The sequence below is a fragment of the Alternaria arbusti genome (assembly GCF_024043155.1).
Source record: "Alternaria arbusti strain BMP 1465 chromosome Unknown scaffold_34, whole genome shotgun sequence".
Classification (NCBI taxonomy): Eukaryota; Fungi; Ascomycota; class Dothideomycetes; order Pleosporales; family Pleosporaceae; genus Alternaria; species Alternaria arbusti.
Window position 1 is genome coordinate 1 of NW_026249974.1, and position 132,178 is coordinate 132,178.

Sequence of the window (132,178 nt, forward strand, 5' to 3'; positions counted from 1 at the left end):
GGAGTGCACATACTTGATTCCAATGCACTGGCGAGCGCCTTTGCTGAAAGTGCACATATATGTCTCAAGCTCCTTTGCGTTCAGACCAAGCCAACGGTTTGGGTTGAAGGATCCGCCATCCGGACCCCAGATCTGGGGATCGGTATTCATCGTATACGCCGACATTCCAACAATTGTCTACCCCGTGTTAATAATGAGGGGCTTTGTAGAAGCATCCGAGGAAAATAGACCTACACCTGGAGGTACCACTTTGCCGTCTACAATGAACGGCTGGGGTCGTTTAGGTACGATACGAGGGAGCAAGCCAGGTGCTGCCATTCCGACTCGTAGAGCTTCGGTGATACAGGCGCGCTAGAAATATGTCAGCCGTAAAATCCTTTCCATCACTAATGGGATAACGACAGAGCTTACCAAGTATTTGATTTGCTCGAGTTGAACCAGCGATGGGGTGGTTTGAGCATTTCCAAACACTTCGTCCAAGGCTTCTACTAATGTTCTCTCAACGTCAGGAAGGCTTAAAATGTAGTATACCGCTGTGGTAAGCGTAAAGGCGGTCGTGTCAGAGCCAGCAATGAACGTGTTGATAGCCTCAGCCTTCTGCTGCTCAGCAGGTAATGATTGGAGGAAGTCAAAAATGACGGGGAGGCTGGACGCGGTTTTCTCGGTTTTCTTGCTAGCGTAGTCATCGTACGATCCCAGTATCATATCAACCATGTTCTTGGTATGTCTCAGCACCGGGTGGAAATTGGCAGCGATGGAAAGAGGGATTAATTTCGCCACGATCCTTTGCGTGACGCTGTAGTACCTCACATAAGGCAGTGCCGAGGACAGGGTCAAGGCTTTGAGATACTTCGATTCAAAGGCATTTGGATGCTCGTGGATCAGATTCATGGATGATCCGAATGAAAATTCAGAGATGATGTCACCTGTCATGCATCTGCGTCGTCGAGATGAATATTAGCATATTAGCACCGATATGTGACTTTTGTCTATTGCCGTCAAGGGACTTTGAGGATGGATCTTACCTGAAGGCAGTGGAGATATCGATTGGGCCAGCGTCCGAAATCTGTTCGATCTTTGATATGGTCTCTTTCATTTTCTCCAAAATGAGCGGCTCCATCTTATTGACTCCTGACTTGGAGAAGAGAGGATTAAGCATCTTGCGCCTCTGTTTGTGCAACAGAGGATCAACCTCGCTGAAAGTCGTGTGAGGAGACTCGAAGGTTTCATAGAAAGCATTTTCCTTTGGGAAAGGATTGGTTTGACTGTAGATCGCCTTGTACAGGCTGGGATCTGAGATATGGAGCTGATTCGGTGCAATGCGTAACGCCTTGGTCCCTATTGATCTTGTCATTCAGTAATCGTGACTTTCCAAAGCCAGTACTTAGTGGGATCGACTGGCTGGCTACTCACCAAACTCTTTATGGAGTTTATCGTATTCCCGCTCGGGAAAGCCTCTGCTGAATACCTTTGACTGCCATCCATGGCCGAGGGCGGCAGAGCGCGGTCCTGGAAACTTTGACAAGGGGTGCAAGTACAACCTGTACACGGCCCTTAGAAGTCGAAATGATAAACCAGCGACGACAGCGGCGGCTGCAAGGTACGCCAACGGAGGATCCTCCGTTAGCATTTGAAACAATTTAGCCATGCTCATCATACTTGACAATGCCTGTGATGAACCTTGAGGCCCATGTTGTATGTTGTTGCATTGCTCTGTTCTTATAATTTTTCTTATTGGTGAGCCAATGCTTCTATTAGCCTGCCAAAGTCCTGTTGCGCTGTACTGTAGCTGTTCATGATTCTGCGCTCAATTCCTATTGGGGGGTGGGGGGGGGGGCGGGGAGTCCGACGCGTTTCCCAACCTCCGCACTCCCCACATTCTCCATACCAACCCCACACCACCCCAGAGTGGAGGAACGCTCCGCCAGGTACAGGGTTACAGTAGCCATTCCGGAAAAGCCGATTGAAAATAGAACGTGCAGTTGGTTCCACATTGTCCAATTGTTGCCGAAGCTTCCGCTCCGATGTTACTCATGATTTTGCTGCACACAGGATTGGTCCAAGAAGGCTTCGGCGTTCAGCTGAGCCCCCCCTCCCTAGTGGCTGTGTTGCGGGGGAGCGTCCGAGACATCGGGCGCCTCCGCCTCCACAGGTAATGGAGCTCCCCTCCCCCATACGTTTCGTTAACGAAAAGAAGACGATCTTCCCAGAAACCGCAGAGAGGACGAAAGACTCCACTCAGGCAAAAAGAGAGTTTGGCGAGTTTGCATGTCTCATCCATCTAGGCCACTAGCAATAACGACGAACAGTTGGCTGCCCCCCCCCCCCTCATCGTCCTTATCGTTGCCATGCCCTAAGTGTGGCCAGACCTTCCGTCGTCGCGAGCACCTGAGTCGACATATAGACCGCCACTCGGGTCGTCGTTCTCACACATGCGATATCTGCAAGATATCCTTCTCCCGGAGGTATGCCTTTGCCCTGCTTGACATGCCGCTTCAAAGTGTCCTTTTTTCGAGAGTCAGTCCATGAACATTACTCGAGACACATCGCACGCAAGCTATCCTGTCCTATCCTATCCTATTCAAGGCAAGCAGAGCAAAGGCATAAACCTACAAGACCCCGTGAGAAGGGTGGCTTAGAATGCAGCAGGGAATGGGAATAATAGCCAGCCCTTGTGTGTTGGTATTATTAGTCAAACAGCTCTTGCTCAAGAAAAGAATAACCCAAATAGATATTCATGTCACTCACTATATTCCGCTAGTTCAATCGCAATGGCGAGTTTACCACTGCTATGGGTCTGACAAAATAGTTCTATATCTAAAAGAACCATCCCTGGCGTCACATGGACAAACGTTCTAAGCGATTATCAGTACAACTAGCTTGACTACTGGATAACAAAGAAAACCCTTCTTCCCCCTGCACGTACTACTTTTCTAGCGAAAAATAGTCTAGCTTTTGAGGGGATCTCAAGCCAACAGCCTCTAAGCCGGCACAAACCCATCCCACAGCGGTCATAACCATGCTGACAAAGGCGATAATCATCCTTCCTTTCACCGTCTTCAGGTCCAGCGCAGTTACGTCCTCGCTGGTCTTCACCATGTTGAATGTACGCTTGTACATCTCTTCATCGAATACGTGTACTAAAGCGGCAAGCTCGTCATCAGACGGCACATCCTGCTTGAAAGTAGTCTGGCGAAAGTAATCGACGAGGTTGCCGGCATCAGTGATTGCTTGGTTTGCACCCATGCCTCGACTCGGCGGCATGGGATGCATGGCATCACCGAGGATGATAACTCGCGCGTTCTTCTTGTCGCCGTTTCGCCAATCCGTCTCCGGCTTGACAGAGCTGGTCACAATTCCTGTCCGGACGTATTCAGTCGCCGTTTTGAGGATGCGCTCCATGGGTTCACCATAGCCCAGCTCATTTCGAACGTAATCGACCAGGTTAGGAATGATCTTCTGACGATCTGAGCCGGCCTTCACTATCAACTCTTCTCCAGGAGTTCTAGCAACGAGGATGGACCAGTATAGTGTCCAGGACGGTTGACCGTCGGTGCTGGCGTCGTGGTCGTTGTAAATTGAGGCATACCCAAAAGCATTCTTGCCGCCCAAGAACAACACTGGGCCGTATTTAGTGAGCGACTCGGGCAATTCAGCCCAAGCAGATTTTGAAACACGGCCGCGAGATTGGAACAGCATCTGGCTCTGGAGCTTGACTTTGTTATTAAGGCCAACCTGCCGGTTGACCTGGCTGCCGCTGCCGTCTGCGGCGATGAGAATGTCGGCATCCTGTGGATCCTGGCCGTCGAAATGCAGCTGCACACCCCCTTCATTCGACAGGATATCAAAACGCTTAAAGTAATGGTTAAATTGAACCCGCCCTTGGACGATCATCGGCTGCAGGAGCGCACGGCGCAGCCCGATTCTGGACAATGACCGACTCTTGGGATACCACTTATGAGTGTCTAGGCGCAGGGCAGCGTCGAAACGAACAGGATCAACAACCGTAGGCGCCCTTTCGTGATCCTCGGTCCAGACCTCGCGGATGGCGGCCCAAAGTTCAGCATCGGATACTGTCTTCAGAGCATCCAGGCCATTGCGGCTGATGCGGAGCTGATACCCGCCACGCTCCGAGCCGAATGTAGCCGTGTCTCGTTCGAAGACCTGAACATCAAATCTCCCAGCCGGGTCTCTCATCAAACCATTGGCGACAGTAAGCCCAGAGAGGCCTGCCCCAATGATTGCGACTCGGATTTTCCGCTTGCCTCCCTCGTGAGGAAGAAACTTAGATGTAGCCATGGCGGGAAGACTTGTTTGGTCAAAATAATGTAGATAGATTTCGTACGAGCGACAGTCATCCGCGATTATATAAAGAAAGGATCAGAAGTAAACAAGAGGCTCTTCCCTTCGAGGATCTGAACCCTTGATCCCATATATGACTTCTTATGTTCAGAAGGCCCTAGGTTTCTTGATGGCTAGGGTTAGGGTTGAATCACTCCCGGCCACACGGCTCGGCGGAGGAGCCCAAACTTCAACCCCACAACGGACTACCCCGCAATGTGGAGGTGGCCGGCACCGAATGAAGTACCTGCCAGCGAAGCGAAATGGTGACGATCCCCATCCTCGGTTTCCAGATTCACCTCCAGCCTGGCTATATCATAGTATATAAAGATCTGTATATACACAGTAGATATTTACAATCCAACCTGATAAATTTTATCTCAGTCTGAATTCCCGCGCATCACTGAAAACCTGCTTTGATCATCATTTGGCGACGTGGCCACAAGACCTTTTTTGCAAAAATGGACGCAACAATTGAGTGGCTCGGTAAGTTTACTGCCTAAATCATGCGCTCGATAGTTCCATGGGGCTTATGAATCATCCATCATCCAGGCTTTAACACATTTCGCGTAAAGGTCAATGGTCTCGTTCTCTTCTTAGACACATGGCTAGACAAACCAGATGCCATGCTCAACGTGCTGGCTGTGGACGATGTGACTGAAGCGGATTACATATTCATCTCCCACGCACATTTTGACCAGTAAGTGCCACACCACTCGAAACAATACACAAGGTCCGCCTTCATACACAGACAAGAAAAGGCTCACTGGTCTCCTTTTTCACGCAGTCTCCCCGGCGCCGATAGGATTGCACTCAAAACGGGAGCGCATGTCGTCGCCAACGGTGAAGCCATCAACCTCCTTCGATCAGCAGGAGTCCCCGACGAACAGTTGATTCCAGTAGCTGGTGGCGAGCGAATCCCTCTCTTCACTCGCAAGGTGCGTGAAGCCGCGTCTCGTGGCGAGGTTGACGTAGTGCCTGGGCCACCAGGCGCTCCTGTGCGTCCAGATGCCAAATTGGCAGCGGCTTCCGTCCATGTTTGGCCTTCATTGCACTGTCTGTTGCCCGGAAGCTCGCCCAAGGACTTGCCAGAAGTCATGGATACTGGCAAGGAGTACATCGGAGGCGCAAGCCAGTACGCCTGCACACTTGACATCACATTCATGATGACACACGGCCTCCTCAAAATGGGCGAACACATTCCTCGTGACGCGATGGACGACGGCATGCGATCTTTCACCGACTGGCTCAGCAGCCCATTGGCTAAATGTTCGTCTCCCTTTGATGGAGGCCAGCTCATGTTCAACTTCCTGCTCGGCGAGGGCAAGACCGCGCTGTGGAACGGGCATCTGGGTGCATACGAGGGAATACTTAAGGGATTGGAGCCGAAGCCAGACGTGCTTATCCAGGCAATCGTTGGACGCGGCAACCTGAACGGAAGACCGTTCGATGGATCAGCGGCGCAGTTTGCGGTGAAATTGTCGAAGCTACTCGGAGAGCCGAAGAAGGTGATCTGGTCCATGTACGATGACATGCCGATCCAGCCGAAGACTCTGAAACTAGAACCAGCTACGGAACTGCTTGAGAAGGAGACTAGGTCAAGGGTGACGACACTACAGCCTGGTGCTGTAGCAAAGCTCTTCTAACATAGCGCCAGTGAATGTTGAGCTGCTAGGGAATATATATACATACATACACTCTCACTCGCACACGCGCAAGTATGTACAATCAATATATTACCATGACCTATTTCGTGCTCACCCTCCTCTATATGGGCCAGTCTAGGGCTCTGGGTCCCTGCGATTTCGTTTATGTTATTTAACCTGTCATCTGGGCGGCTATTCATTCACGCAAGTGTTTGGCGTCTTACCTATCTACGGCACTTAAAGAACCCCTCACATGCATCGGATGCAGGGTTGCGGGAGCTCCGGACTTAGAGTTGGGAACCTCGCATCCGACCCGATAATTTAACTAGATTGATGGAACTCGACATCGTCATTGACGCCGGGAGTATAGACGCCTATTTCAGGTTTACATAAAGCTTTCCTATCAGATGTCAAGATGACGTCTTTTCTTATTGAGATTCATTTCATCCTGGCATCAGAAGGAACCTCATCTCGAACATCTGAAAAGCTTGACACAACGACAGCCACCACACCGCAGCCCTTCTCCGTACCGGTATTGTTTACCGAGATTGATCATGAACCAAAGAACATCTGGACTGACTATGGCCCTACTGAGAGGCGAATCATCGCCAAAGGATGGGTCAAAGAGGAGGGTCGCAAGGCATTTTCGGTTGATACAATCTGGGACAAGGATGTCCGGATTCCGCTCCGCGATGGTGTCGAACTCTTGGGTGACGTTTTTCGTCCAGTGACGTCCGACGACAAGCATGTCCCGGCTATCATGCCATGGAGTCATTACGGCAAGACCGGAACAGGCATTCAGCAGCTCGACATGTTTCCATGGAGAGTCGGCGTGCCTCGTTCCGAAACAAGTGGTCTGGAGAAGTGGGAGGCGCCTGATCCTGCTGAGTGGGTTACCCGCGGCTATGCGGTTGTGAACATCGATGCTCGCGGGTCCTTCAAATCCGGCGGCGATCTCGTTGCGTACGGGACTCAAGAGGGCCGTGATGGGTACGACTGTATCGAGTGGATCGCGCAGCAACCCTGGTGTAATAAGAGGGTGTCCATGGCCGGGAACTCATGGCTGGGGACAACGCAATGGTTCATCGCTGCTGAACAACCTCCTCATCTGGCTTGCATGGCACCCTGGGAGGGGCTGGGAGACTACTACAGAGAATCCATCTGTCGCGGCGGCATACCTGACCATGCTTTCTGGAGTTTGTTGATGGCGTGGACGTGCGGTGAGTGTTTTGTCTGTCTGTTTCTATCGCCTAAGTGGTGCTGTCTCTGCGAACTCTTTCTGATTGTTGCTTCGTTCCCACAGGACCCGGGAAGCGCGAGGATGTCGGCGCGATGGTGGAAAAGTACGGTACTTGGAATGACTATTGGGAGGACAAGAAGCCGAAGCTCCGCAACATCGTTGTTCCAATGTATGCTACCGCCAGCTTCTCAACCAGGCTACATACCGAAGGATCACTGAGGGGATTCATGCTCTCTCGGTCATCTGAGAAATGGTTGCGCTGGTGCTACACCCAGGGAGTGGCACGACATATACAAACCAGAGAACAACGACGACCTGCAGCGATTCATTGACAAGTACATGCTCGACAAGGATAACGGCTGGGAATCCACGCCTCGGGTTCGATACTCACTCCTGGGCTACAACCGTCCCACCATCATCAACGTGCCAAGTGATCAGTATCCTCCAGCCAAGTTCAAGTACGAAACGTTGTTCCTCGATGCGACGACGGGATCTCTGGGGCCTCATAAACCGTCCAAGGAGGGCCTGGTTGGGTACCAAGCGGATTCGCCTTCTGACAACGGATGCTGGTTCGTCCACACCTTCGAGGAGTACACCGAGCTGTGTGGTATCTCAAAGGCCAAAGTATACATGTCAACACCTGATGATGACGATATGGTAAGTCCTTTTCCTCCAGTATATATATGCCCACATGAACTTAGTTTCCCTTCAGGGGGTTCATGTGTGCGTACACCATAATATTCAATTCTAAACTAACTGTCGCAGGACGTCTACGTCGTGCTACGCAAGCTCGACAAGAACGGCAAAGAGCTGTGGCATCAGAACATTCCCATGGAAGACCTCCCAACGGGCACAACAGTGGACGATATTCCGAACCATAACGTCTGGTAAGTTTCAATCGTACTTCAGTTCATCAATGTCCTCTGGCAGTAACAAATTATGTACAGGCGCTACATCGGACCCAACGGCCGTCTTCGTGCATCGCATCGCGCCATCACCTATGAGTCGCTTACGGACCTTGGCCCAGACGAATACAAGGAACTGATGGGACCCGCGTACGTGTACCATCCTCATACAGCAACACAGCCATTACGCCGCGACCAAGTTGTCGAGCTCGAGATTAGTCTCTGGCCTGGGGGTTTGATCTTTGATGCTGGAGAATCCATGAGTCTCAATTCTTAGTGAACCTGTGGAGGAGCGGTAAACAAGGTAATATAGCTGAGAAGGCTTAGGCTGGGTGTTACAATGTCATGAGTCAGAGCACGCAACAGGGCATATGTAAATAATATCCAGAAAAGCTTCACTCTATGAAAGTATAGATGCGAAAAGAGTGGGCTTTTATATAAGCAAGTTATGCGAGTAATGAATGAAACACCACGTGGTATAGCATATGACAATACTGTCACTAAGTGCTGGTCATAGGTGAAGCTATCGTGGCATATAACAACTCGGTAGTGAGTTGTTATAAGCTTTCTGCATGATATTCTTCGCCTTGGTCTAGGTTCCCGCCCGCTATGATCTAGATTTGATTATTGCGCCAGTACTTGAGAACTTTGTGTCAGTATTCTATTAGGCTAGTCAGTTTCATTCCCAGCACGAATATAAGTCAAGAGACATATCAAGGTCGTTTTTGTACTGATCTATAGTAGACCTAGGTAGAAAGAAAGAGCCCTTTCTCAAACAGAGTCTGGCAATCCGCCACACAATCATCTGCTTGCAACGCTCTCACTCTGTTTTGCAGACATATTCAGTCGCTTATTCCTGCAAGCGTGTGCTTGCCCTTATGACTACTTACATGATTAGTTACTGGCTTGATTCGGGCTCGGAGTACTCCCTTCCTCGCGGGTTCTGCCCGTCCTGTCGGGGCCCCGGTATTGGATGCGTTACCCCGCCGCATGCTTAGCACCTTGGAGATCCTCGACGCCCTCGGCCCCTCCCCCGCAACATCGCCATTTGGTTTGACTAAAGCGTGGACCGGTCTGACCGGACAACCTACCCACCATCCTGTGACTTTCAACCCCAGACAAGAGCGGGTTCCAGGAAGATCATTAAACGCTGATGCGGGGATAGAACTTTGATCCCCAGCTTGCGTCGGTAAATCATAGTAACCTGAATTGTAATCTTAACTACTATTTAAAAGCCCTTATTGTAAGAGGCTACGCTTAGGGAGCTACTGCACAGGTATACTAAAGTTGTATTTAATAGAGAAGAGAACTGTAGGCTACCTCGTCCTAAAGGTTAATTAGTAGCAGCTTAGATTATCTTTTAGTCTAAGGTTTAGAAGTTTAGTCTAAGCGTTGTTTAGACGCGTTAACCGCAAACCGTGCGCTTATACACGTAACCGAGATATTATTAAGAATTCGCTAACTAGACTTTAGCCTCTTACACTTATACAAAGTTAGCGTAGATTTACATACGCTATTAGTTCTTAGAAGCTTTAGGGGCGCAGCGCTATTCTCTGCATTTATTACAAGACACTACGAGCACGTGTTTAATAGCTTACTAGAAGCGTTAATTATAGCTACGTACAATATCTAGTGTAATATAAGACGTTGCGTAAGAAACAAAGCAGAATGCAGAAGTAGTAAGAAGATATAGCTAGGGCTGTGCGCGGCGCTTAGGCCTTAGCTAGCTAATTAACAGATTTTAGGTGATCTGGCGAGCTACCCGAAATCTGCGCGTTCAGGTGTCAGGGGAACCACGGTGGTTACCGTGACAGAGTCTTAGCACAAGTGTTTCGCGAAGCCTGCTAATCCGCGAAGCATGCACCTACGTTATTTGGTTCTCCTTAAAGGGCTTTTGCACGTTGTTACGTTAAGGCATCGCGATGAAAGTACAGATTTGGTGGGGTCTTGGCAAAAGTGGTCTACATGCTTGGGTGGTCTACATGCTTGTGAAGTACGTTAGCGCTAAGCTACTTTAAGCAAATGTTAGGCCTCACACCCGGCCTCATATTGGTTAGGCCTTACAGCCGGCCTCATATTAGTTAGGCCTATTTTCGAACACAGCCTCTACTAGATTGCTGTATAATGCGATGCTTTTGTCTACGTCTATCTCTACCCGGCAGAGCATGATAGCAATTAGCCTTGCACTTATCCATCTACGCGCCTTTGCTCATGCCGCCGACATGATCGAATACCTCGCGCGCCTTCGCGTTGGGAAGACCAGCAGCATTGCGGCGTTGGCCGTTCAGTCGAGTCATCAGGCCTTTCAGGATGTACCGCGTCGACAAGTCGCGCACGCCGCCGCCGCCGCCGAGCGACAGCGGGCAGAGGCCGGTGGTGTCGTGCGGGCTGGGCTAGCTGCCGTGCTGGACTGCGAGGCGCTGCGCGATGATGTGGTTTTGCAGTGGGGCGTGTAGTCGGGTTGCAGAGTGTCCGGGGACGGGTCACCGTTGAAGTGGTTTACAGTCGGTGTCCATTGTGGGCGACGGTCGTATCTCTGGGCTGGCGGAAAGGCTGAAGGCTGAGCTGCAGGCTGAGAGCTGAAGGACTGAAGGAGGTGCGTCGTTCAGGACGCTGCAGTACGCGCCGCAGATCGCGCCCCGCCAACGGTGCTGCGAAGCGCCGCCAGGGTCCAGCACCAGTCCCTCCGAACCATCACGCACTCGGACGCTTCTGCCTATCTGCGCAGCGAACCACGCATTCCATACATCCTACTGCGCGTCTTCTTCGCGCTTCCTCGCGCTCACAATCGCTGTCCGCTTCCACGCCACTTCCTCGTTCCTCCACGCATTCCGGCATCTTCACATCTCACACCACATCGCGCAGGCTCGTGTAGGGCGGCTGGGGGACGATGTAGTCGCTGGAGATAGGTTGCGCTATCGCAGCGCTTCGATGATAAGATCGTATCCCATCAGCGTTGGCGCGATAGCGAGGGCGATAGCGACCGCGTCCGACTGGCCTTCCCAGCTAACAATCGACAGCCAGGCCACCTCCTCACCGCGGCTCATCCTGGCTATCATTCCACGAAATGTGACTTCGGCTCACGTCCAAACCACAAAGAGGATGCGCAGCGTAGGATCGCGTCGTAGCTCGAGCCAGAAGCGGACCGTTTCCCGTACGCAACCCCGCATCGGCAGCAGAACCCCGTGTTACTGATAAGCGCGTATCAGCGCAGGGACCTGGAGGGATGTTGATATAAGCTCAGCAACGCGCTTGGCTTCACAAGCTTCTGCATCTTGTGCGTTCACATTGTTGGTTGAACTCGGTGCAAACACCTCAATGCCAAACATGGCCACCGCGACGAAAAGCCTAGACGAACCGAGCGCGACCATGGCACCGAAGCTTTCGATCGCCGCAGAAGAAGTCCGCGAAGTCGTCGAACTCGAGCATGCGCTCACATTTCGGGAGGCCCTGTCACTCTATCCCAAGGCAATAGGATGGTCGTTCTACTTCAGCCTGGGTGTGATCATGCTATGTACGAGGAAGTCCACCAACGTCTGAAATGTGACTAACAAGCGTGCAGCATTCGATCCCCAGCTTCTCGGCAACTTGTACGCAGTACCTGCTTTCCAAAAAGATTTCGGCTATGCTTTCGGGGACGGGTACATCATCTCCGCTGCATGGCAGACGGGACTCGGGATGGGCAACCCGATCGGCCAAGTCGTCGGCGCGTTGGCCGCGGGTTACCCATTGGAATGGTACGGGCGCAAGAGGACGTTCAATGCATGCGTCATCGCTGTCGCGGGCCTGGTGTTTATCCAATTCTTCGCTCGCTCGCTTCAAGTTCTTCTTGCTGGAGAGCTTCTTGCTGGGCTGGTGCTGGGCACTTTTGTTGTCATCGCACCTGTCTACGCATCGGAAGTATCACCCTTGGCCATGCGCAGTGTCTCGACCTCTTACGTCAATCTTTGCTTCGTCACCGGCCAGTTGCTTGGAAACGGAGTTGCGGCTGCAACCCAGCATCTTCAGTCCCACTGGGCGTATTCGATTCCGTTCGCCACGCAATGGTTCTGGGTCTTGGTGATCCTCCCGGGAATGTTCTTTGCTCCGGAAAGTCCATGGTGGCTGGTGCGTCAGAATCGGCTCGAAGACGCCGAGAAGTCTCTTCGCCGGCTCACGAGCGCCAAGGTCAACGTCAAGGCTGTGCTCGCACAGATCATGGAAACGGATAGACTGGAGAATGATATGGAAGCGGGTAGTACCTATGCCGACGTCTTCAAGAAGGTCAATTGGCGCCGAACGGAGATTGCGATCGGGGTGTATTCTACCCAGGTTCTATGTGGTGTGTATCTCATTAACTACGGAACGTACTTCTTCACCCTCGCTGGTCTTGAGACCGCGCAAGCGTTCAACATGGGCATTGGTTTCATGGCGATCGGTTGGGTCAGTGTGCTTTTGTCATGGTACTTGATGCAGAAGTTCGGGAGAAGAACGCTGTTCGGCGTTGGCCTCACAATTTTGACGGTCCTCATGTTTCTTGTGGGTATACTTGACCTCGTACCTACGACAGGAGCGACGTGGGCGAAGTCTTCATTGTGAGTGTGCGTTACTCTGACGTTGGATCTCATGCTAACTTTGCAGGCTCTTGGTGTGGAATTCTGTGTACAACTGGAGCGTCGGACCCGTGGCTTTTGCCATCTTCTGCGAAGTCAGCGCGACAAGGGTACGCTCGAAGACTGTCGCCGTTGCAACCGCTGCTCAGGCTCTTGTCGGCATCATCATGACTGTCGCGATTCCGTACTTGATCAACCCAGACGCAGCCGATCTGGGTGGCAAGCTTGGGTTCTTCTTCGGTGGGCTCAGCATCCCGTGTCTGGTGTGGTGTTATTTCCGTGTTCCTGAGATGAAAGGCCGAACTTACGAAGAGTTGGATCTCATGTTTGAACGAAAGGTACCTACAAAAGCATTTGGAAAGTATGTCATGGACTAGGAATGCCTTACGGGAGATATGGAGTGTCGCAATAGCTGCTTCTTTGGCCGGGAGTATGCTCTTGAATGAACACGTGCATGAGGAAGAGAGTGTGGGAGCACAAAGACCTAATTTACTATTGGACACAGAAGAGAACGTTGCTTTGTATGCGTCGATCACATCAACGACCATGTTCATGCTCCACATTCAACCTTTTCAAAACTTCGCCTCCAATTCTCCATCTCCTGATTCCCCGATCAACCTCCCCCTCCCAAAGTACTGTCGCTTAGACGCAGGTAAGATCGGCGGTAGCCTCGTCGAAAGTGCAGCGGTCGGTATGCTCAAACGCAAGCTTTGGTTGTGTTGTTAGTCGAAGTTTGCATGAGCTTCCGTGAATAGCTGGAACTTACGTTAATGAATCCACCGTCGCCCTCGGTGAAGAACTGGTTAGGAGCAGCAATGTACATGCACTCGTAGTCGGTGTTGAGAAGGCCAAGCTCAAACTTGACAGAGTTCTGACCGTCGATGTTGGCGGGGTCAGCGACCGAGAAGCCCTGGTTGTAGCAGGCGGCGGCTTGGAAGCGGGCAGGGTCGGGGTTGTTGGCCATCATCTCTTTGGTGGTTTGCTGGGTGAAGGCTTCGCGAGCTTCATCGAAGTTCTGGACGTCACCAATGAACTTGGCGGTGGCGTCGACGGCCTTGGTGACGACAGCGCTGACAGCTGCGGTACCAGCCGCGACGAGAATGGTTGCGAGAACTGGCTCGCGCTTGCTGAGGCTGTTCTCGCGAGCCTCAGGAGTAGGGACGGCGGCGCCGTTGACAATAGCAGAGCAGCCGGCAAGAGCGGCGACGATGGTGGTGAAAGAAGGCATGTTGAGTGTTGAAAAGTCACAGACTTGAGGTAAAAGAAGTGAAGTGGAGAGTGTTGAGAAGAAGAAGCGAAGGAGTGAAGGCGATGTGAGTTGAATGGATGATGGACATGTAAACGACTGGACCTCGCCTTTTGTACCTTTCCAATCCTTCACCCTGATCTAAGTGCTGTCACCGTTTCCTCGCACGATATCGCGAAGTCGAGCTCACAGTCGGACCGAGGACGAGGGAGTGACCCCTACTGTACCCTGCACGTCACATTTCAAAACCTCTCCCCAGGTGCATTCTCTTGGCAGAGTAGACATCTTGAGGTTTTCGGGGTTATGCGAACTGAAGTGACGAGATGAAGGGATGAGTCGCGAAGAACGATCTCGTGACTTCTTAGTGCCCGTTTCATGGGTACTGCCGATGTCACTGTGGCTTTCAGCCTCAGTCTAAGCCTCAGAGGGTCACGACCATGCCCGTAACGAAGTGAAAGTGCCCGCGGCTGTGGTTCTACCCGTCGTGGCGTCCTGTCAAAGGTGCCAATCATGAATCGAAGCTGCAGTATGCGCCTCTTTCTGGACTTCTTGGCATGGTCCATCTGTAGGGCCGACTCGATTTTGTAACACACGTAGGGCCGACTTCCCTGTTACGAATGGTTTCAGCCAGGCAGAAGTCAGGCGCAGCACAACATTTTAGCCAATGATAACTACGGACACTGATAGAACGTTGTAAGAAGGATCACTGCGAGAGAGTCGCAGTCGTCTTGGCGAGCCTTCCAATACTTGCGACTCACGACAGAGCCAGGATTATCGGTAGGGGAACCCGAGAACACCTGATTATTCCACCTTTTAAGAACAAGCCGTTTCTCAAGTTCGGATGTCGGCAAGATGCCGAGCCTTTGTGCAATACACCGAGTTCTGCCAGCTGCGGACTTGGCTAATGCTATCCAGCTGCATTGAACACCGTCGGAACACTACCATCACGGCGCAGCCAGTGCAGCGCCGCCCCGGCGAAATGCACCTCTTGGAAGGATTTCGCTGCGTTCATGCAAGCGCTTTTTGACCATCTTCTTTGAATTCTGGGCAACTTGGTAGTCGCCCCAGGTTTGTCATGATGTCATGCTGTACAGTCGTTCTGTTTTGCACAGCGCTGGTCCCACTTACTTAGGTAGTAGCGATCCTGTGACGAGTGTGTCTTGGGCATTTTGAGAAACACATGCTGCACCTTACCTGGAAGTCAGCGACATACTCTCGTGTAAAGCTTCCACATGGACCTCAAACTGTCCGATACAGCGCGACGAAATCAAGCTAAGAAGGGTGACTGTCTTCGTTGTCTTAGGGATGTGGTCTGAGGACTGCGAGCGCGCGTGCGACTAGGGGAGTAGCGGCTGCGGTTGCTTGAGGCCTGAGTCTCGAATGGGGAGATGAAGTTGTTATGTCAGCAGCACCTGCGCTGGGCGAGGGATAGACGATATCTTGGGTGCGATCAGGACATTGGACTTGGCCTGGCGGGCTGTCGTCGAGCGTGCGCTCCAGCACCCAGGTCTTCAGCGAGTGTCGGGGGAATGTGCTTCTCGTTTAGGGCATCCAAACACCTCTTGATGTGTAGATGCGTCCGCCGTTGCGCAACTGGCGCGATGCGCGGAACGATGCCCGTCGCCCAGACAAAGACGTTGACAGATGCTGAAGCAAGGTCGTGTCTGGTAGGGAAGGCGGTAGTGAGGCCAGTCGCGACGACCTTGGGAGGCTCCGGTCCCGCAACTCAACGCGCGACCACGTGGACACGTGTGCTAGCAGCGAGATAACCAGCTGCTGCCGGATCGTGGCCTGGAACGATAATCTTGCTGCTGCCGCATCCTCTGGTATCGCTGCTCCCCGGGTCGCACGCGAGCTGTGAAGCAGCCCGCAGCGTGAACAAACCCCCATCGCATAGTCACCACGTGCCTCACCCATCCATGAATATCTCGGCAATCCAAGGAAAGTCACCACGAACAATAATGTGCCTTCAGATAAGGGCCATGGAAAGCGCGACTGAAACGGGAAGGTCCCTCCAGACATGGTGAACGAAAGGGAAGGTGCCGTGGTGCGAAGTCGGTGTGTTGGACCCACTTTTCCGCGGGGATCTCCTGCGGGAAAGGCGTGGACGCGGAGTACATGTAGGGCGTGTGAGGGCGTAGGGCGCAGAACAGCAGGTAGATAAGAGGGCCGTCGCACCCGGAGGCGGATCATGAGTAGGTCCTTTCAGGTATCTAGTAGGCTAAGGGTAGGTTGTGTTGCTGTCGCCATGTGTTTTGCGATCTCGTTTGCTTTCTTTATCTTGCGACTTTGCGACTCCCCTTCACAATCTTTGCATACATCATTTCCTATTAGTCTGTTGCTTTGCTCGCGTCTTCTACTATTCAGTCTGTTTGAGGAAGCCGTTAAGTCTGCACCTCGATCGTTCCACGAAGCACCCCGCTACCAAACGCGATGACAGCTCCTCTCGACACCGACCGCACTGCCAGGATACCAGCGCAGAATTCCTTCGCCATTGAATCACTAAGATGGGTCAATTGCGACGCGGTTCAAACCTGCGACAGCCTTGGTAGACTATGCGGAAGTCTGCTGCTTTCACAGGTACCCCAACGTCCATTGATCGACGCGAAGGCCGCCCACGCCCCGAGATAGGTTGCCACGCACATGGGTATTCTCCAGTTGGCGACGTGCTGTCAATCGAACATTGCTTGGGCGACTACCGCGGCGCATGATGGCGGTGTCCCCCAGAAGCAGTCGCCGGTTTCGACTTTTACCTTTCGTTCGAAAGAGAAGGTATTAACAAACGACTCAAGGCAACAGTTTTGCAAAGTCAATGAACTCAAATCTTCAGATACGGCTTATATTGAGCCAGGGTATGATATATACATTCGAATCGTGCATATGCAACGCTAAAGAACAAGACTGGAGCGACCATGCAATCATGACGCTCCTTCCAACAAACAGCCACGCTTAGTGACCACCGCTGGAGTTGGAGTTATCCGCGCAAGTCCAAGCCTTGGTGCCACCATCCTTGTTGTAAGAGTCGATGATGCCGGCAATGGAACCATAAGTACCGCCAATGAGGAGGAACGTGCCAGACACAATGACGAAGACGGACCATGCGACCATGCCCTTCCACCTCCAGTCGCGGTTGGACCGGTGCCAGTTGTCGTAGAGCCACATGCAGCCCATGGGCTGGAAGCTCATGAGCGTGCCGAAGAGTGCGCCGACAAGCGAGACGAGACCGCCGAAGACGGGGATTGCGGATGCGATGACGTAGGCGGTTAGGGAGACGGCGGCGGTGAAACCGAACCAGGTGATCCAGTGCTTGGTGGTGGGGTGGCTGAGATGCTTGGTTCCGCGAAGGGTGCGGATGAAGAAGTACTTGGCGACGAGCTGTGCGAGGTTAGTAAGTTGTCCGCAAAGAGCAAAGGGAGGAGAGGTGAGAAACTTACATGAGTGACCAGGACGACGGAGGCAAGCAGACCCGGAAGCGCGAGACCGTAGCACACCTTCTTCATCAAGACACCGGCGGATCCCAGCGCAGGCGAAGCGACGTACGATCCGCAGTAGTAGTAGACGACGATGCCGATGGCGACGTAAATCGAGGTCATGACGAACTGGCACAGCGATAGAGCCTTGAAGTAGTCCTTCTGGTCCTTCATCTCGGACACGACGTTGAAGTACGCAGGGATACCACAGAACGCGAAGACGATGCTGGAAAGAGCAGCCGATGCCTCAGCGAAGGTGGGCGATTTGAAAAGCTCAAAGTCGGACTCCCAGGGGCCGAATTGAGGCGCCGCAGAAGGGCGATCTTGAAGACTGACTGAGACAGTGAGGGTGATGATAGCCGACATGATGCCAACAAGACCAACCCACGCGATCCAGGAAAGCTTGCCCAAGGTCTTGATCGAAGCAATGGCGAAGCCCACGAATGCGGCTACAGCCACGAAGACAGCAGTACACGTGCCATGCTCAGACAACGAGTTCAAGCCGATGGAGATACCCAGCATACCGGAGCCAGCAACGCACGTCCATAATAGAGCGAACGCAAGACCGAGCACCTCGCGGCCAGTGCGCCCAAAGAGCTTCTGTCCCACGTCCTCGATACCGTATACCTCGGGGTGACGCATCTTGAATGTGCCGACCATGTATCCAGACCAGAGCGTGATCAATCCGATGGCAAGCAGCGAGATGATGCCAGGAATGAGGCCCAGAGCATCGAATGCAGCGGGGATGGATAGGACACCGAGACCGATCTGTGTCTTCATCATGATGACGGAAGATCCCCACCAGCTGACCTGCAAGATGTCAATATTCGTTGGGTAGAAATCATGGTATGGAAACATACGCTGCGGTAGTTGGGTCCTCCCTCGACGATTTCACCAAAGACGGCATCGGTCTGACCCGTTGGGTTGGTGTCCTCGGCCTTGAGCTGGGCGCCGTATTCGAGGTCGTTGCCCATCTTGTCGTCGCTGATCTTGTCGTTGGAGAAGCCCATGTCGCCCTGATGAGTGTTCCTGGGTATCAAGAGGAGATGGCGCACGAGAATGAGACCTGCCTCCAAGGGCGACCGTCTGCCATTTACATATGCAAGAATCGTCGGCCCGACCGACATCGGCTGGCACAGACCCAGGAACGATGTGGAGGTCGCCGCGCGCGCATTGTTTCCCCAGGTACGTGGGTCGTTTCGCGGTAGTGGACACTGGTGGTTGATGCTTCACGTTGGCGTGAGAGGCGTGGAGCCGCGAAAGACCGAGGCAACCTGGCGTGGAGCCGCACTAAGCCGCGAAAAAATGTGTGCAGGTACAGCGAGGTTTTGCCGACCTAGGCCCAACCCGGTAAAATGACTCCATTTTTTGCATCGTCGAATGTCACCAGTGTCAAGCGCCCGCGCTGTGCATGTTGAGCGCGTTCGAGAGCACTCTGGGGGAGCGTAATCGGTCGTGGCTTCCCAGGTGGCGTGGGCAAGCTTCGCGACAAGGCCGCCCACCACTGCTGCGCGCGACGACAAGCACGCGCGCCAGGACCGGAACAGGGCCGAAGCACTTCGGACCAAGTGAAATAGACGCTTATCTTTTGTGGATTCCTGGGCCTACGTTGTGGGACGAGGGTCCGCTGAGATCTGTTCAACAATGCTTTCCGAGATAGCGAAATAACGAGAATGCGTCATTCTTGTCGCGTTTTCGAATGAATTGTGTCAATATCGATGATATGCGTGGGTGCGCGAAGAAATTGCAGAGATAGCATGCGCATATAGAGGAGGTCGGAGTCGCGTGGAAGTGGCGCATTAGTGAACAGGTTGCAATGGTACACAGGCACGCTACAGGTGTAGTTTGAGCATCCAGATCTTCAGCCCTGTCATGCGACCCAGTATCGCTACACGATGGACTCAAACCGCAACCATCCCGAGATGGTCGTGTGCTGATATAGTACATGAAATGCTTTGTCGCAATGCCGTAAGTTGATACATGGCCGTATCAACCGCCAGGAATCTATTGCGATGGGCATCCAAGACGCGGAGAGACTTGCGCAACTTGGAGATATATGTCCGAGCACACGCGCTCGATATGAGGGTATCGGAGGAATACTCGGGAAGGAAGCACGTGGAGAACGGGCCTCCTCCGCACTCGACTACCTTCCCGAGCCAAAGGACAAGCAGCTACGCAACCACTCCGGTGAAAGCACGGCTTCTGGAAGCCAAGTTGCAGCACTCCGGAAGCAAGCTGACACCAGGGCTGACCCAGTGCTGCGGACGCGATCTGGGGCAGATTTGCTGTTATGTAAAGACTTCGGAGGATGCGGAGCGGCAGTCTGGGGAAAGGCATTGTCGTTAGGTAACATTTGCAAGGTACGGATGGTAGCGCAGAGCCTCAATCTGGGGCAGCTGTTGTCGTTAGGTAAGACGAATGGTAGCGTGCTCGGCAGCGTGCGAAGCCCCAGTGGGCCTGACATGACATGCGTCCCCAAGGCGCCATCACTAATCCGCTTCGACGTCATACGTGCTCGCTATGCGATTGCGCATCGTGTCCCTCCGCTGCTCCGCCGTGCGCTCCTTCCAACGGCCTTGGTTCCGCTGATCCCAATGTATCGCACCTTGTAGCCCTTCAATCTCAGAATCGCAAAACCCTTACGCCAAGACTGACGCCGACTTGTACCAGATCGCGCGAAGAAGGCTGACAAGCGGAGACTAGGTCGTTGTCCACGCTTGCGATGCCCGCTGCTGGGACATCGGATAGAGTTTGTGGGGTCGAACAGGATGCGGGGAGAGGATGCGCGTTGGTATGCCTTCCGGGTGGAGGGGACTAAAGCTTTGCGTGCGTTGAGCCAGTCGTTGTCGCAGAGGATGACGTGATAACGGCAGCAGTGGTCAATGTAGCGCGTTTCGACGCCCGGGTGAGTTGCGGAGAAGGAAAATTCCGGAGCGATACAAGCCGTTCGTGAGTCGCTTGAGCGCGGTGTTGCGGCGCCGTGGGTATGGCTTCGGGCCGTGGCGTAATATTCCAGAAAAAGGCGCGCATGGCGTTACCGCGCTGGAAATAGTCCATCTGCGCGGCGGGCGAGCAAGGGGCCGGGTTCGTGACGCCCATGATATCGCTACCTAGAGGAGGGATATAGTGTACATCTTCCGAGCCGCTGTCCTTGAAATTGACCACGCGACAGGACTTTGTTCAGGCTATGGGAGGTCTTACGCAGTGCAGGGATCGTCGCAAGCAATTGTTTATGTTCAAGGCTGACCAAGGTAGAAGGAGTGAAGTGAAGACATTCCCGGAAAGCGAGACGAGCCACCCACAACTTCCGTAACATCGACGACCTAGACGAAAAGATTCCCTCACGAATGAGAGAAATCGCAAGTATAAAATACTGTCGGAACGAATCATTTCAGTTTGAAACTACATCGCAAAGCAACTACGCAGCGTACTTCACCACGAAACTAACTGTTTCAAAAACATCCCAATCCTCCTCCCGCTCCTCATTACCGAAAATGCGCAGCGCACTCACTTTCATCTTATACTCACCCTCATCAAGCACCGTCCCATCCGCCATCAACCCATTAAAGTACGCGCGCACCTCACCTCTCGCAACGTACGTCTGCGGGAACCCCGCCAACGCACCCAGCACCCTGTCTCCCTGCACCACCTCAACGCGCACCAACGACGATCCCACTATAGTGCCAACGTATACATTCGGTGTATTTTGCATGTCACCACGGTCGGTTAAAGGCGGGTTCTCGGGGTCTGGTCTAGGGATGGTGTAGGATACGTTCGCAGGCGCGGGCGAGTAGCCTTGCGCGAGGTAGACTCTGTCGGCCGTTGCGATGGGCACGTCGCGCATGTTTCCGACGACGCCTAGATAGGGTAGGTGGAGCTTGTCGCCGATGCTGAGGAAGCCGCTGTAGACGGGGAGTAGGGTTGCGTTTACACCTGCGGGTGGTGCGATGTCGACGGTCACCTTGGCGGATTGACCAGCGGGGACGGTGATGCGGTCGGAGGAGAAGGAGACGGTAGCCCATGAGTCAACGGCAGGGTTGGGGAATACGCCTGTACGTAGGTCGGGGACGTTGGGTTGCATGGTGTACACTGTGACGGCTTTGCGGTGGCCCAAGTCGAGCACCTCGTCAGTTGAGCCAGTGTTCTTTATGCTGAAGGTTCGAGTGCCGACAAAGTGTTCCGTGTCGTTTAGCATGAGACTGTCGACATCGAGTTCAAGACTGGTGTGGGCAGCGTTCCACGCTTGAATCAGCCCGGCGCCTTGCTGTGCGACTGGAGCAAGAATGTCGGGGTATGCCTTCGTACCGTCATGCCATGCAAGTGGTTTGGACGTGTGTGTAAGGATCCTGCGAAGTCGCTCTGGTTCCAACTTGCCGTATACTTCACCGAGCATCGCGTAGACACCCGCGACCAGCGGCGTTGCCATACTGGTACCAGTCATGACGCGGTAGCTACCTAACGCCGTCGGATACGTGCTCAGAATGTTCTCTCCGGGTGAGACGATCTGTGGCGTCATGCTCAACTCCCAGCTGGGGCCCCAGCTACTCAGCTCGCCCGCGACATATCCGCCGGTCTCATTGTTCTCAAGCTCTTCGAGGTGCGTTTGGGTTCCATTCGCGGGGATTGTGACGGAAACGGTGCTGCCCTGCGAGAGGAGGGAAAGCCAACGCTCAGCAACGTATGGAACAGCCTTGACTACTCCTTCGATCCCGTCGGCGTAGACGTATGGCTCGTCACGCATCGTGAGGTTGCTGCGCTCATAGTAGACCATGAATCGTGCACCCTTTGCGGCGAGATTCGCGCCCTGATCTTGCGGATAGCACTGGGTTGCTCTTGCATCCTTGAACTCCAGAAGCACGATGCGCTGGCTCAGATCTGGCGTGTCATCTGGCAACGGCTTGCAAGCATCATCTACATCGGCAGCAGACCACAGCTGGAGTGTCGTGTCGGCAGCAAATTCGGGTACACCCATCAAGAAGCCGAAGTCGGTCGTGCCGTTGCTGGTAGCATTGGCACCAGTCGTGTAGGAGCCTCGCTCGAGGAACGTGGGAAATTTCGAATTGGACACTGCTCCCGTACCCATGACGCTGTATCCCGTTGCCGGTGTAGAAGCGTAAAACATGCCCTGGCCTCCGCCGTTGCCTTCAGATATCACAACAGGAATGCCGGAGTCGACAATGCGGGAGATGATGACAGCACGTACATCCTGCGCCCAGCCCGACTCATCGCCGTTGGAGTAAGAGATGATATCTGCGCCGTCCTCGACAGCGCGAGCAAATGCCATCAGCTCGATCTCGTTCGTGGAAGTCGATGTGCAGCCCCACATCCTGTATGCACCTAGCTTTGCTCCAGGAGCCGAGCCTGTGAAGCCATACTCGTTGCCTTCGAGCTGAGCGGCAATGGTGCCTGCAACGTGGGTACCATGTCCACCGCAATTGTCCATGGGGTCGTCATCGGGCTCAGGGAGTGTCTTGCCTGGTATGTAGTTGTCGCCGATGAAGTCGTACCCTGCTTCTACCAGACAACCCGGACCAAAGCATCCGCCGAGTGCTGGGTGGGTGTAGTCGAGACCGCTGTCAACGATAGCGACGCGGAAACCTTTGCCGGTGACGCCTTCCGCGTGCAGCTTGTCGACCTGGGTCATGACATGGGGAGAGAATGTACGCTCGGAGGTGGTTTGCCGCTTGGTGTGCTTCTGCTGGGAGGGTACTGCAACACTTTCCTCGCCTGAACGTGTGGTGATGCGCGTCGGCCATATGTTCTCGACCTGGGGTTTTGCCTTCATCTGACGCAAGAAGTCCCCACCAGTCGAGTTGGAGCTTGACCTCTTGACTTGGAACGAGACACCTTTGAAGAAACGGAAGCTCAGGTCCATGCGAGGTTCAACCTGTACGCCGCTGGCTGCAAGAGACGCGTAGAAGGTCTCCGGCGTCTCATTGTCATCCGCGAACTCGACAATGTAGGCACCGGGCATGATGCCGCCTGCCACAGGCGTGTCATTTGCAGCTCGTTGTACAACCGCATTCGGTTGGAGTCGAGGATGAATTGGCGTTGACACGGCAACTTGCGCACCCAGAACAAGGGCCGCGATGGCGCAAGAGATCTTTCCCATTGTCAAAAGCGAGCGTGAGGGGGATGCGTGTCTGGCATCGCAGCCATGATGACCATTATATCTGTACGAAGACCAAGCCCGTAGCGTTATCTGGAAGCTTTCGGGACATGTCGATGTTCATGCGCACTTCGTATAGCACGGTCAGGTTGCCCAATGTGCCCTGTGTGTGGACAGGAAATAGAAACACCAGCATGGAGATCGTGGATAGTGTCCACTTTTCAATATTAGCTATCGGCCCCTTTCCCCATTGCGGATTACCACCGGAGAAATGTAGGCCTCTTGCGGACCGAGCCTTGGCCGTTATGGCGGTGACTGCTCGAACTCTCTCACAAAATCTGATCCGCATCGTAAGATAGCCATGCTGCCCTGCGAATACGATGCGATAACGCGTGATGCGATTTCTTGGGGAGAAGGACCGAGCTGTGAGCGGGGTCGAGAAGGCGCTTTGGCTTCATTCAGCGCGCCGTGAGCGTGCCGCCTCGTATTGGAGGGCCTCAAGAACTATACGGACAGTCACGAAGGCATATAGCATTTGATGATAGGCGGAGGGTAACGCAGTGTTTGTTCGAGGTTGAAGATGTGACCTCAGCTCATGTCACGCGGAAGTGGCGCCTTCACGCGGCGGGGCTTCAGCGCCTAGCGCGCCCACCCCGCGAACCGCCAGTGCACTCTCCACATCCACTACTCAACCTGCAACCTACGACATCGTCGCGTTCGCAGCCTTCTTGAACAGAAAACTGATCATCGCTCTACCTGGCACACTTGCGCTCGCAGTCCCATCACTCCCCACCGTCACAGCCGCAACACTCATGTCGTGAGTATTATCGGTGTACCACGCCCTCACATCCGGATACCCAGCCAACGCAACACCCACACTCTGCGCACCCGCCGCAGAATTAATAACCACAACCGCCACACTCCCATCCCCATTAACAAAAGCACCAGCCTTGACATTCGCCCCACCACTCGCCCCCACCCTCACAGCACCCGGCCTAACGACGCGAAACTGCGCGAAAGCCCAAAGCCGCTTGCTAACCTGGTAGTTCTGGCCATCAACCAAGATAAGCTTCTCGTTGTTATTATTATTCGTAGCGCGGTCCTGGACGCCTTCCCAGAAGATGTACGCGGACAGATTGGAGTTTACGACACCGTTGAAGACGGTGTTCGCCCAGGTGAAGCCATCGCCGGCACCGCCGTTGGAATACCAGGCTGTGCTCCAACCGCCGCTCAGGTCTGAGTACTCGGTTTGCCAGACGCGAGCGGCAGTGCGCATGGTGCCGCTGATGCGCGAAGTATACTCGTGCGAGGTGATGGCGTAGACGAGGCTTTCGGCGCCCGCAGATGCGATTTGCTGCGCGTGTTGGGTTGCTACGTTCCAGCCTGTTGCTTCGCAGCAGTTTATGCCCACGGAAGTCAGGTTCGCACGGTCGAGTGTGGGGCGAAGGACTTTGATGAACTCAGCGGCCTGAGTACCGGACGATTGCATGGAGGCGTACGAGGTGGACAAGTCGGGCTCGTTGAGGAAGCCAAGGTGTGTGACTTTGACGCCGGCGGATGCGTAGAAGTTGATATATGCGACGAGGTAGTTCGCGTAGGCTTGTTTCCAGTCTCCGGAGCGACAGTTGGTACCGGAGACCTGTGACAGGTTAGCGAACGCGATGAGAGAACCTCGGGGATGCACGCACACCGCAAAGCTGGCCACCGTTGTTGTCTTGATTGTTTGTCTTCATGCATCCAGGCGCACTCCATGCATTCGCATAGAAGGTGTTGACGCCATACTCTTGAGCCCTCTGGCTGAGAAACAATTGTCCGCTATCCTTAGCATCCCAGACATACCCGCCGTAGTTCGTAGTGACATCCGCTGGTGTGCTTGGGCATTTAGGAAGAATTGTATTCATGAAATCGCTATTACTATTGGGCGTCGAGCCAATCCCGTTGCGCACGATTGAGAAGCCAGCGCCAGTGGTTGTGTTGAAGAGTAGATCAAGAACCTCGCGCTGTTTGGGTTGCTGCAGATTAACGATGAGATTTGCGCGCTGGAATGCGCCTGAGAAACCGAAGCCGTCGATCGTCTGGTATCTCTTCGTCGGGTCGATGATGACTTTCTGCTGCGCTTGGCGACTTTCCAGAGAGACTGCCGAAGTGACATGCGATATGGCCCCAAGGACTGCAAGATGCGACAATGCGAGATACATGATGCGTTCAATGATGATGGGATGAGGAAGACTGCGGAGAGCATATTCATGAAGTATACACTGCAGTTAACATGTGGGGCACAAACAGGCTATTCATCGTATCGTTCAATCTGCATTTCACGCAAATCTCATCAGTGTCGTATGGTGATTTGCGGGATCTACATTATCCCGCGTGTTCCGATCGAGGCTACTATATACACTTCGTATCAGACATGCGGAGGACTCATACCCCACGATTCCCTTGTGCCGAAGAGGCTGAGCATGGATTTAGCCGACAATTCTATTCCCACAAGCCTGAGCGCGAGTGTGGAACTCGAGGAAGAGCACTTATCTTGCTGCGCGTTCGTCATATAACTCATATGCGATTGCTAATCGTTTTTTTTTTGTGTTGAAAGCGGTGGTTCAGTGTTGCAATGTTGCTTCTCGGATAGGTGGGCGGTGTCTGGTAGGAACTCGAGGAAGTCTTCTTCACTGCAATCAAGTGTCATGAACAGTACCGATTTAAAGTTATTGATCTAGCTCGTAGTATGCTAGCTATACTTGCTACGCTCGCGGAAGGACAGTGGAAAAGTTACACACAATCGACAGCAATCAACCCAACCATCCGCCTACTCCTGGCGCTTGGGAGTAATAGCGCGACCTGCGCACAAACATGGCCGGCCGCTTGGGCCGATCTTGAGCAGCTGGAGGTACATCCAAAGCAACCTGCTTCGAAGGCGATTCCTGGCTTTTGTCTTCCGCTACCCCGTCCTCTGTCTTTACCGAATGAATAGAGTGCGCCTTCGACTCAGACTGCGGTGTCTTTCCCGCTCCCAGATTCCCATTCACTATCTCCGCCGTCGTCCAAGAAGCATTCATACAAGTCAGCAACGCGTAAATCTTAACAAACGCATGCAAATGACCAAACAAAAGATACGCGGGGAAATACACAACATCGCGAGGATGTTTGCGAAAGTGTTCCAGAATCTTGACAAACTTGAACGACAAGATCCAGATGGTGAGCGCAGATGCGCTGATAGGGAAGTAATCAGCCTTTCCGTACTGCTTCAGCGTCCCACGAAGCGTCATATACATACACGTTTCCTGTGTGAGCGATTGACGGAAGAACCACATGAGCAGACTCCACGACATGAAGGGATGACGCATCCACGTCAGCCTACCCATCAACTGCGCGGGGTTATTGCGCCAAGTCGTTCGCGTCCAGCGGAGTACTTGACTCATGAAGTTGGGCCACTCGCCCAGTTCCGTCGTCATGACGCTATCGGGACCAGCCTGCAGACCCATTTTCCAGTCATGCTCAATCAGCCAGCGGGTGTGGAATTTGTCGTCATCAGAGTTTAGGGGCTCGGTCTTGAAGGGCATGTACGAGTTTAGGTATCCGTTGAGGAACTCAGGTGAGGAGTAGATTGCGGTGCGGAAGACGCCGAAACGGCCTGGTAGCGTTGACAGGCCGCGGTCGATGCCGTAGGTGCCGCGGTACTCGTAGGAACGACGCATCAGGTAGGTCATGCCCATGAAGTTCCAGAATCCGGGCCAGGAGAAGGGGTGTCCGCGGTGCCGAGCTTGCAGGTCAGCGCTCACAGCTCCGACTTTGGTGTCTTCGAAAGGTGCGATCACGGAAGCGATGAAGCGCGGGGATTGGGGCCAGTATGTGTGGTCGTCCTGCAGGATGACGAGGCGCGTTTCGACTTGCTTGAGGGCTTGGGCTGTTTGTTCCCGGCGTGAGGCCTTGACGCGATGGGCCACCACGACCTTGCTCTCTGGGAATAGAGCTCGGAAAGAGCGAAACTGTTCTGCGGCTTGTGTGCCGGCGGTTGCGATGATGAGCTTTGGTACACGTTGGTTGAGTATGGAGCGGACAACGTGATGCAGTGTTACGGACATGAGGTCTGTGGTGGGTATGATGACTGTGACATCGTTGATGTGGTATGTGGGGTTGAGCGGTATAGGTGTAGGCCGGTATCTATAGGTGCCGTATAGACTAACAAGAACGCGGGTGTAGCGAAGAAGAAAGACGAAGAGAAAGCATGTTGGGTAGATGTTGCGATGTAGAGACTGGTAGATGGGCCACTCTGTCTGGCGGGTCGACAGGTACAGTAGAGGCATCTTTAGGCTGTGGCTCGTCTCTGGCAGTAGTGCGATCAACGCATGTGTTTCAGGAAACGGATCGGTGAGAGTCATTGTGAGCAGAGGCTAGATTCGCTAAGAATCCTGACTATGGAGATGCTATAAAGAACAAGCGAAGGATGATGCAGTAACAAAGCGTTGTGGTAGAGTGCGTTGCTCATATCGAGACAGCGCAGGGAGTCCTTTATATCGCAAAGAATCATGGAAGAGACAGCGAAGTAGGCTGTGAGTATATGAGTAGTTACAGTGGTGTATTTGTATCTGCTAAGCAGCGCATAAAGAATAGAGAGAAGGACGGCGATAATAGAGCGATCGCATTTGGTATCGTTGTTGTGAAGCAAGAAAACACGTGAGAGCCCCCTACTCACACAGCGACCCATTCGTACGGCGGCAGCTTCGAATCATCCGGCTTGTCCTCCGGCAACAACTTATACGCTTTCGTCTTGCAGAATGTCCAGGCGAGTGCGTCGCGTAGCCTTATTGCCCAGGCAGTCTGAGGGAAAGCGAACTGAGGGAAGCCAGGCGGCAAGTCTGCACCTTGACCTTGGACCTTGCGGTACGCCTCTTCGTAGCGCTTGAGCGCAGCTGGGATATCGTCGGTGGACTTTATCTTGCCGAGTTCGCCTGCGAGGAAGTATGCGCCCTCGACAGCGAGGGTAGTACCAACACCGAATGTGGCGTGGGCTGCATCGCCAAGAAGAACAGCACGATTGTTTGTCCATGTAGGAAGCTTGACGTATGCTGAGCGGCTCATATAGAAGTCGTCGCATGCGTCCATGCCGGCGAGGATGCGCTCAGCCTGCCACCCCGCATCGTCGAGATACGTATGAAGGATTTCTTTCTGCTTCTCGGGACCGCCTTCCATCGCTGCTTCGACGAGGGGATCGTAGTGTCCATGTGCTGGCGTTGTGATGATGACGTAACACCCAATCGTCTTGCCGTTGCGATGCGGTCGCGTCATCAAGCCTCGGCCTTTTGGTGCGTTGTACCAATACCAGTGCTTCGTGTCGGATTCCTGGCGGGGAATGCTGAAGTACGCGACGTATTGCCCGATGAAGTTGTAACTTCCCTTGAGCGTCTCTTCATCCAGGATAAGGGAGCGTGTTCGTGACGCTGAGCCGTCTGCGCCAACGATGAGGTCGAACTTGTCTGTTGCTCCACTGTCGAAGGTCACGTCCACCGACTGGTCTGTTTGTTGTACCGCTGTGACATAGTCGCCGTACACGTATTTCACATTCTTCATACTCTTTGACGCATCCAGGAATAGGCCACATAGATCGGATCGCAGGATCTCATACTCGGATGTGAAGCCGCCTTTTCCGAACTCGGCGATAATCTTGCTTTGTGCGTTGATCAGGCGTGTGCCCTCCTCCGTGGTGTTGCGTGCAAGAACGCTTGGCAAGAGGCCCATCTTCTCGACAATGGAGATGGCTGGACCACGGATCTCGATGGACTGGCCGGTGGGCCGAGGGAATGGCGAGCGTTCTAGAACGGTGATGGAGGCATTCAGACCTGTTCTGGCGAGCCAATAGGCGAAATTTGATCCTGCAATGCCAGCACCGTTGACAAGAACTTTGAGTTGGGGAGCTGTTGCGAGAGACATGGTTCTGATGAGTCGTTTGGCGATGATGTGTTGAGACATATCGATGGACGCGACACACGTTACTTATATACCTTGAAGTTGTGATGCTCTTGCATCCAAGGCGTCCAAAGCTCAGCCTTCGTGCGCTGAGGCACGCCTGACCCGAGATCAATCTGGCCCGAGATGCGTCAAACCCGAGCTCTTTGGCACAGACATCGCTACGAGGCGCACCTAGTCGACGAGCTTATCGCAAATAAGCACTGGCTAATGCGCCGCACCGACATGGGATGAATTAAGGTATATTGTCGTGCTCCAATAGTGTCGATGGAGGAGTGCTGCCTGGCGTGAGACGGGCGGGCGGTTGGGTTGGTGCGTTTCGCCGGGGCCAACTCTCCCTCCCCCGCCATGTCCACTCTGAGAGGCACGGGAGTTCGTAACTTCCGAGCTGTGAGTGCGAGCGCGTCGTATCCACCGTTTCTGTAGTGGCATGACGTAACGACGCCATAACGGCCGTAGCAATAGCCACTTTCTATCAAGCTCACGCCTCTTCCCCACGCCCACGGGTTTCAAGATTCTGTCCAAGCCTGCGAACGCTAGACCACCTAGAAACACACCACACGATGGCGCGCATTCTTATCACAGGCTCTTCCGACGGTCTCGGATCAGCCGTCGCCAAACGTCTCGTCGCAAATGGACATTCTGTTGGTATGTATCTAAGATGCCCGTCTTAAACATCACCCAGGCGCTGATGCGATGCAGTTCTGCATGCGCGTAACGCTCAACGTGCAAAGGACGCCACGACAGCTTGTCCTGGGGCTGACACAGTCGTGACGGGCGACTTGTCCAGCCTTGCAGAGACCAAGAACATGGCAAACGAAGTCAATAAGCTGGGAGCGTTCGACTGCGTGATTCACAACGCCGGACTTTATCAAGGCCCATTCCGCAAGACAAGCGAGGGGATTCCTGCCTTGGCGGCCGTCAACACTGTAGCGCCATATGTGCTTACCGCACTCATCACCCGTCCCAAGCGCTTGGTATTTCTCTCTTCCGAGATGCATCAGTCAGGTTCTCCTACTTTGGACGACGTCCTTTGGCAGAAACGCAGCGAAGGCCAATACAGCGCGAATGCTGCCTACTGCGCGAGCAAGCTTCACAACGTCTTGCTTGCCAAAGCTTTCGCCCGCAGATGGCCTGACGTGAAGAGCAATGCATTGGATCCTGGCTGGGTGGCTACCAAGATGGGTGGCAGTTCGGCGCCAGGCAGCGTTGATGCGGCGGTCGAAAGTTACGTTATGCTTGCTGAGGGAGAGGAAGAGAAGGCCAAAATGAGCGGGTGCTATTTCCATCCGAACAAGCGACAAGGCACACCCCATAAGGCAACAGAGGATGAGAAGGCTCAGGACAAGCTGCTGGAGATCTGCGCTGAGTTCTCTGGTGTGGAGCTTCCATGATTGTCGACATACTCGAAGAGACAAAATGTCATTACTACTTCCTCTGATACCAGGGCCCCAAGACGCCGCCCAACATTCCTTCCCAACTTCACTCTTCCCCCGTAACCCTCCTCTCCCACAAAAACTCATAATCCGCCATCGCCTTCTTCACAAAATCTTCCAAATCATCCGCAAACTCCTCATTCCACTCCTCCGCCCACTTCTTCTTCTCATCCTCCAATTTCCTGCCCCGTGCCGCGAGTCCCGGTTTAATCCCCTGCAGAAGTAGAAGAACGAAGTCAGTATATATCTCACATCTCACAAGCATTTCGTAACAACCAAAGACTTACCTTGCTAGCATTAATCGTGCTCAGAAACCGGGCCATGAGCGGATTATCCTCGATTTTCTTCTCCTCCCACTCGTACTGCACGGCCTCGGGGTCGAGGCCACATTGGAGGCACAACTGGCGGACGGCAAGCGGGTTGTTCATGATGTCGTCGGCGTCGATGATGCGGGGGACGATGCCTGAGGTGGCCTCCCGCTCCGCATACCATTCATACAGCGCGCGCGTGTATTTTAGGGTGTAGGTTGTGCATGTATACAACGTCCGGGGTTTGGTCACCAAGTCTGGGAAGGAATCTTTCTGCGCGCGCAGCATGGAGGGGAACATTAGGATCGGATGCCGGATTTGGAAGATGGGTTGGAGGGAGAGGAGGAGGCTGTCGGGGACGGAAGTGGGGTTTGTGTGTGGTAAGGAGGAGGAGGAGGGGGAGGCATTGCGTTGGTGGATGGTTAGGGCTGGGGGGTTGTCGTTGGGGTAGACGGTGGAGAAGAGGCGGTCTGGGCCTGAAAGGAAGATTGTGTGTTCTTTTACGAAGGCTTGTTTGCTCTATGGAGTTGTTAGTTGGTGTTGTAGACGAGGCTTGGATAGCGATTCATGGGACGGGCCAGCCCGAGCACGTCATCTTGTGGGCGGATCACGACGGGCGCATGTGCGGTTGTGGCGCAGCCTTGCCTTATAACTTTAAACCCCACATCTCGACTTCATCTCTTCCTTCCCTACTTACATTCTTCGCGCAATCGTCCAACTCGTCCTCCAAGCTGCCAAACGCCGTTTTGAACGTCTCATACAACCCGTTTCTCTCCTCCTCAGGCCATTCGCTCAGCGGTCCTTTCTCAAGATTCATCAGCGTAGCAAAGCCGCCGTCGAAGAGCTTGTAGCCAGAGTTCTGGTAGCCGGGCTGCTTGGACATCATGGTTTGGAAGAGATTGGACGCTGAGCGGGGGTGCGTGAGGAGGTAGACTCCGCGGCGACCGGGGGGGAAGGCATTGGGTTGGGGTGTTTGGAGTGTGCCTGGCATGTTTGCTTGCTTCTAAGGTTAAGAAGATGTGGTAGGTAGGTTGGTATGGAAGAAGAAGAAGAAGAGTCTTGACAAGACAATCTATCAAGCAGAGAGAAGAAAAGAGCAAGGCGAAAGAATTACCGACGGCAGAAAAGAGCTGGCTATCGCAAACAACTTATGCGCTTGCGGACGAATACACCCCGTCACTTGTACCTTGTATGAGGATCATCACGCTGCAGTACAGCGGGCTACCGACTGCCCGCCCCTCCCCCCAACGGTCTCACCTCCATGGTGTCCACTTGCGGTCTACGGCGACCGAGGAGTCCGAAAGAGCGGAGCTGATAAAGCGCTGCAAGGCGATATGGCTTTAGGCTGTGGCTGCTGTCCAGGCTACGGCAAGGCTACGGTCCACTAAGCGTCGCATACCAGCCCCGCACAAGGCGTAAAGTGACTGCAGTCGCCTCGCGCCAGCGGCCGACAGACCGACGTTACACTATCGGCCGAGATATACGCATGCAGATCCGTGCAAGCATACGCACTTCTAGTATGTACGACCGCTACTTTCGTACATCAGGCAAAGTCAGGCGATCTCGGTGGATATTGTGTAGTAACAAGCTGGGATTATGTGGGGGTATCATGGAAAAATTATCTTATCAATCAATCTGATCGAAATCAATCGCCGAGATATATGCGAGCACCCTTCTCAGCAGTGATCTTCGCCTGTTGTAACTCAACTCCACCAGCGCTTTGTTCGATCGCGTAATGCGCGACTGTGAATGCGAATGCCGAGGTCGGCATGCTTCAATCTAGACGCCTGACATGCTCGTGTCTTGTAAGAAACTGCCCGCGTGCACACAACCCCTACCCCGTCGACCAGAAATTGCCCTTGTTCGCATCGATCGGAGGGGCGCGCCAGGATAGTGAAGCACGCAGCAGGTTCGTGCGGTCCTCTGGCGTAGGCAGAGCGTCGTTGGTACCGCGGTAAGCGTGGAAGAGGGTATTTCCTGCATGGTCTATGCATCAGCGTTGTGAAGGACAAGCACTGACTCATCCGCGACTATGCTTCAGCCCTCTTTCCCACCCTGCTCATGCTCCTTGTCCTGTTCGTGCCCATGTTCGTGGTGCCCGTTGAGATGCAGGATCCGCTTCATGCCGTCTACACTCTTCTCCAGATGGGGGTGTCGGGCTATGAAACCTCCATGATGGCCGTTGGATGGAGTACCGATAATAGTGCGCTTCTTACCGGCAAGAGGGTCAACCGCAGCTACCCTTGGAGGCCACTCATCCGAGTCTTTCCAGCCTTGTACCAGCGCCTTGGTCATGTCTGCGAGGTTGATGGGAACCGAGGGCGTGCGCGACGAGACTACGATCTTCTGGAAAATGTCGCGGTATGCTTTGGGGGTGATGGAGGCACGGATCGGGTTGTCCTCGAGAAGACGCGGCGCGACGGGGACAAGGTCGAAGGTGTTGGGCGTGGCGCTCGTGATGGAGTGCGATTCGGAGCCAGTGGGTGTGACGGCGTGCTCTTCGGAAGAGTATCCTGCTGCGGAGGAAGGGCGATTCGCCTGTCTTTGTCGGTTCGTGCCGTACTTCTTTACGCTCGCTGCGCCCGTCCACACGTCTCTTCGCTCGACCCAGATTCTCAGCCCTTCGTTGTCTTTCATCTCGCGCTCCAGCCTCTCTCTGCGACGCCTTCTGCGCGCCTCTCTGGTGCTCGCTACCGCATCGCCGATGCTCTCTGGGTTGTCGAACCTGTACGGGCCGACACCTTCATCTTCTTGATCCGAGTCTCCAGATTCCGACTCGCCGTAGTAGCGCTCGCGAAAGTCGGCAGCGTCGCGCACCTCTTCGTCGGAGGCTGACCAGATGGCGGGCACGTCGGGATACTCCCAGTCGTTGCGAAGGCGCTCGTCGAGGTAGCGCCGAGATGCTCGGGCGGCGCTCAGGTTGTTCTCCATGGTTGGGACGTGAGTGCAGCGCTGATCGCAGGTGTGGTGGGCAGAACAGTGGGGAACTGCAAGCGGGGACCAGGCTGACTGTCAGACCCCAAGGTTGGAATGTGCCTGGGCGGGCGTGCGACCAACTTCCAAGCCCGTGTACCAAGACTAGTGACGCACGCGATTATCAGGTTGATCACCGTCGCGCAGACGTCAAACAAATATCGCGCGTTGTGATGCGGGGTATTTTGTAGAACCTTGAAGAAATGAGATGGCCGTGGAAGCGGGTTGAGAGTGGGTATGCGAAAAGAAAGTAAAACCGGCAGTGGCCGCGATTAAGAGGGTCAAGGGCAAAGACAATGCGACAAAGCTTGAATGGGCTTTGCGCTGGCACTGGCGCCAAATGCATCGTTGACGTCGACCACACGCAAATGCATGCAGGGCAGGATGGCGGGGCCCTGCACTTTACCCAGCCGAGCAAGCGCCTATCACACCCACGATTTATTGGCATCATAGAATCACTGAGTCGTCAACTTTAGGAACTATCGTGAACTTGCGAGCAGATTGGTAAATGTGAATAAATGTAGACTTTGGTAGCCAACATGTTTATAGAATTTCACATTTACCAGACCTCTTCTTCACGGCTCTAGTAATTCCATCTACAACACTCTAATGTCCAATCTTTCGTTTCTTCCCAATCTTATCGGCCTGGGCAAAACTTCCATTCAAGTCCTCCTCTACGGAATGAGGTCCCAGTTTTGTGTACCTCCCACAACTTCCTTGGTCCTCGGGCAGGATGGTAGGGCGCTACACCTGTCTCGGACGACTTCGATCGGAGCTCGCGAGCCATTACACATCCAACCACCCATAGTACCACTCAAAGATATTGCAATCTGATCATCTCGAGACGAGCGCGCACACAAGAAGCGAGACGACTTCCACCTCCTCCCCCACCCATCCAGGCATGTGGTTCGTGATGACGTGTGGGAACGCTTCGTTCGCGTTGAGTGCAAAAGGTGTGCACTCTGCGAATGGCGGGAGAAGTACGTAAGCCATAGCTAGTTTGTCGCAGAAATGTCGTAGTACCTCATAGATGGGAATCTGGTCTTTGCGAGGCTGCAGTCGTGTAGGTGATGTGCCGAGACAGGTGTTTGTGGTGGTGTAGGCACTTTCCAGAATAGACAGATTGTCAAGGTGAATAAGACAAGGATGATGATAAGGATGACGGTGAGGGAATCCATGATGCGGTCTGAACGTGTTCTGAAGATAGCGAGGAGGCGTCGCGGACCTGGCGCTATTATATGCCGAGTCTCGCGGCATGAACTACATCGAGATGTGCTCTGAGTTTTATCACCTGAAGGCTCGAGTTCCTCGTGCTATGCCAACCGTAATAGGTCCTACCCGCGAGATACTCGGTATTGAGGTTTCGCGTCGTGTGTATGGAGCGTTCGCACCTTTGACCCGAAGGGGCTTAACGTAGGATTCCGTGGATATCAGGCTGGTATATGTTCTGTGGGCGTCGAGGGGTTAGGTATCTCGCCTGTTCGTGGATAACATAATTAATCGGTGTTTAACAGAACATAAATGTGTTCTTTAGACTATACTATTAGGCCGTGCTTTTGTTTCTCTATTTTATTAGCAAACTAATAATTCTATAGTAAGCTAGTCTAAAAAGAGCAAGGTCTGTTACTAGTACACAGAAAGTTGTATTTCTAAAAGGTATAAAATCTTACGTTTAAAGGTGTAGGCGTTAGGTAGACTAAGACTTATAGCTTATAACTACTATTTTAGAGATATAAAAGCTTTCTATACTAAAATATCTATTTAAATTAATACTTAAGATATAATTATTAAGCCTAAAATTATAGCTATATAGTAGTTTAAATAAGCTATAGTAGTAGTAGCTTTAGAAGTTTAGAAAAACCTTAGACTATAAAAGAAATAATAGTATATATAGATAATAGGCCTAGTAATAAGTATATTCTAAATATAGTGTCTTTTTATATATACTTTTATTTAAATAAATAGAATACCTATAATCTATACAACGCTAGTAAAAATTAAGCTAGCGTTTGAGATAAATCTTAGTAGCCTTACAGTAGGTTAGTTCTTTTAAATCTTAATGCTAAACCTACATTAATTATAGACCTATAATAAGAGGACTGTTTCTACGTACTTGTAACGCTAGGTTTTCGGCTACGGTATCGCCTACCTATTGTAAGAATAGCGTAGAAAGAAACTAACTAGAGGAACTTATTCTTAATGCAGCACAACTTTCGGCCGAATCTTCGGCGGACCGTCTTAACACATTGAACGGAATGTTAATTTCTAATCTTTTGTCGATCGGTCTAATAATCGCACAGTGCAATTGTGATACACGATCTGAAAACCGAGCTCTTATATAAGTGATGATGCGCTCGCGTTGTGCGCCGTTTGTCATCAACAATCTACTATCGACAATACCATTTATACCACGAAGCCCGTATCTGCTGGCTCGACCATTATGGCTACAAACACATCTTTCACCAAGCAAACTGGCGGCTTAGAAATTGCCAAAACCTACTCCTCGCAGATCGCTCACAAAACGGTCCTCATAACTGGCGTCTCTGTTGGAGGCATCGGCGAGGCTACAGCTCGTGCATTTGCACACGGTGGCGCATCTTTGATCATCGCAACCGCACGAAACAAAGCACGTGTGGAAGAGCTTGCCAGGCAAATCTCCGCTACGTATCCGTCTACAAAGTTTCGTTGCGTCGCTCTCGATCTTTCCTCACTCCAGGATGTTCGTCGCGCCGCGAACGAAATAGAAGAGGATAAATCGATTGAAAACATCGACATCATTGTCAACAACGCTGGTAGCCAATTCGAGAGTGCAGAGCGCGAACTCACAGCGGACGGCGTAGAGGTGCATCTCGCTACCAATCACCTGGGCCACTTTCTCTTGGTCAAGCTGCTCCTTCCAAAACTGCTTGCCGCCGCCAGATTGAATCCTCCTGGTGCAACCCGCCTAGTTACTCTCAGCAGCGTGGCATGCCAATTCAGCCCTTTCCGCTTCAGCGACTGGAACTTTGATTGCGACAAAGACATTCCCGCCAGCGAGAGACCAAATTGGCCTGTACTAAGCAACATCGTCGGAGTATCTGAGACTTCAAAGTTCAATGCCTTCATTGCTTACGGACAGAGCAAGACCGCCAATGCTCTCTTCGCCATTCACTTCAGCAAACTTTTTTCCGAAAAAGGGATTTTTGCTTTTACGGTCAACCCCGGAGGGGTAAATAGCACAGCCGCGAAGAAAACCATCGCAGAGGCGCCGGAAGAACAGAAAGCGACACTCAGAGAGGTACTGTGGAAGACCACTGACCAAGGAAGCTCTACAGTATTGGTAGCAGCCTCGGATCCTCAGCTTAGTCCTGCAAACGGTGTGTATTTAGAAGATAACCAGCTTGGCCAGCCAGTTTCGTGGGCGGTAGATGAAAACAAGGCTGAAATGCTATGGAAGCTCTCAGAGGATTTGATTGCCAAATCATCTCCTTAACCGAGTATGAGTGTAGTCCATCGTCGGATCTTAGTGTGTAAGGGAGAGTTGCAAGGTTTTGATAGGTAGAGTTTAGAAAAGTAAATAGTAACGTGAACGGCAAGCGAGCCGACCATCCCACCAAGATTGCGCGACTCTTTACTTTTAGCTGCAATGTCTTAACAACACAACAGAGAAATACTTCTTTATAAGTATAGAGTTATCCTAGCTATTTAAGTAATAAGAGAAGACGCGTCCCTAAGCGAGCGACGCGCTGCAGCAATCTACAACGTTCGTCAAAGCACCCTCTATAACTAACGCGCTAGAACAACATCACAACGCGATTCTTAGGCTAACTTGTTAAGGCTTACAAAGTATAAAGAAGACACGCTTGTCTAATACATAAGAAAGCTAGACGCGCGAGGGTTTGCGCCTACGCTAGGTTATGTGCGTAAAATAGCTAAATAATTGCTTGCTATACGCAGTAGTAGCTAGGTTAGCGAGAAATAGGCTAGCAATCTTGTCTATCGCAAGCCTAAGCTTAAAGCTTAACTAACTTAATAGCGCAATCGCTAGAGAGTTCTGTGTAGTAATTTAGTAGTTATTAGCTTCTAGTTTAACTTTATATAGAATATAAAGAGAAAGTATAGTATCCTAGATAATAATACCTATAACTTTAATAAGACTAGCTTTACTATAAGTAACGCAGAAAGCGTAAAGATTGTTACTACTTTAGAGCAACGCAATTAACCTATAGGCGTTTAACCTAGCAATTATAAGTTAGTTACGTTAATCGCAGGAGTTAATATAAAGGGCTAGGCGATCCCGCTCTTCTTTATCTTTAAAGCTAAGAACTACGATAGCTTCTAGTATCACGACAGACTAAAACACTAGCGTATTAGAGTTAGCGACAATAGCTAGACAATAAATAAGCTTAGTTTAGCCTAGTTGCAGCACTTTATTAAGCATATAGAGGCCTGCACAGTAGGTAGCTATTAGCTACTTATTATTAACAGCTACAAGAGCCACAAGTCGCTTGCGTTCCAGGATCTTTGCGAGAAAAGCAAGATTATTACCCTCTGTATGCCGCCACACTCGTCGCAAGGCTGCATCTGAGCGCAAACAGCGCAAAAGAAAGCGGATACAGAAGGGCGGAGACCTATTAAAGGCGGAGGCAGATAAATTAGTTGCTGAACAGGACGTTGAGGCACAACTAGAGAGGGAAACGCGCGAGGGTAGGTCTTAAATAGGTGCAGGCCGAGGCAGCAAAAGACGCTGCGAAAGCTGTAGGGGGGTAGGACACAACTCGCGCACGTGCAAGAAAAATACTGTAGATACTAAGCAGTAGTTTAATGTCTTGTACAATATAGTAGCTTGTTGTGGTGTTAGGTTATCTATATACAAAGGTACGCAATCTTGGTGGGGTGTTCAGCTCGCTTGCCTGGCCGGTTCGCTTGCCGTTCACGTTAGAGTAGAACAAAGCTTGCGTTTAACCACGTCAACGTTTAATGATCAAATCAAACACACAAAGTGTAAACAATAAGTTGAATTTACAAAGGGATAACATCAATGGTTAGAACTTGTTCACATCGGCTCTGTCTAACATTTTCTTTTCGTCTTCCGTTTCCTTTACTTCTGGTGTTGTCGCAGCACCTCAATCAACGGTTCCGGCTTCACGAAGAGATACTTCTCGTTGTCAATGTCTTCACCAAAAGCAATCTTCCCGCTCAGCACGAAGTAGGCCGCAGCCCTTCAAGCAAGTCACAATGTTAGTTTACGCTCTGAGCTGGTCCATAGAATTGTGACTTACTTTTGAACGTTTTCAGCGTTGCCTACCCCATCCAAGGTTTCAGCTATGTCCGCCAAAGACCCGTTGCATTTCAGCGTAGGCCTGGTGCCGTAGACGGTTCCAACATCATCAGCAATTTCTACAGCGCTCTTGTGATCACCTCGGACTAGATACGCTGTCAGTGTTGTATGTCGACCTAACAGCGAGATATCTTACATTTGAGGAAGCCAGCCGCGTTTGAATCGAGAGCCACAGCAGCGATGTATTCTGCTCCTGTCTGGTATGACGTAACATCCCACTTCTCGTTTCCAGTGCCCCAGTAGGCGACCTCGTTTGTTTCCGGCTTCCAGACTCCAAAGAGCTCGAGAAAGGTTTCCATGAAGATACCGATCAGTACGTGTACACCCTTGACGGTGGGCTTTGAATACAGATATGCCTTAACGTCCTTGGCGAAATTTTTAACGACTAGATCGCCTCGGTCAAGCTTGTCGTAATCTACGGTGTAGTCGCTGGCGATGTATCGGTTGACACCTTCCTCTTCGCACAGGTCAATCAAGAGCTTCTGCGCCTCTAGCATAACCTCGCTACTCGCGTAATAGCAGCATACCACTACATCGCAACCGCGCACTAAGTCCCTCAGGGTGTCGCGATCATATGTTCCACTCTGCACCAGGGAAACGCGAGAAGAGGAACTGAGACTGTCTGGAAGCTTCTTGATGTCCCGACAGGAGCCGCGAATGTGAACATCAGGTCGTTGCAGCAGCGCTTTTGTAACGAGAAGCGCAAGCTTACTGCTGATGCCAGCAATTGCGATGGTGGTTGGCATTGTCGGTAGGTGAATGCGGGTGATGACGGTGCAGTTGACTGTGGTGGGTGCTGCGCAATCATATAACGTTTCAGCCTTGGTCGCGATCGGTCCGGCTCTCGCTGTTCCCAGTATCGATGACGAAGTTCCTGACCATTAACTCGGCCGACCAAATCCCAAGTAGCAAGCCCAACAATTATTTGAAATCAACTCCTTCATGGGGTGGGCCCGATATTCGGTCGAAGCTCTTAGCGACTCGGCTGAGTGTTTTCGGCCGAACTCTCGGTCGTAGATCTAGCATATATAACGTGACACTTTACGCTCCTAAGCCTAGACAACAATCAAATCAAATTAACGTACACGACCACCGCACGAAACCCCAGAACTAATACCACTAAATCTTAACATGGTCAAGATCGCAATTGCAGGTGGTGGCGGAAGTAAGTATCCAGTGTCTAGCCCACAAAGTGCATCACTGATCATTTGAAGGTCTTGGACAGGAGGTCATTGATGTCCTAGTCGCTACCAAGAAGCATGATGTTACAATCCTCTCGCGTCGAGTGAGTATCAAACATTGCCAATCTACGACAGCAGCTAATCGCGCACTACTCAGGACGCTCCGACCGAGAAGAGCGACTCCGCTGTAACCTGGGCCAAGACAAACTACTCCGTGGACGAACTCACAAACATCTTGCAAGGCGTCAATGTTGTCATATCGTTCTTCGCTCCATCTAACGATCAGGCTGAAGCTGAGAAAGCTCAGAAAGCTCTTATCGATGCGTCCATCAAGGCTGGTGTAAAACGTTTCGCACCCAGCGAGTGGGTTACAAAGGGCGGGTATGAGAACATGGCCTCGTACGCCTACAAAGCAAAGACACGCCAGTACCTCGAGGACATCAACAAGGATGGAACAGTTCTTGAATATTGTCTATTCCAACCTGGGCTCTTCTGCAATTACCTCACTCTTCCTTATCAAACCTCCAAACACATCGTACCGATTGAGATGGTCTTTGACTTTCAAAACCGAAGAGCACTCATACGAGACGGCGGCGAAGACGACCACATAGCCTTCACGACGGTTCAAGATGTTGCAAATGTAGTTGCTCGCGCTGTTGAGTTCGAGGGCAAATGGCCTGTTGAGGGTGGTATGCGGGGTTCTAGGCTGTCTGTTCGCGAAGTCATTGCTATTGGAGAAAAGATACGTGGTAAGCACTCTACTCATCCTTCGTACAATTGCGTCTCATGAGATACTTACGTTGCCGTACAGGAGGACGCTTTGATGTTGAAGCACTGAAGATGGAGGATCTCCGAAGCGGAGACTATACCAGCTCATGGCTTCCCTTCCCTGGGCACCCTTCAATCGCACCTGAAGATAAGAAAGCGGCAGCGAAGATGATTACATCTGGGATGTTGACGATGATCGGAACACAATCTTTTGATTGCGGCGACGAGTGGAACCGTCTTCTGCCAGACTACAAGTTCACGGCTGCGGAGGATTTCTGGGCGCATGTATGGAAAGAGGGTAATTGGTAGTCTTGCAGGCCAAAGTTCATACTGTGGGAGAGAAAGCCATTGACATTGTGCCAAATGTACCATGAGTGGCTCATTCAGAGTGCAATTATGATGACATATACACGTGACAGTCATGACACCGGATGCGGCTAGAGCGCCGTTATTCGCCGAAGCTCGCGGACGAAACGCCAGCTGGTACTGCCGCGAAAAAACATTCTGAACATTAACATCATTTGTTCTCAACAAGATCTTACTACCCCCAATGTATCGCAGACAAGACCGCGACGATGACCCGGCTGCTAAACGAAGAAAGGTCCGCAAAGGCACACAGAGTTGCTGGGAATGTAAGCGGCGAAAGGTGCGCTGTACATGGGCTTCATCGACCGATACCTTTTGCGACAACTGTTCGCGCCGCAAGACAATATGCATTAGCCAAGAGTTTCCCGAAGAGCAAAGCACGAGTCCTGACAAGACAAACAATTCGATTGAGTCTCGATTGAGCAGGGTTGAAAGACTTCTTGAGCGACTCACAGAGCAAGTCAGCACATTTTCCCAGCACTACAGTCCTCATGCCTCGGACACGGACGAAAGTGCTACCAGCCTAAGAACCTCACGCCTCCAGGGCAAGAAAGTTTCGCGCGAGATAGAAGGAATCTCAATCGAGGGGATAAACAGCAACCAGCAACCCCACGAATTGAAGGAGATCACACCACAGAGCACGTGCCAATCACCCTGTTCCTTCCAGCTCAGTGATTACACCGGCCTAGCACGCGATCTCATGGAGGCATGGCCCCATAAAGCCGACCTCGACTTCATTTACAACCTCCCCGCATGTCTTTCAGCCCACCTCCACATGACATTGTACCCATCATCCCGCTTAAGCGAAGGAGAGGCCCATATCACACCTCAAAGTTTGCTACAGCTACCACCGCCAGCGTCCCATCCCATACTTTTCGCGCGGAAACTCCTCCTCCTAGCCAGTCTCCTTCAAGATGCACTGTCAACCGCTCACATGATCCCAGCCCCCAAACGGGCTCACTTCACCTTCATGATGTCCCAGGCGCTCGCCACAGCATCCAAACTAGTAACAAGTCATGACTCCCTCACCGTAAGTGTAGAAGGGTTAGAAAGCATAATGATCGAAGCCATCATACACAATTACGCAGGGGATCTGAACAAAGCCTGGATGACTACACGACGCGCCTGTACCATCGCGCAGATGAAGGGATTACATCGTCGACAAACAAGATCACCCTCCTCTTCTTCATTGTCGTCGCTCAAGATGCTCGATCCAGCCACAAAACACTACTTCAACGCACAGTACCTCAGTTTCCGCATAATGGAAATGGACCGTTACACGTCCATGACACTAGGCCTTCCCATGTCCTCCCTCGGTACTTACTTCGAGTTCACCAACACCACCACCACCGCCAATATATCGTCCAACATCGACAACGACGCCTTTGTTCATCTCCCCTCGATGGACAGAATGGCCCATGTCCACGTCTTCATCTCCGGATTACTCCTCTCACGAACCGGTTGTGAGTCTCCTAGCGAGATCTCACAGCAAACCCAGGAAATTAGCCATATGCTGCATTCGGTGGCTGCGGCCATGCCTGCTGCATGGTGGCTGATCCCTAGCTACGAAGCCTCTGGTGCCGCTCGTGACGCATCAGTCGATACCTTTCATGAGATGGCCCGCCTAAACTACCAATGCGCACATTATCATATTCTCATACGCCTTCATCTACCGTACGTGCTGGATCGCTCACCGGACAGCCGTTTCGACGATAGCAAGGTTGTGGCGGTCACTGCGAGCCGCGAGTTACTCACCCGAAGCCTTGCCTTTCGGACGTGGATCGCGGGGCAATGCTACTGTCGCACCATAGACTACTTGTCTTTTGTAGCGTTCGTGGTTTTGTGCATTGCGCACGTTGATCAGAGTAATGGGGCTGCGAATCATGCGCAGCAGCAGTCCTTGCAGCAGAATCGGCCCAGCGATTGCGCGTTGATGGAGCGCATGGTGGGTATACTGGACGCCATGGACAACGATGCTATTGCCATGAAGCTTTCGCGCATTATGCACCATTTGCTTGATGTGGAAGCCGCGGCGGCGAACGGCGCCGAGTTTAGCACTGTGGCTAGTGCGGAAAGTGATGAGGAAGGGGCGACGGACTATGATGGCCATTTTGTAGATGAGGCCAAGACGATGCTGCAGCTTCGTATACCCTACTTTGGCTCTATCAATCTTCAACGCAGGGTCATCTCCAAGTCTCATGGAGATGCGGATGGCTACGGGCAGTCGGCGTTGACAGTGGCGCAGACTGATCTAGGACAAGCAAGCCAACCGTTGGAGGATGTTCTACCGTTGTTCTTCGAATGGGATGCGCAATGGTCGCAGCTCGACCCCTCTCAAGACTTATATGCAACAGATGACTGGACGTTGCAGAACATCAACGAAGGCTTGTTTGGAGATCTTTTTAGAAGTAGAAACGAATAAAAGATAAGCTAGCTTAAGAACTAGTACTTAGGCCTATTTCTCTAGTAGCAATCTATTTTGCATGCTCTACAGCGAGTAATAGCGCAATCTATAAGTGCTATAGTAGCAAAGTTTAAGTGTAATTATAATTATAGTAATATTCTATAATTATTTTAATATAGTATATAGAAGTCTATACTAAAGCGTAAGTGTAGAAACACTTCTATAGCTGCAAATACGTAGAACTTTAGTAAGATAAGGCGTTATCGAAAGTGGTAACAATGTTGGATGTTGGACCCGAACTGCTGTCGCAAGTACGCGGGGTTTGTGCTACGTAAAGAAACAGTATGTCGACATAACCATAGTGCTCCGGATAGAGGAATTAGTAGCGAAAGCGAGTAGCGAAGTACGGGGAACAGCTAGTACTTGGAGATTAATCAAATTGTAGTGTCGTACGAGGTTCGGGCTCGACACAAGCATTGTAGATCGCTGGTGGGCAGCCGAGGCAGAAACCGACACAGTGGCTACAGTGTAATGAAATGAGGAGCAGTCACGGAACAAACCGGGGGTGGAATGGTCGACAAGTTTAGGTGCTCGATGAGAGGGAATAAACCGTAGCAACAGTCATCGTTTCCCCAGATTGACCCCTGGGATGCGCAAACTAGAGGTGATCGGACGGGAGCTACGGTAGGTTCGGCCAACGAAAAGACTGTCGTGTGCCGCCACTGCAGTTTTCGGACCGCAGAAGAGTGCTGGGACACGGTTGCGCGCCATTGAAGAAAATGGCGGAGGAGATTCCCTTCTTGATCTCTAGGCGCACTCGGATCCCGGCGAGACGGCTCGTTGCGGTGAGAAGGTTTGTCCGAGCAGGAATGAGGTGTTGGACAGAAGGAGAGACGTTGATGTATGTAGGAGGCCAACGAAGGGCATGCGGATAGTTGGAGCTAGTTCCTGTGCCTGAGCCATGCTGTGATGACAGTAACCAGGTCGCTGTGGTGTGGATGCATGTCATCCTTTGAGGGTTCGGAGAGCTTGGCGGCCGGGAGCAGGGAAGGAGCAAGCGAGGTGGTGGGCGCTAGTGGGCTCAGCAGGTGGGCGCAAGACATCTTTCACATGTGATGGCGGTCCAACTTCTCACGCGCAACCAGACGCATGCGCTTGACGTCTCTGAGTCGAGTCTCTGCCTATACAACACTTGACACGAATTCACTGTCGCCGCCCGCTGGGGATGCGCCTGCTCACCGGCACTGTCTTGTCCGACGCCCCATCCCGGCAGCGCAACCAGCGCCGTTGCGAATGCTCGTTCCTCACGTCATATCGCGCGCACTCTCTCAACACCTCCCAACCACGCCAGTCTCGACGCCTCCACTCGCACAAGCACTGTGAAGACTTGTCGACGGCCTAAACCAGCGCCTCATCCAGCCCGGCCAAGCCGGTAGAGGCATCAGAGAGTAGACAGCAGTCTGTCCCTCGGCCTCACCCACCACCAAGCTGGAGACGTTGTCGCATCAGTCGTTCGCGGGGCTCGCGGGTGCTACGGCCAGGCGCCTCCCACGACCCGCCATGAACGACAAGGACCCGCCGCCGTTTGGCTGTACGCTTGCCGACCACCGCCCAGAGACTACACACTGACGCAGAGCAGACACCTTCACCAACGACTTCTTCGACGGCCCGCCCGCCACCTACGACCACAATGGCCAGTCCATCCTCAGCGACATGGAGAACCAGCAGCTCGACAACTTCTTCTCCTCGACCAATCCCTTTGACCTCGTAGACGCGGCCGCCCTCGCACCCGCCCTCGACACAAAGGCGAGCGCCCACGACTACAACAACTGGGAAGACTTCATAGCCCCGCCCACGGTCCACCGCGTGACCAGCACTATACCAGACCAGGCTCGTCTGCAGAACAACTTCCACCAAGACCAGCAATACCCCTCGTCGCTCCACACAGACTTCCTAGGCAATACCCAGGATGAGCTCCAGGCAGCCACAGCTCTCTTCAACCAGGCCCAGCCTTCATACACGAATGGCCGCTCGCACAGCTTCCATGAGCTGTCTACCGCCTCCAACGGCTTCGACGCGAGTAGGGCCCCCGATCTGAATCTCAACACGCTGCCCATGACAATGCCCCAACACGGCCTTATACACGAACGCTTGGGATCATTGGTACCGAACCACAACGCCCAGGCCACCGACATACAGTATGCCTCACGATGGGCAGCGAGCCAGGCGTCACAACAACACCACTCCGAATTCGGCCCACCGCTGCAGAAGCTCGACTTGAAGAGGTCGTATACTTTCGGCACCGACAACTCCTTCAACAGCCCATCCGGCTACTCAATACCCAACGGCCACCCGGACGCAGAGAGCGCAGCCAGGGCATCAATACAAGACATTGAAGAGACTTCGCACCACATCCTCCGAGCCGTAGCCGGCATACAAGGACCAAGTACCCCTACCACCTACACTCGCGGGCCACGAGACTCCGCCTCGCAATCCGACGACGCCGAATCCGACGACGAAGACGAAGACCGGCCGGCGAAGAAGCGGAAAAAGAGCCAGGTGCGATATAGCAAAGACACACCCAAGAAAGCCGCGCGCAATGGCAAGGCTCGGAAAGCGTCTACGGTGGAGGATAGTACGAAGAAGAAGCGGGCATCAACTGCGGCTCAGAAGGCACATCGCGAGAATCTTACTGAGGAACAGAAGCGGAATAATCATATTTTGTCGGAGCAGAAGCGACGGGATTTGATCAAGCAGGGGTACAAGGATTTGAATGAGGTTGTGCCTGCTGTAAGAGGTGGCGGGCTGAGTAAGAGTCAGGTTCTTGTTGAGGCGGCGGCGTTCTTGGAGAAGCTGATTGAGGAGAATGACAAGTATCGGGTTTCGATGGGGTGATCTGCCGGATTGCCACTGCAGTGGACCCGACAGTTACCTGCTACCGCCATACGCTTTGTCACCTGCTAGCACGAAGACCCGACTGATGACGCAACGGTAGTTCCTCGAACAACGCCCCGCCTGGAGCCACGACCCCGTCTCAGCGTAGAATCACACCACGCATGCGTTCTACGAGGTCATGACGGCGTGATCCCATGATTGTACATGCTACAGATTACCAACACAAAAAGGAGTTTTGGGAAAGGGAGGAAGGGAGGGAGGGAGGCATTCGATACGATACCCCAACACACTAACTAGTATGAAATAATCTTCTTGTAAATATTTAGCTGAGGAATTTATTTTGTTCGAGATTGAGGATATCTATATTCAGATGGACTGTCTTTTGCCGTGCCTTGCAAGTACGCTCTTATACCACTCTACATAGTTAATGTGTGATGATGACTTCACGCCGCAGCGGTAGCAGTAGCAGCCGGTCCTTCCTCTTCCTCTGGTATCACAACCCTCATACTCTCACTCCTCACCCTCGCAGGCCCCCTCTCAAACCCCCTCGGCACCCCCGCTACCCTCCCATGTACTTTTCCCCTTGCGCCCCCCGGCCCCGTCGCCTTCTTCTTCCTAGCGGCTACATAATCACATCTCCCGTAATCGTTACAGAAACCCGTTTTGCACGCGTTGTTACTGCGGCAGGGCGACCCGAGACAGGCGTCTGTTGCGGAGCAGGGTGTGCATAAGCCCCAGGAACAGTATTGTGAGGCGGAACAGTGGGTGGGTGTTGTGCAGGGGTTGGGGTGGTGGGAGGGGGGGAGACATATTGGAGGGGGTTGTGGAGAAGGGGAAGAGGGGGAGAGTCTGATGGTTTCGAAGAGGTGGGGGAGGGAATCTGTGTAGCATGTTCCTTTTGGATCATTCGGTTTGACCGCATACCTCCTCCTATATTCCTCTTCCTCTTGCTGCATCCCGCTGTCTCCTGGGATCGTTCGTTTCCTCTTCTTGTTTTCCGGTTGGATGGTTGTACGTGCAACACAAGCCGCACACTCCCCCTCCACACACCGTAAATGGCTCTGACAGACGGCCTTGCTGTTGCATCTGTCTCCCACTTTCCCTGGCTGCGAGTCTGGATTGGTTTGGCATATGCTGTTTTTACAGAGAAGATTTGGTGAACAATCATCTGCTGCGTCACATAAATGGCCCACGCAGCCAAAAGTGCAGTCGCTTTGTTCGATGATATACGGGTTCAACCGCACACTCGTGACGTTGGACAGGCCCGCTGGTTTCAGCTTCCATTCTTTAGTGGCAGGGGAACCGGTGAGCATGGAGCGGAGGTAGGCTTCTGTGGTTTCGTCGGCGGAGGGGGCGATGATGGTCGTGGGTGGGTGGAGGTATTTGGACCAGGAGAAGGGACTACGCGTTGTGAAGGAGCGTTTTAGGATATCGACGAGGGCGGGCCAGGTTGTGTAGGTGGGGTGGAGGGGGTTTATGCGGGAGGATTTGCCTTCGGAGAGGGGAGTTAGGTGGGAGTATAGCTGAGGGGGGTTGTTAGTACGGTATAGCACGTCTTCAGTACCACAAACGGTAAGGAAGGGGGGAAGAGAAGAAATGGAAGGCCTACTCACCCAAGGAATCCCCCTATAATTCAGCACATTCCCCCCATCCCAAACCGCCTCCCTCTTATAAAACAACCCAAACACCTCACTATGCACATACCCCCACTCCTCCACCAACAACAGTTTCCCCTCCCCCTTCTTCCTCCCCTCCGCCCTCCCCATCAACGTATTGCCCGGCAGAAACAAATCCGCCCACGCCGTCCCCGCCGTCCTATCAGTCCTCTTATCGAAATACCCATGGATACCAATAACATCAATAGCCTTGCAGTCAAACACGCTATCCGGAAAATTCTCATTCCCGTCAACGGATTGTGCACCTGATACGCCGCCGCTGATGACGGCAATGTTGGATGCGTCGAGACCGATGCTGTATTTTAGATAGGAGGCGATGTCGCAGAGCCAGGATTCGCCGGATGGGATGGGTGAGATGCCAGAGAAAGGCTGGTTTTGAAGGTCGACGCCGAGAATGACTTCGGATAAGGTGCTCCAGGGGCGGCCGTCAAAGTTCTTGGAGGGGTAGTGGGTGAAGAAGACGCTGAGGCGTGTTTTGTACATGTCGCGATATTCCTCGTTGCTGTAGAAATCGAGGAACGCGCCGTTGAGTTTCTGGCAGTAGGCGTCGCAGGCTACATCATTTGTACCCCGAAGCGCATGTGCGTCGTGCGGTGCGATGATGACTTTCATCTGGCCTTTCGACAAATGGTGAATGGCTGCTAGCGTGTCATCGAATTGGTCGAGCAGCGACTTGTCGAAGCCGCCTATCTCGCCTTCTGGATCTGGGTGTTGGGCATCTGGGCGGATGAAGAGCCGGATTACGCGGGCGCCGCTTTTGATGATTTCGCGGATTGTGGCGTCGCGGTGGGAGGGGGTGAAGAATTGGAGTTGGGGGTAGTTTACGCCGCCGAAGGAGTGGTTGGAGGAGGTGATTCTGAGGGAGGAGGAGGCGGAGGCGGAGGCGAGGGGAGAGTAGGCGATGAGGGATAGTGATAGTGTCAGGAAGGATGGGAGGAACATCTTTGCGAATATGGCATGGACGACAAGACAACGGAAAGGAATTGCATTGCGACGCGGTATAAGACAATCATCCTGATCTGAACACGTGTAGAAGTTTTGCTATAGACAGATCTCTGTAACGGCGGACTAGATGTTGATACTTGCGGGATTGACAATGTTCATATGGATAGATTAATTGCGGTGGTGCGTGCAGCCAATCACGGCGTGCTTGCAGGCAGTATACGCGGGGTCGCTAACCTGGACGGCGGGATGATGGAAGTTGACAGGGTATGTTTTCTGGAGTTCGTACTGGGTTTGTCACGCTGTCTTGTGCTCGTGATGGTCCTGGCTAACGGGGATACAGACGCGTGGTTGATGCACCGGAGAATGAGCACAGCAAGCGTCGCATCGGGTATTGGCAAGATGTTATGGTATGATATTTGCCGCGATGAGGATCGGATGAAACCATGTATCAGAGTCGTCGTGCGCAAGTCCGGCGGATGGGAGTGGCAGCTACGTTGTGCGCTCACTTTATCCTAGATACATAGCCTTGGTAATGATTCGGGTGTGGACAGGAAGCACTGCGACGTGCTGCGATACGTCGCAGGATATCCTTTGATCCAAATCTACGGGGATGATCTGGATCCCTTGTCCTAGTGCTGGTGTTGTTCCTGTCAACGATTGAAGAGTGGCGTCTACTGCTCGGCGTAGTGCGGGATCGCACAAACGTCTCTGTAGACATACTACTTCCCTGACCGGCATAAAAACTGCGCAAGCGTAACCTCGTTTTGCGGTCGATAGCCTTGGGCGGTAATGCGCAATTTTACCAGCTCAGGCAGTGTGTGATCCAAGTCGAAGACTGAACCTTTCGACCGCTAGCATGGTCCTCATGTTTGTACAGTGCATTCGTCACGACGATGCTCGGATATTCGCAATTCTCATCCAGCCGGTTTATCGCACACAGCTTCAAGTTGCTTGAGCGTGGCCATGACTTCTTCTCCAATGTTTTCTCCGCTGGACGACGGTGCGAAGCGGCCATGTCGCAGCTCACTGAGGGCGCCAACAACGTCTTTGACCTCAGCCAAAGCCCGTCTGTTCTCTTGCTCTATCTCTGCGATCTGGGCCTCGAGGGTTTGGCATGCTTCTTCGATGTCGGAGTGGACCGTCTGTAGCGTGTGCGGTTTCTTGCGACTTTGGTCGGAGAGCTGGTGATTGTCAGCGCAAATCTTGGCATTCTTCCCATATGTTGGGTACCTCCTGCTCCATTTGAAGCGCAATCGGGTCCAGTCCGGCGACGGTTGCATCGTCTACGTGGCGTCTTTCCCGAGCGTACTCCCGCCTCAGCTGCTTGGACCGTTTGACCTCATCGATAATGTCCTGGCGAATCAGCTCGATTTCCCTGTCGCGTATGTGCTGAAGCTCGCGATAGATCTCCTGCACGGCGGGGTTGGAGCGGTGGGCGCGGGGGAAGATGTCGGTGAAGTCGCGTAGGGTGGTGAAGTCGCGCAAGGGAGCAGGTGCGAGGAGGAAGTCACCGAGGATCTTGGCCTCTTGCGACGGCATGATTAGAGTAGTAGGTGTCGATTTCAGGCCGGACAGTGCCCACGTATATGATTGATACGGCAGTGTTGGTGGTGGATGCGCCAATGAAGGAGGGCCATCGGAACGCGCGACGACGCGTTGTGGCCCGTGCCCAGAAAACTCCCGTGAGACGTGCCTGGAAGACTCCAAGCAAACGTCGACTGAACCGTCTTTCACCGGGCTTGTCGACTGTTTCCGGTATTCAGGCAACCCTCACTTCACTTTCGCGGCGCAAAGTATCTCTCTTGTTGTATCACTCCAGGGCTGGCACGAAGACGCGCTACGTGGACGTGCAATCTTTCGCACCCTTACCGCTTCCTTCCTGACTACCAAACCCATCGACATCAGTTTCATCACATTCCATCGCAATCATGGCGCCCGCAGCTGCGCCAGAGCCTTCCTTCAAGAAAGATGAAAAGGTCTTTTGTTTCCACCATGAGTTGCTATACGAGGCCAAGGTGCTCGAAGTCAGGCCTGTAGAAGAAGACAAGAAGAATGGCTTCGAATACAGAGTCCACTACAAGGGCTGGAAGAACACGTACGTATCTTCTATCCGTTCGAGTCTGCGCCCGCCTGCTTGTCACACCGTCTCCCACTGCGGAAGTCACGTTTGCCTCTGCATACACTTCACTCGTGCCCACGTACTACACCTTTACTACACATTCGCAGCGGCACATCATTTCAAATCGGCCCCTCAAAACTCAAAAACCCGCGGCTTGCTTTTGAGATCGCAAGCTAACGCATCGCAGCTGGGACGACTGGGTTCCTGAGGACCGGCTTCGCAAGCTGTCTCCCGAGAACCGAGAGTTGGCCAATAACCTCAGGCACGAGATGCTGGCAGCCCAGCGTGCCGCAAGAGCCCAGCCCGCACCTGCGAAAAAGAAGGCTCAAGGTTCGGCGCGCGGTAGCGAAGAGCGCCAAACCTCCGTCACTGCTGCACCACGCGGTCAGAAGAGGGTGCGGGACAATGACTTAGAGAAGGTGTGTATTCCAGCAATTCGTCCTATGCTTAGCAACTCACTCTCTAACTCCCCTTAGGAAGAAGCATTCCAGAACAAGCTGGCTGTTAGGATCTACATGCCAGATCGGCTAAAGAGCCTCCTAGTCGACGACTGGGAGAACATCACTAAGAACCTGCAGCTGGTTCAGCTGCCTTCAGCTTACCCTGCAGGCGTCATACTGGATGAGTACATGAAGCATGTCAAAGACAACAGCAACCGCACCAGCATCGAGCAGGACATCCTCGAGGAAGTCATAGCTGGACTGAAGGAGTACTTCAATAAGAGCGTCGGGCGCCTTCTTCTGTACCGGTTTGAGCGCGAGCAGTTCTACGACATCTGGACGCGCGTCAATTCGCCGACGGATGATCTTGCAGCAAAGCCGCTGGCTGACATCTATGGCGGCGAGCATCTTCTGCGTCTTCTGGGTATGCATATATGAGTTATTAGATGTGAAAATTGCTAACAAGGCTTTCACAGTCACAATGCCCGAACTCATCGCGCAAACCAACATGGATCACCAGGCCGTCACGCGCTTGCGCGAGGAGCTCAGTCAAATGACGACCTGGCTCTCCAAGGAAGCTCAGATCAACACCTTCTTTGTGCCTACCTATGAGAGCCCCGGACAGGCCTACATCGACAAGGTCAAGTCCAGCACTTAGGAAGGCGGTGACTTCAAAATTTGATCAGTCGGCCGTTTCGCTTTGACATTTGTGTATCATCACTTCTGCATGGCTGGTGGGTTAGGGCATTGTCTAATGGCGCATAGGCGTTCTTGAGTAGTAACAATCAGGTACGGGGTCGGGGTATGTAGTTTTTGAGTTGTCAAGCTCCAAAGTGACATGGATACAAGTATAATAATACAGACTCGAAAAGTACTCATGTCTTCTTGATGACGTCCTCCAGTAACCCAGCAGCCCAATGCAAACACCTCGTCATATCGCCCTCCGCTTCTCTCGGCATGCCATATATGCCAACGCTCTCGCAAACCTTCTTATCCAACTCTCCATCCACATCCCCATTCTTGAACAGGAACTTATGGTCTTTCACATAGTTCGGCCACACAATATCATCTACATAACCCGGCGGATCTTGCCAGAAGCCCTCAAGCGTCACATAACCACTCCTCGCCTCCCTCCTCCGCTTCGCAGTCTCATAGCTCGTCCTTAAAAAGAGTCTAACATCAAAGATCTCACGGATATCCTTCATATCCTGCGAAAACAGCAAAAACCCATCAACAACACATATCCGTCGCTCTTGCCACTCGGTCTTACTCCTCAACCACACCTCAACCTCATCTCTTAACCTCCTGATCTCATCCTCAGGTACACCATGGTCGCCCACACTGTTCTGGTCTTCCTGGCTGACCAGCCATTCTGGACTGTTACCATGTTCTTTGATGTGCTGCAGTGCTTGTTTGAGCGCAGGTAGGTTGAGCGACTCTATGCAATCCCAGTCTTGGACAGAGTTCTTGACGGGGATCTCGGCGTCGGTGAGGTAGAAGTCGTCGAGGTGCAGGATGGAGAGTTTGGAGGGGGGGAATATGTCGCGGAGGAGACGGGAGAGGGTTGTTTTGCCCGAGGAGGAGGGGCCTGAGATGCCGACTAGGAGGGGTTGTGGCATTGTGGTTGGGGGGTTGGAGGGACGCGGGGTACCGGGAGTCTGGTCGCGCCTTCCTCTAGGATGTATTGATATTGACGGTTCACGATAGGAATAATTCGAGGGGATATTGTCTTGTAACTCCCTCACACGACATGCCTACCTTCACACGTGTGAATGGTGGGGCTGTCGGCGTCTGATCGCCCACCGGCCCGCTAGTTCCCCATGCTGCGCGACGCGCCTGCGACTGCCACCATCTGAAGCCCTGCATCACCCACGATAAATTCCCCAAAGTCCCTCCCACGCACAACCATGGAGCCGTCACCGCTGACGCAGGACACGCGACCGGAAATCTTCCAACCCAAGATAATCTCCCTCTACGAAACCCTCTTCAAAGTGCGTCCTCTCCATCTCCACCCATTTTGCGCCAACCAAGTGCTAACCATACCCAGGAAGACGACGAAGAAGTCGAGCTATCCGCCGGCTTCTGGCAAGAATTCTTCCTCCACCGCCCCGACCCCACCGGCCTTCAGCGCATACTCAGTTCGGTAACGCCGGACGAGATGCTGCACCAGCAAGCGCATAGCCAGCAACTCTTCGGGCAAGCCATCCTCCGCGTCAAGCAAGCCAGCGCGCCCGCCGACGAAATCGCCCTCGAGGTACCCATGCCACCCACCCACGCACACACACCTTCTCTTCTCCATGCGCTTACCGCTTAGACCTTGACAGTCTTCCTCGATGCCGCACTCACGAAGAAGTACACGAATCCTAGCTCTGATATCATAGCTGTTCTTACGGGGCTGAATGATGCGGATGCTGTTATGACGGACTTTGTTGCGACGCTGGATACGGCGATACGGGGGGGGAGGGATAGTATGTACAGGGTGAATGCTAGAGAGGGACAGGCTGACCAAAAGCAGTTCCTTTGCGTTTGAGGGCTGTGAGAGTGGCGCTCTCGATTACTGCGGCTGGCTTTCAGACTGCGCTTCCGTCGTATTTTACTCATCGCGACCTTTTTCCCTCGCTCATGAAGGTACGACAGAAAGCAAGACAGGGGGGATGCATACTCACAGCCAGTAGTACATCCAAGATTGCGACGACAGCACCCAAGTTCTCCCCGCGCTTTATCTCCTCGGCCTCCTCACGAACTACAACAAATTCGAGTTTCAGAACCCGTATAGACTGCGGCTAGACGACTTTGTCAACGATGCTATCATACAGGATATGGTCGCTTGTTTTGGGAATACATGTACAAAGCTGCGGGACGCCTATGTAGCTGTACAGGACGACATGCCAGAGGGCTGGTCGCTGGGCTCGACGTTGAGTTATATTGGCCTGGGTGCTCTTGCTCCCAGTTCCCGGCCAACCACACCTGTGCCGGCTCCGGATGAAGCAAAGTCGCTCTTCGCTGCATTGTAAGCACTCATGGTCGCAGTCACAGCTCATGCTAACGTATGGCTAGACCAGGGCCTGAGATTGGCGTACTTCTCTCCACGTACGACTTCGCCAACGCCAACAAAGTCTTCTGCTTCAACCTAGTCAAGTCAGCCCCAGCGGACAAGAACGAGCCCTCGCCGCTGAGCGCATACCTTTCCTTGACGTCCTACATGTTTCAACACGCGCATCGGTCTACCAGGGCCGCACTGTACACATACCTCAGCCTCTTCGTGCTGCAAATACTTGTCGAAGACCGAGAGCTCGCCAAACGCCTATGCAGTGACGAGTCCAAGCTTTCGGTGCGCTTGTGCCGTCAGAGACAGCCCTACCTGCCGGCAGTGAGGGGCGATCGTGTCCCTGCAGCTGTCATACTAGACATGATGTCTGACGCCATCAGCCATAACCTGCGGAGGCGATTAGACGTTGACTTCTACATGTGAGTCTGAGTCCCAATATGGCACATACTTGGCTAATCCGCTCCCAGCCTCTGTCTCGGCGTTCTATTACGTCTCCTTTCGCACCTCAGTCGAACCAAGACGCGCATCACATACCATTGGTCGGAGTTGTGGCGGACCCTGCTCTCCTTCGTCCGCTTCCTCACCACCTACGAAAGCGACATCAAGTCCAACTACAAATCAAACGGAATGATCAACATACTTGTCAATCTGCTGGCCTTTGCACTGTCTAGCGGAGAGAACTTCCTGCCCGACCCTGCATCGTATGACGACTTATTCTACAAGCTCGTGGAAAGCGGCGACACACTGATCAAGTTCCGGGACACATTTGGGTTATCAGGCCAATCAGACTCCATGCAGACGCTCATCAATGTGTCTTCACATTACCAATCCCTGCTGGAGAGCAATGGAAAAGCGCGGTCCAAGCATCTTAGCCCGCAAGAAGTCAGCGCCGTCATCAAACAGGGGTACGAGACGTTGTCAATCGATGCGAGCGAGGGTTTGGATCGTTGGGAAAAGTTCCGGGAGGCGGACTTCAAATCTCTGCTGAAGAAGATTGCTAGAGCGGCGGTAGAAGATGCCAAAGCACTGAATGACGATAATTGAGGCTGGATATGGCACAATTGCAGTTCTCGAAGCGACCGTCGTCGTGGCCGCCCGCGCGTTCAAATACCAACTACGAATCAACAAACAACGTTGCGAAACAATTCACTTCATCAAGTCTGGTAGCTCAGCTGTATTGGCGTGGATCAAGGTGAGGGGTCACACATCCAGTGGTTGTTGAGCGATCCAGGGTCGCGATCCACAACACGCACCATACACATGAGTGATGTCGAGTGCTGATGAGAACATGATTGTGTGTATCGTGAGGGGTCTGATAGCGAATCGGTCTGGTGCTCGTCGACGTGTAATGCCAGTACGCATTGGCCAGAAGCCGACTTGATACAATCCCTTCCCTTCCCGAACCTCTTGCCTTTCGATCTCTCAGCTGCTTGACCTCTCTTCAATCTCATTTGCAGTTCATTTCGATGGACTGAGTGTCTCTTTTCTTTTCATTCATCGCTTCATTGACCGCCGTGCATCGCAATGGCCACAACATCGCGATGCAACGACGGCGTCCCATCGCGGCATGGTAGCAAGGTACGCAAACTCACTCATCACACCGAAACATCCATTGACACTGCATCAGGACACTATCGTCCCCGCTGATAAGTCGAGCTCAAAAGCCGCGTGGAGACGCTCACTGTCCGCCACTGTCAATCATGAAGAGCATCCGGCACTTCAACCGTGCCATGACTACAGTACCCCCAATGCGGATAGCTACACCAGCCAGGACCGATCGTTCGCATCGTCATCTTCTACATTGTCATCGGCACCTCCCTCGCCTCCCACGTCAAAGTCTTTTTCCAGACCCAGCGTCCCTCAGCAAGCACACACAACACCCAACGGCTATCGTCTTGGGCCTGACAGCAATGAAGGGTGGAATTCTTCCTCGTCGAGTGTGCATACTGTACGCTCGCCCAGACAAAGCAGTTCTGGAGCGTCTTCTCCGAGGACGAAGCATACTATCTATGGAGGAGTTGGGGATGGGGTGCTAGTTGTGCCTGCGGTGAATGAGAAGCCAGTTAAGAATGTTGTGGTTGAGTTTATGGGGTTGAAGCTGTGTCGGGTCTGTGATGCTCTGCCTTACTGTGAGTAGCTCTGCTTTAGTAATAGTTGAACCGAGAAGAGATGCGGACCGGATCCCTCAGCCACACTTCTCGAATTGCTTGCTAACGCAAACACAGTACTCAGCACCCGCAACATGGTCGACCGCATCCAAGCCATCATCGAAGACGACTTCAAGCACGCGCCCGAGTCCACCCTTTACGACTCCCACTCCATCTCAGCTGGACCACACCACCACACATACACCGACCGCGACCGCGCCCTCATGGCCATCCTCACCTCTCTCCGCACCCTCCCCTTCGCCCGGCAGGCACAAAACAACTGGTACCCCCAAGGCCTCCCCATCAGCAAAGACAACAACCTCGTCCTCTACAACCACACCGTCGGCCTCGGCGTAAAGCAAACCGCCATCTCCCTCGACAGCTTCGTCGACTTGGCGCAGTCCTGGCTCTACGTCCGCAACCCAGCGAGCTTGTCTGGTGTTGATCCTTCTGCCAAGAACTCGTGGAAGGGAATTGCGAACACGCTTTCCACTGCCGGCGTCGACATCCGCAAGATTGACCTCCAGCTCTGGGAGGCGCTGACGTATAGTCTCGAAGGCGATGATCTGACGGCTGCAATCGACGATGTTATCGAATGGTCTAAAGATGGTACGCTGGATAGCCGCCACGCCGTCTGGCGCGACCACGCCATCTCAAACGCAAAAAACGTACCCGAGTCTCTCTCCTCCGACGGCTATCCCCCCACTCCCACCACCCCCTATCCCTCTACCAACAACCACTCATCCGGCCTCTACACCAAACGCTTCTCCCACAAACACCCCCTCGGCCGCCCCCGCTCCCTCATCTCCGACGACGAAAAAGCCGAACTACGGCGTGACCGCGCTGCCCGCCTTACCGCCGAGGCAGCAGCCAAGAAACTAGAAGCTCAGCGTAAGGAGAAGAGGGAGAAGAGGGAGAAAGGGAAGGGGTGTTTTGCTAGGGCGAGGAGGGGTTGGAGGAAGAGGAAGAGTATGGTCTGGTTTGTGTGCTTTATTGTGTGTATACTGAGTGGGATTATGGGCGGACTGGTTTGGGCTATGGCGAGTGGGAAACTGGATTTTACGCCGGGTGGGGAGGGTGTTTAGTGTGGGATGGGAAGAAGGTGACGGTGATGGAGTTGGGGTTGTGATGGAGTTGGATATGGGGGTGTATGGTGTTAAAGGGTGGGAATGAGTGGGAGTACGGCGTTAACGGTTGGAGAACAGTGGGATCACTATAGCGAGTGTCATGCCTTACGTGGATTCAATGGCGTTGTAGGCGTTGGACTTGTTATGGCGTTGAGGATACCCGTGGTATATGGGGTAGGAGTCTGGAGTTGGTGTTGGCAGTCGTGGAGGATGATAGACTAGGTCATCACTCTACTTTGGGATTCATTTGGACTCGGGGATGTGGTATCAGCAATTCAATTCAAGGGATACTATTGTATCAGACTTTTCTCTCAGAACGTGGATATGAATGGCATTAGCATTCCCATTCCATCAGATTCCAAGATTGTCTCGTTCAACGAACAATGTACCTTCACCAGTTCTCTCCTCCCAATCTACAAAACCGCCACAAACCCATACACATACGCATACTTCCCCTTATTTTCACCCCTACACTCTTCTCCTTCCCCCTTACTCACGTACCGCCTTCTACGACCATCCTCCCAAATCCCAAATCCTCGCTACCCAACAACCCAACAACCCAACAACCCCAACCCTAGCACTATACCACCGCACCATCATACCAACCATACTACCATGCCACGTATGCGAACCTCATCTCCGTAGTCCCGCACTTCCGTGCTTTCCGCTCCGCTGTCCACTCCGACTCCGCTCCCTACGCTCTTAGTACGCACACGCTATTATAATACCACACGGACCAGCACGTTCTAGATTTCTGTAGAGTTTGTACCTGAAGATCGTTATCTCGCTTGATGGTGGGACTACTGGGACTACTTGGACTATCGGAATCGATAGGATAGGATTCTGGACTCCGGAGGGAGCAAGGGAGTAGTAGATGGGTTGGTCACTGTGTGGGTATGATTGGGCGGAGTGGACGGTGTTTTGCGAAGTGTTTTCTTTGTAGTTGTAATCATCAGAAACCCTAACACGTGAGGGCTCGAAGGCTAAGGAATGAATGTACACCAGCTTGCAAGACATGCATCGCGACACCACTCGCACAAAAGAAGAAAGCACGACACTCCCGAGGTCTCTACCGCAATTTCCACAACACTACCCCCATCCTCCAAACAGTCCTCTTCCACCGTATCGCATCGCATCGTACCCATGAGATAAAAGTCAGGAGAAAAAACGGTTCATTAGCGGTTCCTACGCTATACTTAGCCTCAAAAGCAATTGCCCGTCCTAATCCATCCCGGTCCCGTATCTGCATCGACCAGACCACGCGGTTCACGTTCCAGAACACCACACTAAAACGCATCCTTGCAAGCCGCGTTTCGTTAGCACTCCCGCGATGAAAAATGTACGTTGCTGACTGCATCGATGCGATCGGAGCGGGACTGGTTGAGATGTGCAATTTGCCGTGTTTGCGCTTGTGAGGGTACGATGACGACGTGTATGCGAGACGGGCGGGTTGATGCTGGTTTTCTTTCGCTGCAGCTGTGCGTTCGTTCGCGCAACGCGTTCCCTAGTTGACGAATGGGCAACTAGAGGCTTGAGCGCCACCATCGCCCGGACACGGGTAGTGAGCTCAGTAGAAATGCGCAAGGTAGTGTACTGCAGGTACGAGATGGAAAAACAAAGAAAACCCGAGTTCTTCGCCGCGGCTTGCATGTCTTGTAGGCTCTGAGACGAGGACCGAAAAGACTAGGAACATGGGAGCACTTGAGGCTGGATTGCGCTAGAGTTGTAGAGACACGAACGCGATACGAACAATAACCCGTATGTTTCTACCCAAGTATCGATTGTGGAGATTGAAGCCGCGTCGGATTTACTGCTGCTCTAGACATATGAAGAATCTGTCGTGTTACACGAACCGTCTGGATATATGCCCGAAACCCTCGCTGCAGGCTGCGAATATCCTCCGACGCGTCTGACAGCTGTCACAATTCGCGACTCTGACTCTTGCGAAAATAAGTCCCACTGTGGCTTATTTTGAGAGATATCCCACGGGTGGGGTGTCGCAAACACACCACACAGATGCTGGATAGAGTGGGGTGGGGGTGTTCAGAACATGAAACTGAAACGAAAAGAACACACGACGATGTTTGAAAATACCCTTGCACTTGCTTCTGTTACAACGGGGGCCGTCCCCAGAGTATCACGTGCAGCCTGCCCCTCCACCTTACCATTCCATACATACCCACCCAGTTACTACCAAGCCAAGCCGGCACAACTTCGTATCCTGAATCTTCCGTCTAACATCTCGGCGGTTCTCTTCCTTCCGCCAGCCACATTATCCCAGCCCGATTTCGAGCAGGTATCGAGAGGAGAATCCGGATCAGACGTCCTAATACGGAAGTGACTCAAGATGGAGGCGCAATCTACAAATTGCCGTAGCCTGCTCTCAAAGCGGGTACGCAATTTATCCTTGAGGTAAGCTTGGTGGCTGGGTAGGTCCCGGTAGATGAGGCGGTGATGTCATGGTTAGCTGCACATGCACACAGACGGATGTGTGTATGCAAGTCAGGACCGTTGCAGATACTCCTTGAGGCGGAGGCAAAAACGAAGTGCATGTGGTGGGAAAGGGCGTTTTGGCTGTTGATGTAATGTACGTTTATTTCGGGATCATGGACGTTTTGCTCGTTGTGATTGCTTTGCTTTCCGAGACCCTGGCAACTGGTTGTGTGTCGCGTAGACTTGCGATGTTGGGGCCCTTGTCATGTGCGGTCGGTGGCTGTGGGCTGTCCCGCACGCACCGCCGTTCGATGTTCGATCGGCAGCCGATCCTGTCACATGGCCGAGGAGTGATGATCGCGAGGGGGATTTGGGTAAGACTTGCACTTGGTTGGGAGGGTCATGTCAAGTCAAGTCAAGTCGAAAAGAGTGTGATGTGCAGTTGTTTAATATAGTGATATGCAAGTTAGTTAGAAATGTAGGTAATGTAGTGTCGGTCCACTCTTATTGGTAGAGCAGAGTAGTAGTATGTAGATTTGATGATGGTAGTTAAAGTAATAGTAAATGCAATGTAATGCGATGCTAGCGATTGTCTCGTCCAGGACAAACGGGATATGCAAATGTGGTATCATGGAAAGTGACAAATAAAACACCGAGAAATGCCATGGGAATGTAACGCCGCATCCGTTGTCTTCGTCCCACTCTGTACAGTTCGTAATCATGCGCGCCGTCAACCCATCAACTGCTGTCCTCGCTGATCGTCGCATCGCTCGCCGACGATACTGACGATTTGTTGTCTGAAGGCAAGGGTCCGAGTGTCCAGCGCCAGTCTCGCGTCCGCTTCCGTCGTCCGGCGACGGGAGTTTCGGGAGCTGAGTCGCTGTCGTCGTCTGAGGATGACGAGTCGCGCTTCTCGCCTGTGCGGGGCGACTTTGGTCTTGGTGAGCTCTCTGCGGAGGACGATGTGCTGATGAGGGAGAGCTGGAGGGGCGATATGCTGGTTTCGGAGGGGTTCTTCAGAGCCTTGAGACTTAATGACGGCTGTGATGTCGAGGCGTCGGAGTCGGTGGTGGAGGCGGTGGATGCGAGAGAGGAGAGTGTTGAGACGGAAGACTCAATGTCGGAATGTGCGAGGGTGTATCTGGTGGTGGTGATCTCCTCTTCCAGTGGTGTGCGGAAGGAGACGCGCTTCTCGGCGGGGAACATGGGCCGGCTGGAGCCCATCTTGCGTGGTATTATCGAGCGCGCGGGGCTGTTGGAGAGGATGGAGGCGAGGTTGTGGGGTTGCTTGTAGGGTATTGAGAGGGTGGCCGAGTCGTTGGAGGCCGATGTGAGGGTGGAGGAGAGGGTAGACGCTGAACTTGGCGTCGATGCGCTGGTAGAGCCGCTGGTGGCGGGCACGTCGCTCTCGATGGAGAGCTGGGGTCTTGAGGGGCGTTGTAGTGTTGGGGCAGTCGCCGGGCGCTCATAGGCGTTGGAGAAGGTATTGCGGACGGTGGGCGAGACGGCACTGAGGGTTTCAAGACGGAGACTGGCACCTTTGCCCAGGATGCGCGGCTGCTCAGTGTTGATGGAGAGTTTGGGCCGGGGCGGGGCCTGGCGCGGGGGTATTATAGGCAGCGAGGCGGCCATGGAGGAAGTCATTGAGGTCATACCGGACATGGCAGATGATGCTGGGTGGGAGGGCTGGAGGGTGGACAGCATCATGTGGGGGGTGTCCACGGGTATGAGGCTGGTGCCGGAAGTGTGCAGATGATATTGCGAATACTTGGGGACAGGCGAGTGCTAGAGGGGCACATCGCTATTAAACACTGCCATGTCGGCTGCGGATCCACCAGGACGGTCTTAACACGAAGCGCCTGGCTGGGGCTGCTCCCAAAATACCCAGCAGCCACTAGGCTTGTCCAAAGATAGATGCAGCGTGGCAAACATAATTGGGCTACCCGCGCCCGGCGCTTGGCACCACCCGCGGCGTTTCGCACCTGGCCACACACGTCGCGCCTTCACGCGCGCTTCATCACCCGCTGCACCACCACCTGCACCTCCACACGACACGCACGCCGCTGAAACTGCTGCACAACACCGGCGCTTCTCGTTGCTCCATGAAGAAACTGAAACGCCAGACCGGCTCCGTCATCGTCCACTTCGTTCGTAAGCACCACGCACAGCCTTCACGCCTTGGTCGCCCTATTCGGCCTCACCTACTAACCTTCCCTCGTATCCACAGGACTACGTACGTACTTCTTACCGCGTGCGGCCGAGTCTGCGCAGAAGAGTAACGTATACCGTGCCCCTCCCCACAGGACTGCTTCTACGCCAGCGTATTTGAACATGAAAACCCAGCATTACGACGCTTGCCACTGGCCGTGCAGCAAAAACAGATAGTCGTCACATGCAACTATGAGGCCCGCCGACGCGTACGATCCCTTGACTACCGCCGTGCCCGTGTCATCGGTCCAGTCTGACTCTCCCAGGGCTTGCACAAGCTGCAGCTGATCCACGAAGCGAAGAAGGTCTGCCCAGATGTAGTCATCGTCCTGGGCGAAGATCTTACCCGCTTCCGGAATGCTTCCAAAGAACTCTATGCTTTCTTGCGATCGTTTTCCTGGAACTCCCGTTGTGAACGACTAGGCTTTGATGAGGTTTGTCTTTCCTGGTCGCCTTTCCACTCTCGACCCTCGTATCTCAGCACCGCCACCTTTGCAATCTCATTTTAGTCCCAACGTTTTCTGTTCCCTCACCGTATCGTTCATGCGAGTCATGCTAAGGCGGGCTAGGTGTTTTTAGATGTCACCGACATGATCGACTACAATGTCAGCATTCTCAACTTTAATGACCTCAGTAACGCCTTCTTTTGTCTCGACAGGAACGATCCCACTGTGGGGTTTCCTTACGACGCGACGCGGCTGAGGGGTCATCTATACCCCAAAACGGCCTCTCAACACTTAGGTAAGCTGTACACGGCGCATACGGTGTGGCGTAGCAAAAACATCTTCTTGGAATGGACCGCGAACGGCAAGGCTGACAGCCCTTGCTGAATCCTTGCGGCTACTGAGACCAGCAACCGTGCCTATGGAACTGCCACCAACAGTCTGTGATTCGATTATGCAGGTGCCCACCGTATGCGCCATAAGATGCTGTACATAGCCGAACGTTGGAACTGATCGATTGTAGGCACCACGCCCGATCTGCTGCACCTCCGATTGGCTCTAGGAAGCCATCTAGCACACTACGTGCGAACTCGACTCGAGGCAGAGAAGGGCTACACGGCCACGGTTGGCATCTCTACTAACAAGCTTCTGGCAAAGCTTGTTGGCAACACATACAAGCCCAATGCTCAGACTACACTGGTCCCGCCCTATACATCTGGTGAAGACGATGAGACTATCGACAACGTGACTGCCTTCATCGATGATCACGAAGTCGGCAAGATTCCCGGCATAGGGTTCAAGATAGCACAAAAGCTCCGTACCCACCTACTGCAGCGGCCGGCAGAATTTGATGCTGGACTGATGTATGGTGGGACTAAAGAGGCTGTTCTTGTCCGCGATGTAAGGACGCATCCTGGAATCGGTCCGGAGACGTTGGAGCGGATACTCGGTGGTCCGGGCGTACCACATGGCACCGGGACCAAAGTGTGGGGTCTACTAAACGGCTGTGACGACACAGAAGTCGGCCAAGCACGCGAAATACCGCGTCAGATCAGTATAGAAGACAGCTACATGCGCCTAGACACACTTGAAGCCGTGACCAAAGAGCTTCGCATGCTAGCGAAAAGACTGCTCGAGCGAATGCACACCGATCTCCTAGAAGAAGATGACGATGCACACGACCTATCCACGGCTCCCACTTCCGCCCCTCCAAAGCCTATGAAGCGCTGGCTCGCTCACCCGAAAACACTCCGACTATCAACCCGACCACGGGCGCCTCAAAACCCAGATGGCACCCGCAATCGGTCCTTTGCACGCATATCCAAATCCGGACCCATGCCAACGTTTGTCTTCAGCCTAAAAGACAACAATAATACTATGGATGCCGTGGTCGAGAAACTGCTGTCCGAGACGTTGCTACCGCTGTTTCGCAAGCTGCATCCGGAGAAGAAGGGATGGAATCTTAGTCTGGTTAATGTTGCGGCGACGAATATGGCGGATGCGGCGAGGGAGAGGGGTGGCGTGGGGAGGGATATTGGGAAGATGTTTAGGAGGCAGGATGAGGTGTTGAGGCAATGGAGGGTGGATGATGAGTCGGCGATGGGTGGGGATGGGGTGGTGAGTGCAGAGCGGGTGAGGGTTGAAGAATCGCCAGAGCCGGATGAAGCGCCCTGGTTGCAAGAAGCAAGGCGGCAACGACGGGAATATATGATGGATGAAGAACCATCCATGTTTGAAGAAGACTGGGTGAGTGAACAGAAACCTCAAGTCGAAGCATCCCCGTCGCCAGATGAAGCGCCCTGGTTGCTAGCCGCGAGGCGCCAACGACAGGAATACATGAGGGACGAAGAACCATCTATACTCAAAGAAGAGGCGGTAAATGAAGACCAAGCTCAAGCAAGAGAATCGCTATCATCAGAAGAACCGCCCTGGTTGGCAGCAGCGCGACGGCACCGAGCAGAATACATGATGGACGAGGCTTGGCCGACAGGTGAGATTATTCACAGGCAAGGTTCTGAGGATTTGCCCACTTCGTCACAGAAGATTGGTTCTCCTGTGGATGTAGAGGATGTTTGGGAGGAGGATGAAGAAGATATGACAGATGCCGACTCTTTTCGCTGTGAGGAGTGTGGTGCTGTTATGCCGAGTTTTGCTATGGGTGCGCATTGGAGGTGGCATGGTATGATGGATTAGGCTGGTGGTGTAGTCATCTTGACTCCAAGTTATACGATCAGACTACCATTACCATGATCTCGCTTCTCTTCAGTGTCCAAGCCTTCCAAATGGCTGTTGTGTAGGCGTAGCGGGGCGGGCGGGGGAGGCTGCGGGGTGGAAATCCTCCGCAGCTTCATGGCTTTTGCCTGTCGAAACTTAGACTTTTGATTGATGGCCTCTGTCACTCTATCTCAGATAATATAATCCGACTACTATGGCTTGATGTTACTTGCGAGTGGCTGTTATGTAGGAGTAGCTTCCCAAAGTGGAAATGCCCCGCTAGGATCTCGGCCGCGGGTTCCTCGGCAGTCCGAAGCCGTTGCGCCAGTGGCTGCGACATGTGATTGACGTACATGGCAAGCCCTCTTGCAAATGCTTAACCAGAGCGCCAACCCGCGACCCAAACTCCACATTCCTACTATCATGTCTTTGGCGTAGACTTGATTGATACCCTACATACAGTCGCCCACCCGCGCACCCTTCCCACGATGCCCGGCTCATCGCGCTTGCCCGTCAGTCTCCGCGGCACTTTCAATGCGCGGAAGAGCTCCGCTAATGGCCAGCTCGTCGCCTTGAACATCGACGTGTATGCGCCCCTCCCTTCCGATAACGATAAGTGATAGAGCGGAATACTGACATGAGATATCTAGCCTGCGCAATATCATCTTTGTCCTTTTCCTCCTCCGCTGGACACGCATCACCTTCTACCAACTCAAAGGACGCGGCATCTTCGGCTCCATCAGCGATGCCTACATCAGCATTCGCCGCTACCTCTACGGCGTCTTCCTGCGACTTCCCGGCGTGCGCGACAAGGTACAGGCACAGGTGTCTGATTCGCTCCTAAAACTCGAACGCAAACTTGTTCCGAGCGGTCCCGGCGTCGAGCGCATCACCAGTTTGCCCGCCGAAGGATGGAGCGAAGAGGAGGTGCGCAAGAAGCTGGGCGAACTGGCTGATATGGAGCATACTCGGTGGGAAGATGGAAGAGTCAGCGGTGCGGTATACCACGGTGGGGAGGAGTTGATCAGACTGCAGACGGAGGCGTTTGGCAAGTTCACGGTTGCGAACCCCATCCACCCGGATGTGTTCCCTGGTGTGAGGAAGATGGAAGCCGAGATTGTGGCTATGGTGCTCTCCCTCTTCAACGCACCAGACGATGCGGCTGGTGTTACAACGTCTGGCGGCACAGAGTCTATCCTCATGGCCTGTCTCTCCGCACGCAACAAGGCGTACGCTGAGCGTGGCGTCACTCAGCCTGAGATGATCCTGCCTGAAACCGCACACACGGCCTTCCGCAAGGCTTGCGAGTACTTCAAGATAAAGATGCACCTCGTGGCATGCAAAGCACCGAGCTACAAGGTCCACCTACCCTCCGTCTCCCGTCTCATCAACCCGAACACCGTCCTCCTCGTCGGCTCTGCGCCCAACTTTCCCCACGGCATCATCGACGACATCTCCGGCCTCAGTAAACTCGCAGTCAAGAAGAAGATTCCCCTCCACGTCGACTGCTGTCTAGGTTCCTTCATCATCCCCATGCTCCCCAAAGCAGGTTTCGAATTCGAGCCCTTCGACTTCCGTCTGCCCGGTGTAACCAGCATCTCCTGCGACACCCACAAGTACGGCTTCGCGCCCAAGGGAAACTCCACAGTCCTCTACCGCTCCGACGTATACCGCAAGTACCAATACTTCATCTCGCCCGACTGGTCCGGCGGCGTCTACGCATCCCCCTCCATCGCTGGCTCACGCCCCGGTGCCCTAATCGCAGGCTGCTGGGCCAGTCTCGTCAAGCAAGGCGCAAACGGCTACCTCGACGCCTGCCACAAAATCGTCGGCGGCATGAAGAAGATCGAAACCGCCATCCGCGAGAAACCTGAACTCGCGTCTGATCTCAAGATCATCGGTCGGCCCATGGTTTCTGTCGTATCTTTCCTGTCCAACACCCTCGATATCTACGACATCGCTGATGGCATGTCCGGTAAAGGCTGGCATTTAAATGCGCTCCAGAACCCGCCTGCTATTCACATTGCTGTCACGCTGCCGATTGTTGCGGTGGTGGATAAGCTTATTGAGGATCTGGTTGAGGTTACGGAGGAGGTTAGGGATGCTGAGCGGAAGAGGATTGCGGAGGGTAAGGGCGCGAAGGGCGCGGTTAAGGGGGATACGGCTGCGTTGTATGGTGTTGCGGGCAGCTTGCCGAATAAGAGTGTTGTTGTGGATTTGGCGAAGGGGTTTTTGGATACTTTGTATAAGGCGTGAGGGGAATGTTTTGATTGATGAGGCGAGAGCTGGGCTGGCGTGTTGATACCTACATACCCCATTCATTATTTGTTGTGCTTTCTTCAGGGTTAATGTTGATCATACTGTCCATTGTCGATTTCAAAATTGTACAGTTCAATACATGTTCTCTTATGATACATGCTACATATTGCATTTACACTTGACAACATCGTCCACGCAGCTGAATTGGCAGACGACCTCAATTCTTCCGGTCCACAGCCTCCATCCCAAACCCCATCTACATCTCCACCCTCGGCCCATTCGCCGGCGCAGACGAACTCGCATCAGGTATCCTCCTAGCCGTCTGCTCCAGCGGCTCCTTCCTCCTCGGCCTCTTCAAATCCTCCTCCGTAACCCCATTCAACCCCACCTTCGTAATCCCCATAACGGGCGCATCCCCCTTCCTCACAAACTCATACAGCCCCGGCAACTTATTCCCCGCCAGCCTAAACGCATCCTTGACAACCTGCTCATGCAAATCCCCCTGAATCTCAAAGATGATCTTGCTCACCGCCACCCTCGCAGTCCAGCGGTCGAAACTACCTTTTCCTTTGCCCATGCGCACGTCGTTGCCCGAGGTGTACACGCCGATGTTGGCGGCGATGCGCATGTAGAGCCGGAATTTCATGCCGCGCAAGCGCTTGCGGATGGTTTCTTCGGCGATGCGGAGTTGTTGGGCGGAGATGCGTCGGTCGTGGTCGCGCATGCGCAGGCCGTAGTCGCCCCAGACGACGGTTGTGCCGCGCATGCTGCCGCCGGTGGGGACGCGGCAGCGCCCTTTTCGTGATTTGCGTGATTCACCGGCTTTGGGGGCGAGGTAGTTGAGAGTGGGACGGGTTGTGGAGAAGAGGCGGGGGGTGTTGAGGGTGGGTTGGGGTTTAGATAGGCATGTCTGTTGGAGGACTGGGGGTGCGTTAGCATAGCTGTGGAAGGTGGGAATTGGATGTCGTACGTGTGGGTCTTGATGCGGACATGTTCAGTCTCCCGAATTGAGCCAGCAGGCTTTGTGATATCCTTGGTGGCGGCATGGCGTTGTGATGTTGGACCTTTACCAGGCCGTTCCGTAACTGTGGTGTCGAAGTTCTGATGCCAAGACATGTCTGTGGCTGCTGTGGCGCACGCGGGGGTGTGGCGTCAATGCGCCTGCCTAATTGCCTAATGACCGCGCGAAGTCGCGTCGTGCACGTCAATGGCGCCTGTTGTCCATCAACCCACCCAAACCCCGTTTCCAACCATTGTTTGGCTCAACACTTGTCAGCGAACGCGTCACACTGCCACTCGCTAATTGTACGCGTTTTTCATCGTCAAGATGCCTGCCGACATTCGCAGCTTCTTTGGCGGCGGGCCCCCGAAGGCAAGCCAGGGATCTCAGAAGAAAGACGAGCCTGCGCCCAAGAAGGCCGCACCCAAAAAGAAGGGTCGCACAAGTCGTGTTGTAGAGGACTCTGACGACGATGATGAGGAAGAGACAAAGTAGGTGTACAATTCTTGCTTGGTGACGTCAAACCTGACATTGTACAGACTGAAGAAAGCGACACCAAAGAAGCCTGCTGCGAAGAAGGTCAAGCGCGAACCGACGCCAGAACCCGTACTTGAAGAGACCACCACATCCGACTTTTTCGCCAGCTCGAATAAGCCCAAGCGAACTGAACCTGTCAAGAAGAAGGCGGCGGAGACACCTGCTGCGACACCGAAGAAGGCACCTGTGAAGGCGAACGGAAAGGCCTCGAAGACGGCTACTCCGGCTACCAATGCTAAGGCATCTGGCCGAGCGAAGAAACCCGTTACATCCTATGCCGAGCGGGATGACGAGGACGAGTTCCCGGACGACGACCTGGAGGACGCAGACGATATCTTCGAGGCCAACATCAAGGGCAAAGGCAAGGACGACTACAAGGAAGCCTCGGACAGCGATGACGACGTACCCGTGAAGCTGCCACATCGCGGAACACCAAAGGCCCCAGCCAAGCAGCAGAAGACGATCAAGGATGAGGACGACTTCGACCCAGAAGATGAAGACATCGACATGAAGGACATCGATGCGGAAGACGAACTTGTAGAGCCCGACGAGGATGAGCAAGCACTGAAGAGCAAGCCAAAGAAGACATCGACCGCAGGCAAGAAGCGAAAGTCACCCATATCTGACGACGAAGAGGAAGAGGAGGAGAAACCCAAGAAAGGACGACCGAAGAAGGCCACAACGACGACACCCAAATCGCCAGCGAAAAAGAAGGCCAAGAAGGAGGAGGTCGAAGATAGTGCAGACATCCAGGCCATCTACGACAGCATTCCTACCGTGCGCGCGCCCACTCCACCACCCAAAGACGACAATGCCAAGTTCAATTGGCAGGCGAATGCAGGTCGTGGGGAAGCTGCACCACTTGGAGGCGGATCCAGCGAGATGCCCTCAGGCTCAGAGACATGTCTTGCAGGCCTAACATTCGTCTTCACCGGAGTGCTGCAGAAGTGGGGTCGAACTGAAGCTCAAGAGCTGGTGAAACGGCACGGTGGAAAGGTGACTGGCGCTCCAAGCAAGAAAACCAACTATGTTGTGCTAGGCACAGATGCCGGCCCCAGCAAACTGCGGAAGATTCAGGAGATGGAAATCAAGACGATCGACGAAGATGGCCTGACGGTGCTTATCGAGAAGCTGACTGCGGCTGGCAACAAGGGCGACAGCAAGGCACAGGCCGAGCACGCTGAGAAGCAACGCAAAGAGGAGGAAAAGATCAAGAAGCAAGCTGCAGAGCTTGAGCAAGAGGAGAAGAAGCGTCAGAAAGAGCTGTCGGCAGCAGCGAAAGCTTCCGGTAGCAAGACAGCCTCTGCCGTCACAGCAGCTGCTCAGAGTGCAGGCCCGGCCGTAGACTCCCGTTTGTGGACTACCAAGTATGCGCCCACATCACTCAACCAGATTTGCGGCAACAAGGCGACGGTTGAGAGGATCCAGCGCTGGTTGCAGATGTTCCCAAAGAACCTCAAGACTGGCTTCAAGCTCGCTGGCAAAGACGGTAGCGGAAACTTCCGTGCCATCATGCTGCATGGTCCACCCGGTATTGGTAAGACTACTGCAGCTCATCTCGTCGCCAAGCTGGAGGGATACGATATTGTGGAGAGAAACGCCAGTGATACCCGAAGTAAGAAGCTCATCGAGGACGGTCTACGTGGTGTCCTCAGCACCAACTCACTCCACGGCTACTTTGCTGGAGACGGAAAGAAGGTTGAGGCGGCCAAGAAGAAGCTCGTTTTGATCATGGATGAAGTCGACGGCATGTCTGCGGGTGACCGTGGTGGTGTCGGTGCGCTCGCAGCCGTGTGCAAGAAGACGGAGGTTCCCATGATTCTCATCTGCAACGACAGGAAGCTGCCAAAGATGAAGCCCTTCGACTACGTTACATTCGATTTGCCTTTCCGACGGCCCACTGTCGACCAAGTACGATCACGCATCATGACCATCGCATACCGAGAAGGCTTGAAGATGCCTGCGCCAGTTGTCAATGCACTCATTGAGGGCAGTCACGCCGATATTCGCCAGGTCGTCAACATGATTTCCACAGCCAAACTCGACCAAACAGCCATGGATTTCGACAAGGGCAAGACGATGTCTAAGAGCTGGGAGAAGCATGTCATCTTGAAGCCATGGGACATCACGCAGAAGATTCTCGGTGGCGGCATGTTTGCCTCGAGCAGCAAAGCCACGCTCAACGAGAAGATTGAGCTCTACTTCAACGACCACGAGTTCAGTCCGTTGATGTTGCAGGAGAACTACCTCGGCACGAACCCGATGCAGTCCTTGAACTACTCTGGCAAAGAGAAGAACCTGAAGAATCTGGAGTTGGCGTCACTAGCAGCCGACAGTATCAGTGATGGTGATCTCGTGGATCGCATGATTCACGGCTCTCAACAGCAGTGGAGTCTGATGCCCACACACGCGGTCTTCAGTTTCGTCCGACCTGCAAGCTATGTTGCTGGTAGCACTGCTGGTAACCAGACGCGCTTCACGTCATGGCTAGGAAAGAACAGTTCTACAAACAAGCTGAGCCGAATGATCAAGGAGATTCAAGCTCACATGAGGTTGCGGTCGTCCGGTGACCGACATGAGGTTCGACAGCAGTACGTCCCACTTCTCTGGACGGACCTAGTTCAGAAGCTGCAGAAAGAAGGCAAAGACGCTGTCCCACAGGTCATCGAGCTGATGGACAGCTACTACCTCACCAAAGACGACTTCGACGCGATCATGGAACTGGGTGTTGGACCTATGGACCAAGAGAAGGTTAAGATTGATTCTCAAACCAAATCCACATTTACACGCCTGTAAGTCCCCCCCTTATCTCATCATCGCCCCCGTACACCACTAACGCCCCTTTTCCACAGCTACAACCAACAATCCCACCCCCTCCCCTTCATGAAAGCCTCGTCCATCGCCCAACCCAAGAAGCAAGCCAAAGAGAAACCGGATCTTGAAGAAGCGATTGACGAATCTGATGATGGCGAGGTTGTGGAGGAGGTCAAGGATGAAGAGGAGGATGTGGATTTGTCAAAGGATAAATATGTTAAGCAGCCGAAGAAGAAGGCGGCGCCGAAGAAGGGGGCGGCGGCTAAGGCGAAGGGGGGCAAGAAGAAGAAAGATGACGATGATGAGGAGATGGAGGATGAGGAGGAGGAGGTTAAGCCTAAGGGGAAGGGTAAGGCGAAGGCTGCGCCTAAGGGGAAGAAGAAGTGAAATGGTGACTGTTGGGTTGTGGACGTGGTTCCTGGGCGGAAAGACTGTGAAGGTGGAGTTGTTGTTCAATATGTATGATAAAGTGTTCATTCTAGAGCTGGACAGGTGGTTGGTTGGTAGGACGGAGTGCACAGGACTCCATGGCGTATCTACACAGCGAGTCTAGTTAGCTCCGCGATATTTTGAAACAATACTGTCAAAATGGAAGGAATATATATATATATGCTGTCCGTCATGAAGTGTCGCGTACGATGTATACTGCCTGTTCTTTAGCGTGAAGGTCAGTTGGGTGAAGATGCTGTAAAATTCGGACTTGAATTCGTCGCCATCCTGTGGTGCTGCGATAGCACAGGCGACGATGTAAAGCTGATGAACCACTTACGCTGCCTGTGGTAATCAAGACAAGAATCATGCAGACGCTGGATGCTGGTAACCCTACTTCTCCGAAGGCTCTCACATATGGTTTCGTCCATGGAACTAGCACGATGAGATCTTTACAATCGCCGCCGCGATGACAAGGGGTTGGGTGTGGAGTGAGGGCATGAAGACGGCGACTGGAGATGGGGATGGATGGAGAAATCGAGAAGGCGAGGAAGGTGTCTGTAATTTGCAGAGATGAAATGGTTCGATCAGATAGAGGGGAGAAAGATGGATGGGCGTTGGGTTATAAGCCGTTGTTGGGTTGGAGAATACACGCAGTTGTTATATTAAAAGGTAGAGAGAAGGGAAGATGTTGATCTCTTAACAACAAATAGCAACTTCCCTCTCTCTTTCCCTCTCATAAAAGCCCATCTATCATTCCCCTTTTATCCATATCCACACCCCCTCCCTATCCGCACCCCATCCACACCCCATCCCATCCCTTGCCTCCCCATCTCTCCCCTCACTTCCCCTCCCCACTCCACCCAACCATCTCGCCCCCCACAACCCCCTCAGAATCTTCTCATAATGCGGGAGACACCGCGTATAATCGCTCCAACTCCTGGTTACCAGCAGAAAAACTTCTAGTGCCGAGACGATGCGAGGTGTTATACACGTTGTCTCCCACACTATGAGAAGACTGTGCGGGGGAGATGATAGGTGCTAGGTGCTTGACACTGAGCTTCGTAAATTTGGAGGGGGAGAGGGACGGAGGGAAGGCGAACTGGATACCATGCGGTAGACAGCGCGTGTCATGCCTGATGAAGACCTCGAGAACACAAACTTCCACCTCCGCCCCTCCTCCACCCCGCCGCCTCCCCTCCGCCTCCCCCACCCACCCGGGAAAAACGGGACTCCTCGCCGGGCTTGGTTGTGCTTGGTATATGTGTCAAGGGTTCTTCTTCTTGTATACACATATCCATACCCACCCTCCCGCTCAAAACCACAATATCAAAACATCTGAAGAATCATCATCACCATCTTCTACCATGCGGTAGACAGCGCATGTAACCGTGACAAGCGTTATTAACGCATAATAGAAGACGATAGTGACGACTCTTCAGATGTCTTGATACTGAATGTTTGAAGGGAAGGTGAAGAGGCCCGCTTGCTGTTCTTGTCCTGAGAGTATGTATTGCGACGGGGGAAATGGATAGAGAGGTTCCGGACACAGCCAGTCGAGTTTGTTAAGCGGGCGACTGTGTCTTGCTATTGCGTTCCCTTCTCCAGACAGATATTCTTATCAAATGCGGCAAGTAGCGCGTGGACTCGTTCTATCGTCTTCTTACGAACCTTTTCGTAATAAGACCATCGAACACCTACACGCACTGCTTGCCATATTTGAGAAGAGGTGTGCGGGTGCTGGGTGTTCGATACTAAGGTTCGAAACGATTGAGGGGGGTGAATAGGCCCCGCGCCGGGCTTGCTGTTCTTGATATATGCGTTGGGGGTTCCAAGGTAGGTAAGTAAGTAGGTAGATAGGTAGGTAGGTAGCAAGACCGATTACATGCTGCTGCCTCGGCCACGGTCGAAGTCGTCGGATAAACCCTTGTCTCTCGTGACGAGCCCTCTTTTAAAAGCCTGAGCTGGTGCTGTATCATTGCTGACGCGGAATGAATTTCAGCGTCGCCAACGATACAGCACCAGCCGAGGTTCTTAGAAGAGGGCCCGACGATGGCATGTGCTCTGCGCGGGCAGGCTTGCATGTTGTGATGCACCAAGCATGTGTTGTCCGCGCTGGGTGGCAGGGTGTTGGATGCCGCCGTAGAATCGGATGTGATGCGACCTATATCTTATGGGGCTTGGAGGCGTTATGGCGTGGCGATGTCCTTCTTCTTCCTCGGTAGTTGTAACTGGGACAATCGACAGGCCTCGGGGAAATGTTCCCGTAACTGATGTCGATATGCTCGTTAAAAACCAGGTATTCCGTTTCGCAAACCTCCTGATCTTTCATCCGAACGGCGCCAGTAGAAGCGTAGCTCCAATGCCCAACGCAACAACCATAATCCCCACTCCTCTAGCATTCACCACCGCACCCTTCGAAGGCAACGGCGCACCCTTGAGTTCCATATCCGTCGGCCTTGCCACCACATCCACAGCATCGAAATACGCATACTTGACCCTCTCGCCATCCTGCAGATTCTCATTCGTAAGCACACTCGCCTCATTCGGAAAATCCATAATCGGTACCGCAGGATAGAAACCCTTGTTCTGAATGATATACTGCGCCAGCGCATACAACGCATAGTTCTCCGCATTGTTGGCAGCGTCGTACGACATTTGCGTGGAGAGGACGGCGAGGAGCTTGGAGCGCGTGGCGCCGTAAGCGTATTTGAGAGTTTGGAAATCGGTGGGTGTTTCGGGTTGTTCGTTGAGGACGCCGGCGAGGACAGAGGTGTTCATTGCGCCTTCAGAGACGGAGATGAGCCACTCGGATGTGGAGTTCGGGGGCGCAGGCATGGGGCGTTGGACGACGGCTGTGCCGATGGAGGCAAAGTGCATCACCATGCGTGCCCAGAGGGAGGCGCGGTTGTAGTATTCCATCAGCCGGTCTTTCTCCATTTGGTTGTCGGCTTTCTTATTAATACGATTATTGAGCGAGTCCATGCGGAAGTAGTCGGAGCAAAAGACGATGTGCGGTTCGTTGCCGATGTTGTAGGCGGCGTGGTCGCCTTCGCGCTTGTTGCCTTTGTCGCAGAGGTCCATGGGGTCGTCGCAGCGGATGTGGATGTCGGAATTTACGGCGCCGGTTCCTCCTTCCAGGACGCCGAAGTTGGCGGCGCGTTGCAGGTTCGTGGCTATCATGTCGGTGTAGTTGGCGTTGATCGAGGGGCCGAAGAACTCTCGTGCGGGCTGCGAGGTCAGGTCGAAGGGCGTTGCGGCGGCGAAGAGAATCGTCATCTCGGAGAAGCCATCGCGGATGTCTTCAATCTCGGAGAAGTCGCAGCCCTCGCCACCCGTGAGAGCTGTCGCGTAGGTAGGCCTGCCCGCGCCTTTGTCGTCGCCGATAACGCCATCGGGGGCTGCGTATGCGCGTGCTACGAGGCCAGCGAGGAGTACGGGAGGGAGGTGCAAGAGCGAGTGGAGCGTCAGCATGTCGACGAAGCTGCCGGTGACAGCTCGGTCGATCGAAATGTTAACGCGAGATGTTGGGAATTGCGGGCATGGAGGTTGTGCCGATCCTGTTCAAACACGAGGCAATGATGTACGGGTGCAGTGAACCGCGTTCGTCGCGCGGGAACAGGGCGGAACGGGGAGTACAGGCTTCAAGGATGCCGTTAGCAGAGAGCATGAGGTTCGGATGGAAAAAGTAAAGCGCATGAAGGGGCGCCGTACCCGTGCAGCCATGCGAGGCTGATCCCCAGTTTTCTGACTCTCAGACGCGGTCAGACGCTTAGACACGATACTCTGAGGCAGTAGTCTTCGCATGCGGCCGAACTCTGATGTTGGCATAGAGGTGGAAGTAATAAACATGGCGGTTCACAGTCTCTCCCATCGAGACTTCTCATTTGAATCGCATCTTCATGAGCATCCATATCGTGGAATGCGCTCTTTGTGCAAGCGGGAGGTGGTGTCGCAAGTCGCTGGATGAGGCAAGTATCGGCCCGCATTCGAAACGCGAAGCTGGCGCCAAGACCACGCCGTCACCACTCCGCTATGCATCGTCAAAATATGAGACCAACGAGATACTACTGTTTGAACCGAGGTAGACAGCATCTGATTGCGACCACATCTCAACTAGAGTGTTAGTGGTTGTGCAACTCAAGGACAGTCGCATCCAGGTGCAAGACAACCTTGGAAGCTATAGCCATGAGTCAATGTGCTCGGCACTATCCGCTTCATTCTGGTGTGTGGCATGCATAATAGACGATGACGAAGACATGCGATCCGTCGTCTCTTCTAGAGTTGATGAAGGATAGTTCTGTTTCGTTTGGTATACGTACTCCCACTGCATCTAGGACGAAATCTGTATTCGATATGGCCATAAAGTGCGAACACCCCACGGGGATGATCTCATCATCACATGCCCTGGACTGCACTCATCAAAGTGCAGATGAACATGCAGTAGCCTGAACACATCAAGCCATCATGACCATTAGCCGCCCACGAGCAAGATACGGCACACCGACAGTTCGCCATACTGAGGGAACCCGTTCAGTGCCAAATAAGCGGTCGGCAGAAGCGTGGGGAGGGTGTTCGCTGGACGGGCACCGCCCCGCTTCTGTTGGCAGCCGTCCGTATGCACCTTACCGCTCCAATCAATCCACCGTTTCAACAGTACAGCGGGTCGTCGAGTATCGGCGTGGCGCAACAGCGGATAGTCTGGCGAGTAGTTCAGACCTTGATGTATGATGTGGTGCGTGAAGAGGGTGGGCAGCGGGGTCATGTCCGGTATCTCGTCACCACAGCAGAGCCGCAAGTCTGCAAGTATTTGTGCTGCACTTAGCTCTCCAGATAGACCCCTTCGCTTGAGATACAAGGACGCCATTTCATAGTGACTGCACAAGTCAGTTCAAAGTCCTGACACCAAACGGATTAACCCCACAGACAGACAGCGGGAGTCGACACGCTAAGCCCTACCCTTCCTGCTAGCATCGCCAACACTCCACCATGCCGGGCGAAGATACGACGCCCTCGCGACCACCCAGTGAGTTCTGATTCGCTTGCATGCAATGCCGTCGTTCGCAAGGCTGTCTTCAGCCTTCTCTCCAATGAATCTGCGTACGAGGCTGAGGCTGATCCCCCGTGCGCCACAGCAGCCCACCCCGCCAGTCCCACCGCGAGCATGTCGCTGGCCGCCGCCCTCAGACACGACAATAATAATCGCGTCTTGACCCGCCCGTTCGACGACTGGGTCCAACAGCCCGACGTTTCCGCGCGACTAGTCCTTTTCTCCGAGGAATACCTGCAAGGGCTTCCTCAGACGGATACAGAGCATCTACTGCGTGCGACCGGGAGCACAATCAAGAGCGGTTCGTTATCGTCGATGGCTCCTGGGGCTCTCCTCCACCAGCACAACCCAACCCACAACCCTCCTTCACTCCGCTCTTGCATCACCGATATCACCGACGCCACGCCCACCGAAACAAGCATAAGCACCGGCCTCGTCAGCCAACTGTCTGGCGTCCCGCTCCTCGAAGACAACAACGGCGTGTTGGAGATACCGCCCGCACACTTCCGCACCCCCGTCTACGAATGCGCCTTCTGGTTTCTGAACTGCAACTACGTCTCGCAGAGCAAAGACGAATGGGAAACACACTGCCACGCACACTTCCGCGGCGAGGAACCACCGCTGACGGCCCAATGCCCGCTGTGCGACTGGGAAGTGACGTGTGATCAGGGGAGGCAGGCATGGAAAATGCGTATGGAGCATTTGGCGTACGAACACACGATGCGCGGGCAGACGTTGCGGACTTCGCGACCGGATTTCCGGCTGTTTGAATACCTGTGGCAGAGAAGGTTGATCGATAGTGAGGATCTGAAGGAGTTGAAGGGTGGGAATCATAACTTGACACATCCGCCGGGGAATTTCGTTGAGATGAATGGAAGTAGGCGCGAGAGGGATGGCAGGAGGCATCGCGCGCAGCATGCGAGGGTGCCGAGACCGCCTGAACCGCGCCGGTACTGAGGGCGATGGGGGATGTTTGATGGGCTTCACCCCATCTCTTGCCGTTAGTTCCCACTTCTCTCGTCTTTCTTTCTCTTCCCAATTGCTCTTCTCTTCTCATACCTCTTCCTTTCCACTTGATATCTGTCCGCAGAATGGCATACCCAGGACACAAAAGCATAGCTCAGGCGTTACGGAGTACCCTATCTTTTTATCCCTTCTCTATCTCTTTCTCTCGGACTGTTCGGAAGCCAGCCGCGCAGGCAACGAGCTATCAGCTCCATATACGCAAAACTGCAAAACATACGTAGCTAGTTCCTTCTCCGTCGCTCACGGCGCAATCCAATTATATACCCTCCTCTCTAGCCTCCCACCATCCCAACTGAGCCCTCAATGCATCCGCCTCGAGTAGCTCCCGCCCCCAACGACCGATTTGCTGAATGTGATTCGTCATATCTAAAGGACCCTGACCTCATAGCTTTGAAATGTCATCTTCAGCCGCACGAAAATGGCTCAGATCCAGAAGCGGAGGTCCGCCGTTGCGCGTCTGCCTAATTTCGCGTGTCGTGGTACTATGCGGACTAGTGCGGTTGCCGGATGGGGGAAGGACTAGCCGTGGATGTTGGTACCTTTGAACGCACCTGGGCAAGAATTACGCACTGTATTTATGAGATAATGTGCTTCAAGAAGATCCGACATTGTACTTTGGAATGTGAGCAAGGCTGGTAGAGTTGAGCGAGTACAACTTGTAGTGGCCAAGATGTTACATGTAACTTCTACATCTACCAGACGACTATCCTACGCCCTAGTAATCCCATAAACAACACCCTTGTTGCTGGTCTTTTGTTATCTTTCTTAATTTAACTAGGCCTGGCGAAACTCTTATTTACATCTTCGCTTTACGACTCCATGCTCTAGTTTTTGTGTACCTTCCTATGCCTTCCGGTTCGCGCTGGATATAGGATGAGTGCACTCTGCGGAGAGCGAGGAAGGTAGAGCAGGAAAGTAGCTAGTCTGTTGCTGTTATGTAGCGGTGTGGGGTAGTTTGTAAGTTGGGTTTAGACAACACTGTCCTAGGAATAGTGTTTCGCGATGGCTAGCTTGTTATTGGGATTCGAGGCGAGACTAAAAGTGTAGGGAGAAGCGTGTGTAAGTCTGGATATAGAAGAAAGTGGAGAACAACAAATAATGTTTTGCCTCTAGGGCCTTTGTGTAGCGTTATGTGTTAACGACTCACTGTATTCGCCTTACTAGCCTTCCCATCTAACACTGCCTTCTATGGCTTTTCTATCCGTTCTTCTTCTTCTTGTGTGATGGAATACTTCTTCTTTGTAATCAACACTCTTTCCTTGCTTCTAGTTGTTTATCTGTCCTATCTCTAGTCGCTACTATTTTGCCCTCCCGCACCTAACATCCCTGTTCTCGAAGAAGGACATAACCGCCGCGGAATGACTCTGTATAGACTCGGAGGTGTGATCGAGCTTTGTGTGAATATCGAAGCTTGTTTGACCGTTTTGATGTGATTCGTTGCTGATGCCTGCGTGGCTTGCAGCTGTCAGCCTTGCCTCTTGCCTGCGAAAGACACCAAACGATGGCGGTCATCGAAGACGGAGGCGTGCAACATGAGATACAGCAAAATAGCAGTGGCGATCGCAGGTCGATCTGGGGCCTCTCGTACTTAATGCGCGGAGACGGAAGTTAATGCTTGAGTGAGTCGGCGCAATGTTAGGGCGCGGTTGCAAGCAGTGGCGCTTCGCTAGCAGCAACGGCCGTAGCTATGCCCGTCGATGACGTTGAAGCCACATCCCTCGCATAGAGATCCGGAACACTGGCAACATCATGCCAATTATCCTCCGCACATCTCACATAAGGCCAGCCATACAGATATGGAGGCGCAAGAGATGGGGTATATAGATAGCAGGCTGCGACGGATGTTGTTCAGCATCTCAAGCTTTCCAACAACTCCACAACCCTATCACACCAAGTCGAACGAACTTACTACCTTGAACAGATCCTCTCGACATAATGTCCAACATCAAGTTCAACCCCGCATCCGATATTCCCGACCAGTCTGGCCGAGTGTTCCTGATCACTGGTGGTATGTGGCGTCCTTTACGTCCGATCTGGCAGCCCACTAACCATTACAGGCACCACCGGTCTTGGAGCGTCATCCATATCTTTTCTCGCATCTCACAACCCTGCGCACATCTACTTCAGCGGTCGCAACAAAGCTCGCGCCAATGAACTCATCTCCAAGATCGCCATAGCCTCACCCTCCACCAAAGTTACCTTCATCGAGTGCGACCTCGCGAGTCTCGCATCCGTCCAATCTGCCGCCAAACAGTTCTTGTCATCGTCTGATCGCCTCGATGTTCTTATGTGCAACGCAGGTATCATGGCCGTACCTAACGACGTAAGCAAAGATGGCTACGAAATCCAATTCGCAACAAACCACCTCGGCCACGCGCTACTCATGAAGCTGCTCTTACCTGTCATGCTCGACACCGCATCGCAACCAAACGCCGACGTCCGCATCGTCAACCTCTCATCCGTAGCTTACAAACAAAACGTGCCTTCCACTGGCATCGAGTTCTCAAAGCTCAAGACCAAAGGCGCAAACTACGGTTCCTTCTTCAGCTTCAACAAATGGGTCTGTTACGGCCAGTCCAAGCTAGCCAATCTGCTTTACGCTACTGAACTGGCTGCTCATCACCCGAGCATCACGTCTGTGGCGGTGCATCCTGGCTTTATCAAGACGGACCTTTTCGCGAGCACGAACTTCATGGACCGCCAGGTTGTGAATATTATCTCCGGCGGGAATTGGCTTGATACGGAACAGGGTGCGTATAACCAGACGTGGGCGGCTACTACCAAGAAGGAGAACTTGGTCAATGGAGCTTATTATGAGCCGGTGGGCGTGAAGACTACGCCGAGTACGAAGCTGGGGCGAGATCGGGCGTTGGCGAAGGAGCTGTGGGAGTGGACTGAGAAGGAGCTGAAGGCGTGGGTTTGAGACCTGGAGATTTCGGTTAGCGCTTTGATTTGCGAGTTTTGAATATATTGTGTCCGTAGATATGCTTGTTGTACTTTTGTAATTTCTCGTACTTAGACTTTCTTCATTGGTAGCACAGCCCATAATGCGCAGCAGGCGGCCTTAACGTTCAGAAGGTCCCCGCTTGTTGTCAGTAGGCGCACAATACCTCGGTTGAGCACCTGACAGCAGTGTACGGATACTTTTCCGTGAGTAACGTTATAAGTAGTGGTGTACTCGCCGTCGTGGTGGTCGTTATCGCGGCAAGCAACACTTGGACGTCCACCTTTGGTCGCTGCTTCCAGACGACCTCGTGGTAGCAGTGATCGACAACGCACCAGAAGGTTTCCAAAGTGCTGGTAAACCGTTTCGCTCCACAACCCCATGGGGTAGTGGACGTTTTCGCGATCCGTTGGCCAACTTCCTTCGCTATCGCACCCGCCCACCAGGTGAACACGGCCGTGAAGCACGAGGACGACCCGACAAATTCTCTTGAGCACATGGCCTAAACGATCTCCACTGTGATCCTTCCATGGCACAGGCTCGGATGAGGCACCGCTGCATACCAGCCGCACCGCTTAGACGGCAACTAGCCATTTACCAAGAACCATCAATGCGGCGTCTCATTGTTTAGCATCACCAAGTACCGATAGACGAACCCGGTTTGCCCCGTGGAGAAACCAAGCAAAGTTGTGGGATATTCCTTTGTTGGATGATGGCCAAGACGATGAAGGCCCGGCGGACTGACTTGGCTCCGCGTTGATTGGCCGAATCCACAGCGGAAAGACTTTTAGCTCCTTCTCCTCAGCAGCGGCCTCGAGACGAAACCTCAGGCTAAACCGCAAACCAATCCCACCGCGGACTTGTGTCATCCAGAAACCTGGTGGGACCCATAAACCACGCACCGAAAGACCGCGTCTAACACCCCATCCGTGCGACAAGCGTGCACGCCATCTAGTTTCCCCGCAATGCAGCGCATGCTCAAGATCTTGGACCTGTCTCGGCCCCCTTGGCCTAGGCCCATGTGCGACGTTGGCCTCGACTGACAAGCTCTGAAAACACTTGACCTCGCGCGACATGGCGCAACACCAAGATTTCGGTGGCTTGCCAATGTGCCTTTTCTCTGCGACAAGACCACGAAGACTCCAGGGTCGGGGCTGGGCTCCTCACCGGAACCAGTCACGAGTAGTGAGCTCGGAGTATCAATGCGACGTTCATGTCAGGAAAGAGTCTTGGTATTTTGCGGGTTACCTCCCTGGGACGAGTAACCGTATCTCGTGTCCTCATTGCGACGTCAGCCAGGACGGACTGGGGAGAAAGAAGAGCAAGGGATCGCATGTTGGAAGACTCAACTCTACGCCAGAGTGCTACATCCCCTGTGGAAGGTTGCACCAATGCTACGTGAGCGCGTACTCCCCGCTGAACTGCAAATTTCACGATGCGGGCACCACTAGACCGAACACGAGACCACCGACCACCGGCTCCGACATACCTGTCCTTGCCAAAAAACCGCCGGAGGCGGCAAAGCCAACCTGGCACTAAGCACGCCCAGCACCTAGGGTACGCCCTGCGAGCTTGTGTGCCGCACGTTTGCATGTTCGCGATTCGGCAGAACGCACAATGATAATCAGGCTCCAAGACCAAGCAAGCGGGCAGACTTGCCTTCGGGGACCCCGCGACCCCATTCCCCCAGCGCCATTCAGCCTCAAGTGTGTCCAAGGCGGCCGGAAGAAGCGCGCTTACCATGTCTTGGAACGCATGCATGCGCGGAGGTACCTAGACAATTGTCGTGTGATTTCGGAACATCGCTTGTAGAGAAGGATCTGGGGCGAAGTATGGGATCCACCGCACTTGTGCGACGCTGAGGGCGGGGATGGAGGTGTATAAGAGTGCTACTCCACGTCCCCCGGATTGTTGATTTCCCCAGATCAACCAGCTCAGGCTTCGGTGATCCAACGGGCGTCTTACCCACACCCTTTACACCTCATACTCTTATCTTTTCAGAGAGGTTCTTTGAACACCACCCATCATGTCTGAGAAGAAGAACGATGTCGTCATGCTCGAGCAGACGATGACTCGGGATGAAGAGCTCATGAAGCCTGTGCCCATTGTCGGCAAGGTGGATTACTCTGGTGCTTACGAGAAGACTGATCCCCGAGAGATTGCGCTTGTCAAGAAGCTCGACCGATGGATTATGCCCATGTTGTGGAGCATGTACTGGCTCAATTACCTTGGTATGTCACTCCTCTCTCACAGTGATCTTTTTGGAAGCACTTACTTACACATCGCTCTGTCTAGACCGCAATGCCATTGCACTGGCCCGCCTCGACGACCTCGAAGAGGATCTCAACCTCACCAGCGAGCAGTACCAAACCTGCGTGAGCATTCTCTTCGTCGGATACCTCCTTGGCCAAATTCCCAGTAACATGTTCCTCAACCGAACCCGTCCATCGCGCTACATGGGCTGCTGCATGATGCTCTGGGCCGTCGTCTCCGCCCTGACAGCTCTTTCCAAGGACTTCACCGGTCTCCTTCTAACCCGCTTCTTCCTCGGTGTAACAGAAGCCCCCTACTACCCCGGTGCTGTCTACCTGCTCTCCATGTTCTACACCCGCAAGGAAGTCGCCACCCGCATTGCCATCCTCTACACCGGAAACATCCTCGCGACCGCCTTCGCCGGCCTTATCGCCGCAGGTATCTTCCACGGTCTCGGCGACGTCGCTGGCATCACGGGATGGCGCTGGCTCTTCATCCTGCAAGGCGCCGTCACTTTTGTCATCGCCGTTGTTGGCTTTTTCCTGCTCCCTGGTAAGTTCTCAGAACGACTGTACGAAGTGCATGTGAGACATATACTGACTTCGTACCTCTGCAGACTTCACGCACAACACATGGTGGCTCACACAAGAAGAGCGCGACCTAGCCACCAACCGCATGGCCCTCGACACCGTCGGCAACAAGGGCGAGACTTCCGTCTGGGCTGGTTTCCGCCAAGCGGGCAAGGACCCCATGGTCTGGATCTTCGCTTTCATGGCTCACATGCATCTTGCCGCCAACGGGTTCAAGAACTTCTTCCCTACCGTTGTCCAGACGCTTGGGTTTAGCAAGACTATCACCTTAGTTTTGACCTGCCCGCCTTACCTCATTGCTGGTGTCGTCACGATCGCTGTCTCGTGGTCTTCTGGAAAGTTCAACGAGCGCACTTGGCATATTACTATTTCCAAAGCCGTTGCTACCTTTGGCTTTGGACTGGCTTGTGCTGAGATTGGTACTGCGGGTCGTTACGTCGCTATGATCATCTTCACCATTGGCACTTATGGTGTTAATTCGCTCATCCTGGGTTGGTGTGGATCGACATGCGGTCAGACGCCTGAGAAGAAGGCTGTTGCTATCGGTATCGTGACGACGGTTATGAACGCTTCGTTTATCTGGTAAGTTCCCCTTCTACCTCTTCTTCATCACCTCAAAGAACCAGTTGCTAATATGGATAATAGGACACCATACCTATGGCCCAAGTCCGACGAACCCCGCTACATCATTGCGCTTAGCTCCTCGGCTGCGTTCTCCGTTGCGACTGCACTATTGGCGTGGCTGGCGAAGATTCTTTTCACGCGTAAGAACAAGAAGCTCAGGGAGCAGGATAGCGAGAACATGACCTTCTACGTGTACTAGATGTTTGTACGAGGTTGCGATACGCACAGTGCGCGATGGCTGGGCAGTGGAATCGGCTGGCAAGAGCTGGCGCAGATTAAATGGAAGATAGTACATTACGAGCCGAGAGCTCGATGAATATGCATATACGAATGATAAATTTTTCGATCTTGAGGACTAGCTCTCTGCATCGACATGCTTGCGCATTGTGATTCCCATTCTGCGAAGACTAACACATGATCTGGCGATGCAGCCTACAACCCTCCTCCCCAGCTTCCAAGATACGAATCCGTCACTACCACACGCTAACCCCACATCCATACTATAGAAGGATCGAATTCCCAATAGTACTTGAACCCTTTCTTTTTCTCCAACATCGCCTTCCCACGAGCGATCAACGCCGTCTCATCGCGCTGGGAAATACCAGCCTGAATGGCTAGTTTCCTGCAAGCCAGACGCACCACTTCGTTGTAGTCGTATGAGTGCATTCGCGGGAGCCTGGGGTCTTTAGGGTTGGGCCTCGACTCGAATGCAAGACATTCAAGGTCGTTCTTGTTCAAGCAGAAGTACTTCTCGGATTTGGATACATTGATACACGTTGTCTGGGATGCGTTCAGCGTTTCGGGATTTCGCCGTTTGTTACGATAGATCCAGTTCTTTCAATTCCGCTTCCTCTGCGTAGGCGTATCCATTGGTTCCAGCAATGCTGCTCTTAATGTCGCGTCATGGTCAGCGTCTTGTCTGGCTCTTTTCGCGGTGGCTTCGCGTTCCGCGGGAGTTGGAGTCGGCGTTTTGGGTTCTGTTTTGACTGGTATACTGGCAGGTTTGCCCCATTGTTCCTCCATCACTGCTTTAATTGCCGCTTCATGATGAGCTTGTTCTCTGGCTCCCCATGGGGTGAGGGTCGGCGTCGGCGTTTTGGGCTCTACTTTGACTGGTATACTAGCACATCCAACTTCCTTCTTCGATGTCACGGGGGTTGTCGGGGGCTTAGGCGCTATCTTGACCGGTACAACGGCAGCGTTGAATTTCCTGCGCGATGGCACGGGGTTGGTCGGCTCATCGTCACTATCATCGGGTGTGGCTGGGCGTTTGCGTTTGGACGCTTTCGCTACTGTAGGAGAAGCTTCTACCTCGCTCTTCAATGCAAAAGGCTCGGACTTGATGTTGATGGCTGAAGAAGGTGGGGTGAGTAGCTGGGGTGCTAGGGTAGGCGAGGTGGGTTCCTCCTTGATGAGGGATTGTGACGTTTCCTTCACCATTTTGGAATCGCGGCGATGGAGTGGCATGTTGAGTGGGTGCAAAAGAGCGTTACTCAAAGAAGAAGCAGTAAGACACTTGCACGATGTCTTTAGGAGAAATTCAAGACATGTAAGACAATGCGATAAAGCTACTCTAGGAATAAAGACATTAGCAACTGTGCCTCTTATCAGCTTGCCTTCCGAACAAGGGATAGATTTGCTGCACAATAAGGGGTAAAGTACCAAAACAGTCATCTTGGATGCCACGTCAAGACGCATTGAGATATTGGTAAACTACTCCAACTAGCAATATCGAGATCCTTCGGCATGATGGTGGTGCACTAGTACGACACGAGTCTGGTAGTATTCCCGTCAAAGTCCCGATAACACCCTTACCTAGGTACTCACGGAACCGGATTCGCTGCACGAAACTTGGGGTCAAGATTGGGAAACTTGATTTAACGACAGTCTAGTAGCCACTCCAGTTATGCTGAAAATTTGGGTCGTCCCCATACTTCTCCCACATCAGCCTATCCTCCTCATCCTCGCGCATCCGCCTGAGTTCGTCTTGTCGCATCGATTCTTTGTAGCGTGCAAAGACGTCTCCCATACCCCCACCTTTGCATACCTCGAGGTTGTCGTACTTACTAGAGAGTGTTAGATTATTGCAGCTGCTATGTGTATCGGTCGCTTACCCTCTGGCGTGTTTATCGGCAAACAGCTTCTTCCCTTTGGCGAAGAATTCCTCCTCATTCTCCTGCGATATACCAGCGAGCATAGCTTCTTTCCGAAAAGCCAGCTTTCCGCAATCATCCCATTTGTATTGGCGCTGGGGCATCTGGTTGTAACTGTTCACGCTAGGGCGATGTGGGATGCACTTGAGCTCATCTGGCTTCATGTCGAAGAATGACTTCGCGCCTTTGACGTTTACGTTTTTTCCTAGCTCACCCGAAGTGATTGTCTCATCGGTCTGGTTCTTGGACACCCAATCCTTCCAGTCCTTCTTCCATTGCGCGACTTGCTTCTTTCGCTCTTTCTCGGCTTTCTTCGCTTCGGCAGTTTCTTTTCTCTTCGCAGCGTTTGCGGCTTTGACTGCAGCTTCTTCGGCTTTCTTCTTGGCGGACTCAAGCTTCTTTGCAAGCGCTTCTTCGGACTGTGCTGCTTTCTTGGGTGTTCTCGGTTCACGGGTGGTTTGGCCTTTCCTCGCTACCTTTGCGGGCGTCTTCGTTTCGGCGTCATCGTCGTCCTCTGCCGGTCGCTTGAGGTTGGGCGTTTGTTTCTGTCCAGCTGGTTTCGGCGGCTCGACCGACGTCTCTTCGATACCCGTTACTTTGGACCCGTGCTCATCGGATTCCGGAGGGGGAGTAGGAAGTTGCTGGCGGCTCTCCATTGATGACGCCATCGCTGTATCGGAGCTCATGATAACATTCGAGAGGTTGAAAAGCGACTTTGGAATAAATAGAGTGGGGGTTCGATGGGCCTAAGCGGAAGGCCTACGGGGCAAATCAGATTAGAAAGTGTCAACTTGATGAGGATAGTACTGAGATTGGGAACTAAAATTACAGGAACCAGATGTGACACTCGAGAACATATATATCGCGTTGTGCTTCTGGTGATTGGGGGTTCGGCAGAAATCTCACTTCTGGCAACTAGCGCAGTTGCTTATAGATAAGTTCTACGCCTTTGTAGAATTTTGTTGCTATATTAGTAGTTAAAGAGAATTTAGATAAAGTTGTTAAAATAGTCCGTTGGTTCGTAAACGTCTCCAAAAAGGTCGTAGCTTTAGTACATTTGGAGTCACTTGGGGTACTTGCGCATGCCTCTTGTCTATATAGGCGATTAAACTCCTATATACGGTAATAACAGCTGCAGTGAAGTACTAATCACGTGACGCGATCTCTCACCTATTGCAAGCAGCACCGTCTAGGATTATTAGTTGGGTGGGTGACCACAAGAGAGCAGTACGCGCGTTCAAATAAGTGCTGCGCGTTCAAATAAGTGCTGCCTACGCGTCTCTTTTTGCCTGTTGTTGTCGTCGCCGCCAAAGTTTTGATGTTCCGCCAAGCATGCCAAGGTGTAGTCATCACGTGATGTCTACAAACCTGCAGCCAATGAGCGTCGAGGTTCTCGCGGCCAATCAGCGTGACTGCTTTTTGACTAAGGAGAGCCATATACACGAGCAAATCCCGATATTAAATGTAGCTAAAGCTACAATAATATAACTTAGATAAGTAGTAATAGTGTTACAGGCGGAAAGAGGCCTACTAACGAGTATGCATTTGCTTCTATATACAGAAGAAGAAAGATAAGAGAAGAAAGGTTCTCCTTACGCGTACGACTTGCCTTTTGTAGGCCTTATACTTTACTGCTTTAGTTAGCGCTAAGTTATACGTTATGTAACTAGAACTATCTGCTTAATACAGCGTAGCCTCTTATAAATAGCACTTTATATACTTAAACCTTAACTATAGTTCTGCTATCTTATTGTAGAGTTATTTTAAAGACTTATTGCTGTACTGTAGATATATATAGAGATGTACTAGCTTAGAATGTAAGTCTGCATTGTAAGACTTAGCACGCGCACTATCTAGTGCTAACCGCTATATGCTGTAGCAGTTGTCGGCAAATTACAGTTATTACATACCTAACTACCTAAAGTACCGTCAAAGTCATTGCAATCGGATTATCACGAGACGAGCGCGCAAACAAGAACAGACACTCGAGAACATATATACCGCGCACTGCGTTCCGATTAAGAGACCCTGCAGCTATGTCAACCTTATCGCATGGGGCTACATGTGGGGTGGTGCCCGTGCCGCAGCCGTTTCTGGGCTACGTCACCCCCACCTCATTACCCCTGATGTCCCCACCATGTACCCTTCTCGTCACCAACCCTGAAACTGCTGGCACCTACCTCGATGATCTGAAACACGATAAATGTGATCGTACTCGCATCCAAGACTTGAGCACCTCCTAAGCTTTCAGCGGATTAAGATATCGCCAGCACTACCTAAGCATGCTAGCTAGTGCAAAGATGATGTCACACAGTGTTACCAAGGTATATTCATTTTTCCGCTGATCTTGTAGCGACGTCAGCGCAAGTGTGCCCGCTTCCAGTATGCATTCCATGATGAAGAATCTGTTGCAACGAAAGTAAAGATCGCGATTGAGAAGCTATAGCGACAGCTCGATGAGTACTACTATACAACTAGGCAGGTCTAAACGGGTATCCAAGCAACAGACGGCAGAAAAGAACGAGAAACCATGAGTATCGCATCAGCGCATCACCTCATCACCTCCCACCCATCGACTCAACTCCCTCAAGCTCTCCTCAACATTCTCCCAAGCCTTCGGCGACATAATCAAGCTCAACCAATACCCCCCTGCATGATCCCTCCCCAGAATATGCACCAACAGCCTATTCGCCACATTCGGTTTCCTACTCGAGCAATGATGAAACGCAGGCATACCAGGCGGATTACTTCTCCCCTCCCTCGTATCCCCAGCCCTCACAACCGCAGGCCCAAAGTCGACAGTAGAAAAGAATTTGGCTTTCGACCAATCGGTAAAAGGCACCAACATCGCATCTGCGTCGCTGTAGAGGAGCGTAGATGGGTCGCCGGAGATGCGCTGCTCGCGGATGCTGGCGAGGACTTGGCCTTCGGTTGCTTGGGCGAGGAGACTTTGTCTGTTGTGCAGGGCGGTGGGACCGAGGGGGCCGGTGGACATGTCTGGGGTGACGAAGATGAAGCCTGGGACGAGCATGTTTTGCATGTACATACCTTTTGCGTTGATGAGGTCGGGGAGGCGGAAGCGCGCGTTCATGGCGTGGAGGGCGGTTAGGGGGCGGGGTGATGGGAGGGATGATGCGATGCAGCGGAGAGTCCATGCTGTGAGGATGTCGCCATCGCTTATGAACGGTTTCTCGTCTAGGCCACTGTCGTTCTTTTGCGTGGGGAGATCTTTCTCGGCCGCCGCCCGCAGTTTTGCTACGACGTCCTTGGGCAGGTAGATCGTCTGTGACTTTGGAGCAGGGCCGGTAAGCATATCCCACGCGAACCTCGCCCCAAATTTGACCATACTCAGCCCTTTGAGCTGTTTGGCCTTGAGTATGTACTCCTCTGCCGGCTGAGTCGCGTTGTCAGTCAGTGCACGTAGCGCATCTTCCTGCGCACCCAATACAGGCGGTACTTCGGACTCTTTCCCGGCTAATACCAGAGACCAGGCGCGCAGGAGGTTTTGGTTGCCGATTACGTCCATCAGCGTATGGGGCCAGGAGAGCCCCACGAGCGTCGCATCAGTAAAAGAGGTGATATGAACTGAGATCTGTGGCGTATCTCCAGAGGTAAGATCATCCAACGTCATGGGCGCGTCGGAGCGAGCAGCCAGGTCGTTGAACTCCGTGGGCCCTGGACATGTCACAACGGCTCCGTTGGCTTTGGGAAGCTTCTTGCCCAGTTCGTGTTCTTCGATGGAAGTGTTGATGGTGACATGGCTGTACGAGAAGGCGGGTCGCGCAGATGTGAACTGGCGTGGCACGTGGATCTCTAATGCGCCCTTGTCCTATCGTCCAACTTGTTAGCCGTCCTACTTCTACTAAGAGAAGAGCCATGGGATGCTACTCACGTTGAGTCTCAAGCGGCCTCCGAGCTTCCTCCAGTCCCCGGTCTCCAGGAGCTTTGCTAGAGAGGACTGGAGCTTGTCTGCATCAAGAACGTCGTTGAAGCATAGTGTCCACGCAATTATGATGCTACGAAAGGTCTTGGTGTCATCTAGTCCATGCACTGGGTAGACGTCGTCGTCTGCATATGGGTCTGGTGTATCATTGGACGGTGGGGAAGACTGTTTCGTGAATCGCTTGAGGAAATCCATTGCCGAGACGCTAAGTTTGGGAACTGGGGAAAATGGGCGACAATGATCGTTATTCGTGATGCTATCTACTTCGCTCCTCTGCTTTTATTACAGTCAGAGAATGCTTGGCCAAACACGTGTTCGGAAGACGGATTCGTTGGTAGCCGGAGAATATGTTGTTATCGTGGTATCAAAATAGGGGCTCGCTAGATCGGCGCCTCATCTCCAGATTCTCTGTCTCAGGTAAAACTAGCCGCACGTGCCAACACTACAGGCGATCGGATGACGGACACTAGCGATCCGCCTACGTTCCAAACCACGCATCGACCTCGTCGCCTGTGGCAAGCTCGTCGTCGTCGTCGTGGATGGCTTCAACTCTGCCATGCCTGCGCCTGAACCGCCTCCCTCTCACCCGCGTCGTAGACTCATTCCGCTTCCGCAATGCCAGTCGCTTCGCAACCTCATTTGCCTCGACCAGACTGACCAGCTTCCTCTTCTGCCCTTGATTCTTCTCGGCAAACTCCTTGCAGACTTCCCACACCTTTGTCGTAGCATCGCGAGTATCTCGGGACTTTTCGACGAAGGATTCTGGACGTCGTGAAAGCACGTTAGTATTCACGTTCCCGATACCAAGATGTCTGTGGCGACGATTTTGCCCTGCGTCGCTGGGAGGCGGAGGGTTGCTGAAGACCTCTTGAGCCAGATATGTATCTTCTGCCATCTCAAACGGCGTACGTCCTGATGCGTTCTCACGGAAGAGAAGGTCAGGACGGCATTGGAGCATGACGCGCAAGACTTGATCAGTACCACGCCGTACGGCAAGATGGACAGGCGTGTCGCCCTCGCCATTGACGATACTGAGGTCGTCGCCTTTGTTGAGCTCGAAAAGAAGTTTGAGAATATTTTCGTGGCTCTCCGAGTTATAACTTGTTGAGTTGTGGGGAAGAGCGACGTGAAGCCAGCGTGCAAGAGGTGTAGCTGCGCCAGGAGCCGCCGTTGTGCGTTCGGTGAACAGGCTAGAGAGAAGGCGAGTGTCGATGAGCGCCAAAAGCTCGCGGAGCTTTTCTAGGTCTAGCTGGTAGTTCAAATGTTTGTGCAGGATTGAGTGGATAATGTTCGCTCCGGTGTTGTCGCGTGTGGTTTGATCGGCACCAGCTTCCAGAAGAACCTTCACCATTTCGACACGGTGCTGAGAGAAAGCAAGCTGCAGGGGCGTCATGCCATTCGCAGAACGATGTCCAATCGCCTTGGGATGAGTTTTGCATAGATGTCGAAGCAGGCTCACCGACTCTTCACCCTCCTTGCCCAGAACCACCGAATGGAGCAGTAGATGCGAGCGTAGGTCGAGCCACTTTGTGATAGACGACTGTAGGCCGCCTTGGGTCTTCGCCAGGTTCTGGATGCGAATATCGTCTCGATGACTGTCCGCAAACTCCATATAACAGCGCAAAGCGGTGTCACTAGCGAACCACTCGACGCTCTCCAAACTTGTGTAACGAGCGGCATGAAGTAAAGGCGGATGCTTCGCCCCAACTGCTTTCGTCTGGGTCTCTCTCCCTTCATTCGCCCAGTCCGCTCGCTTCCTGCCGTGCACCGATAGCCCTTGGTAGTACTTTGGCTTCACGGGTATCTCGATGCCGCTCTTCTTCACAAGATCGTCCAAAGGAATGCCAGCCCCAGTGTTCTTGATGATGATTCCTAGCAGGCGGGTACGACTCAAGCGGATCGCGTACCAGAACTCGGCTTCGTCGAAACGGAAGAACCTCGGTGCAGTCTCATCGTCGAGTTCGGTGTTGTGTTGCGTGTACTCCTGAGCTCTGGCGATCAGGAATTGTAGTAGATCGGCATCGTCTAGATAGACTGCCAATTGGAACAGACTATGCGGCCGCACATCCTCGGGGATCTTGACGGGTACCGGGTTACCACTAGACGAGTCCAAAGGCGGTTGACCACAGAGGCTGCTTGAGAGCTCTGGGTGTGGAAGCCAGGGTGAGACCGATGCAGCATCGTGTTCGAGAAAACGGAACGCCGGGCACGTCCACGACATCATCTTGAGTGGCGTCACATTGCTTTTGACTTGACTCTGCACCTCTCCAATGTTCTCAATAGTGAAGCAATCATCCACAATCTCAGCGTAGATCTCGAAATCATCCTCACCATCGTCACTGCTACCGTCGTCATCATCTCGGGGCTGGAGACTGTGTTTGACCAATGGCTTCTCTTCGGGCACATATTGCGCATGTGCAATCTCCAAGACAGCACGAGCGATTCCATAGTGCTTCCGCAGAATGGCGATAGAGAACGGCGAGTAATCCTGCGAGTTCTGAACAGCGATTTGCAGGGGAGTCTGATTATCTCCCCACATCGACAAGGTAAGCTCTTTGATCGTCGGAAGATCGCCATCCCAGCAGGCTTGGAACAACTTGAGGTAAGCTTCCCGTCGTTCGTCGGTCAGGTCAGAAAGCCGGAAGGTGAGCAACGGATTCCACGGCTTTGGAGGGTCAGGTCCATAGCTACCATAATTGTACTGTTGTGGTGGGGGTATCCTGATTTCGGTATCGGGATGCAGCTCTTTGAAGGTCTTCGCCTGTCGTCTGAGCAGCTCTGACTCCAATGCTTCGAACTCTTTCAATAGCGCCTGGACAGCCGACCTCTTCTCACTCGTACCCTCGGGTTCTTTCTGAGACTGTTTCCACTTCTCGTGGCTCTCCAAGTCTTGTTCGTAGATCCGTTTGGCGCTGTCGATCTGATCACTCACCATCCAATGAGCGTAGGTACCCGGTTCGAGTCCTCCAAGATATTCAGTATCTTCCTTGAGCGGTACTGGGGCGAATTGCTCGGACCGCCGGTAGTTATCAATGCGGTCCACCCAGCCTTCGGAGCACAACCACCCATCTTGGCCATCAACTTTGCCCTTCTCGATAAAGGTCTGTAGTTTTCGCACATTGTACCGAACAATATCCAAAAGGGTGCCCGTATCGTTGTCGTGTGTGTTGTTGCTTTTGTCCAGCGCGCACCAAGCTTTGGGAGTAAGACTGTTGATGTCTGCTCCAGCATCCAGAAGCTTCAAGACTATCGACAATGCCTCATAACGAAGTGCAGTAAATACAGGCTGCTCGACGTTTTCTCTGAACGCTTTCTGGTTGCTCTCGGCAGTGCTGTATGCCGAATGAAACCCCTTATTTTTCGCAACGGTAGAGTAGGTGGCGAAGTCAAGCTCAGGCTTCGCGCCCAGCTCTAGAAGTGCTTCAACTCCAGCGGTATCACCATGTTCAATGGCTGTCTTCAGAGGACTGTTCACGTTGGGTCTGAACGAATAGCCACTCAGCGATAAGTGATCGGCGGCTTGTTGCGCCGCAGGCCTGTTTGCGGATATCAAAGTGGTGAGCAGATCGGCACCATGCGCAGCAAAGTAGTGCAACGCCGTGATGTGGCTGGTGTCGCCCTGTGCCGGCGATGCACCTAGGCTGACGAGTAATCTAGTCATGTCCTTGGCCTTTTCAGGCGAGAGCTGTAAAGCGAGAACGGTTGGCAGGATCGCCGCGCGCGGGGACTTGTTGTAATCATTGACAAGCTTGACCGGCAGTAGTACATCGGCTCCAAACTCCTGAACGAGAGTCTTTACGACGTCGGTGTGACCATTTGCAATGGCCAGGTGGAGCGCAGATACCGGTGCGTCCCAAGCGACTACGTTGACGTCGTATACATCGGGCTCGTCGTCATTTGCATCATCTGGGAGGTTATCGTGGTCTTCTGACTTTTTGGGGTCTATCTTGATGACAGAGCCTTCAGTAGTCGCATCGGCATTATCGGACTCATCATCAAGTAAATCGACGTCGTCATCCTCATGGTCGTCGTTCTCGCTGTCGTCATCGGAAGCATGTTCCTCGGTGTCGTTGGTACTGGTAGCATCTGGTGTTTCCGGGAGGATCTGGTTCTTCTTCTTAAGAGCTTCTTTCTCTGCCTCTTCTTCTTCGTTGGCCTCACTCTTGATGAGGAGAGCTCTGACCATCTCTACCTCACCGCGCATGGCAGCAAGATGGAGCGCGGTCTTACCATCGAAGATGCGAGCGACGATACGGGCTCCAGCATCGACGAGAGCTTGAACGACCTGCGGAGTTGAGGTCATGACCGCCAAATGAAGTGGAGTACGCCCAGTGTAGTCCCTTCGGTTGGGATCAGCACCCTCTTGACTGAGCCAATCCCGGACATGCTCGAGATCTCCGTCCACTATAGCCTGACACAGTCGCGCTGTATTGCCGACATATGCCATCTCGGTCCAATCATCATCAGTAAGAGGGTTAAATGAGCCGATTGATTGCCGTCCAGGGTTGTCTTTGATGAAAGACAATGTGCCAGACACATAGATCTTGCTTTCCTCAGCTGCAATCTCCTGATCTTCTGGTGTGGTGGGCTCGGGACAGAACCCGCAACAGTCCCCAATTACATCGATTGCGTTACCAAAGAAGGAAGGGTGTCGATGTAGTGTGGTCTGTCGATCCTTAGGTCGATTCCATTCGGCGTTGAGTAGCAAGTCCTTCGCAAAGAGCAACCTCTCAATCTTCCGAGCATGGAACTTCGGCCCGTATGGGATGGTGAAGGTATGGTAATCGCTGACCTCATCAGTCTCTACCCACTCGGCAACATCTTCGTCATGCTGTTGCTTGATGTCGCCTTTGAGCTTCTGCGTGGCCCAACGATTGATGGCTGGTCTGCCACGTTCAGCACGACGCTGATCAACGTAAGCGTCACGGTCAGTGCTTTTCGGCAATTTCTCAAGTACTAGCAACCTGGCCAGTCCGAGAGTGCGACCGAAGGAGCGTTCGAACAGCGTGGGATCAATACGCGACCGATCGAGGAGCGGCCAGTAGACTTCGAAGCCGCGGCGTGCATACTTGGACAATCGGTTTTCGTATGACGGGGAGCGACGTGTCAGGTCGATGGTGTTGATCTGCGTCATGTATGCAGCGATCGCACGAGGACTGGCGTAGACTTGCTTGCCATCGTATGCCGCACAGGAACAATCAACATCGAAGCCTGTGAGAATCTCGGAAATAGATCTGTAAATTCGCAGGACAATCTGAACGTGACGAGTGGGATACTGGGAAGCGATGGTAATGGCGTTCTTGGTACGGACGGTGGTTGTCTCTGTCAAGATGGAGTCTCTGATGCGTTGTTCAATCTGCTTGATCTTCTCAATGGCTTGCTCTTCGGTAAGGTCGTAGAGGAAAAGATCGACATCCGAAGCCGGGGCCAGTTTCTGATGATAGTATTCGCGTAGGGCGCGCTTGGAGCCACTATGTTCCTCTGGAACCGGCAGCAACGAAGTTACAACAGCGCTACCTGCGACCACCACATTGGACCAGTCCATGTCAACAAGCGATGACTCGGAAAAGAGCTGGAAGTTGGTCTGGAACTCATTGAGTGATTGCACAACCGCCGGAGAGCCAGTCGGCTTGCGGTCCTCCTCGTCGAGAGGCATGAGATAGCGCTCACGCTCAGCCTCGGGTTCATCCTCGGGGTTGCGAGCGCGGATCTTGAGTTCACTTTCGCGGCCTGCGAATATGGGAAGGATGTTGGGCTCGGCAATAGCGGGGTGTTCTGGTTGCTGAGCGAACACCTCGCGCAGCTTGGAGTCATATTCCTTGTAGGGTTCGAGCAAGGTGTGCAGTGATGTCTCTGGATGGGCTGCGACATGAGTAATCCAGTCGGTATGACGAACTGGGACTTGAGGAAGGTCAATCATTGTCGATACCTGCTTTTGGGTTGTGGTTGAAATGGCGTTGTGAGAAGTGGTAGAAAGCGCGTGTGTTGGGATATAATTGAGATTGTTGAACGAAATGACTGCTGAAGACGGAAAAATGACGGATTATATATCTCCTTCAGCATTGGGATCTCGTTCGTGCTTGATGATGGCAGCCTGTATCATGATGGAGTTGGATGCTGCAGCGGTGTGGCGTGTTGAGGCAAAAGAGGGTCGAGCTAGGCAACGACGCGCCGTGGCCCATTTTAGCGACGGGAAGACGTGTTTAGGGACCACAGCAGCCTGACGAGACAGGCAGCAGCGAATCATGGTTAGCAGCGTGTATTGAGTCCAACGCGAGCTGCACACGAGTTCATGTGATGCATGACGCGACGGAAGTGGCAAGTGAGGGTAGATCTCAATGAGGTGCTCGAGGTTTGCCACGAACACGCTTGTGCAAAAGAAGGATAGCGCAGCCAGCGGCTTGGCACCTCCCGCTGGCAGCAGCTTCGAGCTCGCCATCTTCGGCATTAGCATCTTCCACACGTTCTCGATACCAGCACCGCTCCTACGTTCAATCGTACATGGCTCTGTCACGCCTTCGAACGAATCACACAGCTTCTACTCCCTGATCGGCGAGTAGAGCGAAATCTGCCCAACGAAGAACATGATAATCGTTAGAGCCGCAACAGCCGTGAAAACAATGGCGACCTATCATCAAATCAGCGTTGAAACCTCCCAGAATCGACTTGCCTGAGATCATACCTTGTCCCCATCGTCTAATCCTCCAGAATTACCCAAATTCGACGTTGCACTCCACACGAGCAGAAACATACCCACAACCATGCAGATAGTCGCGGATATGAGAAACATGACCGGCATCTGCCAAGTCAAGACCTGGACAAGGTTTGGCGCACGACGACCCGTTCGTTTCCAGCGACTTCCTTTACCAAGTAGCTTGTGAAGATTGGCGATGCCATCGCGGTGCGACGAAAGCCGGTGTAAACGCACGGTCTGGTCGGCTGCGCTGATGATGGAGAGCATTGTGATGATGATGCCACAGTACCACGATGTCCGGACATACCACGGAGTGGGCCTGCCGGTGGTGAGGATATTTGGCCAGCTACCTGTCGAGGTAAGGACACCCGCAAGTAGGGCGGACTTGACCATCGTCAGCGGTGCGGCATCATCAATGGATGCAGTACTTACTACGACACCAACAAAGTTCAGCTCGCTTAGCTTGTTGTCTCTCCATTTTTCGACAAGCTCATCTCTCTCGCTTTGGTCATGCGTGTTGAGCAAGATTTCTAAAGGGTCATACGTTGAGGGGTCCGGTAAGAAGATGCCACCGCCGAACATCTGCGGTGCGCAAAAACAACTGCTTTGCCGCTTGCGTTTGTTGTTCGACGTCTCTGGATGTAGGGGTGGCTGGGTAACACCATTCGATCCTCGGTCTGCTGCTCTCCATTCGACATCGTCCGGCTCCCGGGAAGAAGAGGTACGGAACATGGTTTACTCGGTATCTGGAGGATCGAAGAGGTTGTGGATATGGGCAACAGTGGCCTCCATTGACTTTATCAAAGGTTTGCCAGAAGCAAACAATGCTGCGGTGTTCGAGAGGTGTTCGCCGATTATGACGCACATCGCGCCGCTAGCTGTAGCGCAAGTCTTCAAAGCTCAGTCAATCACAGCCTCTGCATCGTTCAGTCGCAATGCAGCCAAGTCTACCTACGCTGCGAACATCAACAGCCATGCAGGACGCTTAATGTCAAAAACGCAAGCGTTCAAATAAAGTCTCGATTGTAATTACGGACCTCGGCTACACATCCACTGCGTTCCAGCACCCTACAACCAGCTCAATGCATGACCACAGCGACATGATCGTCCATGTACTTGGAAATATCACCCAAAAAGCATGCCGCGATGATACTGACTCCGCCAAACGCTATGCTGACGTAGTACACGTACTTGTACGCCTCGGCGTACGCGAGCTGACCAGCGTACACGACCAACTCATACGCACCCGGCACGTCCTTGATACCCGGAAGCTCATGGAGAAGCGGGAGAAGCGATCCGCCGGTGATGGCGATTGCCTCTCCGATGATCTCTGGGGATGTGATGTTGAGCTTGGTAACCATTGCGCCGCCGATGTAGTGGGTTGCGGCGGGAACAAATTTGGAGATGAAGACGTTGTAGTACACGCAGTATCCGATGGAACCACCAATGACGCGGATGGCAAGGGTCAGAGCAGCGATCGTCGCGATGAGGTCGTCTGGGCAGATGATAGTGGCTAATGAGATCAGCAACGCGTTCATCGATCAACGCAACGTGAAACTTACAGATGATAGATGCAGGCACGACGATACCACCAATGCCGAGACCAGCCAAGACCAACAGGCCCCAAAGCTGGTACAAGTTATCCACGCGACCGATAGAAAGAGCACCGCAGCCTGCCGTCATCATGATCGACGAGACAATCAAAAGCTCCTTGTTGTGACCGCGGAGCAATGAAAGCAACCACAGCACAATACAAGCCCCAGCCAGAATCGAGAACCCAACAGGAATACCTCTGATACCAACACCAACAGGATCATGACCATAAACGTTGAACGCCTGCGTCGGCCAGAACATGAGGATCGAGAAGAAGTTGGCTCCAGAGATAAACGTAATGACGAGTGTCAGCCCAAGAATCCGGGGCTCTTGACGAAGTCTCTTGGGGAACATGGGATGTTTGGCTCCGTAAGCTTCCCAGAAGACAAAGGCAACGAGGAAAGCGACGCCCAGGATCAAGGGCGCGAGCACGTGTGCGCTGGACCACTTGTACTGGTAGCCACCCCACTGCATGCCCATCATGAACAAGATCATACCAACAACAGACAGGAAACCGCCGATGTAGTCGATCTGTGCGAGAACCTCCCTGCGGCTCATACCCACGCTGTTGACGCGGGGAGGAGGGTGGTAGAACACGAACGTCAAGACGAGGCCGATGAAAGCCCAGAGACCTAAGATCGTCAGTTTCCCCTCTCATGCGTCGTTTAGATAACAGGGAAAAGTTCTTACCACACCACATCCCAATCCACCTCCACGCCCCCGGACTCTGACTAGCAATAAGCTGCGCCCAAAGCACACTCGGACAAAACGGCAAAATCGTAAACACCAAAATAGCAACGTACTTGCCCCTCTGACTCGTCGGCGCAAGCTCACTCGTCACCGCCAACGCCGTAAGCTCGTTGATGCCCGCGCCCACACCGCTAAACACCATTCCTGCAATGAAGATATTCATGGAATGTGCGGTTGAGCAGATAATCATGCCGAGAATGAGGAAACACGCGCCGATCATGGCGACCCACCGGCGGCCGACAATGTCGGAGATGGAACCGACGAAGGGGCATACGGCGGCGAGGGAGAGGAGGTTTGCCAGGATAAACCAGATCCAGCGGTCGGTGCCGCCTATGTCGGCGTAGATGTAGGGGGGGACGCCGCCGAAGAGGTAGACGGGGATTTGGCTGCCTGTCCATACTATTCTTGGTGTTAGCGAGGGAACTCCGTTGTGTATTAGTCGTCTGGGAAGGGCTATACGCACGGAAAGCCATAGCGACCAACGCCATAAGTCTCTTAAAGTTCATAGGTTGCTCGGCATCGTGGTCCTCGCCGTCGCCGGCTGTCCGCAAGCCATCTTTTTCGTAGTAGTTGGTGTGTCCGGGGACTTGCTCGTTGGTGTGGATTTGCTCGATGTGGTTGAACGCTGGTTTGGAGGCTGAGGGGGAGTGGTCTGAGACATCTGTTGTTGAATTGGGTAAGTACATGTGTAGGTGGATGTGAAGTTGAGATGTAAGATTGCGTACCAGAGCCATCGCTGTGGTCTCGCATCGTGTTCTTCATGGTCTACGTATGGAAAAGCCTTCGTAGACAGGGATTCAGAGCTTCAACAAGGTAAATGAAACTGTCAGTCCTGCGAACAACTTTCGTTTGGAGGCTCAGCGGGGCTCTTATGCTATCCATGTAATTGGAACCCACCCTTGCCTTCACCACGCCCCCTACCAGGGCCGTCCATCACATTTCCCACCCACGACTCAGTCTGCGGGGTATTTCCCACCTAACATCCAGCTAGTCCTCACATCGTCCCTCTTCGTCCCTTTCCCTCCATTATCCTCCTTCACACTAGCCCCAAGTCCACGGTCCAGCCCATCCACCCACCGTCCCTATCCGCGCATCTGGATTCGTTTCTCGCACCACATCCGCGGTAACTTTCCCTACTTTCCCCAGAAGCCCAGCTGTCACCTCCAGCTTCCGCCACGTTACCCAGCTAGCCTATCACTTCCCTCCGTACCGTGTCCATGGGACACCGGGGGAAGTGTTGAATGGGGTTAGCGTGGCTGGTAGTGTGTATGTACCCCGCAATTGCTTGGTCGAGCTTGTCGCAACAAGCAAAGAAGCGGCTGAACAAGCTTTTGGCGAGGTTTGTCGATCTCAGATGGCTTCGTTGGAAAACCTGGGGATGGGGATAAGGTGAACGGGGATCGGCGGGGGACGGTGGGTTGGTGTTGGTAACCTTGGAATGGAGAGGTGGTGCGGCGATTCCGTATGTAAGGAGAGGGCTTCAGCTGGGATGTCACATACGGGTACTTGGGACCACGGCAGTTTCTTCACTCGCTCACTCGCTGTCTCGCTCTTCGCTCCTCGCACAATACACGTCCGCGCGGCTTTCCCCTTCGGTCCTATTCGCGCGGAGAAAAGTCCGCGTTGGATACATACAGGGGAATATGGGCTTGACCGGGCTTGACCTGCCCGTACAGATGCATCGTGTCTAGTCCCGTGAGCTATGCTCGCTCTCGCGTATGTACGATACCGACACCGGAGTGGATGCTTGATACGCCACAAGTACGGCTGTTCGGCTACGGGGGCCATGCAGACTGTGTTCTTGATTCGAGTTGCCTAGGTAGAATGAGAGGATGGGAGGGCTTGTTGGAAGATAACCGCTGTGCTTTCATTGACATGTATTCGCGCGCTGATGTGGAGATGGATATTGTTTGCTGGTTCTTTTTACCACTATCAATGTAGTTACTTCGGTAAGGGAGGTAATGGCACCTATCATCTCAGCCCATCCATCTCCAAGCTCACGTTATCCGCTCTCGAACCATAAACGCCTCCATCCAAGATCCACTGCTCATTATCATCATTATCATCCTGCACGCGACGCCACGTCTGCTTCCTCCCACCTTCACCCGCATTCTCCTTGCCTTTACTCTCCTGGACCTTAATAGTCGGCCTAATCAGTCCACCCAACAGCGGATTCTTGCTGAACGCCCCGCTACCACTCGATAGCGTATTCCCATCTCGGGGCCGTTGAGTAGGTTCGGGTGGCTCATCTTCGCTCTCGGGTGTAGCCGGCCTCTCGGTAGCAGCCATGCGCTTGACAAGCTTCTTGCCAGAGAGGTCGATGCTGGCGACTACCTTGCGCTTTTCGTACTCTGGACGCGCATTCCAGTCTTGCTCGCGCAGGGCTTTTTGCTGGCGCTTGAGCTGCATGGCGCGTTCTTGCGGGCTGGCCCACATGCTGAGGCCGGCGGTTGTGGTTTCGAAGTCGGCGGCTTCGTCGTGGACTTGAGTTCGTTTGGCGTTTTGGGCTTGGAAGGCGAGCAGCTTGTCTCTGTGCTGTTTTGCTTTTGCGAGCTTCTCGTTCTCAGACTCGACGTCCGAGGCGGGATTGGAAGATGCGGGTGTTCCTGTGCGGGGTGTTGAGAACGGGCGTGGTGCGAGCGAGACATCGGCACGCTTTTGGCCCGCGTTGTTGGCGGCCATCTTCTCTTTTCCGCGCTCTTCGCGGAGAACGCGCACCATGGATTGGATGTCTTGTGCACTGAACAGAGCTGAGTTGCAGAAGGTGCATGGGCCGATGCCTTCCTTTACGCAGATGATCTTTCCGCAGTTCAAGCAGTTTGGCGCAGCTTCGAGCAAAGGATGTCTGGTGGCCATGCAATTGCATTTCCGTTTGCTGTTGTCTTGTGGGGCAAGGGTAGGGTTCGTCTGAATCTCAAGTGCTCTGATTGCGGACTCCAGATCATTGAGTGCCGTCGAGGCACCTTGCATGGGCGTGCCACCAGTTACATTAATCTTTGCCTTGGCCTTTGGTTTGGTCTCAGAGATAAGTTGGCCTGGAAGTTTCTTTGCTGGTTGCGGAGCAGGCGAGACACCACGGGATTTGGGGGTTGATGTCCCCGATGACGTAGTGAAGGTTGGTAATTGCAACCCGTCAGGTTGTTCTTGTAAGCCGAATTTAGCAGCCTTGGGCTTTGAGCTACCCGCCATGTAGTCTTGTTCATCTTTTTTGAGATATGCACCAGATACGTTGCCATGGTCCTCTACTTGTCGCGGTGGCGGAAGTTTGTTCAAACCGGGTTTCTTCTTCTTTGGCTTCGCCCTGGGTACTTCTGACATGCCATTTGACACTTGGGCCTGACCAGAGCCGCTGGAAGGCTTCGGCTTCCTCCGGTTGTTGAATGAAGAGATAAACTCAAGTGCTTGCGGGCTGTCGCCTAAGAAATTCTGTAGATGGTCCGCTGCTTCTTTGGGCGATAGTGACTCAGTATAGGATATTAGTTGCTTCAGTGACTCATCGTCTAGAGGAACAAGCTTCGATAGCTGGGGTAATGCCCAGTTTGAGAGATCCATGTTCTTGTTGATGGGGTTGTGGTCGCCGAATGTTAGAATAGGTTGTTAGATGTGAATCATCACTCTGAGCTAGTAGCTGTGGCGCGATATGTGGCTGGTGTGCGGTCCGTGCCTCAAAGTTCACATGGAATTCCAGCTCGTGGGGAAGCTGCCATCACAGTCCTCATACCCTCAACTACACATTCACCATGGCTACCGATATCGCGCTCGATACCACTATTGTATGTTCGTCTTTGTAAATGAATAACAACCTTACTAATCCAACCAGGGCACCATTGTCATCGAACTCTACAACGACCACGCGCCCAAGACATGCAAAAACTTCTCGACGCTCACGCAGCGCAACTACTTCAACGGCCTGATCTTCCACCGCATAATACCAAACTTCATGATCCAAGGCGGCGACCCCACGGGTACTGGACGAGGAGGTGAGAGCATATATGGAGACAAGTTCGAGGACGAGATCAGCCCCCAGCTCAAGCACACGGGTGCAGGCATCCTCAGCATGGCCAACTCCGGTCCCAACACCAATGGCTCCCAATTCTTCATCACATTGGCGCCGACTCCGTGGTTGGACGGCAAGCACACCATCTTTGGAAGGGTCAAGAGCGGGATGCAAATTGTGAAGAAGCTGGGCTTGGTCAAGACAGACAAGGAAGACCGCCCTGTTGAGGAGGTCAAGATTGTCAAGGCATACCTCGTCGACGACGGCGCGATGGCGATGCAGCGATACTAGCGCGGGGGAACGGGATCAGCCAGGCGTCGACGCGATCGCATGACAGAGCGCATCAACGCGACACTCAATGCTTGAACGTGAGTTACTCGAAAATGGAATGTAGATTAATTACTCATACGTCCAACTAGTTCAGAGCTCCGTTCGGATGGATCAACACCTTCGTATACCCCTCGATTCTCTTGTCAAACTTCTCGTATGCCGTCGGCGCGTCGTCGATATTAATCTCGTGCGACACGACGAAGCTCGGCTTGGCCTTGCCCGATACAATCATGTCGCGGAGATACCTGTTGTAGGCTTTCACATTACACTGCCCGGTGCCAAGATGCAAGCCCTGCCGTCGTTAGTGGTGGGTACACAACTTCGAGCCACGAACATACCTTTTCGAATAGCTTGCCGAACGAGATCAGAATTTGGCCCTTCTTGCTCTGCTCATCAGGCGCTCCTGGATCGGCCGGCACATACAAACCTGGAATACCCAAGCCTCCCGTTGGCCGGGTCACCATGATCAACTGGTCCAAGACAACGTTTGGCTTCTCCTTGCTACCCGACGCGTCTACGGCTTGATACCCGACCGCGTCGACAGCGCGATCCACCATACCGTCATTGAGCTTGATGATCTGCTCAACCGGGTCACTCTTCCGGAAGTCAATAGGAATGCATCCGATCTTCTCCGCAGCTTGCAGTCGCTCAGGCACTGTGTCGACTACGAAGACCTTGCTCGCGCCTCGTAGGATACCGCTATAGGCTGCCATGAGACCAACAGGACCTGCACCGAACACCGCGACGCTTTCGCCGGACTGGAAACCAGCGAGGACCAGCCCATGCCAGCCTGTTGGGAATATATCTGCTAGCAGTATGAAGTCGGCTTCGTGCTCGGTTCCTTTGGGCAGCTTGAGGGCGTTGAAGTCGGCGAAGGGGACGCGGAGGTATTGCGCTTGGCCGCCTTGATACGGGCCCATGGCTACGTAGCCGTAAGCGCCACCGGCGAAGCCTGGGTTTACTCTGTTCTATTGTTAGGACAGACGATCGATAACTCGATTGACGCTCGACCTACCCGGTACAGAACGCTGTTTTGCCCTCCTCGCAATTGCGACACCTGCCGTCAGCGACATTCTACGATCCATCGCGTTAGCCCTCCGCCATCCTCACCACAACTCCACGGAACACTCACAAACGGCAACACAATCCTATCCCCCTTCTCCAAAAGCGTCACGCCGGCACCAACCTCGATAATAGTCCCCATGTTCTCATGACCAAACACCAGGCCCGCCTCCGCAGCCGTCCGTCCTTGATACATATGCAAGTCCGACCCGCAAATCGCCGCCGTCGTAACCTTGACAATCACATCATCCGGATGCTGTATCTTAGGCAGCTCGACGTCCTTGACTGAGACCTTGAATGGACCTTCGTAGTGCACTGCTTTCATCTTGTCGTTGGACATTTTGGGGGGTTGTTGCGCGCGTCGCGTGCAAATGTGTAGAGGTCAAAGATATGAGATACAAGATACAAGATACAAAGAGTTCGTCGCGACGATAGAACGAGGTGCGCGTATATTATCGTGAAGTGGGAAATGGTTGCAAAGGACAAAAGGCGCGTTGATCCCACAACGGAGCCAGACCCAGTCTATGATGTATGACGACCCCTCATCTTCGGTACTTGCAAGCTTGCACGGCTTGCAGGAGTTAGGACCAGAGCGTCTGGCTGGCGTCATTATTGAGGGGCTGACAGCGGAGAGAGGGTCGATCAAGTGTGGGGTACGGGTTCCGAGTCGGAAGAGGCGCTTCGGAAACTAGCGCGTTGCGTCGAATGCGCTGCAACATTTGAAATCACTTGTATCCGCGTGGACACATTTTCTGCATGGTAGGGAAGCTTGGAGGATCGGCCACGCCGATGTGGAGGCCTCCTTTCGGATTTAGAATTAAGCTGTCTAGAGCGGAAGAGGCCTCAACATCGGCGTGGGAGGTCTTGCTTGGTTCTGTATTGTGCGGAAAACGTGGAACGCTGATCGACGTCTGAAGTCTTCTGTGACGGATCTTTTGTGGATTGGGATCATGAGCAAGAGATAAGGAGAACCTCACTGCAGAATTCATGCTTGCGCATTCTGAGCGAAATGTAAAGTGAACACCTTTTCAAGATTTCTAGCTTCCTCGGAGCCATGACTCCTGTGATGTGATATGTTCGAGAAAAGGCCATCATCGTAAGCAGAGTCGTATGAGCAATGTAGTGCCCAGATGGGATATCCCGAATAAAGTCCCGTCCAAACTCCAAATTCCAAATTCATCCCGCATCCCAGAGATATACGGGAATGATCATACCCACCTCACCACCGACCTCCAATACAACCCACCTAAACTAACCCAACCAAACTCTCATTCAACCTCCCCAACCTCCCCCTAACCTTCTCAACCCTCTCTCCCACCACTACCACCACCTCCTTCTCCTTCCCCTCAACACCAGCTTGTTCCTCAACCCCTCCCATCCCCCCCTCCACAACCCCCTTCCTCCCCGCCTTCTCAAACCTCCTCTTCCACATCCCCCGATAATTCACAACGCACTGCCTAACCCAAACACTCCACCACACCTCCTCCGCCCACCTTACAAGCACCCCATCCGTCGCACCAGCATACTGCGCATCTGTCCACGCCATCGTAAAGTCCTTGTCGCGCGGCATGGTGGCGAGGTAAGGTGTGCCGGTGGAGGGGCAGAAGAGTGTCCAGCGGAAGAGACAGAGCAGTTTGGCTGTGGCGGACATGTTGGGTGGAGGTGGGGAGGCGGAGAAGGGGAGGGGTGGTGTGTGGGGGAGGGGGGCGACGTAGAGGTAGAGGGCTGGGTTTGGGGAGGAGGTGGTTGATAGAGATGGGGAGAGGGGAGGTGGGACTAAAGCGCTCGGTGAGATCGGCGAGGCATCGGGAGATGAGCCGGGTGTGAGCGGTGGTGTCAACGGCGGTGTTAGCTCGCCTGTAGCTGTGGGTTCGAGATCGGGGGTCTGCGGCTGAAGCTGTTTGACTATGATGATTGGAACGGGTACGTCGCTACTCCATCCATTCTTACCAGTTGGAATGGCTTGGGTGATAAGCTCGCGCAATCTCTGCTCTTCGCGCTCTTTGACCCATGCGGCGCGCTTGGTATAGTATGCGGTTGCTACATGCGGGAACATGGTGAAGACTTTGTTGCGGACAGCTGCTCTGGTGCTGGTTTGCCATGCTGAGAGGTCTTGATCGACGTGCTCGTGGGTTTTGCTGCCGGGCTCTTTGGAGTCTGCAGTCTGCTGAATGTGGCGGTAGCCAGGGTAATGCTGCGGAACCCATTCTTTGATGAAGTGTGTCCAGTATGGTGCGCGGTCTTCAAGTCGGTCGTTATACTTTTCCTCGGCCAGTCGTGCGGCGAAGTGACCTGGGTGGAAGAGCCAGGAGCTAGCCAAGTACTTGTAGACTGAATATAACATCAGCAAAAGTCACAAACAGCGCAGATCAACAACTTACTCTCCTCCTTAGTCTTAAATCCCCCATTCAAGATCCTCCAATCCAACCCCACAATCCGCAGCGCATCCTTCGGATCCTTGCTAACCCACACCATGCTACCAGGAAAATTCGTCTCTTCCATCTCTTCAACACGGACATGTATACCCTCAGGATCCATGGTGAGGCCCAGCGGTTTGACCATACTGCCGATCATCTTGCTGTTGCTTGCGTAGTTGAGCTCGAAGTGACACCAGTGAAACAACTCCGGCTTGAAGCAGACTTTGACATCGATCTGGATGAAGTAGTTCTCTTCGCCGTGGGGCGAGTCGATGGCGAAGTACATGCAGTCTCTGGTGAGAAAGCCTTGGCGCCCATGTGTGGTATCGAGGACGTCTTTGATAAGAGAGACGGTGCTTTGCCAGGGGAATGTGTCGAGTGTGGTGGTGCCTTTGAAGTGGAGAGGGGAGCAGACTAGGAAGTCGACGTCGCCGTAGTCATCCTGTGGGTGTCAGCAGGTGAGCAGCGTGGTAGATGTGTAGTCATACCTTGCCGGGCATCTCAGTCGGTACCACGACTTGCGCGAAGACAGTCTGCAGCGCGGCTTTCGTCTCTGCTTTGACCCTCTCGTAGACCGATGGGGAGATGCGGGGACAATACAGTCCTTTGAAGGCATGGCCGCCCATCTCGTGCAACGATCGAGGGGAAGACAGTTGTCAGTGTTATTCGACCTCTTACTGAATGATGAAAGCGTCTGATTCGAAATGAACGATGAGAAGACGATGGATGTTTAGAAGATCAAGAAGCTGCACTTCACTTTGTATTGCTCTAGCGTGCTGCAGGATGGAGTAAAGGTAAGAACAGCTGAGCGGTGCCAATTGCGGTAAGAGAGTATCAGACGACATGGCAAGTGCCCAGCGGAACAAACATGGCAGCTGTGTACGCGAACTTGATCCCATCGAACGTCACCTTTACCTGGAGGCATCGAATCGTGCCAGTGTTACATCAAGCAACCGATCGCCATGAACGTGTTGTTGTGTCTCGATCCTGTCGGAAAAGAACAAGACTACACCAGACTGTACGGGCATAAGCGCGCAACGGATTCCGTAGACAATGATCCTCGTGAGATGTACTGCTCCAAAATGTGACTTGCAACTCAAAGGCAGTACCCGATAGAAGCGCTCACCAAGATCTGGTAAGATTGCTGTACTGCATTCACATCGTCCTTAGGCTTGTTAACAGATGAGAGTGCGCCTTGCCTGCAGCCTTGCAGCCTACCTCCCCATACTCTTCTGCGTCGCATACTTGTGGCGTTCAAAAAACGATTGGGCGAGGCTGCTCTATGTCACCCTCACCATCACCGCTTCTGCGGCGCAGCAGTGCCACAAGCGCTAAGCCTGAACACATATCAATATCGCTCTCACCACAACCATCAACTACCAACTACCACCAAAGAAGCTGACAACATGGCGATGGCATGTCTCCAAGCGATCCTCGCCTGCTTCCCCTGCGGCACCGAGGAGCCGGAGCACACCACTTACCCCGACGAGAAAGTCGCTTTGCTCTCCGCCGCTACCTCTAACACCCACCCTACAGACGAAGTCACAGACGAGATCGCAGACTCCGTCGTCGAAAAACTCCTCACCACGCGCCTCACCGGCGCCCAACTCCGCATGCACCTAGACGCCCTCGTCGGCCCCTCCGGCTGGCGCACCACGCTCGCCCAACACATCCTCTCGCGCCTCACCACCGCTCTCCGCGCGTCGCACGAAGAACTCGGTCCCACCATCTCCACCGCTTGCGACAAAGCCTGGGAAGCCGCCCAAAGCATCGAGGGCTTTGTCATCGAGCACCCGGTCATGTGCACCGTCATTGCCCTGGGCGTCCTCGCTATCGTCGCGCCGTGGGTGTTGGAAGCGCTTGGTTTTGCTGAACTGGGGCCAGTCGAAGGTACGTGTAGTGTGAAAGTGTGAAAGTATGAAAGTATGGGTGTTACTTCCCCTTCGTTTCCAGCTACGTGGGAATCCGGGGATGGAGATGCGACAGTACGTTCCGTGGAACTCGACAAAAAGCAAAACAACTTTGGGATATTTCGTGACCAAAGAAAAGCGGTTGGAAGGAAAAGACACGGAAATGTCAAGCGAATTGAACGGGGATAAACTGCTTCGACTTGGAATAAAGCGCTAACACAATGACTGTATGCAGGTACCTTCGCCTCATGGTGGCAGTCCACCTACGCCGGCCTCGTACCAAAGTCCTCGCTATTTTCCTTCTTCCAGCGGTTAGGTATGACCAAATGGCATTGGGTGCTCGTCTAATCCAATTCATGCCATTCATGCTCGGAATGAGGGGTTCGTCGGTTTCGGTTCGCTCCTTCCTTTCTCGTCTCGTGTCGTGTCCTCCTGTCAACCTTGGAATGCGAACAGGCCACTTTCCGTGGAATGTAAACGAGATCAAGGAAGCGGGTCTGCGGGGAAAGCACCAGAATAAGCGGCAGATGACGCAGTTGGTATAGGTCGAAGGATTTGAGGGATTGGGATGTCGTCTCGCGTATCTTGCATGATGATGCACGCGCGTGATGGATTGACATGGTTGGCATTGTGCTGTCTGCCGTCGTACGTAGTAGGATAGTAGGGCGCCTAACGCAATCCTTCCAACTTCCCCCCCTTCCAATGTCCACGACCTTGATTAGTAGTTCGCCACCTAACGCAGTGACATTATCCTGAGGCTCTGCTACCCGCAGGTGTCATCGCAATTTCCCCACACACCGTTCTACGTCATCCCACATGTAGTTGAGGGGCCCCGTCGATGATGGAGGAACGGGCAATGTTTCGAACTCAATACAGCAATGGCAATGCGAAGCGAAGCGCAAAGTAAAAGAAAACGGTTCCCGCAACCGCTTCCCGCGCTGTCACTGTTACAGTTGTTTGCGAAAGTCTACCAAACATCCAACTTTAATTAAGATTGATTGTGGAAACACAGACGCAGGCAAAGCGCACCGTGTGTGGAGCTCAGGTTAAGATTTCCGCGGGCACTCGGGGTCGACCGCAGAATAGCAAGCTTGGAAGGACGCGTACGTACGCGCCTACGCTAGGGATGGACGAACGCGTCCTGTGATCCTGCGTCTTCGAATCTTCTAATGCGCGTCGCGTCGCGTCGCGTCGACGCTAAGATCATCTGGCCCGATCCATGGATCTGTCACAACACGTTACGCGACACGGTAAATGTTTGGTACGGTAACACCTCCACCCACACCCCCCAACCCAACCCCACGCGCCGCCCGCAGATCGACACGGGAAGAGGCGTAAACGATCGACAACATTGGTTACAGATCCCAACGGCCGCGTTGCTTCTGTCGTTCTCGTTTCTACTTTCTGTTTCGAACAGCTTGTTTGTTGTTCGTCCGCTACAAGACAGTCGGGATCGCACTATGCGGCTGTACGCTTTTGGTGTGAAACACGAGGGTGCTCGCCCTGGGACTAGCGCGGGAAGCAGGTGTATTTTGCAGGCACAGAGCATCAGAGTGCTTTGGGCGGGTTGGTGCGACGCTGTGGTCGCTTGCAGCAACCCAGTCGATTGTGGAAATAGAGATGGAGAGGGGAATAAGAATGGTGGTAGTGGTGATGGTGTTGGGGAACCACACGTTCGGTACATGGGCACAGGCCTTACGGATGCTCAGAAAGAATACTTGACCAGCGACAGCGATCTGAAACGAGCGATTCCCCTCGGTCCAAATCGCGATAATGGAAGCGAGATCATTTTCTTCGGTAGCACGATGCACGATGGATTGAGGGGGTATGTGTTGACTGTCAAGAGTGGGGAGGACATCGCCCGGAAAGCAGCGGATCAGACGGTCGTCATGTTTGGTACCGATGTTGAGATCGAGGACAATGGCGTACCAGACATACAAACTTTCACCGTAAGCGATCAGGTTGAGATCGTGAGGGACGTGAAGATCGGGAGTGAGGGGCATGTACTGGTTTACGTTGAGCATCGTTCCGCGGCTGTGGAGTCGGTGGTGCGGGTCAAAGACTTTGCGGCTTTCCGGCGTTATCTTGAGGCCGGTGAGATGGGTGAGGGGACCGGAGTAACGGTCCTTCCTTACGAACTTGGCGAATTCCCGCTGTGCGTTGGAAATGCTACGACGATGACTGCGCTAGACGCCGATGGGCACGTTTGGACGGAGACAAGGGATCCGAGGTATGAGAAGTGCTTGGGCCGACCGTATGATGGTGCTTTAGACATTGCGCCCGTGCCTTACCTTGAAATGACCTACGTCACGAAGGTGGCATCGGGCGGGTACATGAGCGCGGCCTTCAACTCGGACGGCGAACTCTTCTTATGGGGTCAGGCATGTCCTGGGTCAAATGAAGAATTGGACGTGCTGAATGGCAATCCTGAAACGAGCGCACTGGTAACGGGCATCAGTACTGATGACGTTCAAGAGGAGTTTGTCAAGTGCTTGGACGTCCGGATAGATGGTCAGGACGCAAAGGTGTATGAGGTAGCAGTTGGTCATGGCCACATCCTAGTGGCAGCCCAAACGTGTAAGACGGAAGGAAGGGTCAAAAGAGTTTTGTTCGCGGCGGGAGACAACAGCAGGGGCCAGTTGGGTCTAGCAACGGATGCGGACTTCAAGAAGAGATTTGAAGGTGTCACAGCTTTGAGGGACGAGCGAATCATTCAGCTGGCGGCGGCTGGATGGTCCACGTACGTCCTAACACTTGAAGAATAACTATCTCATATTGTCGGGCTTCAAACACCCAGAGAAGTACCAAACTAGGTATGCGGGGAGGAAGCGAAGTGTATGCAACAGTGCGCATCTGTAGGAAAACACGACATCAGCCACAGCTCAGTAAGGAAGGCCACAACCACGCGGCGACACACCACAATCATATGACACTACCCTCGTACGCTTCGCAGGTCCTGGCTCAACGTGGAATATCGGGCCCAAAGGGTCAAGCTGCCCATCCACGATATCTATCGGCGGTGGTGGAGGTGGTAACAGATTTGGCGAACCGGGCTGAACAGCGATCTGCGTAGTGACAACAATGGATCCAGCTCTGCTTTGGATGATCGGAGGAACGAGTACAGACTGAGCTGAGACCTGAGAGGCTTTGGATTGAGTCTTGGATTTGCGGGTGCTGAGGTGGATGAGCCGGCGTGGCAGAATGCAATCGAACAGAGGACGTAGATGAGGCAGACATGCTACAATGATTCCAGTACTTATCTGGGCGATTGCCCACATCAGAGTGTTGCCCATGCCGTACGTCACGTCGCCTTGGTATGCGACATCGGCGAGTGAGTCGACGCGAAAGGCACCAATGAACATGTTGCTACTCACGTTAGCCATGACTGAGAGAGGATGGTCCCTGATCGCACAACAACCCAAATGCGAATATGACCGACACAGCCACCCTGTGGGAATGGCGCAGCTTCAGATGCCAAACCACATAGTGCGGAAGACACCAGATGACCGCATCTAGGACTACTCCCAGCACCGCTATGGTGACCACGCAGGGCTTCAGTCGGAAGCAGTATCGTGGATCCTCGAAAGGTATTGTGTAGTTTTGCTTGATCGGCCGACAGTGGAGCGCGATTACCATGACAGACGCTAGTCCCAGGGCGATTGCCGCAATGGTACAAAAGTGAGCTGTGGTTTGGATTAATAAACATGTGGTACCGGATGGTGGTGGATGTGTAAGGTTTGACAATACCACCGTATCTCAACCAGCTGTACGTCCTGGTGTATAAGGTCCGAATGAAGAAGATGAGAATCGCGCATCGAGTGAAGGCTGTGCATATGGCTAGGGGAAGCCGGAAGAGCCACAGTATCTGTGAGCGTGAGCGCCCGCCTCACAGCCAGAATGTTATCCACAGCAACATTGTCATACTATCAGCGTTCGCTTGAGATCCGCCGTGGCAGCTGTCACCATGTGTTGACGGACAAGACTAGCAGCCATCGCTTTGTCGCATTAGCAACGCAATATGAATCGCAGACGTGAGCGACTCGCAAACAATAAACATTGCCATCACCACGTAGAGAAGGAGCTACCCGACGTGGTTAAAGAGTGCCTTCTGTAAAGGGGTCAGGCCATACCAGGGCCAACACCAAAAACGTATCGTCAATAGTCCATGGCAGTAGTCGCGTTCGCTTTGAGTAGAAGCGCGCCAGGATAAGAAGCAGAGGTAGCACCGAGAGAATGACAAGGCCCGCGATATAATTGCCGAATAGCATGGGTTGGTCGGATCGTGCCGACTCTAGGAAAAAGGACCGGCGGGGTGTGGTGATGGTGCCCTAGGATGCGGTCGAACGCATTACGTGAGATGGGGTGAGGATGCAAAGTTAGATGGGCGGGTAGGTGTCGCAGTAGATGGTGAGGTGGTGAGAGGTGGTGGGGGATCGAAGATGGGATTGTCGCACAATGGCATACCTCCTGCGGGGCTACTGCCGTCGAGGGTGGTGAAACAATTGGAGACACAGACATGCAAGAAGGTGCCAGCGAGAAAGTGAAGCAATCCGGGAAGGCGCCGCCGTTGGGCAGGCAGCCCTTTGTGGTAGCGACGGCGGCGCGGCGAGGCTCGGACGGTGGCCCGGGGCGTCGTGGTTTCGCATGTCAGGACGAGCTGTTCGGGCAAATCGCGAGCACCGTGCAGATCAGGCAGCTGCCTGCGCACAACTCATGAGCGCGGTGATGATGTCAATCGTGAAAAAAAAGATGAGGTGTTGATGCCCGGGCGACCAAAGCTGCATGCGGAAACAGCCCGACATGGCCAGGAAGCGACGCTTGGACGGGGGTAAGATGAGCACCAGGGCGCAGCCGAAGCCTTACAAGGCGACGAGAAAAGCAAATGAGGGGTGAATTAAGAGTTCACGAGGTTACCAGTGAGTCGCAGAGTGCAGTACAAAGTAAATTGTCGGTGCGACAGTTTCAGTCTGACAGCTGAGGCTATCGGAGGGACGCCGCCAGTGATTACGGTATTGCAGCCACAGTCGGACCTATCGAATCCCACACGGCACCGGATATCCGACCAAATGGCATCGGCACGGAGGGTATGACTCTTCAGGACCCTGGAAATCCAACTCTATCGCGGGTTTCGTGATGCGAACGCGTTGCTCAGCCTCGGACCAGTGTCGCGTCTGCTCGAGTCGGGCCGGTTATTCTTTTTTCGGCGTACCTGCTCTAGCACGGCGCACATTCACCCACCTCGGACAATTACGAGTGCGCCCGTGTATGCAGCGCAGGTGAGGTGTAATTCCTACATCACGACGACGCGAGGGTACGTGAACCGCCGTTTACATGTACAGCAGAGTTTCGCTTGCGCGGCCAGTGCTGATCGATCGCACTTTTATCTTAGCTGCGGCCAGTCAGAGACAGATCGTCGGGCCAAACGCATCAGTGGCAGGGCTGATCAGGCCTTGGAGAAACAGCACAGCGAGAGAAAAAAGCAAGGGTAGCGTCGATCATGATCACCACGACCTCACGCAACAGGCCTCGTTTGATGTGGGTACGATGGTTCACGCAGGCTGTCGCGGCACGTCTGCGCAGGCCCTCCACCACCGCTGACAGGCTGCGAGCTTTCTCACCATCAGGCGCTCCAACGCGAACCCTCCATGGCAAAACGGAGATTCCGGTGCTTTGCCACGACGGTAGCAGACGGCGCATGACAGGCCGCACGCCCTCTCGGCCCCCATTGGGCAGCGCTGCGAAACGCCAGCGGGATCCGGCAGATGGGTGCACGCCATCCAGGGGTGCAGCATAGTTCATCCTGAGTGTGCGCTTTTCCAAGGCCGTGCAAGACCCACCCATGTCGCTGGTCGAGGGCTGTAAACGTCATGTGCCCGTACGCCTGCCTGCCAACTCGTACTTTTCGGCTTGGGTCCATAGGAGAGCATTTTCTTGTCGGGCTAGGGCTACCTAGGGCCTGGGAAGCGAGATGGGCCACTAATGCCATCCTGACCTGATCCGTCGACCGTTTTTCTGGCTTCAAAGTAGCCTTGCCATCCGTTTTACACGCGGCAACTCTCTTTTCCTTTTGCTCCGTGGACCAGCACTGTCACAACACCCCCTGGACGTCTGCCCTCGAGCTGCACTGTGTATTTAGGACTCCTCGCTCCCAGCATCGACTCACTCCGCGGCTCTGCGGCCATGAACTAGCACCTCTCCCGCTCTATCCGGACTAATATACACCATGGACTCCCACCACTCTTCGCCATCCCCTCGCAGGGCAAGCCCCCGACACAGCATGCAGAGACAAAGAAGTAACTCGTTTCCCATTGTTGAGGCTCTGGGTTGCTCAACCCCAGAAGCACTCCTTATTCTTGCTGAGGGTAGAGCCGCCGTCCGGAAACGCCGAGCTCGACGCAACCAGTCCGTTGACGACGAAGTCAACCGTCTCTTCAACCCCCAGGACCACCTCAAGTTTCTCGAAGGCCTCGCCGCCCTACCCACCCCTCAAGATCAACCATCTCCCTTTGACGCAAAATGGTCTCACTCTCGCATGCCATCCGATGCCACGGATAACAGCACTTCGACCGTGGTCGCACATGTAAACGATGGCGAACCTCGGAATATGTCACCCACGCTAGGCGACTATTCCGCTAACCTTGCCGCTTTCATCAAGAACCAACTCAAGTCAATACCGACGTACCAATCCAACCATCGCCCCACCTCATCCCTCTCTCCCCGATCGTGTCCGGATCTATCGTTTCCTCGAGTGCCGACGTCGCCAAACCCAAATGCACGCCGCCAGACCGATGGACCAAAGGCCATCGAGATACCCCCAGTGCGACCGCCGATGAAGAGTCAGTTCTCTGCCTGGAGCTCCACCGACGACGACACGGATGACGAGGCGCTTCCCCTCCCGGAGTATACCTTTTCCAGTGAACAAGGCCCCAACTCCAAGGGCAGCAACTTCACGCCGTCCATCCTAGGCTACTACGAGACCTCGCACCACAATTCGTCGTTTCTATTTTCGTCGACGCCGCTAGAGGAAGAGTCAGAGCCCACTACGGCTAAAGCCTTCAAGTTTCCTGACCCGTCAGCACTACCACGTTCCTCGCCTGAGGAAGAACACGATGATGACGAGGACGTCGCCGACTACCCCTCTTCGTCTTGCCCCTCGCAACCTCAGCTCACCTCGACGTCAGCACCTTCGTATACCTCGTCTTCGGTGTCGTCGTCCTCGTACTTTGACTGCAAGCGCCTGGCCATCACCCCGCAGATGAAGCAGGCTGTCATCGCGGCAGTCACACCACCACACCCACACAACAAGAGGCTTACTGCTGTATCGCCTTGGGAGGGCAACGCCTTCTCCAACGTGCACGACGTGTACGTTGAGTCACAGCAGCGCGTCAACGTCGACGGCATGTCCTTTGACATGCTCCGCGACCTGAACGTCTCTAGCAGGCTCACACCTTGCTGATACCATCACACCATCACTACAACTCTTTTTCCTATCTCCCTGTCTTACTAGCGTGCGCGTTCGGGGGTGTTGTTGCTGTTGCCAAAAGCTGTGGTTCAGCCGGTCTAACCACACCCAACGGCCTATTCCTTTTTTACCTTGCTTCTTCCCTGTCTTTTGCACGCAAAATATCCCTCTTGTAATCTGGTTGTCTCTCGGGCGTTTCACACAAGCATTTCTCATCAGACTGCTAAGCTTTTTTCCTTTGTTTGCACAAGTGGGGTGTTTCGGCTTCTCTCTCGATTTAGCACATTCGGCGCTCTTGCTTCTTGTTTTTCTTCTTCTTCTCTACACGGACTTATCTTTTTTTTTCTTGTGGGGCGTCTTTCCAGCACATCACGAGTGTATACGCGACACACGAATTCCATTCTTTATAATTTAAGGGATGGAGGGGGAGTTCTGGAGAGATTGTTGCATTCCAGAGTCGGCGAGCAGGCAGGAGCAGAATGCAAGTATGACAGACTGGCAGGTGGCAGTGGATTTCGGCCTAGTTTAGCTTGAGAAGGAAACAGAAGAACACACAGCATACATTTGCAACACAACAATACACACACTCTGTAGCAATACAAACACACACTTGCGCATCTACTATATGCTTTTTATCTATTACTACTACTGCGTCTATTCCAGCTCGACCTCAGGATTTGAGTATGCAGGCTACATGCTTTTCTCCGCACCTTGAAGCTAATATTAACCATCGAAAGTTGCCATACCGAGTACCCGGGTTAGGCCAAAAGCCATATGGGGTCGGGCCAAAAAAGGCATGCCGGATCATGAGACACGGCAGTCATCGCACGGATGTTTTAATAGATTTCAAGCGGTGAGGGAAGGGGGAAACATACATGGGGGTTGATGGGGAGGCGGAGGCGGTGGAATTCTCTAGGTCTGGTAGCTTCCAAGACGACAGCTTCTAAGACGAGGTGATCTTCCTTCTTCCACGCTCGAGCGCGGAAGACAGAGAAGGAAGGGGGGGCAACATGCAAGGTCCCGCTCGTGCAGGCCGAGATCTAGATCTATCGACGGGCACTGGTCTGGGTCTGGGCCGTCGCTGGTCTGGCCATGCACGAACGCCGATCAGGGTGTTTGGCTGGACGCGATGCGGCGACGTCATGTTTGATTGGTTTGCATACCGAATTTGTTTGCAAAGGACGCGACTGTGCCGCTTTGCAGGATGCTTTACGCGTCGCTGTCTGCATGCGCGATAGAAGGGAGTTTGGGGAGGAATGTGGGATGCTTTCGGGATGTTTTCATCTTCATTGACGTCTGAGGTCTTTGTGCGCGGTTGCATATAGGCCACGTTGTGGGTAAAGGGCTCTGTAACTTTGGGGTTCGTTCACCAGCTGCCTCCCCACCCACCACCACTCTCACTCTCACTCCTCTCACATCACCACATACACCCCCGCCAACTCCGTCTACCAGCGCGTAACACACACCCACCCCTCTGCGCACCATGGCAGACACCGAGCCCAGCCTCGTCGCCAGCGCCCTCGGCACCGCCGCCTACGCCTTCACAAAAGTGCAACCCCTCCTCCCCGTCTACGCCCACATGATCCTCGCCTCCCTCTTCCCCATCTACGCCGCTGCCCACGCCTCGCTCACCCGCCCCTCCACCGCCGCCAAACCCCCTAAAAAGAGTCGGAAAGACCGCCGTCGCGACGCCGCCGCCGAAGATGAAGACAGCGACTCTGAAGACGAGGAGGAGGACGAGGAGCCGGAGAACGAGATGGAAGGACTCTCACCGAGACATATTATCTTGTTCCCGCTGTTCGCGGGCATTTCGCTGGCGACATTGTATTTCTTGTTGAAGTGGCTCAAGGACCCGAGTATACTGAGTAAAGCGCTTAATGCGTATTTTGCTGTTTTTGGGTTCTTCGCTGTGACGAAGTTGGTTAGTGATGTGCTGGATATTGGGCATTCGATTATATTCCCAAGGAGACATGTGCTCGGCGGCGCGCTGTACCATGTCGACGGCAAGGCAGGGAGGGCGGTGCCTGTCGCAGGCAACACCAAGGCCAGCGGGCCCATTACAAGCCCGCTCCCCGGCTTCCTCGCGCGCATACCACTTTCCGATGGAGCGAAAGAATGGCTCTGGGCAGACCGCGCGATGCCCTCCAATAAGTGGACGCTGAAGCTGTATCTTGAGCGCGCGCTGGCGGGCAAAGCTAGAGTAGGCGCGCACACGCTTGTCGGTGCTGTGGTAGCGCTGGCTACGCTCGTCTACTTCAACCTGGTTGACAAGACGTGGTACCTGACCAACCTGCTTGGTTTCAGTTTCGCATATGGCAGTATTCAAGTCATCAGTCCGACGACGTTTGCGACTGGAAGTGCGATACTCGTGGGGTTGTTCTTCTACGACATCTACATGGTGTTTTTCACGTACGTACTTCTCCTCCTTTCACCCGTTCGCACAGAACACTGCTAACATCATTTCTTCTAGTCCTCTCATGGTAACAGTAGCATCCTCCCTCGACGTCCCCATCAAACTCATGTTCCCCAAACCCGGCACCGCCACCACGCCCTCGGGCAAGAACGCCGCTGCCATGCTCGGTCTAGGCGATATCATCATCCCTGGACTCATGATAGGCCTTGCACTGCGCTTCGATCTCTACCTCTTCTACCTCCGCCGCCAGAAACGCGTCTCAGCAACAACGGAAGGAGCCGAGGACACAGTCGTGAAAGCGGAGTTTACACCCCTGGCAGGACGATGGAGCGACCATTTCTGGACGCACTCACTCATGGGACGCCCGCTGTGGTCTTCTGCCGCACATCAAGAAAACGAGAAAGAAGAAGCGCCGTTCACTTTTCCGAAAACGTATTTCAATGCCTCGCTAGTGGGCTATGTAGGCGGTCTGGTCGCCACGTTCGCCGCGCTGCATCTCATGAACCACGCGCAACCTGCTCTTCTCTGGCTCGTTCCAGGCGTGCTGCTCAGTCTCTGGGCGACTGCGCTTGTAAGGGGTGAAATCGCGCTGATGTGGCACTACAGCGAGGAGATTGTGGAAGAAACGACGGAGGCGGGTAAGGAAGCGACGAAGAGGACGGGGCAGCTGTTCAAGGAGGAGGATGTCAATGCTGTTAGAAAACCGGCGACGGGGAAGTCGAGGAGGCCCGAGAGAGAGGTTTTTTCCTTTTCTATTGAGGGGCCGAGGAAGGTTGGTCCGACGGCTGGAGCGAAGATGGAGAGAAAGAATGAGGGGAGTGAAGCAGGAAACGGTACGACTGTCCCCACGACTGTGAAGAGTCAGGTTTGGACTGGTTCTGAAGCGCATAGTTCGGCGAGGGAAGAGGGCGGTGTTGAACCTGCTGGAAAGCGGCTTCGGGTCAGGTAGGCGAAGATGAGATATTTGTGAGAGAGGAAAAGAGAAGGTCACGTTTGATGATTTAGTCGTTGTTGCGATTACAATTCGGGTACCAAAAAAGTCCCATGCACCGTTGCTCGCAACAACGACTCGATGGATTCAGAAATACGTCTGATGATACATCTTATGCATAGCGATGGAGTTTGGGAAAGTCGGTATATCAGCATATACGGTTCTGCAAGACAATGTGCATTCTACTTGCGCGGTCTTGTGTCTCGCGGAACAAAACTCGACAATTATTCCTTCATCCCTCCTCTCGTCTACTCGAATCTCCTATCCTGATACCCACACTCTAATCACTTCTCGTCTTTCTCGTCTCTCTCCTTTCTCTCCTTTGGTACTCATATCCCCAACCGCAGACAGTTCCCTCCGTCTCATCCGTCTCATCCGTCTCATCCACCATCATCATCATCATCATCATCATCATCATCATTTCCCACACCCCCCGCATTTCTCCCCACTGCCACCTTCCCCGCGGTTGATATGTGAGCAGTGTGGACATAGCCATTCGGTCATGTGCGGCATGGTGGAACTTTTCCGGCGTTCGGTATACTGGGATGGATTTGATTGGGGGGCAGATGGGTATTTTGTGAGGGGCTGAACAATGCTTTTAAGGCGCACGATTTGATCGGCTTTTGAAGTTTTGCGGGAAGTTCGAGGGGTTTTGGTCATGCTAGAGTTGTGCGGTTACTGCGGTGGTGGTGGGGGTGGTGATTTGGAGGGGAGGTAGTGGTACAGGGTAGGAGGGTAGGAAGTTTGTGTTCGAGAGAAGGGGATACGTCAAGAGGGAATATGTCAAGTGGTAGCACATTGTTTGTTGGACAAGAGAGCTTGTTTGGGGGTGTGGCACATTGTACATATCGTCACTGCGCCACAAACCAAGGAAGTGAGATGTGGCATGGAAGAATCGGCATGCCCAGAGCATACTTCAACACCAACCCAGGACATCTCGACCACATACCAAGCCCCCCTCCCCTCTCTAGCAAGCCGCAACCTCCTCGGCCTCCACAGCAACACCCGTCTTCGCCTTCATCCCCATCTCCCCCTTCAGCCCCAACAAAAACCCCGTCGAAACATCCACCGCCGAGCTCTCCCTGCCAAAACATATTACCGCGATTTCCACCTCCTTAACCGCACAAGCCACCGCCATATCCAACCTCCCATGCCTCCTCCACCCCACCGCCGCATCATGCCACGCAAGCCCCAACGCCTCCCCCACCAACCCCTCCTCTTTCAGCAACCTGCACAACTCCAACGCGGCCTTCGGCACAGGCCGTCTCCACAGCTGGCGCCGCCCCGTCCGGATCCGCGCGTCCAGCACCACCATTCGCGCGCGCCGGGTATCGCTGCTGGGCGTGGGGTCGCTGCACGCCGGACAGGCGCAGGTAAATCCGTAGGAAGATAGTTTTGCGCGCCGCGAGAGGGTGGTTTGGTAGGGTCGCTCGTAGCTTAGTTTGATTTGCGTGTCTGAAGGGATGGGCACGATGGCGTGGATTGTGATTTTTCCAGTGAGCGGGTTGAATGCGAAGGACGCGTTGGGGATGCAGCTGTGGTTGAAGCGCGCGGCGAGGGGGCAGATGGATGTTTGGCTCCCGGTTTGCCAGGCGTTGGAGTTGAAGATGTCGATTACTCTTGCCTCTTCTTCTTCTCCATTCTCTTTCAATTTGTAGGTTTTCTGCGCGTATAGGGATAGATACTGGGTTTTTTGCGAGTCGGACAATGAAGCAAAAGCTGAGACTACGGCGCTGTTGCTGCGCGGTTCTGCGACGCTGAATAAGGGTGTTTCGCTAAGGATGAGCGTACCCGGCTGGATGGTCGTGGAAGCGAAACAGCCTAGTCCTTCGCCTGGTGAGGCGCGGACTGTGTATACGCTGTCCATATCGCGATTTTGTAGAGATGGTTGTGGCCCTATTAGTTGCGTCTCAATCTTTGGTCCGCGGTGAGATTTTCGATTGTAAGTGTATAGTTGCTGCGATAGTGCAGCTTGAGGTTAGGAGATGCATTGTGTTCGATATGTGTATATACGATACTGTGGCGGCTGTTATGGAAGTATATGGTAATCGGAGGCAACAGTTTTTTGCAGCTTTGTCACCTTCGTGTTCGGCCGTGCCTGTCGAGATGGATGCGAACTAGCGTGGTGACGTCATGGGTACGGCTACTTTCTTCTCCTGCGTGTGAGATAAGTCATCATGTGGCGCTCTCATTGCGAAGACTGAGCCCTGGAGGTATTCCGACCGTGTTCAGATTGGATTGCGCGTAAGTCTTGATAAAGTGTCAGCATACGCGCCCAACGCGGGACGCGTCGTTAGGGCATTGCGGGCCCGCTACTCCCTTCCGTATACTGCCGTCGTTCCTCCCTGATTGTCACAGCGGGGCTTCAAGTTCGCAACGACGAGTCATTTCTTTTGTCGCTTCCTCAAACCGCGTCCGCTCTCTCTTCCGTCACTTCAACCCTTCCTCTCATCACTCTCTGTTTCCTCATCTGTGCATCACATTTTCTTTAATTCCACTGCTTCATCACGCGGCGCCATGTCGGACTTCCAGGGTACCCTCAATGATCGCGTCAAACGCGAGCCCAGCGACGAACCACAGGGACGCGTCGACAGCTACCCACAGACCTATCACGGTTATGACGGTTATTACAGTAGGCGTGAACCAAGCGGTGACCGTCAGGAACGTCCCCGCAACCGCTGGGGCGACGACGTCAAACGCGAAACAAGCCGGGAGCGAGACGACGGTCCAAGCAACCGCTGGGGAGATGAACGCAGACGCGAGCTTAGTCGTGACCGACATGATCAATCACGCGACCGCCGGGTCGATGATCGCAGGCGCGAGCGCAGCCGTGATCGCGAAGACCGTTCACGTAACCGTCTGGATGCTGATGATAGACGCGATTCGAGGCGCGCATTCGATGGTCGAACCGAGTTATGAGTATGAGCGTCGTCTCCGCGGCCCTTGGGGTGATCCGGATGAGGAATCGATAACCGGTCGCGACGACAGCAGAGAACGTGAATGCAGCCCTTTGACTGATGACGACGAGCATGCCGACCGGGAGGACAGCGCGAGGAGTATCCGACGCGACTTGACTAAGAACTACACCAAAGAGAACGACCCGTACTGGTACCCGGGCAAGGTATAGATCAGAGAGACAATTTCCACAACATGTTGCATGCCTAACCGCCACAAGGGAAAATACTCGCACCCCACCAAGATGCCCTCTCAGAACCCACACGACCCCAAACCACGAAACCCGAAGCGCACCCAGAGCTGTCGCACGGAATCGTCCGGACACCGTCACCAACGTTTCGAGCGGAAGCATGAGCGTCGAGAGGACGAGAAGGAACGTCTGCTTAGAGGAGACCTTGGAAGTAAGGAGTCCTCTTGCTGCGTTTTGCTTACTCTATACGATGTATTGGCTAACCGTACTGTCTTTCTACAGCCCCGCCTCCCGACGCCGGTCCCAAATGGGCGAAGAACCGTATTGCGACTTTGGAGAAGTACGCGAAGAGGACAAAGAAGAGGCACAAGAAGCATGAGAAGCGTATGCGCAAGGCGGCAGAGCAGGGTTAGGCTTGAGAAAAGAGCCAGGAGCGTGGCGACGAGTGGATATCGGAGCTGGATGTTGAGCGCGTAGAAGCGGTTCACTCAGATCATGGCTATGCTAGATTAGCAGCGACATGTATTATCTCGATATACTTTTGTCGTAGCTATGGCAGACGTTTCGGATACACAGAATAATGCGAATGCGTTCACATCATCGAATGAGCCGTTCATCTCTTTTTTTCCCATTCAATTCCCGCATACGTTGCAGACTACGGTAGCAAAAGAATGTTAGTATGGAAGGTTATAAAGAACCTTGACGCCTACATTCAAGAGAGTGCTTTTTGGGTGTACGTACTCCATTATCATGTATGAAGCAGAAGGTATTTAATGACTGTTTTCCATTACGTGGGGTAGTCATGTAGACATTATAGTACTCTCAACCGCGACCATCTATCTAGTCTCTACCTAATGTAGCCCTCTCCATGGCCTAGGTCTTTACAACAAACTTCAGGCCCATACTCTCTGCTGTGTATCTTGACAGTCAAGAACGCAGTTGGAAAGTATCAGATGAGACTTCCGCCTTGATCAACGTACTGATCTTGACATGCTCTTAATGGCGTAGATCGCAGGTCGAACGATCTCTCGGATATCTAGAATGGGCGTATCTAACGTATCATCCGTTGCCACTGCTCGAATCGGCATCTTCATTGCCATCACTGTGATACCCATACATCAGGGCGCAGTACCATCGGCAGCATGCTTCATGCGTCGCTTTGCGCAAGAATCGTACGATGAGACGACGGGGACTCCAGACTTAGGAGGCAAGATGTAGTTTTGCGCGTCCAATTCTCGTTGGCTGTCGTCATCGAGGTTGTTGTGCTACGCCATGCGTGTCGATCGGAGGTGTTCACAAGCAATAGACGTCGCTATGATGTCGGCCATAATGTCTCGTAAGAAGGCTGAAGTATTGAGTAGAGAAAAGTCTTGAGATTTCAGCAGTGTCCCAAGCCACTTTGCAAGGCTATCTGGGTAGGTATGCTCGGCGCACATGATGGAAGGGCAAGAGCGCTAGAGATATCGTGTTTGCTCTCTTGGGCACATCACTTCACATACTCTTCGAAGTATGCATAACCCCCGACATGGCAAAAAGCGGTGTAGACGACCCTGGCGTCTACATTTTCGTTTCAATATATAGAGGCATGATGTTGCTGCTGTACTACATGCGCTAGCCGACGTACCCACGACCAGCTCCGCGGCAACATCATCAACGACCAAAGATGCCCTCGAGGTCAGCTGTATAAGAACACGTCCTCGCACGCAGACAATGGAAGCATCGCGTTCATCATACGTGACAACTCCTACATCACCAATCTTTGCTAAACCGAGCACTCAAACCTCAACTCACCAAACTACCCACCATGCCTGCATCTAACCAGGGCCCCAACACCGGTAATACTGGCGGTGGCTCCAAAGGTTCTACCCCAATGAGCCAGTCTGATGCTAGCAGGATCCAATCCTCACAGGTGAGGCACTCCGTCATGCTTCGCTGAACTATTCATCTGTTAGGATGCTAACATTCTCTTCACTCAGGCCAAGTCCGGCGGAGACATGTCCTCCGGCGGCTTTGCCGCTCGCGCTCAGGGCGCTGGCGATCGCAATGCCAATGCCGGTGGCCAGCAGAGCGGCGGCACCAAGAAGTGAGATCTCATTCGAGGCACACTCTAGGAGCGACTCAAGACGGACTGGGAAGGACTTTCATTGAGGGAGGGCTTACTTTATGCATTCAGAATGTCTACACGTCAGCTTTGATCGGGAGTAGATAGAAAACAATGTGAATGCATTCATACAATAAACGAACGAGCCGTCAATCGCGTTACATACTACAACAGCAAGAGAAGTGTGATTTGCAGATTTACATAGGACCTTGACGTCTACGTTGACGCTGGGTCTTTTTACACGTGAATAGTTCATTGCTATTTAGTCCTCAGACTCCGCTTATCCGCGACTGACCGCCTAACCTCTACTTAATGTAGTCTTGTCCATGCATCCTGTAGACCCCATTGCAGCCTTCAGACCACGACTTCCTCTCCTACCATCCACAACCTAAATGTACTGAACAGTGACCTGCGAGCCGCTGTTGATAGTAACATCCGTGTAAACAGTGCTACCCTGCTTAAGATCAATAATAGTAGCACCGCTCAGTCCGTCCGTTCCACCAGTGCTCAAACTAGCACTCGCCTGCGTGAAGACAACAGTACCAAAGTTGCTCAGCGCAACCAAGCTACCTCCAGACTCAAAGTCCTCCACAATCCACTCTGCGTTCTGACGGCACAGGACGGAGCCGCTGGGTGCGCTAAGCGTCTGGCTGACCTTCTTTCCCGTGCTCACGTTGGTGAGTGAGACTGTGCCCTTGGTGGTGGAGGTAGCGACAATGTCGACTTGGATGACGTTGCCGGCCTTGACGGCGAAGTTGCTGAAGTCGTAGGCGTAGTCGGGGTACCACTCGTACCAGGCGTCGTAGGAGACAGCGCCGGAGCTGCTGACGGTGAAGTCGATACCTGCTTGAAGCAGACCGCTGCCGCAGGTATCGCCGTCGATACCAACCCAGGCTGAGGAAGACTCGGTACCACCGGAGCCAACGTGCTTGGGTGTGGGCACAGTGAAACGTCCGGTGGCTGACTTGAAGTAGCCGGAGGAGGGTGTCTCGAGGACGGCACCGGACCAGTTGGAGGAGTAGTCGACGTGGGCGGTGGTGTTGTCGACGTCTGCGACGAACTTGGCGTTCTCCTTTGCGGCCGTACCAACCAGAATCATGGGCTGGGTCCTGTGACGGCGACTGCCATCAGCACGGGATTGAACGCGCTCAGCGAGGGACGAGGGACGGGCCAAAACGGAGCCGGTGACGGCGGCGAGGATAGCGATGGAAAGCTTCATATTGGATGATGGGACGAACTTGAAGAACTGAGAATGGAGTCGAAGCGAGGGAAGAGGTTGAGAGTAGAACGATAGACTGCTGAAGCGATTGCTGCGTTGATGAGTGCAGTGTTACCAGCGGTGCTCGACACTCTTTATATACTGACCATCTCGAGCTCGTACTTCATGTCGTATGCCTCTAGGCACACTTATTATACGATGGCGCGATGGTCCAGATCCAACACTTGATGATACCTTCCTAATACCTACTGGTCAGGCGCATAGATCCAGCTGGACTCGCCCTCCATGCTGGACTGGAAAGCGGCCTACAAGATCCATCAGGTCGAACGCCGAGATACGAATTACTGATTGGTAGCCCAGGTCGTTTGGTCAAGGCTTCTTCACCAAGAGATCGGCGAGTTACCGGACTGGACAGGGGTATGAGTGGACAGTCCCGCTTGTGTGTTGACTCGGTAGGTATCAGAAGACCCTGATAAGTGATTTTCCTGGTGTACGGGACAATGTCCGCCTATCACATCACTGTCAATTCGACCACATGTGCGTGAAAGTGTCCGACTTCGTGGTTGTCGTGCTTGCATCGTCAGGTTCTCCTGCCTTTTTGGGACAACGCCCGAACGCTCTCTTGCAGATTCGACAGCGAAAGTGAAAGAGGTGGTGGGAGATGGGGTGCTCGATTGTATTGTGAGATCTTTGGGGATGCCGCATCTTCTTCGTGTCGAAGTAGATCTGATCTCCCTGAGTTCCTCATAATTTCCATCAGCCCTACTGCGCGATGGCATTTCTCACTGCACCTCGGCTCTCGACCACATCGAGTTTCGAAATCGCTACTGTCCAAAGACCCTATGCAACAACGGAAAGCTCCCATAGCGTAGATATGCAGGATAAATTAACTGCAGCAGAAGCTTGTCGTTGCTTATCAGTTGGCGGGTGACTTGGCAAGGATTGGTGTGGTGGTGCTAGTACAGGATAGGAAGTTCGTGATAGGTGTTGCCCGGCGCGCACACCTGAAGGGTAGTAAGCCATCCATCTGCCAAGTTAGCTTGCGAAAGCTTGTTCGCGGCGAAATGCTTGAGTTGAGAAGGTGTGATGGGTGGTGTTGAAGGATAGCTGGGTCGTTCGAAATAGAAAGGAGGAAGGCCCGATCGGAAAGACCCGCCGTGGACATTGCGCCATTGGGTTCGGCTGAGCCTCGGTATTACGAGCCAGCCACACAAACAGCCGGACTGCGACATCGTTGCAACGCCATCAACAGCAGGATTCTTGAGATTACTATGAGGACGACATCCTAGAATGCAGTGGAGGATGACGAGAGTCTGAGTCGCATCACTGCCTACATTGTTGTTGTACGCCAACAATGGACACGTATAGAAAGTAATGTATGCTTCGACTTGGGATGTGAATACGTACTTCCTGAGATCTGGGGTTCTTGTCAGCGTCGACAGGAAACGTGACTGGGCTGTTTCGCATCAAGAATGCCATGGCTGCGAGCGTGCGGCGTAGCAACTGCGGCGTCAGCACCCTCAGGAACGCTGCCTGATTATCAGCTGCACTTTGCTGAATATCTACCTAGGCATCAACACATTCAGACTCTCTTTGGACACCAGCGTCTGCCATTCGAATATGTCAGCCTCGCAAGGAACACGCGTCAGAATAATTTTCGAATTGAGGACTGCATGTACAGTCTATTCCTACCCGTCCCACGGCGGCATCATCATGAAGAACTTGACGAACCCCGAGCTAGAGCTACTGGGCCTCTCGCGTAAAAAGTCAGACCCAGGACCATTCCCCGACCAAGAGCAAGAAGACGCGTTCGCACTACGCATGCTTCACCTGGGCGCGCGTTGGTGGCCATCCCTCAAGTTCTACGAACGCCACACAAGAGACGACATATATCCTTACGGTTCAATTTCATATCCTTACGGTTACCACTTCCCATCCGACCTACATGTTGCCTACACGCCGACCGGCTCAGGAGTCTGGGTCCTGGCGGTATGGGCCGAGAACTCGCAAACATGGTTGGAAGAATACGATGCGCCCCGAAAGCCAGAAGACTGGGTGGACTTGGCGTATTGCAGAACAATGGAGGAGCGATGTAAGATTTTGGAAGATTTTGGTGCGACGTTCTATGAGGATGTCGAGCAGTGTGATAAGCTGCCGTGGGATTTGGATGAGGGTGTTAGGGAAGGTAAGAGATATGAGGAGTTGCTGCGGAAGATGGAGGATGATAAATATCTCGACGATTGGATGATGAGCCTATGATTGAAAGGAAATCCGCCATGTGGACGACGTTCTGGGATAAAGTACTGGCTGACAGGGCATCTGTCGTGTTGATGCATACATACCTTTTATGATGGAAGAGACAGAATGTATACAAGACGATGTATTCTTCCACGTACCATGTGTAGTACAACATGAACGATAATGCTTTCTTGTTGGCGTCCAAGGCATGGATTATGCCATGCACTAACAGCAATATTTAATCAATATCTGATGGTATCACTCAGTCACAACGAGCACATCAATCAAGCAACAATTGTACAAAGACTTTTCGAATTCCATTCGTCGTGAATGCTATATTTACATCAAAAGAAGAGCTAGCCGATCTCGCGGTCTATGGAAGAAAGAGTATGGGGGCGTCCCATCAAAGAAGAATACGTCTCAAAAAGGACCAACCATGAACACCAGTTCATGCAAGAAAGATCGACTTGCGACCATTTGTCGAAAGCGCTTACAAGTTGAAAGCGCGGGCGTGGCGGCGAGCCTTGGAGGCAGAGCTGCCGGTGGCGGTCTTGAGCCACTGGATGAACTGCTCGATGGTGAAGGTCTCGGGGAGAGCAGAGCCGCTGCCGGTGGAAGGAGCGGGGGTGGCAGCGGGCTTGGTGGCAGAGGGAGCAGAGGGAGCGGCCGACTCGACGGGAGAGGGAGTGGCGGAGGGAGCAGCGCTGGAGGCGGGGGTGGAGGGGGCAGCCGACTCAACAGGCTTGGAGGGGGTGGAAGGGGCGCTGCCGGCGGTGGCGGCGTCCCAGACCTTGGGACCGGGGACGGTGTAGTCGGTGGCACCACCGTAGATGTTGAACATGACACCGGGGTCGGTGGCCTTGTAAGCCTTGGTCATGTCGACACCGGTGGCGGGGAGAGCAGCAGAGCCGCTGCCAGTGACCTTGATTTGACCGCAGCCGTTGTAGAACTGGGCCTTGCCCTCGGCGCTGGCCTCGTGGAGACCGATCATCTCGGGGCGGATGAGGTAGTCGCCAGCCTCGAGGTTGGGGAGGTCAATCTCCAAGAGTCCCTTGGAGGAGATGAGGTTATCAACACCCCACTTGGAGCCGGTGAGACCGTCCTCGTAGATCTTGGTCCAGACGGCGCCCTCGCCGTTGGTGTCGGCCTTGGCGATGTAGACCATGACGGGTCCCTTGTGGGAGGGAGCGATCGGGTCGTCACCGTCGCCAGCGGAGGCGGGGTCGTTGTGGTGCCATTGCATGCCGAGCTTGGAGCCAGCAGCAACCTCGACCTGGTCGGAGGTGGCCTTGCCACCGTTGCAGATCATGGCAGTGGAGGTGACATCGAGGATGGGGTTGTTGCCGTTGGAAGGAGTCTGGACAGCGAAGTGCTGGCCCTGGTCCTTGCCGTCAATGACGAAGCTCTGGAAGGTGGTGTGCGCGGCGGCGAGGTTGGCAGCAGCCAGGATGATAGCAGTCTTGGTGAACATGTTTGCGGTTGGTGTGTTGGTTGGTTGGTTGGTTGGATTTGAAAAGGTTGAGCGTATCTTCAAAGATAGAATGGAAACGAATGAATGATAGACGAATGGATCGAAAGTGAGTGTAATGCTAAAGAGCGTGTGAAAGTGAGTGTCAGCGTCAAGCTTGATGCCCTCTCATTGTCGATGGCCTCTGTATCTCTTATACTCCCTCCGCCTACACGGCACAGTTGCGCCATGACAAGATTAGTGCCTCACTGACAGAATCCTGACAGCGCCAACGACATGAAACCCGGGTCTGTGGATTGATGCCAAGCACCTGTCAATCTATTCAGCACTGCGCTAGCGCCCGAACCGGAAGCGTGGCTTCGGTTAGCTGCCGCAGAACGTTGAATCCAGGTCTGCTCCGTTCCTACGCCCCATAATATGTGATGAGCTATTGTCAAGGAGAGATTTGAAGGCGTCGCCTCCATGCATGTGCCTGGAGGTGGCCTGTATCAGGCGTTGCGCAACGAATAACGGGAGAGCCTCACGGGAAACGTGAAACCATGTCGAAAAAGCTTGATCGGTTGAAGTCTGGCTATCCCAGGCGTTTAACGAAACGTCATGCGCTGAAGCGCCAACATGTTCTGCTGTCAATGCTACTCGCATCCACATGTTCGCAGTTGATTGTTTGCTTGTGCCATAACGTTATGTCGGAGACCGATTGGTACTTACCGCTGCGTGCCCCCATCGTCACCGCCACACTACGCAATCTCCCTACTCTCCATCCCTTATGCCACCGGTCTACAATGACTCTCATTTCGTTGA

General features: G+C 53.3%; 53 protein-coding genes across 53 annotated transcripts; 27 read left to right on the forward strand and 26 right to left on the reverse strand.

Moving 5' to 3' along the window:
• Positions 1–177: 177 nt before the first annotated feature.
• J4E86_011390 (uncharacterized protein) lies at positions 178–1,354 on the reverse strand (the record flags this gene model as incomplete). Its single annotated transcript, XM_051451881.1, has 3 exons — positions 178–351; positions 412–937; positions 1,026–1,354. 3 exons carry the CDS (start codon positions 1,352–1,354, stop codon positions 178–180), a joined length of 1,029 nt encoding a protein of 342 aa, XP_051296893.1.
• Positions 1,355–2,925: 1,571 nt separating this feature from the next.
• On the reverse strand, positions 2,926–4,299 carry J4E86_011391 (uncharacterized protein; the record flags this gene model as incomplete). The annotated part of the gene is made up of 1 exon (XM_051451882.1): positions 2,926–4,299. The coding sequence occupies one exon, from the start codon at positions 4,297–4,299 to the stop codon at positions 2,926–2,928; it is 1,374 nt and encodes a 457-aa protein (XP_051296894.1).
• A 503-nt stretch (positions 4,300–4,802) lies between these two features.
• J4E86_011392 (uncharacterized protein) lies at positions 4,803–5,987 on the forward strand (the record flags this gene model as incomplete). Its single annotated transcript, XM_051451883.1, has 3 exons — positions 4,803–4,827; positions 4,894–5,041; positions 5,093–5,987. The coding sequence occupies 3 exons, from the start codon at positions 4,803–4,805 to the stop codon at positions 5,985–5,987; spliced, it is 1,068 nt and encodes a 355-aa protein (XP_051296895.1).
• Positions 5,988–6,402: 415 nt separating this feature from the next.
• J4E86_011393 (uncharacterized protein) lies at positions 6,403–8,409 on the forward strand (the record flags this gene model as incomplete). Its single annotated transcript, XM_051451884.1, has 5 exons — positions 6,403–7,207; positions 7,291–7,396; positions 7,503–7,884; positions 7,993–8,114; positions 8,175–8,409. 5 exons carry the CDS (start codon positions 6,403–6,405, stop codon positions 8,407–8,409), a joined length of 1,650 nt encoding a protein of 549 aa, XP_051296896.1.
• Positions 8,410–11,459: 3,050 nt separating this feature from the next.
• Positions 11,460–13,101, forward strand: J4E86_011394 (uncharacterized protein; the record flags this gene model as incomplete). Its single annotated transcript, XM_051451885.1, has 3 exons — positions 11,460–11,646; positions 11,695–12,706; positions 12,753–13,101. The coding sequence occupies 3 exons, from the start codon at positions 11,460–11,462 to the stop codon at positions 13,099–13,101; spliced, it is 1,548 nt and encodes a 515-aa protein (XP_051296897.1).
• A 265-nt stretch (positions 13,102–13,366) lies between these two features.
• J4E86_011395 (uncharacterized protein) lies at positions 13,367–13,952 on the reverse strand (the record flags this gene model as incomplete). The annotated part of the gene is made up of 2 exons (XM_051451886.1): positions 13,367–13,432; positions 13,491–13,952. 2 exons carry the CDS (start codon positions 13,950–13,952, stop codon positions 13,367–13,369), a joined length of 528 nt encoding a protein of 175 aa, XP_051296898.1.
• A 2,967-nt stretch (positions 13,953–16,919) lies between these two features.
• On the reverse strand, positions 16,920–18,567 carry J4E86_011396 (uncharacterized protein; the record flags this gene model as incomplete). Its single annotated transcript, XM_051451887.1, has 3 exons — positions 16,920–17,345; positions 17,405–18,250; positions 18,301–18,567. The coding sequence occupies 3 exons, from the start codon at positions 18,565–18,567 to the stop codon at positions 16,920–16,922; spliced, it is 1,539 nt and encodes a 512-aa protein (XP_051296899.1).
• Positions 18,568–20,858: 2,291 nt separating this feature from the next.
• J4E86_011397 (uncharacterized protein) lies at positions 20,859–23,414 on the reverse strand (the record flags this gene model as incomplete). The annotated part of the gene is made up of 1 exon (XM_051451888.1): positions 20,859–23,414. One exon carries the CDS (start codon positions 23,412–23,414, stop codon positions 20,859–20,861), a length of 2,556 nt encoding a protein of 851 aa, XP_051296900.1.
• An 835-nt stretch (positions 23,415–24,249) lies between these two features.
• J4E86_011398 (uncharacterized protein) lies at positions 24,250–25,747 on the reverse strand (the record flags this gene model as incomplete). The annotated part of the gene is made up of 2 exons (XM_051451889.1): positions 24,250–25,188; positions 25,238–25,747. The coding sequence occupies 2 exons, from the start codon at positions 25,745–25,747 to the stop codon at positions 24,250–24,252; spliced, it is 1,449 nt and encodes a 482-aa protein (XP_051296901.1).
• Positions 25,748–26,338: 591 nt separating this feature from the next.
• Positions 26,339–27,928, reverse strand: J4E86_011399 (uncharacterized protein; the record flags this gene model as incomplete). The annotated part of the gene is made up of 1 exon (XM_051451890.1): positions 26,339–27,928. The coding sequence occupies one exon, from the start codon at positions 27,926–27,928 to the stop codon at positions 26,339–26,341; it is 1,590 nt and encodes a 529-aa protein (XP_051296902.1).
• A 310-nt stretch (positions 27,929–28,238) lies between these two features.
• Positions 28,239–29,477, reverse strand: J4E86_011400 (uncharacterized protein; the record flags this gene model as incomplete). The annotated part of the gene is made up of 1 exon (XM_051451891.1): positions 28,239–29,477. The coding sequence occupies one exon, from the start codon at positions 29,475–29,477 to the stop codon at positions 28,239–28,241; it is 1,239 nt and encodes a 412-aa protein (XP_051296903.1).
• Positions 29,478–30,076: 599 nt separating this feature from the next.
• Positions 30,077–30,907, forward strand: J4E86_011401 (uncharacterized protein; the record flags this gene model as incomplete). Its single annotated transcript, XM_051451892.1, has 2 exons — positions 30,077–30,161; positions 30,216–30,907. The coding sequence occupies 2 exons, from the start codon at positions 30,077–30,079 to the stop codon at positions 30,905–30,907; spliced, it is 777 nt and encodes a 258-aa protein (XP_051296904.1).
• Positions 30,908–30,995: 88 nt separating this feature from the next.
• Positions 30,996–32,248, reverse strand: J4E86_011402 (uncharacterized protein; the record flags this gene model as incomplete). Its single annotated transcript, XM_051451893.1, has 3 exons — positions 30,996–31,163; positions 31,237–31,776; positions 31,955–32,248. The coding sequence occupies 3 exons, from the start codon at positions 32,246–32,248 to the stop codon at positions 30,996–30,998; spliced, it is 1,002 nt and encodes a 333-aa protein (XP_051296905.1).
• Positions 32,249–33,294: 1,046 nt separating this feature from the next.
• Positions 33,295–34,188, reverse strand: J4E86_011403 (uncharacterized protein; the record flags this gene model as incomplete). Its single annotated transcript, XM_051451894.1, has 1 exon — positions 33,295–34,188. The coding sequence occupies one exon, from the start codon at positions 34,186–34,188 to the stop codon at positions 33,295–33,297; it is 894 nt and encodes a 297-aa protein (XP_051296906.1).
• Positions 34,189–36,670: 2,482 nt separating this feature from the next.
• On the forward strand, positions 36,671–37,702 carry J4E86_011404 (uncharacterized protein; the record flags this gene model as incomplete). Its single annotated transcript, XM_051451895.1, has 1 exon — positions 36,671–37,702. One exon carries the CDS (start codon positions 36,671–36,673, stop codon positions 37,700–37,702), a length of 1,032 nt encoding a protein of 343 aa, XP_051296907.1.
• A 1,608-nt stretch (positions 37,703–39,310) lies between these two features.
• On the reverse strand, positions 39,311–40,296 carry J4E86_011405 (uncharacterized protein; the record flags this gene model as incomplete). The annotated part of the gene is made up of 3 exons (XM_051451896.1): positions 39,311–39,431; positions 39,492–39,636; positions 39,687–40,296. The coding sequence occupies 3 exons, from the start codon at positions 40,294–40,296 to the stop codon at positions 39,311–39,313; spliced, it is 876 nt and encodes a 291-aa protein (XP_051296908.1).
• Positions 40,297–40,681: 385 nt separating this feature from the next.
• J4E86_011406 (uncharacterized protein) lies at positions 40,682–41,808 on the forward strand (the record flags this gene model as incomplete). Its single annotated transcript, XM_051451897.1, has 4 exons — positions 40,682–40,715; positions 40,765–40,835; positions 40,889–41,480; positions 41,543–41,808. 4 exons carry the CDS (start codon positions 40,682–40,684, stop codon positions 41,806–41,808), a joined length of 963 nt encoding a protein of 320 aa, XP_051296909.1.
• A 1,261-nt stretch (positions 41,809–43,069) lies between these two features.
• Positions 43,070–44,287, forward strand: J4E86_011407 (uncharacterized protein; the record flags this gene model as incomplete). Its single annotated transcript, XM_051451898.1, has 1 exon — positions 43,070–44,287. The coding sequence occupies one exon, from the start codon at positions 43,070–43,072 to the stop codon at positions 44,285–44,287; it is 1,218 nt and encodes a 405-aa protein (XP_051296910.1).
• Positions 44,288–45,829: 1,542 nt separating this feature from the next.
• J4E86_011408 (uncharacterized protein) lies at positions 45,830–47,164 on the forward strand (the record flags this gene model as incomplete). Its single annotated transcript, XM_051451899.1, has 2 exons — positions 45,830–45,860; positions 45,909–47,164. The coding sequence occupies 2 exons, from the start codon at positions 45,830–45,832 to the stop codon at positions 47,162–47,164; spliced, it is 1,287 nt and encodes a 428-aa protein (XP_051296911.1).
• Positions 47,165–48,398: 1,234 nt separating this feature from the next.
• Positions 48,399–49,782, reverse strand: J4E86_011409 (uncharacterized protein; the record flags this gene model as incomplete). Its single annotated transcript, XM_051451900.1, has 3 exons — positions 48,399–48,409; positions 48,468–48,687; positions 48,778–49,782. The coding sequence occupies 3 exons, from the start codon at positions 49,780–49,782 to the stop codon at positions 48,399–48,401; spliced, it is 1,236 nt and encodes a 411-aa protein (XP_051296912.1).
• Positions 49,783–50,699: 917 nt separating this feature from the next.
• Positions 50,700–51,324, reverse strand: J4E86_011410 (uncharacterized protein; the record flags this gene model as incomplete). The annotated part of the gene is made up of 2 exons (XM_051451901.1): positions 50,700–50,966; positions 51,016–51,324. 2 exons carry the CDS (start codon positions 51,322–51,324, stop codon positions 50,700–50,702), a joined length of 576 nt encoding a protein of 191 aa, XP_051296913.1.
• Positions 51,325–51,713: 389 nt separating this feature from the next.
• On the forward strand, positions 51,714–53,002 carry J4E86_011411 (uncharacterized protein; the record flags this gene model as incomplete). Its single annotated transcript, XM_051451902.1, has 4 exons — positions 51,714–51,880; positions 52,092–52,323; positions 52,381–52,768; positions 52,821–53,002. 4 exons carry the CDS (start codon positions 51,714–51,716, stop codon positions 53,000–53,002), a joined length of 969 nt encoding a protein of 322 aa, XP_051296914.1.
• Positions 53,003–53,219: 217 nt separating this feature from the next.
• On the reverse strand, positions 53,220–53,963 carry J4E86_011412 (uncharacterized protein; the record flags this gene model as incomplete). Its single annotated transcript, XM_051451903.1, has 1 exon — positions 53,220–53,963. The coding sequence occupies one exon, from the start codon at positions 53,961–53,963 to the stop codon at positions 53,220–53,222; it is 744 nt and encodes a 247-aa protein (XP_051296915.1).
• Positions 53,964–54,251: 288 nt separating this feature from the next.
• Positions 54,252–54,658, forward strand: J4E86_011413 (uncharacterized protein; the record flags this gene model as incomplete). The annotated part of the gene is made up of 2 exons (XM_051451904.1): positions 54,252–54,335; positions 54,392–54,658. The coding sequence occupies 2 exons, from the start codon at positions 54,252–54,254 to the stop codon at positions 54,656–54,658; spliced, it is 351 nt and encodes a 116-aa protein (XP_051296916.1).
• A 308-nt stretch (positions 54,659–54,966) lies between these two features.
• On the forward strand, positions 54,967–56,437 carry J4E86_011414 (uncharacterized protein; the record flags this gene model as incomplete). The annotated part of the gene is made up of 4 exons (XM_051451905.1): positions 54,967–54,972; positions 55,020–55,354; positions 55,402–55,812; positions 55,861–56,437. 4 exons carry the CDS (start codon positions 54,967–54,969, stop codon positions 56,435–56,437), a joined length of 1,329 nt encoding a protein of 442 aa, XP_051296917.1.
• Positions 56,438–57,635: 1,198 nt separating this feature from the next.
• J4E86_011415 (uncharacterized protein) lies at positions 57,636–58,625 on the forward strand (the record flags this gene model as incomplete). Its single annotated transcript, XM_051451906.1, has 2 exons — positions 57,636–58,519; positions 58,550–58,625. The coding sequence occupies 2 exons, from the start codon at positions 57,636–57,638 to the stop codon at positions 58,623–58,625; spliced, it is 960 nt and encodes a 319-aa protein (XP_051296918.1).
• A 3,213-nt stretch (positions 58,626–61,838) lies between these two features.
• J4E86_011416 (uncharacterized protein) lies at positions 61,839–62,762 on the reverse strand (the record flags this gene model as incomplete). The annotated part of the gene is made up of 1 exon (XM_051451907.1): positions 61,839–62,762. One exon carries the CDS (start codon positions 62,760–62,762, stop codon positions 61,839–61,841), a length of 924 nt encoding a protein of 307 aa, XP_051296919.1.
• Positions 62,763–63,898: 1,136 nt separating this feature from the next.
• On the forward strand, positions 63,899–65,944 carry J4E86_011417 (uncharacterized protein; the record flags this gene model as incomplete). Its single annotated transcript, XM_051451908.1, has 2 exons — positions 63,899–64,049; positions 64,275–65,944. The coding sequence occupies 2 exons, from the start codon at positions 63,899–63,901 to the stop codon at positions 65,942–65,944; spliced, it is 1,821 nt and encodes a 606-aa protein (XP_051296920.1).
• A 509-nt stretch (positions 65,945–66,453) lies between these two features.
• On the forward strand, positions 66,454–68,221 carry J4E86_011418 (uncharacterized protein; the record flags this gene model as incomplete). The annotated part of the gene is made up of 2 exons (XM_051451909.1): positions 66,454–66,551; positions 66,616–68,221. The coding sequence occupies 2 exons, from the start codon at positions 66,454–66,456 to the stop codon at positions 68,219–68,221; spliced, it is 1,704 nt and encodes a 567-aa protein (XP_051296921.1).
• A 259-nt stretch (positions 68,222–68,480) lies between these two features.
• Positions 68,481–69,270, reverse strand: J4E86_011419 (uncharacterized protein; the record flags this gene model as incomplete). The annotated part of the gene is made up of 2 exons (XM_051451910.1): positions 68,481–69,145; positions 69,195–69,270. The coding sequence occupies 2 exons, from the start codon at positions 69,268–69,270 to the stop codon at positions 68,481–68,483; spliced, it is 741 nt and encodes a 246-aa protein (XP_051296922.1).
• A 281-nt stretch (positions 69,271–69,551) lies between these two features.
• On the forward strand, positions 69,552–72,962 carry J4E86_011420 (uncharacterized protein; the record flags this gene model as incomplete). Its single annotated transcript, XM_051451911.1, has 3 exons — positions 69,552–69,715; positions 69,764–72,553; positions 72,614–72,962. The coding sequence occupies 3 exons, from the start codon at positions 69,552–69,554 to the stop codon at positions 72,960–72,962; spliced, it is 3,303 nt and encodes a 1,100-aa protein (XP_051296923.1).
• Positions 72,963–75,332: 2,370 nt separating this feature from the next.
• On the reverse strand, positions 75,333–76,478 carry J4E86_011421 (uncharacterized protein; the record flags this gene model as incomplete). The annotated part of the gene is made up of 1 exon (XM_051451912.1): positions 75,333–76,478. The coding sequence occupies one exon, from the start codon at positions 76,476–76,478 to the stop codon at positions 75,333–75,335; it is 1,146 nt and encodes a 381-aa protein (XP_051296924.1).
• A 1,690-nt stretch (positions 76,479–78,168) lies between these two features.
• On the forward strand, positions 78,169–79,011 carry J4E86_011422 (uncharacterized protein; the record flags this gene model as incomplete). Its single annotated transcript, XM_051451913.1, has 1 exon — positions 78,169–79,011. The coding sequence occupies one exon, from the start codon at positions 78,169–78,171 to the stop codon at positions 79,009–79,011; it is 843 nt and encodes a 280-aa protein (XP_051296925.1).
• A 2,004-nt stretch (positions 79,012–81,015) lies between these two features.
• Positions 81,016–82,003, forward strand: J4E86_011423 (uncharacterized protein; the record flags this gene model as incomplete). The annotated part of the gene is made up of 2 exons (XM_051451914.1): positions 81,016–81,088; positions 81,138–82,003. The coding sequence occupies 2 exons, from the start codon at positions 81,016–81,018 to the stop codon at positions 82,001–82,003; spliced, it is 939 nt and encodes a 312-aa protein (XP_051296926.1).
• Positions 82,004–84,050: 2,047 nt separating this feature from the next.
• Positions 84,051–85,690, forward strand: J4E86_011424 (uncharacterized protein; the record flags this gene model as incomplete). The annotated part of the gene is made up of 4 exons (XM_051451915.1): positions 84,051–84,255; positions 84,320–84,829; positions 84,894–85,449; positions 85,513–85,690. The coding sequence occupies 4 exons, from the start codon at positions 84,051–84,053 to the stop codon at positions 85,688–85,690; spliced, it is 1,449 nt and encodes a 482-aa protein (XP_051296927.1).
• Positions 85,691–87,379: 1,689 nt separating this feature from the next.
• J4E86_011425 (uncharacterized protein) lies at positions 87,380–88,312 on the reverse strand (the record flags this gene model as incomplete). Its single annotated transcript, XM_051451916.1, has 2 exons — positions 87,380–87,557; positions 87,606–88,312. 2 exons carry the CDS (start codon positions 88,310–88,312, stop codon positions 87,380–87,382), a joined length of 885 nt encoding a protein of 294 aa, XP_051296928.1.
• A 1,874-nt stretch (positions 88,313–90,186) lies between these two features.
• J4E86_011426 (uncharacterized protein) lies at positions 90,187–91,782 on the reverse strand (the record flags this gene model as incomplete). Its single annotated transcript, XM_051451917.1, has 2 exons — positions 90,187–91,473; positions 91,537–91,782. The coding sequence occupies 2 exons, from the start codon at positions 91,780–91,782 to the stop codon at positions 90,187–90,189; spliced, it is 1,533 nt and encodes a 510-aa protein (XP_051296929.1).
• Positions 91,783–92,065: 283 nt separating this feature from the next.
• On the reverse strand, positions 92,066–97,507 carry J4E86_011427 (uncharacterized protein; the record flags this gene model as incomplete). The annotated part of the gene is made up of 1 exon (XM_051451918.1): positions 92,066–97,507. The coding sequence occupies one exon, from the start codon at positions 97,505–97,507 to the stop codon at positions 92,066–92,068; it is 5,442 nt and encodes a 1,813-aa protein (XP_051296930.1).
• Positions 97,508–99,360: 1,853 nt separating this feature from the next.
• J4E86_011428 (uncharacterized protein) lies at positions 99,361–101,386 on the reverse strand (the record flags this gene model as incomplete). The annotated part of the gene is made up of 5 exons (XM_051451919.1): positions 99,361–99,794; positions 99,844–100,506; positions 100,565–101,023; positions 101,088–101,285; positions 101,350–101,386. The coding sequence occupies 5 exons, from the start codon at positions 101,384–101,386 to the stop codon at positions 99,361–99,363; spliced, it is 1,791 nt and encodes a 596-aa protein (XP_051296931.1).
• A 1,209-nt stretch (positions 101,387–102,595) lies between these two features.
• Positions 102,596–104,176, reverse strand: J4E86_011429 (uncharacterized protein; the record flags this gene model as incomplete). The annotated part of the gene is made up of 1 exon (XM_051451920.1): positions 102,596–104,176. One exon carries the CDS (start codon positions 104,174–104,176, stop codon positions 102,596–102,598), a length of 1,581 nt encoding a protein of 526 aa, XP_051296932.1.
• Positions 104,177–104,364: 188 nt separating this feature from the next.
• On the forward strand, positions 104,365–104,912 carry CYP1 (heme binding; the record flags this gene model as incomplete). The annotated part of the gene is made up of 2 exons (XM_051451921.1): positions 104,365–104,397; positions 104,445–104,912. 2 exons carry the CDS (start codon positions 104,365–104,367, stop codon positions 104,910–104,912), a joined length of 501 nt encoding a protein of 166 aa, XP_051296933.1.
• A 124-nt stretch (positions 104,913–105,036) lies between these two features.
• Positions 105,037–106,353, reverse strand: J4E86_011431 (uncharacterized protein; the record flags this gene model as incomplete). The annotated part of the gene is made up of 4 exons (XM_051451922.1): positions 105,037–105,243; positions 105,290–105,914; positions 105,967–106,025; positions 106,084–106,353. 4 exons carry the CDS (start codon positions 106,351–106,353, stop codon positions 105,037–105,039), a joined length of 1,161 nt encoding a protein of 386 aa, XP_051296934.1.
• Positions 106,354–107,259: 906 nt separating this feature from the next.
• J4E86_011432 (uncharacterized protein) lies at positions 107,260–109,056 on the reverse strand (the record flags this gene model as incomplete). The annotated part of the gene is made up of 3 exons (XM_051451923.1): positions 107,260–108,344; positions 108,395–108,872; positions 108,919–109,056. 3 exons carry the CDS (start codon positions 109,054–109,056, stop codon positions 107,260–107,262), a joined length of 1,701 nt encoding a protein of 566 aa, XP_051296935.1.
• Positions 109,057–109,836: 780 nt separating this feature from the next.
• Positions 109,837–110,688, forward strand: J4E86_011433 (uncharacterized protein; the record flags this gene model as incomplete). The annotated part of the gene is made up of 2 exons (XM_051451924.1): positions 109,837–110,320; positions 110,576–110,688. 2 exons carry the CDS (start codon positions 109,837–109,839, stop codon positions 110,686–110,688), a joined length of 597 nt encoding a protein of 198 aa, XP_051296936.1.
• Positions 110,689–112,022: 1,334 nt separating this feature from the next.
• On the forward strand, positions 112,023–113,105 carry J4E86_011434 (uncharacterized protein; the record flags this gene model as incomplete). Its single annotated transcript, XM_051451925.1, has 1 exon — positions 112,023–113,105. The coding sequence occupies one exon, from the start codon at positions 112,023–112,025 to the stop codon at positions 113,103–113,105; it is 1,083 nt and encodes a 360-aa protein (XP_051296937.1).
• A 3,512-nt stretch (positions 113,106–116,617) lies between these two features.
• Positions 116,618–117,796, forward strand: J4E86_011435 (uncharacterized protein; the record flags this gene model as incomplete). Its single annotated transcript, XM_051451926.1, has 1 exon — positions 116,618–117,796. One exon carries the CDS (start codon positions 116,618–116,620, stop codon positions 117,794–117,796), a length of 1,179 nt encoding a protein of 392 aa, XP_051296938.1.
• Positions 117,797–119,285: 1,489 nt separating this feature from the next.
• On the forward strand, positions 119,286–121,164 carry J4E86_011436 (uncharacterized protein; the record flags this gene model as incomplete). The annotated part of the gene is made up of 2 exons (XM_051451927.1): positions 119,286–120,211; positions 120,273–121,164. 2 exons carry the CDS (start codon positions 119,286–119,288, stop codon positions 121,162–121,164), a joined length of 1,818 nt encoding a protein of 605 aa, XP_051296939.1.
• Positions 121,165–123,723: 2,559 nt separating this feature from the next.
• J4E86_011437 (uncharacterized protein) lies at positions 123,724–124,333 on the forward strand (the record flags this gene model as incomplete). The annotated part of the gene is made up of 2 exons (XM_051451928.1): positions 123,724–123,739; positions 123,840–124,333. 2 exons carry the CDS (start codon positions 123,724–123,726, stop codon positions 124,331–124,333), a joined length of 510 nt encoding a protein of 169 aa, XP_051296940.1.
• Positions 124,334–124,405: 72 nt separating this feature from the next.
• Positions 124,406–124,764, forward strand: J4E86_011438 (uncharacterized protein; the record flags this gene model as incomplete). Its single annotated transcript, XM_051451929.1, has 2 exons — positions 124,406–124,562; positions 124,634–124,764. 2 exons carry the CDS (start codon positions 124,406–124,408, stop codon positions 124,762–124,764), a joined length of 288 nt encoding a protein of 95 aa, XP_051296941.1.
• A 1,391-nt stretch (positions 124,765–126,155) lies between these two features.
• Positions 126,156–126,438, forward strand: J4E86_011439 (uncharacterized protein; the record flags this gene model as incomplete). Its single annotated transcript, XM_051451930.1, has 2 exons — positions 126,156–126,260; positions 126,328–126,438. The coding sequence occupies 2 exons, from the start codon at positions 126,156–126,158 to the stop codon at positions 126,436–126,438; spliced, it is 216 nt and encodes a 71-aa protein (XP_051296942.1).
• A 402-nt stretch (positions 126,439–126,840) lies between these two features.
• On the reverse strand, positions 126,841–127,671 carry J4E86_011440 (uncharacterized protein; the record flags this gene model as incomplete). The annotated part of the gene is made up of 1 exon (XM_051451931.1): positions 126,841–127,671. The coding sequence occupies one exon, from the start codon at positions 127,669–127,671 to the stop codon at positions 126,841–126,843; it is 831 nt and encodes a 276-aa protein (XP_051296943.1).
• A 1,713-nt stretch (positions 127,672–129,384) lies between these two features.
• J4E86_011441 (uncharacterized protein) lies at positions 129,385–129,930 on the forward strand (the record flags this gene model as incomplete). Its single annotated transcript, XM_051451932.1, is given in 2 exon segments — positions 129,385–129,763; positions 129,779–129,930. The coding sequence occupies 2 exon segments, from the start codon at positions 129,385–129,387 to the stop codon at positions 129,928–129,930; spliced, it is 531 nt and encodes a 176-aa protein (XP_051296944.1).
• Positions 129,931–130,399: 469 nt separating this feature from the next.
• Positions 130,400–131,380, reverse strand: J4E86_011442 (uncharacterized protein; the record flags this gene model as incomplete). The annotated part of the gene is made up of 1 exon (XM_051451933.1): positions 130,400–131,380. One exon carries the CDS (start codon positions 131,378–131,380, stop codon positions 130,400–130,402), a length of 981 nt encoding a protein of 326 aa, XP_051296945.1.
• Between the last annotated feature and the right edge of the window lie 798 nt (positions 131,381–132,178).